The sequence below is a fragment of the Homalodisca vitripennis genome, chromosome 2 (genome assembly GCF_021130785.1).
Source record: "Homalodisca vitripennis isolate AUS2020 chromosome 2, UT_GWSS_2.1, whole genome shotgun sequence".
Taxonomy (NCBI): domain Eukaryota; kingdom Metazoa; phylum Arthropoda; class Insecta; order Hemiptera; family Cicadellidae; genus Homalodisca; species Homalodisca vitripennis.
The window spans coordinates 20,208,050-20,323,745 of record NC_060208.1 but is presented as its reverse complement, the minus strand read 5'-3'; the positions used below and the strand labels follow the sequence as shown (position 1 = coordinate 20,323,745).

General features: G+C 34.9%; 3 protein-coding genes across 3 annotated transcripts; 1 reads left to right on the top strand and 2 right to left on the bottom strand.

The window, feature by feature from the left end:
- Window positions 1–6,302: 6,302 nt before the first annotated feature.
- On the bottom strand, window positions 6,303–29,959 carry LOC124353635 (jouberin-like). Its single transcript, XM_046803566.1, has 13 exons — window positions 29,689–29,959; window positions 26,022–26,167; window positions 23,961–24,659; window positions 22,691–22,872; window positions 19,736–19,949; window positions 18,438–18,714; window positions 17,524–17,739; window positions 14,089–14,296; window positions 13,043–13,155; window positions 11,866–12,122; window positions 11,071–11,230; window positions 9,578–9,816; window positions 6,303–6,717 (listed from the first exon to the last, which is right to left on the bottom strand). The coding sequence occupies exons 1-13, from the start codon at window positions 29,815–29,817 to the stop codon at window positions 6,354–6,356; spliced, it is 3,204 nt and encodes a 1,067-aa protein (XP_046659522.1). The 5' UTR covers window positions 29,818–29,959; the 3' UTR covers window positions 6,303–6,353.
- A 2,570-nt stretch (window positions 29,960–32,529) lies between these two features.
- LOC124353636 lies at window positions 32,530–38,063 on the bottom strand. The gene is made up of 2 exons (XM_046803567.1): window positions 37,925–38,063; window positions 32,530–33,939 (listed from the first exon to the last, which is right to left on the bottom strand). The coding sequence occupies exon 2, from the start codon at window positions 33,933–33,935 to the stop codon at window positions 32,676–32,678; it is 1,260 nt and encodes a 419-aa protein (XP_046659523.1). The 5' UTR covers window positions 33,936–33,939; window positions 37,925–38,063; the 3' UTR covers window positions 32,530–32,675.
- A 30,482-nt stretch (window positions 38,064–68,545) lies between these two features.
- LOC124353634 (noggin-like) lies at window positions 68,546–109,923 on the top strand. Its single transcript, XM_046803565.1, has 4 exons — window positions 68,546–68,869; window positions 105,310–105,567; window positions 108,193–108,509; window positions 109,197–109,923. The coding sequence occupies exons 2-4, from the start codon at window positions 105,310–105,312 to the stop codon at window positions 109,381–109,383; spliced, it is 762 nt and encodes a 253-aa protein (XP_046659521.1). The 5' UTR covers window positions 68,546–68,869; the 3' UTR covers window positions 109,384–109,923.
- Window positions 109,924–115,696: the final 5,773 nt, after the last annotated feature.

Sequence of the window (115,696 nt, the reverse complement as noted above, 5' to 3'; positions counted from 1 at the left end):
GCTATAACTTCTCTACAATACTATCCAAAACTACCAGGGCCTATTTGTACACTTTATCAAATCTTTTAGTTCTATATAAAATAAATTATTTCTTTTTCTTTTGTAGCTTTTAGGTTGTCTATTGATTAGGGTAAATGTTTATTATTTATATAAGGTATTTGGTAATTAGTACGAAAAAAGAAATTTATGTATAATAATCACTTTAAAAAAAAAATTGTAACAAAATATTTTTTATATATCAGCAATATTTTTAACTAATAAAGTGGTTACATTTTGCAAGAAATTCGTATAATAAGAGTGAAGTATAAAAGGAGAGTAAAATAAATAAAAACAAAAGCATTGTCAAGGTCATTAGTAAAACAAACTTTAAAGCTTGTAAATAATTTTTTTTATGGTTTCATAATGGCTGATTAATTTGACGTTTGCGTCGAAAGGGTTAATAAAAGTCTTGCTCCAAAAATAAAGCAGAGTAATATTTTTACATAAACTAAGACCTTTTGTTGTGGGCAAAGAAAAATTAAATACTACTGACATAGTAATTCAGTTTTCGTTTTGGAACTTAATCCTATTTACGTCGCAAAAAATTCGTCTTGAGTTAGCAACAACGAATATGTGTCCCCAAAGTAGACAGTTATTTAAATTTTAGGCACTTAAAGCTGTATAAATGATTTTTATTTGAAATATTCTGGCACAGCATTGGCATTGTACTGATTTGTTCTTCTAACTTAGAGAGGTCGTTTTGGATCATCCTATTTATAGTAATGACAAAGTTTATCCTGACATTGAGTTAAACCTGACAGACCATGTAGCAGGTGTGATTTCATAGTAAGTGTTCTCTCACAATTGTGCGTCAGACAAAGAAGTTGCTTTACTTGGTGATATCCTTGGCACTGCTCATTAACCCTTGAAACTTCCCAACATGAACTGTTGCATGTGCCTGTAAAAGTTTGAAAAATAAAACCAATGTCATTTGCCCTGGATATAAATTTTAAGTTCATCCTAAGTCCTGCCATGTGCTTGAACACTCTGCTAGGCCAGTTCGAAAGGGATGTAAACGCAGCATGGAATCCAGTGACTCGGGGAGTGAAAGATAAAACTTTGTATATAATGTTCAAATGTAAATAAGGTAGGATTCAAATTTAGCATTACACTTTATTTTTGTTTTAACTGTCATATTTACATAAGTCATAAGATATGTTTACCCATGAAAGATATTTCTTTAGAAATCAACCTATTTTAAGTAAAACTAACTGCGTGCGCTTTTTCATACAATGTGACAGTAAGTTTTGAGGTAAACTTTAGAATAGCTATATATTTTTGGAATTAGCACAAAATTTAAAATAAGGTATATAATCACAGTTCTGATGTAAAACTTCTTGCTAAGCAGTTACACAATGGTATATTAACATAAATTTTTTTTTTATTTTGTTTTAACGTTTTCTACAAATATTTGTGATTAAACAGTATTGCAGTACATGAAGCATGTTTTATTAGGTAACTGCAGTATTTAAATTTTAAAATTGCAGATACAGAGTACCTGTGTGCGATTTTTAGCCAGATACGTACATCAGTCTACAAAAACTTCTTTGGAATGGAACCCTGAAATTAGGAGGAAAGTTGCCTTTAAGACTGCCTGTACTAGTAGCCATTATATTTAGTCATGGAATTTTGGGAGATGTTTCATTGTAAAGTTCTGATTAATTCGTATTTAAACAAAGTTTGTCTTTTATTATTAAAAAAGTATTTACCTTACAAGAAAAAATTAAAGAGCATTTAGATGCATACTAATGCCAATGGCGCAGTGTAGCGGATACAACGGTTATCACAAGATAACCGGATCAAGCATGGCTGATGCTTGGATTGGTGAACACTGTCCTTGAAAGCAGCCCGACTATTGATGGTGTTTCGGAAGTCATCTTTAAGTTGTTGTGTTACAGAAGGTTTCTTAGCCCTAATTTCACCTGGTTAAAATAAGACTACTTTACTTTACTAATCAAAGTTTTGAAATGATATCTAACATAACTTTTCACAAAAATAAGGGTGCATACAAATCGTTCAAGTTTAACATTTGTCTGAGGTAAAATTCAAGATTGTTTCACTTAGAAGCAACAATTCAGGGATTGAGATCCAATTTGTACTTAAAGATTAGATTCTGAATAAATTGTTATGAAATAAAAAAAAGAATTTTCTTTGAAAAAGAGAATTAACTGTCGGCATGCTAATTTTTGTGGGTGTTGTGTATACCAATTCAATTTGCGATGTTGAATTTGAGAAAGTAATACGTGAAAGATTAACATAACCTTATTCTGGTAGATGTCTCATCTGATTTTGTGTTTAAACCCTGAAAGTAGTGTGGGCTGGATATCCGTCATAAAACGGTATTTACATTAAGTAGGATCATCTTATATCTGTCCTGTGGGTGCATGGTTGTGTATATAAAAATATTTTCCAAAACAAAATATCAGATTGTTTTTACAGCCATGGTTACAAAGAAGAACTAATCCAAATTCTTTTATCTCTTAACAATACATTATTTAGTTTTTAGTTCATTTCTGATCAATTAAAAATAAATTGTTATGAAAAATTGGGAATAATTTTTAGGTTCTCACTTTATTACAGAACTTGTTCTGCAATAAGTTATGTATAACATGTTAGATTTAGAGTATTTGGTATAGTCCAGTAGCCAAGAGTCAATTTGCAGTGTATAAGTGTACAATCTAGTTTTCATGAAGTAACAAGAGGGGTTTTCCCTAAGAAACTAATTAATCATAAGCCACATTAGTTTTGGTGATGATAGAAATGGAAGGGTATGAACTCATCAAAATTTAAACATACTCGTATAATCTGGGGAAAAATTATTGAACTTTTTTAAGAATCAATAAAAAAAGAGTATCAAATCCCTTCCCCTCCCAAACTAGTAGCAGCTGACAAATGATTAACAACAACTCTGTGTGCTTGTGTAAGGCAAATTGGTTCTCGTGTCCTATTAGGTTCAATTAGGTATACTATTAAGGTTCAAATTTATTACCCAAAACGATACTGACTGGAGGGCAAAAGAGATGGCCAACTGGCCGGAAATTTAACACAAGAATCATCTTGTAGAACCTGGAAAAAATTTAAAAAAATTTCGTCTAAGAATATATGAAATCATTAATTAATTTGACAGCTCCTTGAATCAGAATCTGATTAATCTCAAAACATCACATTTTACACAACGTAGTCCATGAATAAAGATAGATATATGTTTGCGGGCTCCAGTTGATCTGAGGTTGCCTTCATTAGTGTAGTGGAATTTATCTTTGTAAGTTCTACTTCTGTGTTACTGCAATCACGTAACAATCCATTGGACGATCGTCTCAGATTCTGACCACTTTACGAGCGGCAGCAGAGCATTAGTGGTCAAGACACAAGCAATGTTTTAGTGTTTTAAGTTTTGTTCAGTCACCGAAAAAGTTTCTCCAGACGAAGTTGTCCAACTCTTATTCTTGAGTGAAAATAGAATTTTGAAAATACGTGTTTTGATTGTACAGGCCTAAAATGTACAGTGGTCACTCTACATTTAGTTTGAACTCTACAGACTTAGTTTGGTTCAGTGAATATTATCAGCTGTTTGACGGTCCACTAGGAATTTTACCAGACTAGATAGGACACCTCTTGGAGAACAAAATAGTGAATTTGATATGTAAAGTGGAGAAGGGGACGTTTAGGATCCGATATGATGCACAACTATAACAGAATGTGCTGAGCGGCAGGAAAGAATTGAATGTCTGGAGTTGGCGGCGGATCAGTTGTACCGAGCTGCTCACAACTGTTTTGGTTAGTGTCGAGCGTTCTCCATATATACAATACGAATTCTTTTTCCTAAAGGAGAGGTCGATCAGACCTAATTAAATAAGTTACTGCTCTTTTTTTAACACATGTGAACAAGGCCTTGGTTTGGTCCATGAATGATTGCTCCTCAAACAACACGTTTTAATCGGTCATTAGATTACAAAGAAAGTGATGGTTCTGATATCACAATCACATTTAAACCTCGACTGAACTAGCTGCATTTAAACTGGCAAAACTTGCACAAGTTGTGTGTCCTACAGTAAAAATTGCTAGTCTGAACAGGTGGAAGAGTTTTCATGAGTGCTGTTGTAACCAGTCGAACAGTTGTTTGCAAGAACTGGAGAGCAGTAGTGGCCATTAAAATTTGCCGAGACATCACTGCCATGAATGATCAGACTTCGTATTGACTCCTGCAACTACCAGCGATACATCTATAGCTAGTACTTGGGACTGTTCTCGCATGTAAAATTGCTTATCTTGTTCATATTATGCAACAGTAGTTTCGCAACTTGTTTGCTAGTGTAAACGCAGCTGAACATTGGAATTAGCCAAGGTATTGAGAATTGTTGATATTTTTTGTGTATTTGAATCACTCCTTCCTTTCCAATAAGACTATAATTAACCTATTGATTATCTGCTCTACTAGTTGTCTGTGGGTTTTCTAAGAAAAAACCTGTGGTTTGTGTAAAAAAAACTTATAAACCCACAAATATATAATGTTTATTACTTTTGTTGTACACTAATTTGAAAAATGTTTGGAGTCAAATTTCGTGAATAAATTATTGATCAGGTAGTTGCACAATTTTTATCAAAATTGAGGAGAAACTAATAATAGAATTAAGATCTGAAATTGTGAATTAATAACAAAAATGTTAGTTACTAATACTTCCAAATGTCTTAATACTTTTGTAGGATCATAATTGAATGCCAACAATCTAAAACAATAACATAAACAAATTTAAAATAATGATTTGTGTCATTCGTGAAAACAAGCAAAATCTGCTGGGTGTCTTTTTTACACATTGTCGGTCATTACACAATAACTCACTGCAACACTCTAAGCTATGATGTAAACAAATTGAAAATGATATCAGGAAGCTGGCTATTTGATGTCAATTATGACAGAAATTGAGCGTAACTGCTCGTCAAGAAAGCGAATGGAAATTGGTTATTTTCTTCTTTCTTGCTTTGTTTTGCATTGGATCATTACTGAATTAATAGATATTTAATGATATAAAAACTATTAATAAGACTGGTGTCGAGATTTGTGTAAATAACAGTGAATAATTAACTTAGTTTAATCCAAACTACTGATATATCATTAGTTTAGGCCTTAAAGACAAAATAACGATATTTGGTAGTTGGCCTGAAAAAAGTGTTATAAAAGAAATAAAAAATAAATAAAAGAAGTTTTTAATATTTTAAAAATACCTTAAAGTGGAATATATATATGAAATTCACTAATCTGCATTAGTCAACTCAACAGGTAATCTATGGTTTTTGTACTTTTTAAACTTATTTAAGGAAATAAATAAACACACCGAATATAAAAAAAAATATTTTTAAAAATAAATATATAATTCACATGGACGGATTCTGTTGACTAGGTATGACTAGACATGATTTTAAAATTAAAAACTACAATAGTTGAAGTCACCTCACAAATACTCCAAGGGGGGGAAGCAGAATCAGAGACTTTGTCTTTATTATTGTCGTAATACTTAAAGAAATTAAAATACAATGAACACCATCAACAGTCTACAAGAGATTGTTGCTTATTACATTTTCATCAGTTCCTTATAGTCTAATGGAATAATAATACAAGAATCAACTGTACTATTTTGCACAGAAATTTTACTGCGATCAGAACTAAATTCTGATTTGAACTAAATAGCAATGTGTAAAGGAATGGTTGCAAGAAGTATCAAGCTCTCGGACAATTCTTTAATTCTTCTTGAATATTACAAAAGTTCTTTAGATTGCAAATATTAAGTAAATAAAGATACTATACGAACAGACGCTTTCTGCTTGACTCATTTGATTTACATGCACAAATTCAAGCACAATAATGGATTTCATGACCGATTTTGATGCCATTTAAATTAAGTATAGTTTTAAGAAACAGCAACTCATATTTACTATTTATGCTGATGCACTAGGCTAATAGTTTCCATAGTGATAGAGTTGTTTACAGAATATAGTTTCACATGTCCTTGAAAGCTTGTAATTTTATGGATTAACAACAACTCTTCAATCATTTTCATTAGCTCAAAGTGTATTACAGTTTAATTCTGATCTCTTACTGAAAGCATGCTAATACTTTACATTTAAATTGAATTCAAAAGTCGATTACTAGTTTAGGTTGAAATGCAGATTCCAAAAATAACTAATTGTCATACAATGTGCTTTTTTGTTTCACAAATTATGTTCATTATATTTGTCACTTCAAAGCAACATCACCTGTAAACAGATTTATGATTCTGAACACTAATTCTCAATTAACGAAAGACAATTCATGTCTGCTAAGATTGACTAGAACGTTTGGCGGCAAGGATAATGCTATCCATCTTCTCGAGAATCTCCAGCAAGCGAAGATCTTTAGCGCCTGGGGAATATTCGGCATAGTGTCCCAATTGAGGAAGACTGGGCCAGTTTGTACTCTGAGGTCGTCCAGTTTGTTCTTCTTTCTCACCGGCTTTACTCTTTTCTTTTCTAAAAATGTTCTTGTCTTGAAGCATTGAAGCTTGCAATGAGCTGGCTGTAATTTTGGAAGCCGCCCTCTGCCATTTGTTTGAATTGTGGAGATCTTTCATTTTCTCAATAACGTCCACAGCAGTTATTCCATTCTTTACGATCCTCAAGCCGATGTCCTCTCCTGATGCATTCCTGTAAAAATGACAAATTTCAGGACATCTATTACAACAAGAACTTAAAAAAAACTGTACATATTTTTAAATTTAAATCATTTTTTGAATACGATCATAATATGTCGTATTCAAATCATTAAGTCATTTTATGTCAGTCGGAATAGTTTCTTAGAGCAATTTTAAACATTTTAAAATAATAAATAGTGCCAAAAACGTCCTCTCATAAAAAAGTAAATACAGGGTGCGGCAGTCATTTTATGTCAGTCGGAATAGTTTCTTAGAGCAATTTAAACATTTTAAAATAATAAATAGTGCCAAAAACGTCCTCTCATAAAAAAGTAAATACAGGGTGCGGCAGCATAACTTCCTTTTTTTAAAATGCGCGCCATTCAGTTAGTTGATGTCATAGCGGAGCGCTAGTGGTCTCATTCAAGAGGGGGTACTGTAAAGTTTTGTCCCGACACGGTTCAGTCGCCATCATGCGTTGGAATAGTGAGGAGCGTGCCTTTGCCGTTGAGGCCTATTTTTCAAGCGGATGTTCAGTTATTGCAACACAGTGTGCATTTCGGAATCGCTTTAGTTTAGCCCCGTTGGCTCCCGTCCCAGACCGCAAATCAATTGTTACATGGGTCACTACATTCAGACAAACTGCAAGTGCGACAAAACGAAGAACTGGAGTCCCTCGGCACCTGAGAACATTGAAGCAGTGAGAGCGTTAATGTTGCGATCACCACGGCGTTCTGCGTGCAAACACGCATCTGCCCTTGGACTATCCGATCGTTCAGTGAGAAGAATTCTTCGTGATGATCTTCATTTTCATCCCTATAAGATGGCGATAGTGCAGGAACTTTCAGAACGTGACTTCAATTCTCGGATGAACGCGTGTGAGCTTCTTCTTGATGTCGTTCCCGAGGGTGCTATTGTTTTTTTTTAGCGATGAAGCCCATTTTTATTTGTGTGGGTCGGTCAACAAACAAAACATGCGCTACTGGGCTGACACCAACCCTCGAGAATTGCATCAAAGGCCTTTGCATTCACCGAAAGTCACAGTGTGGTGTGCAATTTCCTCAGCTGGAATTATTGGTCCCTGGTTTTTTGAGGAAAATGAGGTTACAGTGACAGTGACTTCGGACCGGTATGTAAACATGCTACAGAATTTTTTTTTCCACGGCTAGAAGATTTGGATTTGGGGGACACTTGGTTCCAACAAGACGGCGGTGCAAACAGCACACACTTCGAGAGCATCGATGGCTGTTTTGAGGGAAAACTTTCCAGAGCGCCTTATCTCAATTAGAGGCGATTTGGAATGGCCGGCACGCTCTCCCGATCTGTCACCTTGTGATTTTTTTCTATGGGGTTTTTTGAAATCCCGTGTTTATGTGAACTGTCCAAGAACCCTACAAGATTTGAAGACCAACATCCGAGAAGAAATTGTCAACATAACACCTGCTACGCTAACAACAGTCATGACAAACGCCAGAAATCGGCTTACGCAATGTATGGAGAATGGGGGACGTCACCTAACAGATTTGTTCTTCAAAACAATGTAAATAAAAAACTTTAGACATGTACCTACATTATAAAAAATAAATAAATATTTTCTGATGCATACAATAGTTTTTATTGAGTTTTGAAAAAAGGAAGTTATGCTGCCGCACCCTGTACTATATTCTCGTAGTTCCACATTACATTTGTAAAGTTTAGAATTACTCTTAAATTTAGTTTTGTCTCTAGTTTTTATATGAAGATGAGGTTTATCATATTTCTTTAAAACTACCAACTGGGTTGCACATTTTTTATATTTAATCAAAATTGAATATTCTCTGTTAAATGTTTGCATTTTTAGGAACAAAAGAAAATTTTGAATTATAAGCTATGTTCTAATTTTCTGATTGAAATGCTTTATTTCTCATAGAATACGACAAATAATTTTACAAAACCAAAAATACTGTTTTTAAAGAATAGTTTTTTGAAATGCCACCATTTTGTTTCAACAATTGCTAGAAAGAATATTCACAGAATATTTTTAAAAGCTATTTAATGAATTGTGTAGAGTTTGAAAATGTTCGGTGCATAAATGGTCAAGCAATATAAAATTAACGTTTAAACATCTTCGTGGGACATCCATTATACAGGAAGTTCAAAAAAGGGTGATAAAAACTTCTGTTGCTGATAGTTCTCATTATGCTTAACAAAAAATTTCCTATACACATAGTTCAAGTAATATGTTGTTTAGCCACTAGCTAGTAACATCTCTAGAACTAGTAAAGCTACAGATACCAAACTTCGTAAATAGGTAGTAATAAATAAGACAAAAACTAAATAAAATAATGGTGTGATATGCTGTAATATTAACAAAATGAGGTCACTAAAAACATTTTTTTTTACCCTACTCAAAATCTTTAAAAGAAGTTTATATGAATGTATCTTAAAAATTATCCAGCTTGCCAAACTTTATGACTGAAAATGGGTCAAAATGGTTTAAAACTGCACATTATCTTGGAGGACCAAACTATAGTCCTAACAAGTCTTTTACAACACATATTACAGTAATTACTCATCATATAGTAAATATTATCATTTAAACCTCTATTAACATTATTTATATTTTATACCTAAGAGCCACTAATGTTTTTGTTAATGCTCTTACACACTTTTACACCTTGGTTGTCATTGCAAAAAATGTTTTGGTTTTCAATGGATTTTTACAAAATTTTCTGAAATTTTTCAGCTTTACAACTATTATACATTGGCAGACACCTTTTCTAACCGGATTATAGGTAAATGACCAATATCATCCATTACAACCACTGAATAGAAAATTACAAAACTAAGATTTTACTCGTAATCTGCATTACAGGAAGATTAAGTCTACTGACTTGTCGAAAGTGAGGATGTGAACTGGTGGCTGGGAGAGAGAGGCGACTGCAAGCATGTGCTCATGAGGGTGGTAGTGTACAGTAGCGCAGCCTGGTGGCAGTAACCCGCAGTAGACGGCACGCAGTGCACCGGTAAGTCCATCCCACGCCATCAGAGTCCCATCCTCCCCACACGCGAACACCAGGCCTCCGCACGCACTCACACACATCCCGGTCTGCATGCGGTCGTTGGTACAGCCCTGTCATGTGGCAGAGATAACAGCTGATAGATTTAGAATAATCAGATATCGTGGTAACACGAATTTTACATGATTAATACAAATTATTCTATCAAGGAATTCTTATGGTTTCTGTAACTAAAATCCAAGAACGTAGCCAGGAACAAATTTTGGAGGGAGCCAAGACAAATATTTTTCCAAAGTGGACAGAAAGTAAGGCTCCATTTTGTTCCTTAAAAGTTCTTGACCCGTATATGTATTGATAACAATCTTTCAGTAGCACATGCCAGTAATACTGAGTCACTTAAATAATAATAACCGTTTACTAAAAAAGGAATTAAAGCAATTGAAAATTTTTCGGGATCCAGACCCCTTGGACTCCCTCGCTGACTACGTCCTTGCAAATATCGAGCTGATATTGTAGTTTGATAGATCCAAGTTCTTTTATAATAGTACGTTATAATCCATAGTTATAATAGTTAAATTTATAAAGTTTTCTTCATCTAAAAAATTTCCATATGAAAGTTTATTATTCTCCCTAGGTATAGTGAAAATTTCACATATTCAGACTCCTTAAGCACACAAAGCATTCTTTCCATTGAGTGTTATCTGAAATCCTTAGGGATTGAATGATTACTTGGAATGATTACCACATTGCTTGAACTGAAGCCAATGAAATGAAGCTAATAGTCACTATTCAATATCAATTTTCTCAAGAATTATGTAAGTTAAAAATACTTATTATATCGCATTATGTAATTTAAAAAAATGTCAATCTATTAAAAATACTGAACCCTGTGATTTTTGTAAGTCAGTGGATTAATAAACTTGTCCAGTGTATTCAGGATAGTTCAGATATTAATTTTTGCCACATTTTAAATGTATCAGCTGCAAAATTTTCATTGTAAAGTGTCCTTGCACATTTTTTTTGAAAACCACCAAAAATGTGTTTTGGATGTTATCAGTATATTTTACTCCCATAGGCATGGGTATTAATACTAGAGCGACAGTAAATAATTTATCATCTCTACTATAGAAATTTGCTTGAATTAATTCATGATAGCTTCTTATATATTTAACATTAGCATTTCAAGAATTAGTTATTTTATATTATAAAGAAGAACATTTTGTACACATTTACGACACAATACTTCAAAACAGATCTGGGAAAGCAAGTGTAATGTCTATTTTTCTAATGCTTTCGAACAATGAGTTTGGCAAACATTTAATTTCCTTCTTTATTGAATTCTTCTCCTACATTGTCTGCAAGTTCACCTTGAAAGTCTGAATGACTGCACCGGTGGCTATGTCGACACTGCGAACTGTGGAGTCCCGCAGGTGTACCAACAGCCTGTGACCGCCAGGGTGCGCCACTACGCTGTTGACGATTGTCCCTCGCACTTCCCTCACTCTCAGCTCCCTGCCCCCTGTCAGGCTGCAAACATCACAAGATTGAACATGATGTTATTTCGGTACTTCAATTGAACACATGGAAAACACTCCTAAAACAAAAATTAATTTCCATTTGTGGAGAAACGTATCAGTCGATGACATAAAGACACCAAAAATGGCCTAAAACCCAAAGATTTTAAATCTTTTCACTTCAATTTTATGTGTTTGACTATGTTTTTGGTTTAATAAAATTGTATTAAGCTAAAAAAAATTATTGTTCGACACAATTAGCCCTTTTGCTATCCTCTTATTTTGTCTCCCTACATAGTTGGCATAGATTACAATCATTATTTTAGGGGATATATTAACTTTTGGCTTTCGGATCAATATTTCTCAATGCTATTGAAAAGAAAATAACAAGTAGCATGAATTGCTCAAATTGGAAATAAACAATGGAACAAATTTTTATGTACTAGTACACAAGTTCTGCTGTCAGTTGCGCTGGGTTTTTTGTAAAGTTTTATTATAAGTTGTATGTTTGAATCAGCTTGAGACATTCATATTGAAACTAATGTCATATCATGCTAATGACTAAAAAGGTATCCCACACTCAAATTTATTCCTAAGCTATTCCTTTTGTACTTCACAAATAAGTACTTATTGTGATGAACCTCTAACCTGCCATCGTCATCCACATCATATATCCTGAGTGAGCCGTTACTGTCAGCTGACACTATCCGGGAGCCGTCGACAGTGACACAGACAGCCGTGACGTAGCCGACGTGTCCGGTCATCTCCTGCGCCAGCTGGTAGTCCGAGTGTGTCTCCCCCCTCCACAGCCGTACTGCGCCATCGTGACACCCAGAGACTAGCAAGCAGCTGCTGCGCGTCAGCACCAACACAGCACAGTACACGAACGACGGGTGTCCCAACATCTGTGGTCATATACCGTTCTCTTTATACTTCCAACAATATCTTCGTACAGATGTACTGACAGTACATACTTAACAGAAATCAAAGTGTGCCTTAATATTTTGTTTAAGATTTAAATACTACATCATTCATAGTAAAAAAGCTGTAAAAAAGAAAAAAAATATAAATAAAATCTGCAGACAGCTGATAATTTTTTAAATGAGACCTTAATAGTAAAGTACAGGTGGATATACAGGGTTTTCAGAAATTACTCTAACAAACTTCATCATTTGATTTGTCAGGACAAAAAGAGCAAGAAATGTCATACTAAGTATAGTCCTACCTTGCTTAGTTTATCGTCTGTCTAGTTTACGGTTGTGTTTTGTCGGAAAAGAATCATATCTTTAACGTGAATAAAGGTACAAAGTCCAATCTTTAGTTTTATTAAGACCTGGTTTTTTAAACAGTTTCAGAAAAATATCACACTAGGTTTCAAAATAGCGGTCATACACAATTTTCCACTCGTATTAACTCCTAAACGGCAGATTTAAAAAAAAAATGTACAATGACAGTGAAATTTAGGTTACTTTCAAGTGAACATTTTGAAACAAAGTTTATTTTACCATGACAAATAATAACGTAGCAAGTAAAGGTTTTACTGAGCACCAACCCTTATTTAAGAAAACACTAATTGAGTTATTAACACTGTTTAACTGCAGGTTAATGATCAGCTGATTTTTATGACTAACAGCTAAAATTACACACTTAATACGACGTTTCTTACTTATTTTTGCCCAAAAAAATCAAACGGTGCAGTTTGATACAGTTATTTATGGGCACTCTATAAAACTAACTGTAAAAATATATGTTTCGGTTTTTCTATTCCAAAATAGTACTTACTTACCAGATCTTGTGTTAGCAATTATAAATAAAAAGAACAAACCTGCAAGAGAGCAGAGCTGCTGTGAGAAGGTCTCCACACACAGACTGTACAGTCAGCGGACGCAGACACAAGTATCTTGTTGTCGCTGCTCCACCATAGAGAGTACACCAGTCCTGTTCAATAACACATTTCTCATAGTTCAATAACTCATGCAGACTTATTTACACTACTGCCAATCTCAGTTTGTCTAACTTTATCAATTCTTAGTGGTCTTATTCTGGAATTTTATAAAGTAGCAAGTGGCCAGCACTTGCAGCAATTGGGGTGATTGAGTTTTTAGTGCCCAGAGATGATTACAACAAAGGACTATTTGCAAATGCATCAATGGAATTCAAATAACCAACGTCATCATGGATAAAATATTGATTCATTACTACATATTTAAAATCAACGGAGGGAAGGTCAGAGAAAAGTGCACTAAACAAGACAATCATTTTACTTAAACGTTATTAGATTGTTTTGTGCACTCTGGGAATAATCTTAACTATTTGGAAAAGAGAAAAGCGTTAACATGTATAAATTATTATTTCCTGTTTTAAAGGATTAAAAGGGGATTGTAAGAGAAACACACTCGATTGGCCAAATTAAAATGAAAACATCTCCTTTATTTGACTTTCTCGAATTAACACTTGTCTTTCAAAATGAATAAGAAATTACTGGTTGGAGAGATTTTGTTTGTGCATTTTGTTAGAAAACTAAATTTGGAGAGAATAACCAACTCATATTAAAGCATAATTTATTTGTAATATTAAGAAGTAAACCAAATTTGTAATACTTAAAACTAATTACAGCTTTGAGTATACACCCATATAATAAAACAAAAAATTATAGTTTTATAAAAATCACTTTTTATTTACACCAACTGTGAATAGTTTCATCTCTGTTATTCATAAAGTTTCAGTGCAATTCACCAACACCAACAAACTCCATGGATGATTCTGTTTGAGCTGCTTGACCTCTTGTGTTTATTTTGATAAAAAAAAAATAAACATTATTGAAGATTTTCCCTATGAAAACTCCACCACAACCTATACAACATAACCCACCCTGGTGCCCTGAGAGAGTAGCGAAGTGACCGAACTGAGGCACTGAGTAGATCTGTATCTCCTGGTGTGCGCAGGCGAGCCACAACCCGTTGTGGCTGAACCGCACACACATGCTGCCATCTACCGCGAGGCTGTGTGCCCTGGCGTTCGGCAACTTGCAGCTCTGCGCTACCATGCGAGACCACACCACCTCTGGCACCTTCTCATCCTGGACAGGGAAAGTACTTAAAGGTTTTAACCCTTATAACGTCAGTATATCTTTTCACGACTTCCAGCAAACGGCACAATATAAAAAAAAAAAAAAAAAAAATTAAATGTGTAAAGTTCATTTTTATTTTTACTTTCTATAATTATGGTAAGTATAAAAAAGTAAAAATTTTAAAATTAAAAAGTCACTGTACTCAGGATCGTCAATGTTACGAGACATGTTATTTATCACTAATAATGAACACGGTACTTTGGAATTATACCGACCACACCCAGACATGAATCGTTATTTGACATTTTGCTTCTACTGATTACTAGATTAGCGTAGAACAATATTTCGTCAATATAAAACAGGAATTGTCTTATCGCAAACCCCTCTCCATCCTCAGACAGAGGTAAAAGTCGAGCGGTCTAGTAGATAACGTGATTGCAGAGTCTCGCCGCCCGTTCAGCTGGTGCGTCGCTTTGTTGTACTTCTGTGTTTTACCTCTACATTTCTCCAAACACAAAAATTCAATAAAAACAAACATGATCAAACTAAAACTAAACTCTTTATTGAAAAAAACACTCAAAACTTGTTTTTATTCTTGATCATACTCCGCCACCCAAAATGCGAGTGCCATGCCTTCTCGCTGATGTCAACGAAAGAAAAACATCCCTCGAGATAGTACCTATCAGTAAAATATCAAATTCTAGACGATCTGGTCAGAAATATAAATTTAATTGTAATGGAAAGGCAATTATGTACCGCGCTAATCATGTGATGCCGCGTGGCCTGTCGTAATCGGGATTCTCGAGAAAGATAAGATAACAGCGACAACAATACCGATCACAATGCCTGGAAATGCTTGTAATTTTGTAATTAAAGAGTTGTTTTTTTTTCGTTCTATCATGTTTGTTTAGCTATAAATTTATATTTTTGTGTTCTTCATACTGGTGTGGTCGGTATAATCCCAAAGTACCTGAACACTAAATAGGTGACACTAAACACTAAAATGACACTAAAAACACTAAATGAATACTAAAACTAAGATATCAATACTTTTAACAAATAAATAAAAACCATATAAACAGAAAACACGACGAAGGAAACCGACTCAGCGATGGTTAGACACACACTACCTGAAGCCAAACTGCAAACAATAGCGCGCGCGCTGTACGGCGTCTGTGCCGTGTGGCGGGGAGAGTGTCTAGACACCGCGTCTATTGTTTCAAACAATGTAACGCGACAGCTATATTTTGACACTTGACATAGGTCAATAACCCACACACATGGTTGACGCATACCGTTAGTGACATTGATCGGATTTAAAAGGAACTTAAATTTGCTATAGACGCAGTTTTGTATCGATGCGCCGTACCGCGTCTTTGCCGTTTGGAGATAGTTTGTCTATGCGCCATACGGCGTCTGTAACGTTATAAGGGTTAAATGCACATCTACTCATGTAACATTAATGTCTTCCAGATAACACTGCGTCGAAACATCAATTAAACTTTTAACTTCTTGAGATATTTCAACCTCACTGTAGAAAGCCATCTTAGAATTTCATCTATCTTTTTAAAATTGAAAATCTTATTCAGTGTACCGACATTAAATAAAGGTCGGTACACCGACCTTACCGACCTACCGTTTTTTATAAAAGGTGTGTTCAAAAAGTAACGGAAATTTTTAAGTTTCACAGAATTGGAGAATCCGACTGTCTAGATTTCTTTTTACTATATTGGTACTCATGCTCCTGAAGTATAATCAAATGTTCAGTTGTATTCATTGTTTACTTTTCAGTGGCAGCTCTTAAGATTAGACACGTGTTTTGAACACAGTAATTTTTGTTTGTTAAAAAAAAATAGATCACAAAATTTGTAAAAAATGTTGTGTGAAAAATGAAATGAAGGGTAACAAAGTGTAGGAAATGATAACAAAGGCCTATAATGAGTCTGCTATGAGTAAGATAAGAATTTATGAGTGATATAAACGTTTCAAAGATAGCTGTGAAAACATTGAAGATGACAAATGCTCCAGATGTCCCAACACATCTACAACTGATGAAAACATGAAAAAGTAGAAGAAACGGTTATGAACAATCGCTCTATTACAATCAGGTAAGTCGCTGATGATGTTGACATTTCAATTGCCATAAAATGTTTTCATATGTTTTGGGTATGAAACGTAAGGCAGACAAATGTTTTTTTAAATTGTTGAATTTTGAACAAAAACAGTGGCAAATGGAAGTCACTTAGGAGTCACTAAATGAAGTCAACTACGATGCAGAATCACTTAAACATGTTATAACAGGTGACAAAACATGGGTTTGTAGACATGATATTGAAATTAAAGCTCAATCATCTCAGTGGAGGTATTCTGGATCGCCACGATTGAAAAACGTTGGACAAGTGAAGTCGGTCTAATATATTTGAAGATTATGCACAATATGTTCTTCGATTTTAATGCCATAGTGAATCATGAATTCTTGTCACAAGGTCAAACAGTCCATAAGGAGTACTGCAAGTTCAATGCCACTTGTGTGAAGCAATTCGAGAAAAAAATATTTTTGTCCGGATTTATGGCTAAACAATTTGCACCATGACACACAAAAAAACCATACGCAACCTTGTGGTGAGGTGTTGCGTACCTGCTCACACTTTATTGATTGTTCATGAACTTTTGGTCACAACTATACAGTAACGATTCCCCAGCCACCATATTCTCAAGACTTAGCTCTGTTTTACTTTTAATTTCCAAAAATAAAGTGAACCTTAAAGGGGTGTCGTTTTACAAGCATAGATAACATTTAGACAGATCTAAAAGCTATCCCAATAATCGAATTTGAGAATTGTTTCGAGGATTGGAAGAAGCACTGGCATAATTGCATAATATCTAATGACAGCAATTTTGAACATTAGTATTATAGACGAATAAAAAATACATTTTTTCATACAATTAAAATTCCCGTTACTTCTTGAACATACCTGATCGTATATCCAGTATGTACAACCAAAGGAAAACTATGACGACAAGATTTGATCGGGATGGAATATGTTAAGTAAGTTTGGTGATAAACAGCCTACTCAGTTCACTATTTATGCTCAGGCTAAAATAATTTAAGAACTATGAACTAGATTAGTTGAAATTAGTTACGTAAGGGTTCTTACTAGTTACGTTACATCAGAACTTGGTTTGTCATCATTCGATTTTGTATAAAAAATAAACCTCAAACGATAACAGCTTACCTGTTTAGTCTGACTGCCACCAGAGGTCAGGTTTGTGTCAACTGAGCCCGCCACGGATGCAGAACGTACCGAGGCCAAAGAGCCTTGTTCTGACTGGAGAGGCAGTTGGGAGCGCAGCCGAGGAGAGGGAGGAGATAGCGGGCTCGACGAGCCCACCGACACGTACAAGCAGCCTGGGTACTTGTGTCTATCAGCTGTCCCCCACCACTCGTACACCTGTAGGCATTCAACCATTCAGACGTAATACTCAGTTGGGTAGCTTTACGTACAGTAAAGAAGGCCTAATAACACTAGATATGTGCTTTACTAAGTAAAATCACTGACGTATATCCATCTAAAAGAAAGTACCTGAACATGTGTGTCCTTCAGTCAGAGGTTTACCATTTTTGGTTTGCATTGTTTTAGGGAGACGTTGTTCTTACATACCATTTCTTGTACTGCTCATAATGATTTGTCTTTCACCTTCTTTCAATCTTGCCTTGCTTCACTTGCCCACAATTTTTTTTTCATCAAATAGGGTTTTATTATGTGTTTTGGTTTGCACACAACACAAAAGAACCTTCAGAATCTATGAGCTATTGTCAATGAACCTTTTGAATGTTCATCACTAACTTTGGCCCAATCTCTGTAGGTTTTCAAGGTATTAGATATGAATCAATAGTTGTTGAACCCAATCGATTTAAAACGTACAAAAGTACTAATAATGAAACTTTTTCTGTATTTTGATGGCTACGCAGAGATGGCACATACGCCATCTCAGTTTTTCTTTCAATATTTGGGAAGTGCAAAAACATAGATGTTAATAAGTGAATTGACTGATTTATAATTAAGAAACTATTAAATCCTTATCTCAAACAAATATTTTTTACGTTGCCGAAAGACGAAAATATAAAAGACTACACATTCTCACTCACAACAGGTGAAAGTGGCCGGACATGTTTGGGCGGTCTGGCGGGCTTGTAAAGCTGTAGTCTGGCTCGGTCAACTGCAACGCCACTAGGCCGCAGGAAGGCCCAGGCCACCACGTGCCAACCCGCTGCCCTGCCCAGCTTGTGGTGACGGGCTGCTGAGCAGGCTACTGTGGCGGGCACAGTGTCACACACCTCCAGCAGCAGAAGAGTGGTGGGGCCTAGCAGCACAGGGAATGGTTCATTCAGCATCAGACGTTCCTCCCACTGCGGTGTAACACTCCTGCCAGTTAACATCAACAAGTTCTCTGTTTAAAGCTTAATTGACAATGGTTAATTTGAAAGACATGTGACAGTGTTGTGTTACAAAATATTTCAAACACAATAAGGAGCATAGAGAGATCCATCACATATATGTAGTGTACATATTGTGTTGTGTATTTGTGGCTTTGACTGTGTTTTGTTTGTTATCTCAGGTAAATGATTTGACGGGTAACTTTTTGCTCATGATGCATGATTTTAGTTTACCAAAACCTGTACAGTACATAAAACAAATGCATAGTAATATTACCAAACTCATTAATACATCTTCTTTTAGGCAGCATTACCTAACCAATTGTACTGTTCCCATGCAACTAAATATACAAATCTGAAATATTAGGTGATTTGAAACACATATTTCTGTACGACACTGGCCTCCAATTTGTACAGGTCTACAATTCAAAGTTCAAGAGTCATGACTGGGTAGGCTAATTTGTGAAATACTCCTTTTATACCACTAACTCTGTGGTATATACAGCATTTGAGTTTAGATGTGTACAAATCCGTCATCTCACAATTCATGGCAGAGGAGTAAGTTAACCTCTTCTTTTTAAATTTGTATGCAGTTTAGATACACATGAGGTTTGGATGATAAGACCAAAACTTCAATATGGTCAAGTGGATTAGACTAATAACTTACTTAATCTTACTTAATTTAACATCTGAGTTAAGATTTGTTTGACAATTTGCCCAAAGTGTCCCAAAACAGACATAAAGGCCTTTGCAACAACATTGTTTTATCACAGAATCAACATTTGCTTCTAATTATTGAATTTCGGTCATAAAATATTAATTTGGCTACTTGTTACATGAGAAGTAATAATTGTATGTTATGTATATAATAGTAATAATGTATTATTTGAAATGTTGAAGATTTTTCTTTCACATTTTAATTAGAGGTGTAAGAAGATATGTAAATTCATGGCACAATACGGATTATACAGATCTAAGTACCTAGATTGAACTAGTGTATAGTTACTGACCGATGCTGTTTGAAGTCATACATGTGTGTCATGATGGGGGGGATGTAGCCAGTACTTTCTCCATAGTAGCAGACCGCTCGGGTAGGATCTAACTTACGACGGTACTCCCCCGTCATCGTGTCAATGACATGGAGGCGGACCATTGGATGGCGGACCAGTGGGTCCACCAAGGGACAGTCCATCCCATGAACAGTGACCACCACAATCTCTTCATCTGGAATATTTATTTTTAGTTTTCATCATTAGAATACAGTAATAATCAAATTGAGCTTTTTTAAAACTAAAAGGAACTATAACAGTGATCGGAAACATACGGTATATTTCTGTCTAATTACTGCTGCTATCTTGTGGATTTTAGTAAAACTACTTGGACACCACCTGCTTCAAATCGTGTAATAGTTCGGGAACGTTGTGTTGCTTCTGCTGGTTGTTTTACGAAGATTTGTGTGAGATATACTAAATAAAATTGGATCCTATTTTTCACTTCTCAATCAATAAAAATGTGGATTCTAGAGAAAATTAAATAAAACCTACATAAATTGTTTTTATATTTTCTTTATATATCCTACATCCCTTCCCCGGGGTATTATATAATCATAAATAAATATATTTATATCAACAACCATAAATTGTCATTTTATATGTTTATTTCCATAATTAATTGATAACAGTTTGCTTTAAATAATAATCTTTAAATTATTTACTTAAAGATTTGTTAAATACCAACTGAAAACAGGAAAAAAACTTAGCGCTACGTAGTATCCGCCAAGCAACTATGCTTAACGCTTTGGTGGCACTGGGCTCATTGTGGTTAAAAGGGTAAAATAAAAATATTATATTAACGTAAGAACTTAAATCTCTAAATTTATATTTATAGAGAGTAATATGGTTCTATGTAAGTTTGTAATGTTATGAGGTATTTGAATTTAAAGTTTAAAACTTTATATCTCCACCTTTGTGTACTGCTTTTATTTAATAACTAGTTCTCTAGTTTTATGAACTATCTATTTATTAAACAGTCTTTCTTTATTTATAATACTTAATTTATAAGTATTCTTCATAAAACCTTTAGAGTTACAAGCATAATATATTATAATTTTTTCCATGAGCATAATAGGGTTGTATATGATTCTTTTATGTAATATAGAAAATTCACAGCAAACAATATTTAAAACTTTTTATTCTGGGAGGCCTGTGATTAAAATAAGAAAACAATAAGCTCCTTCTTCAAAAATGTTCTTGTGTGTTACTTAGAGCCTTATAACTCAAACAATAAGTTAATTTGACACACAAAACAAAAAGGAATTGTATTTATAACTTGATTGGGTGATTATAATAAATAAATACTTTTTTACTGCCTTTACAACAATATTGTTGGTAGCAATGTTAAAAACACTTGGATTTTTTTATAATAGTTAATAATATAGTATTATGATGTCAATGGTGACAAAATAAAGTTTAGTTTCTTGTAGCAATACGGCCTACAGACGCTTTTATTAATTGTTAATAGATTTATTGGTTGAATAAAAAACTAATGAATGAATTAAAATAAAAATTAAATTGAAGTTTAATTTGAATTTTGGAAATAGTCTATAAATTCATCCACATCATAAAACACGTTATTGGTTAGAAGTGATGTTAATTTAGATTTAAACAATCGAGAATTTTGATAATTTTTAACGTTTTCTGGCAAAACATTAAAAAGATATCCTCCAGAATAAGAGGGAGGATTTTCATATAGGTTCAGTCTATGCTGATGTGGCCTAACTTGTCCATTAAATCTGGTATTATGTGAATGCTCAACCCTGCCTGTTGTCAGCGGTATAGACTAATGATAAGACAAATCTATTTTTTAATACCTTATACCACTTCTATGTCAAATCCACCACAAACACACAATAAAACCCTATTACAAACAATAACTTCTAGTGTTTATGTCGACAACAACGAAAAAGAGTATGGTTTTTTTAATGTCTTTCAACCAAACATCAGTGTTCAAAATTCATAACTCGGAAACTTGTGATCTATTAAGGTCAAATATTTATATAAGATAGCACAAGTGTACTGTTTTTTAGTATATAGTTTTCTAATTAAATGAATAAAAGTTGTTATAAAATTACTGTCTTGACCAGGCGGTTACAAATATTCAGCATTGATCTTGTTATGTAGCTCTTTGTCATATTTTTGAAAGTGTAATTTTTTTAAACCACCACTTAAAACATTAAATTTATAGCATAGTTTTAATTGAGTAGGTTTTGTTCATTTACATACAACTGAATCTGCTCGTTTGGACACGTAAACCGCCAGAAGTCAGTGCCCCAGGCGGTGTTATCATAGGAAAACCACTCTATCGCCGACCGGTAGAAAATGATATTCGAATTCCTCGGCTTTGTCACGATCTTTTAATTTTAATAAAGTACAACTTTCAATTATCTTGTATATTAGAATTGAATCGAAAATAAATAATAGAAATTTGTTTAATGATGGGAGAAAAATCTGGTGCCCAGTGGTTTCCGCCTCTACACTTGAACTACAAGACCATTGAATTTTTACCGTCATATATTTCTTGTTCAGAATTTTAGTGACAAATTACAATATGACATGAAAAAAGTGGTAGGGGAACTACGCAGTAAACAACGATATTTAAATTTCATATTATATATGTGATACCTCGAGCAGCCTAGGTTAATAACAATATGCTATGCTTAGCAGGATAGTGTAAATCTGGGACTGATTGCTGAAAATTCCTATGCCCTTTCAATACTTTCTGCTATAGAAACTTCCATTGCTCAAAATTAGCAAAATCTAGATCTCAAAAGATTATTGAAGTAAGTTCCATTTATCATACAGATGTAATCATGGCAATTGCCTAGTCAATTCTATCTGTGAATGGTGCAACTTTTAAACATTTCGTTCCCCTAACATTTTATGGCATATAATAAATTTTGGTACTACCTGCAGAAGATGAAGATTTTTCTGGCAAATCACTTCCTTTAAAATTGTCTTCACTGGTAGCATGATCGAGTCCTTCTTCAATATACCCATCTTTTTCATTAATTGCACTAGAGTTTAATTCTTGCAATTCTAACTCATCTCTTGATTTTGATCGTTTTCTTCTCTTTTTCTTTTTCTTCTGCCTGCAGATGAGAAAAATATGCTTTATTTACAAAGTTGCAGTATAATTAATACCAGAAAAGGTGAAAAAATTTAAGTTTTACAGAAAGTTGAAATTAAACTTTCTTACAAAATAGACGGTTATACTGAATCTTGAATCTGTAGAATCTTGGAGCATTGGAAAAACGGTTTATTGTAGTATCACTAAATATAAAGGAATACAACATTTTCCAATATAATATTTTATTTTGTGCAAGGCCTTTCAACACAAACAAACTTTTTTTCACAAATTTGTGAAGTGCCTGATGATGGAATCTTTGATTCAGAAAGGCCTTGCACAAAATAAAATATTATATTGGAAAATTTGTATTCCTTTATATTAGTGATACTACAATGAATTTAAGCTATTTTCTGCAGTTAATTTGAATGTAAAATTCATTGTAAAATGTATAAAAAAAACCTTGAGTTTAGTTTTTATGAACAAAAAACATAATTTTCAGTAAACTTTAAAACAAGGGTGATACAAGATTAAGTTTTGCAATTTTCGAAGTACCTAATAGTCTATAAAAGAGAAGAATTTTAATCAGAAAGTTGATTAGATATTATAACATTAAGTTAAAAAAAAAATAAGATTTTGGGTTATAAACCAAATAGGGTTTTTTAATATCTGAGCATTTCAAAATACACTTGTACATTTGATTTGGACCTATTCAGTTTTTTTTTAGAACAAGTACACACATGCACACACACACACACACACACACACACACACACACACACACACACACACACAAAAAAAAGGGAAAACAATACTCTATTCTTTGCTAAGAGAAGGAGGGAGACTGTAATTTAAAAATAGTCTGTACAAACCAAATAACTTCTTGGAAAGTTGAATGGCTGAGATCGAGTGAATATAGTGAAAATTCCTATAGAACACAATCTATCCTCCTCAAGGTGGTTGAACCAAACAATATTGTCATTTCCCTTACTTATACTGAATATTATGTTACTCCAGATGTCCCACAGAAGACCTTTAAGTGCAATGAAGGTCTCCTACTTCTCCCAGTGAAATAAATTTTGAAAAAAGTAAAAATTGAATGATGGTACTTACTTTCTTACTGAAAGTGGTATGTCTTCTTCTGTACACAAGGAAGCAGAATGCCAATGTTTGACAGCAGCTGAACTTCTTGAAAGATCCTGTTCGCTCTCTTCATTCTTCTGGGAGGGGGATTGGTGAACCATCGCAATTGTGTCACCTCTCCCACTTTCAACTTTAACTTTAGGAATGCGGTACTCCTCTTTCTTGGGAGTATTTTCTAAACCATCTCCTTCTGCCCCAGAGGAAGACTTAAGGGATTTCCTCCTAGGAAGTGGTATTGGAGTTTTGATTTTTGGTAAAACAGGTTCGTCCTTACTGGTCGATTCAACAGGAAAAGTCGGTGTTTCCACAGTGTAACTTTTGCATGATAATCGAGAAGGACTTGCATCAATCTTACTGTCTTTAGAATCAAAACCGTCTTGAAAGAGGGCTCTACGCGTTAACAACTTTATATCTTCAACTAAAAACGTGGGTGTTTCTAACGTATAGCTTCTATTAGATAACCTAGAAGGACTTTTGACTGAAGTATTATCATCTAACTGAAAACCGGTATTTTCTTGTCCCTCTCCAATCAACTGTGCAGATTCCGATATCTGTTTCCATTTTGATTTCTTCTTCTTCTTCTTTTCTTTTTTCTCTGACAAAATATCATCTTCGCTGCTAGACCGAAGTAACTGTGTTTGCGAGCTGTGTACTTCTGCAATGACCTGCCTGAAAATGGAAGTTTTAGTTAATACTTAACACCCGCTACTCACACTACCTTTACCTGTAATATCAAAACTGGAAAATGATGAGGACACATTTTAAGTTAGGAAATGTAGAAGTGAGTTCAAAATTCAACAAAGTTTGAAACAAGTATTGAAATTTACTTGAATTAAATGCAACTTGTTTTAAGTGAGGAGGGATAAAAATAATTTATTGTATTTTTTTAAATTACTTAACCTGATGTATACTCAACCTTTTGACAAGTGGTTTTAGAAAAACTAACTATATGTTATTATAATATCAATATTAAAAATGTCAAGTAATTAATACTGTGAACTATCAGTAATTCAAGATGCTTACCAATGGTTGACAAATATAACATAGTATAGTATATAAATATAATATAAGGATATCATTGACCAAGTGTTTTAAATGATTTAATTTGTTTATTACATAAGTTTGTACAATATATACATAAAAGAATGGCTATTGATCCAAGTAAATCTAACAATGGATATGGGAATGTTTAAAACTGTATTTCCGTACTGTGAATAAAGAAGCTGTTGATCAGCCTATGCTCGGAAAAATCCTTATTATAAGTTTAAGAAAAATCTTACGGCAGGATTTCAAACTTCATTTTGCTGAATTAGCTCTTTATAAACATTTCCAGGTTGACTGAAATGTTTGGAAAATAAGAATGTTCCTGGAGTAAATAATTGTACTATTTGATGTCAGGGGCCCTAAAACCCTTACTCTAAAGTTGAAAACAAAATATTTATGCAATACACAATGACACAGCTACATTTTGGAATTTCCTTTACTAGAAAATCAGCATTACAGGTTAATGCAAAATTGTTAAGCTTTCTATCAAAACAACTAGTTTTAATAAACAATTTCGTTACCTGTGTTGGAAGGTAGTTTATTCCAAATTTAAATAACAAATAATTGATTAATGATGTTTGTTCACTAATTGACTTATTCCTCTTTTTTCATAGCCAAACAACATGGTGACCCTTAGCCCAATGTTAAAGTTTTACAATTAAAGGATCATACCAATCGATTTTTGAGACAAAGCAAGTCTTATTCTTAAAGTTATATAAAATCATTATCCCAGATTTTCAATCCCTTTTGCAGAATTTACTTGTATTAGGGTATTGAATACAGCGTAACTAAACCTGGTTAAAGTAACTATTCAGAAAACTAATGTAACAAACCATTAGCCACATCATTAAATCAGACCAGTTCAAAGTAAAATAATCAAACTACATTAAAACACTATTTCATTCCATATGTAATATGATTTGACATAACTTATGATTACACTGGATACATTTTTTTTAATTTCCATCTATTTTCACCAAAACTTACCTCTTTGATTGTCTATTATCAGAACTATCGCCTGAAGAAATTGTTCTGCTGACAGGCACTTGTCTTTCACTACAATGCTCAGTTTCCGAAGACTTGATCTGTTGTTTTCGTCGTGGAGCGGCCTTCGGTGCTCGATCAGTCTGTTCCTAAAAAAAAATAAATAAAGAGTGACCGCATTCCAAACTAAATGTGTTGGCAGTACAGAGATTGGAATGCACTTAATAGCTCATTGTTCCTGTCAAATGGGAGGAAGCGAAGCACAGATACCAGACAAGCACCATGTGATTATTTTATAATATTGAGGTCACTACAATATTTTCAAGTGGGTTTGATGGTTTTATTCCTTTCTTTCATTTTCTTGATAATTTGCCACTTTCAATGTACGTTTTAATGTGTGGTTTGTGGTGTATGCATATAACGTTTTGTGTGAAGACAAGTATGTGTTACTACTGAAAAATATACCGAATCTCGGAAGTAAGTACTTAACATTGATTAAGTGCTTCTGATCAAGCTATGCATGCTAATACAAGAAAGTGCTGTGATGGGCCAGCATTTATATAATGTGGCTAAAGTCAACATTATCCATAATTTTTAATCTTCATTAAATTATTAGTTTTTAGATATAAAAAAGCTATAAGTTACTGTAATTTTAAATATCTATAATTTGGTTTGACATTTTGTTTTTTGAAATTAAGATAATCATGAATATTGATGATTCAAATGTGTTAGTGGCTACTTATTATAGCCTTTTGCGGCCATTCAATGAAATGTAACCTAATCAGTAATTAATGCACAATTATTCAAGTTTTTTAATGGCAATTTGGTTTTCAAGTTCTAAATTTATATTTAAAAAATAACCTTTTCTATCTCAAAGAACAATTACGTGAGAGTATGACATATTTAACTGGTTACTATTATCATTTATTGTTAATATCAAGAGTTCATTGTTACTATTATCAAGAGTTCTTGATAATAGTAACAATGTTGATAATAGTTTATCACTTTTATAACAGCAGCTTTCTGATTAAGAATAATTTTCAAGGGCATGGTTATAAGTGGGTCATCCAGAAAGTAACGTCTGTTTCGCAGCTATTCAAGCAATGAGCAAACACACAATGTGTATGAGCGTCGACTCCCAGTATGCCTTGTGTATGAAATGACACCATTTGCATTTGAAATCATTGTAGAATGCTGTTTACTGTGAGAATTTTAGATGTTCAAAACAATTTATCAACTTGCTAGCTGTGAAATACGATGAGTTATTCAGTTTTTGACAGTAAGGAATGTTCCAGCAGCGGATATTCATAGACAAATAAGTGAAGTGTAAGGCTCTAATGTGATGAGTGACAGCAATGTGCGGAAGTGGGTGAGAGCTTTCAAAGATGGATGGGAAAATATCCACGATGAACCATGATCTGGCCAACCATCAGTGATGATCGTTGACGAAAAGATTCATGAAGATCAGCAATTTAACATTTTATTATTAGCATTGGAATTTCTGACCGTAAGTAAAACGACGGTCTATGTTCACTTCTATGTTCATTCTATGTCTGAAATTTCACAAATTGTGCTCCTATTGGGTTCCCAGGATGCTTATTGAGGAACACAAAATGAGAAGAATGGGTTGTGCTCTAGCGTTTTTGGTCCGCTACCATGAGGAAGATACTACGCTTTTAGAGAACATTATCACAGGTGATGAGACATGGATTTCTTACATACGAGTGCAGAAACTAAACGCCAGTCAACGGAATGGCGTAACAGAACGTTACCAGTTAAAGTCAAGGTCAAACAAACAATCGCAACATGCAAGGTTATAGTGACCATGTTTTGGGATAGACATAGAATCTTGTTAGTCAAGATTATGAAACGAGGGAAAAAAATAAATGTAACCATTTATTGCGCTACTCTGACTTAACTTCGACGTGCAATACAGAATAAGTGATGTTGCCTATTGACGTCTGTAGTTCTCTTGATGCATGAGAATGCCAGACTACACTCTGTCATCCAAACCCAACATCTCATAAGATCATTTGGTTGGGAACAGATTGATCACGCTTCGTACAAACTGAACTTGGTGCTGAGCAACATTCACTTATTTCCCTACCCAAAGGAGTTTCTCTGCAGTAAGCACTTTAACACTAACTACGAAGTGAAGGAAACAGACTACTACGACATCGGCATTCAAAAGCTCATAGAACATTAGAACAAATGTTTAAACAAAAATGGGGACTATGTTGAAAAATAAACAAAGATGTCAGGAATAAATGAAACAAAGATGTCAGGAATAAATGAAACAAAAATATCTATTATTTATTTTTGATAAGATATTGGACCTTACTTTTAGGATATTCATACTTTGTTGGCTTTCTCTATTCAAAACGCTTTTAAGCATTTAACAGCAAGTGTAGTTTGAACATCATCAATGATTTGAGTGGCAAAATTTAGAATAGTATATATTTTAGATTTAGAGTCTACATCAAGAATTTCTGGTAAGTCACAGTCCAATAATTGAAAAATTTTGGCTGTAGTATAATAAGTGGCTACCAACACAAATCATTATCAAATATTCTATATTCATAACCTTCTACCAGAAAAAAATGTTGAACCAAATTACGTAATAATTATTTCAAATAACAATTTAGTTCTGCTGGTTTTAAATCTTAAAAATTAATATATTCAATATAAATAAAAAACTATCTATATTTATGAAAAATTACAAACAAAACAATAACAACTGATTACCTTTTACTATTTTCAAGGATAAACATGTCTCAATTCTTGTGGAACAAACAACACATGTACATCGTTATTATATTGCCGACATTAATAAAATACCAAACATGATTTTACTTTGAATTAATTTGGAGCAATAATGTTGAACTGATTTATGTTTTATGCTTTTGAAATTGTGAAGCTATACTCTAATATGTAAATGAAATGTATTTGTTTCAGATTATATAAAACAACTAAACTTTATATAAACTATGTTTGAGCAGCTTAGTACTTACGATTACTTTAACCAATCTGAAATGGTATTTCTGCAGGTACTGATACCTTCAAAACTACTTTCATTAATTAAAAAGTCATTGTTTGATTTCAACTAAAATAGTGCACAATTTTCCATTTATTCACAATACAAAATTTTGAATGTCAAAAAAGTCTTCTCAGGTGTGTTTTTTGATATGTTGTATTTGTTCTGACATTTCTTTCAGCGAAACACTAGTTGATATCACCTTTATTCTAGTTTGCATCTTCTCACAACAAACTGGAAACTTCAGATATAAAGGAGCAAGGTAATTCATTATCTTGTAACTATTTAAAACATTGTTCAATGTTTAATAATACATTTTTACATAATAACTGCATGTTCATCACAATGAAATAAAAATAGCTGGCAATGATTAATTATGAATATCTACAAGTCAAATAATATTGTATAAAATAGTATTGATATTTATAATCGATAATCATGATGCGATTTTGTTGCTGGCGTTTAATATAATACTGCAGCCCCAATTTTTGTGAGGCAAATATATTTCATAGTGACGTTAGCCTATGACTTCTTATCCAATAAAGTTCATAGTTCATGTAAATTGAACGTTGCAATTTGATATTTATCTAAATTTTCAATCAAAATGAAAATAAATAATAAGCTTTGATTACTTACATTAGATGATTCTGATAAAGCCTCCTTTGATAACGCTGCATTCAATAACTCATTAAATCTGGCTTTAGTCTCTTGAGTAATACTTGGAGATTGTGTAAGAGGAATTCTATCGTCAGAATAACGTACCATTTTAAGATTTAGTTAATTTGTACAAAACGAGTACGTTCAGTTCCCAGTAGATCGCCAGTGTAGTGTGTACAACGACGTTGTTATTGGTAAATTGACAACAATAAAACATAACCTAAAAACCTCCTTCAGTACTAATTTGTTAATAAAAAAAACACAGATAAAAACACTTTTTTCTGGCAGTACACACCATAGAGTAAAAGAAGAAACTGTTAATTTACCGTCACAGATCAACTGAAAACGCAAGGGCTGCTAAAGTTTAAATACTATCTGGCCGTTGGTTGTGGTTCGAATGCACCTTTAAGCCCCGTTGTCCATAGGGTAAGTGCTAGAAAGGGCTTCTTAGCCCTAACTTCGTCTGGTAAAATAAGACATTCTTTACTTTTACTTATTATTCTTATCCAAAGGATTTTTTGATACCAAAAACAAATCTAAGATGCAACAAAAGGTAGTACCTACCTATCATTGTTAGTTGTTAAATATAATTTTTACTAATTATCCGAGTAATTACTTTTAATAGGTAGTAGTTTATATTGAGACAGATAAAGAATAAATTGATCCTGTTTAACAGCATTCCTAATGCCATAAAAATGCACCTGTTCAAAGTTTTCTTTCAACACAAGCAAAGTTTTTAAAACTATTTATCTTGAAGATATGTTACAACTAGATGGTATCTGGTATATGTTAGGACCTCTTGTGACAGTTACGGTCTTCATAAAATTAATTAATAATCTATTACGATTTATTAATAAGGTACAGTTTTAAATTTATTTATTTATTTTATATGAGTGTATTTTCAATGTTCCCTATTTATTTCAGGTTATTGAGTAAAAGAGATCTCAATACCCCTATATTGTAGAATGTTAGTTTTTTAAGCAAGTTCGCCGTATTGCTTTAACTGTGTTTTAGCTGCATATTTCAACAATCTAAATTTATAATGGATCATTTGTATTACAAAAATATATAGTTTAAAAAAATAAATAGAGACATGATTTTTTCAATATTGTTAAGTACAAAATCTTGCAATATATAGCACAGATTTTCCTTTCCATGTAAAACCTGGTGTGAAGAATGAATATATTTCAGCAATGATTCCAAAATGGGGTTCATGGATTGAACACGATGAGTAGCATGCCATTTTTTTATCATTTATATCACAGCATCTGTTAATCTTCTAATATTTTACATTGGACAAGTATTGAAGTTTTTTTATTGTAATTATCAATATAAATTTGCGAATTTAGGTTTGTAATTTTGCAAATGCTATTTTCATTACTGCATTATTTTGTTCATGAGTATTTGAGAGCTGATATTATTACCTTTTTTATCAAACAGTCTATGAGTAGGCATTGCATCTAATGCTAAAATCATTTGCCACTTAAAATGTTGTGGTTAGTGCAATCCAGCAGTAAACAAAAAGTAGTGATTATAAATATACTGTACTACAGAAAATACAGTCAAATTAAGACAACAGGATAAAATCTTCTGTATCCTCCAGTAAATGGACGACAGTGAAGATAGAACATACTAATCTCACCTAGGAACATGGAGCATAAGTTTGTTACTGGTCTTAATTTATTAACCGCATTGAGATGTTTAGATTGTATTGGATTAGACATTGGCAGTAAAATGATTAACTTCCAATGAAAATCGCTTATATGATGATCATTTATATTGAGGATTACTTTTCAAACTGTGATTAGGTGGTAAGTTTATCTATTTGACGAATAATGGATAATTTTTATATTATTAACCTTAACGTAGAATATACAGAATAAAAAAAAGTAAAACAAATGTGGAAATAGATAATAACAGTGAAAACTTCCATAATGTGTATCATTCCAATGGCCGTAACCAAGTTCTGTAGGAAAAGTATTTGATAGGTACCATATTACTTTTCCGCTGATTAATAAATAAGTATATCGCAGGTTTATATGTGTGTATATTTATTTGAATATTGTTAACCAAACAACTTAGTACTTCAGTGATAAAATGTAGGAATAAAATCAATAGCTATTTGTTTTAAAATCGTGTGAATACAATATAATCTTCATTCACAACACTTCCTAGATTTGTGAAAATTCTGCAAATAATTGTATATTTTCTTTCTATTTAAATTTTATAACTTGTTATGTAGGTATGGTAAACTTTAACCACAATTATTATTGTATAACTATTTGTACAATAAAGCAGTTTTAATTTTTAAATACATTAATAATTTCTACACTGTCTGTTTCTACTATGATTAAAATAGTTAAGGTTATAGAGAATATTGTGTATACAGTAAACAGATAGTTAGATTTTGAAACTTATTTTAATTACAACATTATAATTTGTATTATGAAACATAAATATTATAATTAAAATAGTTGTTCAATGAAATAAACATATTGCTGTGCTGTCATTATACAATGCTTACACAGAGCAATTGATTGTATTTGACAGATTCATTCAATTAATATTACTCAACTTTAGGGACTAAGATGGGATTTTTCACTACTTCAATGACCAGTGTGGCAGAGCCCGGAAGGATTTTTGAAATACAAATAGGCCTATATTCATCCCAGGAACCGTAAGAATGTCAATGTAAACTTTCAGTATAATTGGTTGAGTAGCTTACATGTGCAAATAAAAAAATTAAACAAAGCCACTTTCTCATTTCTAGTATTATTAGGATTAGGGTAGGACGTGACACTCATGTTGTAAGAGCAAAACTCCATTGATTGTAACTTTTTATGACAAATAAGAGTGAATGGATTAACTGTCTATTTATAACAATATTGTGCTAATAAAGTACAATTTTTAAAGCTATATAAACAACTAAATTTTATTACTAACACATATGGTATATATTTTATTCATTACTTTGATTTTAGTTGGTCCATTTTCACCCTCAGGTAATCAAAAACACCTTCTTTGGCGATTTGGTCTAGAATTTGGGGGTAAATTTTCTTGAATGCTTTTCCCTGATAGGTTTGATAAGCTGGGCTTTCTTTAATAGGAACTTTCAGGGTTTCTTCAGTTAGATAAGTAGCTAGCTCTATAGCACCATCAACTAGAGAGAATGGTAACACACAACAAAGCATCAACACAACAAGGGGACTGAAGGAAAGGATTTCTGCTTTGAAATCTTCAAAGGCTATTTTTTCTGTGCATTCAAATTCTTCAAGATATCCATTTAAGGAGTCACAATAGAGATGGTATAGATCATCCAATTTAGATTGTCGAACTTCCAATTTAACACTGCTCCAGATAAATGTAACGAATTCCCTAACTGGAGTCGTGTATTTTAAGCTTTGAAAGTCAAAAATTTTAATACCAGTGGCCTCTCCAAGCGCGTTGTGCTTGAACATCATGTTTGTGCACCAAGGGTCTGCCTGAATCAAAGCTTTCAGTTGATGATTATTCTTCTCCATTTCTTGAAAAATGTTCCACAAATTATCATTTTCCTCTGCTGTTTTGATGAACTCCCAATACTCTCTGTAGTCTGGTTTGTCTTCTAGGTAAGCGGCCATGCACCGTAATCCAACTGTCCACATAACTTTGAATGCCTGTCGTCCTTTTTCAACAAAATCAGGGCTTTGTTTCACCAACGCTTCAATGATTTCGGGATGTTCCTTGTAGACTGCAACTGAGAGAGCGTGGAGTTTAGCAGAGGTTTCGGCGTAAAGTCGGCACTGATGGAAGTCCAACAGTTCGTGACGATCAGCCATCAGATACCCTGATGACCTCAGGTCTTCAAGCACAACACAGAGGGGTTTTGGTGATTTGTAATGTTTGGGTACAATATTGTGTTTGGACCATTTATAAGTTGCACTAATAAAATCGTTATAATATTTGGGTTCAGTCTCATAGATGTCACGCATGAAGTCACTGAACTCTTCCATGAATCCACCGACAACTGGTGATTTTACAATGAGAGATACTGATTGTTGATTATCTTCGCCACCGACTTCCACGTATTGAACGTTCACTCGAGAAACACAACAGCCATAGTTGCTTCCAGGCGGAGCTGCAGGTTCCACTGTGAATCCGGTGACAGTCACCTTCTGGGTATTCTCCTTGTCGGACTCAAGGCAGGACTTGAGAAAATCAGCAGTTAGCCAATCTGGTGAAGTCATTTTTCTGGAAAAATAATCATAAATCATTAGAGCACGATAAACGCAGGTGACAAGATTCCGAAAAAGAAAGCTTTTACATATAGTAGCAGGGTCAATGGATCATAATAACACTATAGAAGGTATTCAACATTTTTAAGTATAATTTTATTTGTTTATCAAATTTGACAATACATATTGATATTGATACTGTTATTGAACAATAGGATTGCTCTGATCAATGTCAAGATATATCCATCATTGATATCCATATTATATGATGGATTATTAAAGCAAAAGCTGTACAAATGAATCTTAACTGTAAAACTTGACTGTTAGAAAATAATGATAAGTGTGTGCCTGTAATTGGCGAATAATGGACCTACACTATGTTTTATTGCAAGATGTGCGTTTATACAAAACGGAAGATACTAATGATTTGCTACGGAAATCTCAAGAGAGCAATTAGAAATTTACTTAAAACGCATGTTGACCAAGTTACAATTTTTAAGCAGACACGTAGAAATAATGATATAGAATAATTTCCTTCTTTAAATTTTATTAATCCTTAAAAAATGCTTACACTTCTGTTAAAAGCAACAAATTGCAAAATAGGAATATTGTTCTGAATATTTATTAGTGATATGTCGTGATTCGTGTACCTGCTACTTTTTCACATGGTTGTTAAAGTACATTTATCATTATCAGTTACTGAACTGAAGTAGCAGGTAAGAAATCGTTGTAGCTGATTAGTTACCAATGATCATGAATCGTGACTGTGAATCCGTTGCTATCAGTTACTGAACTGAAGTAGCAGGTAAGAAATTGTTGTAGCTGATTAGTTAGCAATGATCATGAATCGTGACTGTGAATCCATCGCTATCGGTTACTGAACAAGTAAGAAATCGCAGGAGTTTGTGTTATTTCATCTAGTCACAGAATCAATAAGAATTTTTATGTATGAATGAATAAGTATACTTCTAAGCTAAAACTGATGGTTATTTACACTTTTTAATTGATTCTGGTTGTTAATTAATACTTTTAAATAAATGAGTTATTAAGTGATTAAAGATTCTAATTTTGCACACAAAAAACAAGTTCTAAGAATGAAATTTGCTATTAATAATATACTTTTAAACTAGTTTAAACTGTAGATATGGATTATATTGCTCAACAACAAAATATTATATTTAATAACAAATATTGCTCAACAAAATGTAAAATGTGATTTATAAAAAAAGGTCATATTTATAAAAATATTGAAAGAAAATAAATTGTGAATGCACAAACATACACAATTATAATAGATCTAACAAATCAAAGCACAAAATTGTGGAGTAGCAGATAAAAATTGCAGTTATTTTTAAAGTAGTAGTAGTAGCAGATACCTCATATACCCAAACACTGAAAAAAGAGAAAAAGAAAATGTTTTGCGTTTAACTTGTTGGCCATAGAATTATCTTTGAGTAAGATTGTATTATAAGTATAGTTATGTATGTGTATGTTAATGTTAATGGAGATTTTGCATCAAATTTGAAGTTGTTTCAGAATGTCTTTCATTAGTTCTAAGTGATTGATCAATTCTTATGGGATTTTCATGTAATTGATCTTGAAAATCGTTCATGGTACACCAAAATTGTTTATATCAAACGGTTTAGCAAATTATGTGTATTCCAAAACCCCATGTGCTTTTTCTGTTGTCCACAAATAATAAAGTTACGAAGTTTTGAATTACCACCATGTTAGAACAAAATTTTTGGGACAGTTATTATCTTCAAAAACTGCATTATATAACATATATGTATACACTTTAGAACTGGGAGTGGTTTTTGTATCTGGAGGTTATGTTCATTGAAGTAATGTAGAAATGTTAATAGAGTGATTCTATGAGGACAGATGCAATAGGCTTAATTTGTAAAAAAAATCCACCTATTAATATAATACATCTATATTGTAACGTATTTCTAACTTCGCTTTAAATAGAGATATAATTTTGTTAATACTACAAATGTAATATATTATTGTACTCCTTAGCTCTCTTAGCCCAGACAACAATGTGATAGATAAGATATTTTGTATTTATTGTACAGTAAAATCGTACTCTAAAACTAAACGAGAGGGTTTTAGTTCATTCTATGTATTACAATGATCTGTACAACTTCAAATACAAATATGCCTAAATTATTCTACTTTACAGACTTATAGTACCTACTTAAAAACCCAACAATATTAAATCATATGTAATTTGCACATTAAAAATTATTTACAGTTAATTTCATTTCATTTTTCATTAATATTCAGCAATTTATAGAAATACATCTGCAATGAAGGAGGTTAATCCATAGTACACACCAGTAACGTTATCTCTTGGACTTTGCAAGAACTTATCAAATGCCCCTCATAATTAAATTATTTCTTGAAATATCCTGAGGACAGTGTTGTAGGGCAGATCCAGTTCTAATTTTCAGAGGGGGCCATCTTGGTTTTAGTTTACCATTATCTTTACTGTAACAGGTGATTTCTATTTCGATACAACAAAACATAAATTCTTTAAGAAAAATGTGCTTGTACTCAAGTTCAGTTCATAAAATTAATTTTACATGTTATAGTTACAATATAAAATGATTTTTTCAAAAAACTTATTTTTTCAAAATCTTAGAGGGGGCCATGGCCCCTTCCCTGGATCCGCCAATGGGGTGGTTAGAGTTAACTAACACTCAGTGAAATCCTATTGGGAGACATACAAGATCCTTGAACTCATTGTTTCCACATATATATATATATATATATATATATATATATATATATATATATATATATATATATATATATATATATATATATGAGTATATATATATATATATATATATATATATATATATATATATATATATATATATCCATGATTTGAACTCTTTAGCTTATCATGCTCAAGGTATCTTGTGGAAAGACGAAAGAGAATTTCGTCAGCCACCCAAAAGATAGACTTTTGCTAATGCTCAGCCATTAAGTTTTGAAATACTCATTTTTGGTATTTCTAAAAATTATAACATTTTAAAGTGGTGAAATAACAGTAAAGTGGTTGATGGTTCAACATTAACATGATTTGTTTTGCGTTTTTTAGAGGACACACAGGCTGATGGACAAGACAGTACCTAAGGCTTCTTTTTTGAACGTAGGGCAAGTTTAAAATGAAGTTTAATGAGTTCTAAATAAAAACCCATCTCAAATCCAAAAATGTTGTTCGTTTCAGGTACTTAGATTGTGGTCTAATGCTAATGAATGGTTTACAATTGTGTGTTAATACTGTTGGTTTATAGTTTATATTTAATATTGATTTCCAGTAAGAAAGTAAACTATGGAGATTAACCAGTTTATTTATTAAAATTGGTTATTAACCATGTAAATTTATTTTATTTGACCAGTTTCGACTGTCTACCCTATAAAATACAATAAGAAAGAATAGTGATGAACCTAAAACATTAATCTTGGACTTCAGTAAAACATTTGAAGAATATATTTTGCTGAGCATAAGTAAAGTCTAAACTGACCTATAGGCCTGAAATTTTGCATGAAGCTTAATTTTTATATGGGTAACATCAAGTTTAATGATAGAGGATGTCACTCCATAAGATTTCACGTATTGTTAGTGAACATTGTTACATAGGTGAGTAAACATGGGGGCAACAAGGAGAAAATCGTAGAATAAATAAATTTATAAGTAGGCTAAACTGAGTTCAATTATATAACACTTTGTACTCCTGTGTTGTAATAAGAATTTCCCAAAGCAATAGATACATGTCAAGAGATTTTCTATTTACTTGCATACAACAAAAATTAATTTAGATAATAATGTTTTAACATAATAAGAGTGTTAACAAAGATAATTTATTTAAATATACATGTAATGTTATTACAAGTTAATTATTATTATTACTTTACTTATTATGTTAATTATTAATTTACTTTAACACACAGTATAATAAAAATAGCAACAAAATAACATGCATTACCTTTGTAGTTGGCACAGGAAGTGGGAATGGAGTTGCTAGTCACTGTGTTTATAAAGTGTTGTTGATATTGATGATTCAGGAGGTGAGTGACAGTGAAGTCCATAAATGGAGGCAGTTGGCAGTTTCGTTCTGACAGGAGTTTGTGAAGAGGAAGGGTGGAGGGGGGTTTATTTACCATGGCTGTTATCAGCTGATCTTGAAGTTTGACAGCTGATAATTGTGCAGTGAATGTGTTATCTTTTATGAGGATATTTTGGGAACAAACCATCTGTCTATTTAGCACTAGGTACTTTAATAAAATTGTGTTATAAAGGAATTGGTACCTTCAATAAATTTTCTACTTTGTTTTTAATTATTAAATTTTATAAATATTTTTACCTTTATTTGCATTAAAGAAGATTGTTTAGAATTATTTAGATTTTTCCAATTTTTATTTGCTATATACTTTATGTTTTTTGCAATTTTTGTTGATTTTATTGCTACTTAGAAGATTTTGAATAACTCATTTTTCTCTCAACCTAAACAAATAAACATTCTTTTGTTTCATTGTACATGAAATGACACAACTTTTGGAGTATAGAAAACATGTAACTTAGTTACATAACAAATTATATACTTTTTTTAATGTTTTTAAAATTTTAAATATGTAATAATAATTATATTTACAATGCATAGAAAACGCTTTGCTCGTAGAAGGTTTTCCATACTGTACTTTAAATTTTAAGATGCAATTTCAAGGTAACAATTTCATGTTTCAAAAGTTATTGAAAGTTTTCTATGACAAAACAAGTAGTAAGTTATTCGCAATAAATTGAGTTTAAAGTTTTTATTGGTAAAATACAACTATTTTACTTTTTAAAACACTCCTGACCCATATGATTTTTCTTCTCTAGTCAGTTTTTGACTCTTCTTTTTGTAGCTTTCTTGATTTTAAGAGCTTCCTATATTTTTTGTTCACTTTGCTTTACGAAGACGGTATAAAGGTGGTCCAAGTCTTTTCTTTGTGTGACTCGCAGTCACAGCACCTGAGAGAGCCTAACTTTTGGTGTTGGAGCCTAACATAGAGTGGAATTACCTATATGTTTTACCACATCAGTGGTGTCTGCTGATGCTAAATCTTATCTAAGTGCACTCACATTTGCCAAATCCCTCTGATAAAAGTACCTGGAAAAAATTTCAAAAACTTATAAAAAATACATAAAGTAATGCTTGAGATTACTTCAAATTTCACAAAGAAACTTCTAAGAATATGAACTTTTAAAAATCATCAGCAATGAACAAAATTTTATTTTTTTGAGGAGGCGGTTCGCCTTGACATTTGATTATTACCGATTCATGTAACTGAGTCAACCTCACAGAATCGTACATACTTCTTAGTCTTCTTGGTATTGGGCTTGAGATTGAGTCTAAATGATGTACATACATTTACTAATATTGTTTTTCTCTTTGCTTATATTCTATAACACATTAACAAATATACATTATTCACATAAAACTAGTACTAATAAAATTATTCAGATTTTAGCTTTTCAGCTGGACCTGACATGACTGATCAGGTCTAGCCATCCCTGAAAATATGTCTATGGAGTACAGAGCTTGAGAAAGCAGTAGAGTCTACATTACCCCTAGCTTAGCGATGGAATATTCCTGTAGCATTCACAATAAAAGTTTAGATGATAATAGTAATTAATTATAATAATGATTTAAAATGTAAAAGAAAAAATACACGAGTTCATATGAATGTTGAGTTTAGCTCCAGTTCACCTTCCTCTTAATGCAGCGTCTGGAATCTGACGCTGTCACAGACTTGACTTCTGGAATTTAGAGGAATGTGAACTGGAGATAAATTCAACATTTATGCTAAATCATCCCTTCCCAACATGGCTTTGATAGCAACTGTAATAAAATGATAACATTAATGATTGCAAGAAAATATTTATCAAAATATGTTACAAAGAAGAAAATAAAAGACCCTTTGAAATAATAATTGAGCCCAAAGAAAAAATATAAATAGGTTAAAGCCCTTCAAGGTAGGAAAAATAATAAAAGACTATAATGCCACAGAGTTTATAACGAGAGTATAAACACTCTTTCGGTTTATTATCACAATATAATGCTGCAAATAATGTAAATGATTTACAGTATTTGATTGATTGGAATGTGTTTGTTCCTTCTATTAGAATAGCAGTGGCTTATGGAGAGCCAGAAATAGCAGAACAGGAGATTTTTAAAAAAGCAGTTAGCATTTATCCTTTAATTCATGTACAACGAATTAAAAGAAGAACAAACAATTCATTAGTAAACATAAACTTTGCTAATGTAACATTTGAGTGAAAAACATTAAACTTAATTATGCAAGGACGAAAGTAGAACTCTTTCTTATTCTTTTTATGTATGATTGCATGTCTGTATACCTGTATGTGCACAGGTCATCTCGAGAATGAAATGAGTTACAGATTTTTAATTTTGAATGCAATATCAGTGAGGCATGTTACAACACGTGCTGTGGGGTACTTCTGTCTTATATAAGTAATAATGCCAAAAACATGAGATAACTATGCCTTTTTCCAATCTATAATTAGATACGGTCTTGTAATATGGGGCAATAGCACTAGAATTAATGACATTCTCATCCTGCAAAAGAAGGTGATTAGAATAATGACTAAAGCAAATCCATTGGACCATTGCAAACCTCTTTTTGTTGAACTAGAGCTGCAAACTGTTATTAATTTGTATATTTTTGACTCGGTTTCATACATCCTGAAAAATATTCCAGCTCTCACTTTTGGCAGCAACATACACAGCTACAATACCAGAAATAAAAACAACATTGCAATAGAACACTGTAGGTTAAGCAAAACACAGCAGAGTCACATTGTAACTTCTCAAAAGATTTATAACAAATTAAGAAATGTAGTTGATAAGTATCCAACAAACATTTTCAAAGCTAAATTGTATACTTGGTCACTGAGGAATCCTTTTTATGATCTGACTGAGTCTTTTAGTATTCATGAAGTGAATTTCTAGTTTTCCATTTCTTCCTGTTTATTCTTATTTCTTTCTTCTTATTTACTATACTTTGTTTCATGTTTTGTAAAAAAACAGTGTTTTGTATAACATTGTAATGTTTTTAATTTTATAATATTTTAATGTTTTAATTGTATAATATTTTAATGTTTTTAACTTCCTAGATAGGTGCTAATATTATAGGTTATAGTTTTATTTACAATTTTACAGTCCATTTTAAATAGCTTGTAATAGGGATTGATCAGGATGTTGTTTAGTACCTAAGTTTATTCCGTTGTATCATTTATGAAATTGTATTATTTATTATGTAGGTATGAAGATAGGTGGAACAGAGAAATTCTTGGCAACTTTTGTTAAATATGTTTAAATGTTAGATTAATAATATTGCCTCCAGACTATACCACTTAGGTGTATATTTGACTTTGCTGATGCATTTTTGTAAGATAGCAATAAACATATATTTATTTTATTATTTATTTATTTATAAAACTCCACCCTCCTGGACCTAGCTCCCAAACTCTAATCCTAGATACACTACTGGTTTGATTCTAGGCTGTAGTAGTACATGTTGTAGAAAATTTAATATGTCGCTTTTGTTGAAGAGTGAGCATTCTACAATGTGTAACAAACATTGCATATGAAGTCTTAAAAAGCATTTGACTCAATATTGCATCAGTAATGCTCTGTTTTAGAGGGATAAATTAAAGTTTGACTGTAATTATCCAAATTAAGAAATTTTTAACCATTCACCAAACCTCTCTGTCCTCCTCTCTTAAAATAGAAAACAAAGTGGTGAAATTTAATTTTATTTCAATTTTTATTTATGAACAAAATTATATCAAAATAGTTTGATAAATGCTTTTTGAAGATTAAATTATTAAATCATTAATCTCTAAAATAATGAATTGGGAAATTTGTTGTATGCCTCTTTTTTAATCTCCAATTAAAACGCATTTTTTAAGATATTCCAACATAAAAAACTGACCAAAATTACAATATTGTGTGACTAAAATACGAGTTTAAGTTGAAACATTCCAATAGATAAACATTTCATTTATTTTGTATTTTGTGCATGTTAAGGTGGCATAATGGCGAAAAACTGTTGAGTTTAATGTAATAAAATGTTCATAACAAAAAATATTTTTTATATGTAACATTAGCCCTAAATTAATCATGGAATTAATACTATAACAGAAGTTACTTAATTTATTGCATACCTTAAAGTATAAGACATACCTTGTACAGTATGTCTCTACATGTATGTAGAGAATGGAATAATTAAGTCTGATAAAGTAATAATATATAAATGACATAATTGTTATTTTAAAACGTGGTAGAATTAAACAAGTCCCTTCAAATTGGAAGCGGCAATAAACATTGAAAACAGCAGTGTAGATGCAGCTACAGCTTTTGCAGGCGTCAAAATGTAGGTGTTAGAAGATGGATAAAAGTATTTAAACATTTTATTTTATCCATTTATTTATGCAGAAGCAGTTTTAATTTTTCGCACATTTACAGTTTCGAGTTATTTGACATCACTAACTAAGCAAATAAGGTTTAAGACGTTTCTTATTTTCGTTCAATGGTTTTGCGTAAATTCTTATAGATTTCAATATAACGTAATGGCTTTAATAACTCCAAGCTTTGAAATAATACACTTTTAATGTACCCATTCATGATTAAGCTAGAGGTAGTAGTTGAAAGGAAAAACTTTTGACAAGAATTAAAATATTACAACCTCATTATTATGAACTTCGGAATAGACGTGTTCTGCAATGCTTACAAGATTTACTAAATATTTTTGAATAATAAATTTGTTGGATCCCGTATGTTTTTGAGATATTGACTATGTGTAAATTCCATGAGAATAAAGTAGTTGTAATAATATTGTAGTTGCCACAATCTAACTTTCTTCCGACTGAGCCGGACGGTCCATGATTTATTATAATCGGTGTAGGCTATTAATTGTAAATCTTATTCACTGCTAGGATTGAAGAAAACATATTGTATTGCTATTTGCATAGATTTAAAGATGTAAGCCTAGGGTAGAACAAATAATATAATGGAGTTTAGTAATGAAATGTAAGCCAAAAATACTATAGGTATATTTGTTTGAAGAAAAACACATTTTTGCGTTGAATTAGGCCTATATTATAATCATATATACAAATAAAACGTTCTCAATACTTTTTATGTAATTTATTAAGAGAACGCGTTAAATAAACATCTGCATACATTAAAAAAACGTTATTTTGTTGTATGGATTTAAGTTATTCTAAACAGATTTCGTGCTTAACTGTTCCAAAGTTAACACGATTGAAACTTCGCTTATTATCTTTGATTAAAGTTTGTTATTGACGATGGAATGTTTGAAAGGATAACAGGATTTTGGACATTTTCCATCGTCATATGTTACAAAAAGTTAATTTTTTCTGTCTGGACTTCGAGCGGTTTTCGGTTACGTTTGACCAATTTCCATTCTCATTTTTTATCTCTTTTTTCTTTGTACTTTAATGTACTAACTACTCTCCATCTGATGAAGAGGGTAGATTTCAACCAACGAAACGTTGTGCGATACACTTTGTTTAAGGTTTTACTTAAAATACGTCAGTTAAAGTTTACAGTAGCCTAACTAATAAACGTTCGCCAGGTTCGTTTTTATACCGCTCATTCGGGGGGTACAAAAACGAGCAACCGGAACCTCCAAACGAGCTGAGAAAAAGCACCGTTTCCCCCACTTATTTATGGGACCCGCCGAAAAAAAACGGCAACGATGACAAGAGGCGCCACAGCTGGCAGATCAGCTGATAACTGTCGGCCTGATCAAACAAAACAGCTGTTCGCGGAGCGGTGGCATTCCTTCAGCGCGCTAACATGTGTAATGGGGGTCCAACACCTCGCGCCACCTGGCTTGGCGGTGCGTGCCCATGGGCGGATTGAGAGGGTGAGCCAGGAGCCTTACCAGAAAATTTTTGAAGACAAGTATAAAAATAAGTAACATGTTGTCCATTACACTGTGATTTTTTATCGACCATCTTTTACGACCAGTATCTAAATTTGAATTATTTTGCCTTGGAACCGAATTGATAAAATTGTATAATTATTTCTTTATTGAATAGGTACACGCTTGTAGTTATTTGGTAACTACAAGCGTAGATAAAACTACTCGACTTCGGATCGCTTATTTCTAAATCCGGAGATAAGCGGAATTCGGTGACAGGTTAAGTCCAGACATTAATCAGGGAGTTAAAAGTAGACCTATTTTATTGAATTTTCCGGGTTTAACAAAGTTTTACTTAAGGGTCGTTTTATGGGTGAACTAGTACCACAGAAAGTAACTGGACCTTTCTTGTAGGAAATTTTATTTGTCTTTGTTCGATTTCGATTCTGCCCTCAGATTTGAGCTACGACCTCTAGTTTTCTTGGGACAGAGCTTGGGACAAAAGACTGCACTGGCCAGCTTTTCAGAATTTTTTACAGTTTACAGAAATGAAATCTGACCAGATTTTAGATGTATTTCGGCAATTTCACGAAAAGAATATATGTGACTAGAAGCTATGTGTCTCTGGTGTCGAAATGATGTAAAAGAGTTCATTTTGAGCTACTTCATGTCTTTCTTCAGACGAACATGACTTTAGATTCCAGGAGTCAAGTCTGTGACAGCGTCAGATTTCAGACGCTGCACTAAGAGGAAAGTGAATTGGAGTTAAACTCAACATTCCAACTGAAATAAATGTACAAATGTGTTATCAGCAATTATGCCAACTTCAGGAAGTCGTATAATTGAACAGTGCATAAAAGAACCATCGTAAAACACGATAGTTATATTTTATTACGCTAAATTAGCCTTTTAAATTGTAGTAATGAATTTAGAAGAAATATATATTGTTCTGGCCGTTAGATGATGCTGTGAACAGTGAGCTCTCCTATGAAAAAGTTTGCGCCTCTAAATTACGACTTCTAAGACATTTCAAGATGTATTTAAATTAATATCGTTTTGTGGTATAACCAATATTAAAGGTATAATTATACCCTTGAGAGAGGAAACGTTTTATTGCTTTTCTCTTAGGGTTGGGAATACCTACCTACACGTTCCTCCGAGGTGGAACTACTTGGGCTTTGCCAATGCGTGTGGAAAGGGTTTAGATTTGCGTCAGCCTTGAGGGAAAGAGGGGTCCACGTGCTTGTCTTCCTTCCATCCCAGGGATTGAATGAGATTTAGAAAATACATCCAGCTTAATATGTCATATATTCATTAATTAATTTCAATAGGATTTTATTTCACTGTATTACAAAATTTACAAGAGATTGACACAAAAGAAAAACATAAAACAATATAAAACTATCAATCAAAATATCGAAATATTTAGAAACTTAAAACTAAGTAAATACTAATATAATCTTCAAACAAACTAAATGTAAACTTAACAACAACAAAAAAAGAACTTACGACAAAAACAAAACTCAATAATTGTGAAATATATTAAAACATCCAATAGGCAAAAGCCCGATGACGGATGCACATCAGATAAAACTAACATAGTAAAAGAAAATGAAAACTCGAAGAAGGATTGAACCGCTGCATAAATAATATATTAATAAAAAAATCTATACAATTTCATGGATGTAAAAATAAAAAGGATTAATTAATATTAACTATACAAAGGTAATAAAAAAAACAAACTAAAACATACACATTATTCATAATTTAATTTTTTTATTCATATTTTTTTATATGAACGTAATAACTTGCACCTATTTGTATTTGATTTCCGTAGTTCCTTATCTATTAAATAATTGGAAGAAGCCACATTTGGGTAGCTAGTTTGAAAATCGAAGAATTTCTGTATGGATATAATTGTGCCCACGTTTATAAATGGTAACAGAGAGAATTTTAAAAATTACAAACCAATAAGTATCATTAAAGTCCGACAAATCATCCGATGTTGAAAAGTCTCTTATAAAACGATTTATTACGTTTTTGTTGCAACCTGTGATGAATTTAAAAAATGGCAGTTGGGCCTACTGCTGTCAAAATAAATTTTGGAAACAAAAACAATAAACTGTCGTGTATTCCTGGCACAGCACTAAAACCGGATGTGTCACAAAGTCAAATTGAATGATGGATATACGAAGGAACTTTTTTCTGGACACTTCTAACCGACTCCGCGGTCGATTGAAACTTGAAACCGCAATTTCCCCTGTCAATTCCAAGGAGGAACTACTACGCTCGCGTAGGAATGTTAATATTAAGAAGAACTAGAAACATGTTGACAGGAAGTATCAGGGTATGCAAACCACTCAGAGACTCTCCCACACTCAGTACTAGTTCTGAGAAACTTTTCTGTGTCTAGGCCACAAATCACCACAAGACGTGCAGGGCCGTACGTACAGATTTGGGGGCCCGGGGTAACTGGGACGGGGGGGCTTTATTTACCAACGTGGCTGAACAGGATTTAATGATTAATGCCTCTTCCCCCACCCAAATTAGTTACTGGCCTGAATTATGTTACATAAAGTAAGGCGCATTTGAATGGAATTGTTGGTTTCTCAGAAACAAGAATATCGAACTTACACTTCTTCTTCAGGAGTAAGAATAATACATTGCCACCTTACTTGTTATTGCCTCTAAATATTGATTTCTGAAATAATAAACTACACTTTTATGATTCTTGAGTGTATACAACAAAGCAGTTTTTATTATTTTAATTTAATTCCGCTTTCCACCTATTCACTATTTTTTGAATGGACGTAGCACCATTAAAGCTCTCTTGGACGGGTTAGTCCAACGCTAATGAGTTTTAATGAGGTTGGCATTGCTAGAGTCGAAACTAAATGTTTTGTTCATACGTTTTATTGCATAAACAAGCTAATTGGTTAGGATCCAAGAACTAACAGAATAGTATTTACCATAAGTAAACTTTAACTAGAAATACATAGCTCCCGAAGGTCCGTTAGAAAATCCGTATACTGATCTTTTGATAGTTCATGATAAAATATTGGAATATTGGTTATATAAGCTAGCTAACTTTTTCAGGAAGAGGAGTATTGTGTAATATATTTGTAACAATAATCCCTGAAAGTGTAGAGTTCTATAAACTAAAAATTAAGTTCATTTTTTAAATTTAAATTGGTTAAATTTGGCCGATATACAGTATGATGGTGGCATGAATTCTTCAAAAAGCAATTTATGATATATAATTTCATAAACCTGTTTTATATTATTTGATAAGTGTGTATAATCCAAAGCCATTGTATGCATGTATATACACGATTGGTGTCAGAATGAATGTTAAAAAATATAGACCAATAAGTTACCATCAAAGTTTGTTAAAATTTATGAAAGTGCGTACACAAACAATATGTTTCTAGCATCGCAACTTCATTTTTTCATATATATAATGAATGACCGCTCGAGACACAAATATTCATTCCTTATATTTGTCCTTATTGGATACTTATCGGAAGGTAGCACAGTATCTAATAGCTCTATTGCATTCGTACTTTCTCGGTTTACAATGTTCCAAATAATACATCAGTATTATCAGGTATGCTACAGGGTTGACAGGTTAGCTCCTTTTTTTAACCTATTTACTTTTGTTTAATTTGCATGGCAATTTTTCATGTCCAATCCTTTAAAGATTACGAAAATTCGAAAACATCAAGTCAGAGACAATCTTTGAACCTTTGTATATACCGCCAAGACGGATGGACTTTCACTACACGTGTACCAGTTTTAGCCACCTGTGCAATAGATAAGATCGTTGAACACCTTCCTATTGATTGGGAGTGCCGATAGCCGAGCGGTCCAAGTCGTTGGACTTAGGGTCTGAGTTAGAGATAGCGCAGGTTCAAATCCTGTCTGTGACCGTTGCACATTTTACCAGTACAATCATCCTCGTACTGTATCGACTCTCCCCCTTATTCTGTTTGATAAAATCCTCGCACAGGCCAATGGCCTATGAGGACGGAAAGAACAAGGCTTAAAAGGGGATCGGCCGATCTCTCCTTAAAAAAGGAAAATAAAAAAGAAATAAAAGGATGATAAATATAGCAGAATGCAAATTCGCAAAACTTTTACACACGTAATTCACTAACAACTATGATTTTGAAAATAACCACTCCTGAACCTTGACCACGGCCTTTATTGTAGAACGGTTATTTGCTACCTACAATTAATAGAAACGTGACAACTACTAAAATCTCCTCATCATACTTGGATGGAGATATTTCTTACAGAGTTGCAATTTATTGTTTCTTTTGGACAAACAATATGGCACCAACTGCATACGATTTTGCTCCACGATCTTCGCCTTTGCACAGCTCGTCTATTTCCTTTAACGAGAACTTCGCAAGAGGATGTAGGTTACAGGACCATAAATATTTATAAGAGCATCGGCATAAATCACATTTGAATTCTTCGTCTCGAGGACCAATTCTATTCACTGCCCACAAGTGAGGAAGAGACATATATGTGGACATATGATTGACACGGACGGAGACGCAAATTTGTTCGCGAGGAGATAAACACGTTCGTGGAAGCTCGAGCTGGGTAGACGGTAGGTTTGATGATTATAGTGGTTACAGTTGATGACTATGATTAAGCCCCGGGCGTCACCGTCGCCTACGGTCGAGTAGGCCGCCAACAGTCTTGTCCTTAGTGGCAAGACTTTCAGGGGAATATCTAGGGTACCTCCAATTCTTCGCACAATGATGCAGAAATATTTATCAATATTTTTTTCATTCTCATGGTGTGTTAAAATCAACAGCAAGTGAATTATTTTCATGCTATGTCCAACGAAAGATGTCGGAGTAAACATAATTAAAATACCAATTTCATTTTAAGTCCTTGGAACAAATTTTGGTTGAATAATTTCATTATCTAGATACTTATTTTCATATGCAGTAAGTAAACTGACTTTTTCCTTTATACATTTTGATCAGTTTGTCGGAAATCTCTTCAAAGATATTTATATCAAGATTTATTTGACCACAAATATTACTACAAAGATCTCCACCCTTCTAATTCTTAAATCTTAGCTTTTCACTGACAAACTCTACAAAATAACGTGCTTCTAGTACTTCCATTGCTTCGAGCTTTTAAAATTTGTAACTAGAAATAATAAAAGATCCATTGTTTAAAACCCACCATGGATGATGGATGATTTAAAAGAAGAACAGAATTATGAATATTTTCCATATTTGTGTTACAACAACACCAACAATACGTTTCGAGAACTAATGTCTACCCTCTTTTTCAAGTGTCAAAAAAATAATAATAAAATCGACGACAAAATTAAAAGTATACCGTACTTATTTTTCATCCAACAGGCATTGCGCAGTTAAGCGATCTGGATATCTCTATAGATTATTTCTGGTCATATGTAAGTAAGGAACACGTCTAGTTCGAACAAGTATGTACATTTCTCGTGCCATAGTTGAGTTTGCGCCATACTTTTTTGAATGATTATATTAGGTTTTAGGGTTTTTTTACCCTTGAGTAATATGACATGAAAGTTCTAGAAAAATCTTGCTTTTCGTCATAACACGCAATATGTGTAATGATGTTGTCCATCATAGTCACGGACACATAGGGTACAATGCTAATGTGTAAATGGTGCACATCATAGTCTAGAGTTATCTGATTTAAATTCGATCATTAATAAATGGAACAGAAATATTTCCTTTGAATGTACAATAGTACAATTTTATCACCTTTCATTTGAAAGTATTTTAATTGCAGTGTAATTTATTGCTATCTCACCGCAAGCTTAGGTGTATGAATAGTATATTAAATAGAAATTCTGAGTGATTCTAAGGATGCTACAGGTACTTTTTAAAATTAATGTTGTAGTTGTCTGTTCTTACGATAACTTTTGTTAATAATGTTCTAGAGAATTGAATCCGGATACATATGTTCTTCTTGGTCCTCCAAAGAGAAACATTGATTTTAGGGGTCAAAAAGTCAAAAATAAATGTAAAAATAAAATTCTAACAATTTGTCTTTGGTCTTATGATGGCAACGATAAAAATCAAAGAATAAACAAATGTGTAAACACACTCAGTGCAACTATACACAAATAAATAAACATATGTTTTATACACCGTGCAGCTGTGTATATGTGACGTTGTAACACTAAAGATGAATTGAATTTTGAGAATAGCTCCAGTTCACCTTTCTTTTATTGCGGTGTCTGGTATCTAACGCTGTCTCAGACTTGACTCCTCAAATTTGGAGTCATGTTCGTCTGAAGAGATGCAAAGAAAATCGACAACGAAAAGCTCAAAACGAAACATTTATATCGTTTCGACCTCAGAGACACCTAAAAATAGGTGAAGTGGTAGTCTCATTGTCTCATTAGGTACACAATTGAGTGCACTACGATGTGATAGACACGAAATCTAAGCACGGTGGAGCAACCGAGTTTTCTACACATAACGTAGCTATGGTAGGAAGGGTTGATTCAATTGAATTTTGAGTTTAGCTCCAGTTCACCTTCCTTTTATTGGAGCGTCTGGCTGGTATCTGTCGCTGTCTCAGACCTTCACATTCGAGGAGTCATGATCGTTTAAAGAGATCCAAAGAAAGCCGACGATGAGAAGCTCAAAACAAAATATTTACATCGTTTCGACATCAGAGACACCAATAAATAGGTCAAGGGGTAGTCTCATGGTCCATCAGGTACACAATTGTTACATTACCCACCATAGCTACGTTAAGTGTAGAAAACTAAAGATGAAGTAATTAAGATTGAATCGCTTGTAAGTCTTTTGTGTGCTTGATAGTCCTTTGAATCGGGTTATTTAAGATTAAGCAATCATGAACTCGTCATTTATTCATCTCATTTACATTTCTTTTTATTTACATAAAAATGGAAATATAAGTCTATGTGAACGGTAAAGGACGAAAGTGTTCGGTTTTGTTAAGTAAAAAGGAGACCCTGAGTTAATTTTCTGATCTTTCACTCCTCCCTTTCTTTTCGCTGCCTTTTATGTCCGATCGCAATTAGTTGATCCAAACTGTAGAAAAACACTTAGGAGTAGACATAATACAATGATTCAGAATACGTAGATGTCTCATTCCTCTGCATAAACAAACGCTATTAAGGAATTACTAAAAGCATCATCAATGGCGTTTGACATTTAAAAGGCAATACGGGTTAATTACTGGCATGGGTTGGCAAGTTGAATGAGCCCACGCGCCCCATCCCACTCTGGGCTCAGCTCGGGCTCAACAGAGTAACAGGTGTGGAGCGGAGCGAGCGAGTGGAGGCGTGATTGTGTCCAACTGCCTCACACACCTCGAGGCCAACTTGTAATGAATGGTTCAGTGAAGCTGTAGACAAGGCTGGCTGGATAACTGGAAGTTTCAGGCTCTCGCAGAATTTCGTAATGATGCAAAGCTTCGTAGTGAATTTCGAGGCAAACTTGTAATGAATGGTTCAGTGAAGCTGGAGACAAGGCTGGCTGGATAACTGGAAGTTTCAGGCTCTCGCAGAATTTCGTAATGATGCAAAGCTTCGTAGTGAATTTCGAGGCAAACTTGTAATGAATGGTTCAGTGAAGCTGTAGACAAGGCTGGCTGGATAACTGGAAGTTTCAGGCTCTCGCAGAATTGCGTAATGATGCAAAGCTTCGTAGTGAATTTCGAGGCAAACTTATAATGAATGGTTTAGTGAAGCTGGAGACATGACTGGATATCTGGAAGTTTCAGGCTCTCGCAGAATTGCGTAATGATGCAAAGCTTCGTAGTGAATTTCGAGGCAAACTTGTAATGAATGGTTCAGTGAAGCCGTAGACAAGGCTGGCTGGATAACTGGAAGTTTCAGGCTCTCGCAGAATTGCGTAATGATGCAAAGCTTCGTAGTGAATTTCGAGGCAAACTTGTAATGAATGGTTCAGTGAAGCTGTAGACAAGGCTGGCTGGATAACTGGAAGTTTCAGGCTCTCGCAGAATTTCGTAATGATGCAAAGCTTCGTAGTGAATTTCGAGGCCAACTTGTAATGAATGGTTCAGTGAAGCTGGAGACAAGGCTGGATATCTGGAAGTTTCAGGATCTAGCAGAATTTCGAAATGTTGCAAGCTTCGTAATGAATTTCGAGGCCAACTTGTAATGAACGGTTCAGAGAAGCTGGAGACAAGGCTGAACAACTGGAAGTTTCATGCTCTCGCAGAATTTCGTAATTATGCAAGGCTCAAGGCTCTCAGTTTACATCCTGGATTTAAGAACTTATGTTCGGAACATGGACTAGAAGGTCCTTTTATCCAGGGTGATATTCTCTTTTTTTAGGCCATAGGAGACCCTTGTATTTTTGGGTAACTTATTTCTATAGCCATATTCTATTCCTTTACTCCCAGGGCCATAGCCGATCTTAGTGTTCTTGGGTATTCCTGTAGCCTCTAACGCTGGTTAGGTCGAATGCAGATTTCTTACAGTGTCTAATAGTGGAAAATCTGAGTATCTGGTAAATAAACCAGTTTTGATTTGGTGACCAAAATCAACTAATCAATTTGCCACAAACAGTCAATACTGCATAGAAACGTCAATAAAATTTAAACATCCACACACCTATGTTACGGTTGTCCTTCCATTTAAATTTCATTTTCAGCGCTGGAGTCAATCTTCTCACTGAATGATTTTAAAGTACTGGATCATTCGTACAAAATTGTTTAGCAATAGCAGTAGATCTCAAAAAACATGTTAATCTCTTTCATTATAGCATCTGCAAATACCAACTTGCTTTTATGACCATTGCATCTCCAACGTTGGGCTGCTCCATCTTTTTAGACCTATGCTTCATATCCTTCTATAATAAATGCACGAGATAAATAAATATTCGGGTAGATTGTACTATATATAAGGTTACATTACGTGACAAACCGAATTGACAATGAAAACGGGTTGAATAAATCAGAACAAGAGGGGTAGGATTTGAGAAAGCTCACATTGCTGGAGGGGGGGGCACCCGCTCGACAATTACACCGGTGCCAATAATCAATCCCAAGTCTGTAGAATCGGGACGTTATGTTAATACAAATACTGGACAAGCCAGACCGCGCGACGAGTTATGCGCCAGTGGGAGGAAGCTACCCACAGAGTTATCCGGGCCGAGTAACCAAGAGCTGCGGGGAAACTTTGCATATCCTTCCAGTCTTAAACACTGGAGACAAATTTAGGCCAATTTTAGTCCGGGGAAATAGTACAATTAGAGGCCTGCCAGCTTTTTTCCGGCACGGACGGAAAAGGTAGATTTCGTGAGTGGCTGCAATTTTGATATTTCAAACTCAAGGTACATCAAAATATTTAGATATTATCCGGTTTCAAGAAGTGGAGTAGATTTCGTAAGTAGCTACAATTTTGATATTTCAAACTGAAGATGCACCAAAATATTTAGATATTGTCCGGTTTCAAGAAGGTGAAATTCCAAATGTTTCAATTAATATTGTATTGTGTTTACCTGAAAGGTTTTGACGAAACTGAGCAGTGGAAAACTTCTGTCCTTCGGCTCATGAAGTGCTGATGCCTGCAACATACAAGCACAAAGGGTGGCTTGACCTCGGTCTTCGAGAGGCATTTAATGTCCCCGGAGAGTTGGGCAACGAAGTGGGCTTCCCGAGGGAATGCTGATCTGGGCTGTTGCTGGAATCCTGTTCATTACCACTCCGGGAGACGGTCACACGCATGGTTGTGTTCTGTAACCCTGTTGATATCCTGGTGGAAGCTGGCTTTAGGTACCCTATCCCAGATTTACTGGAGAACGGATCTGATGATCAGAGACTACTGAGGAAGGTGGGTCTTGGCTCACTGCGGCCCGTATCTTATGGTACAGGTCATGGGATTGGTCACTCCGGAGTATCTGGTACCTCTGAAGGTATGTCTATAGAACTGGCCTTCCGGTTCCTTAATTAAGGCTCACCACGGTCTAGGCAACAGATCCAGAGGTTAGAGACCACAGAGGGAGGGGTTTTTGGCTTTCGTCATCAGTACCTTTGAGTGCAAAATATGGGATTTGTCATTCCGGTAAGAGCTGAACTGGTAAGGAGAACATTTTTGATTGGGCAAAACGTCCCGATGATCTACAGAAGAAATGATGCTGTGGGGAGAGGAGCACGGCACAGGATTATAGAATTCTGATACGCCCTTCCATTCAAACGGAGGAGTCGGTCTGCAGAAGGTGACAAACCTGAAAATAAGGAATGGTGAGAGGCGAAGAAGAAGCTACATTAACAGCGGGAAGAATGAAAGACAATGTCACGTCGAGGAACTGACTAAGGATTTTGAGCCTTGGAGGTCGGATCCTAAGAAGAAACCTCAACATTCTTTATCCCTCGGCCAGTCTTGCCTAAACATGTTCTTTCTTGTTTGTAGAGTTTGTGCTTGAATCTAATCTGTTTTAGCTTCATAACCGGATGCAACGTAGCTACTGCAGGTAGCTGATCTACAACGATGGTTAGCTTGGTGTCGAAATATTTCTACTACTAAAGTCAATCTGTGTGGTCATCAATAAAAATACTATGAAAATCGGATAAGATGAGTACAAAGACCCGTGACCATTAAAGTCTTTGAATGTGTGGACTTTCGAGGATCGAATTTGATGGCAAGGGAGGAGGCTAACGCTACTTTTGAATTTGTGTATATGTCATATTGTCATTTGTGTGTTTCGTCATGTGATGACCTAGGATGGCTTTTATCGTCACAATTATTCCACAAAAACTTTATCTCCATCGGTATTGCCCAAGTGAAATGTCTTGTACAAAGATCCTCGTTCTGCATAGAGCGTTTGTTGCCTCTGTAAGAATATATCAGAAGCTTGTAGGTGGCCTGTTATCAACTCGGTAGGGAACTCCTAAAAAAGGGAAGGCTGAGAGTAGCGCTTATTTCGCTTCGAATAAAGTACCAAATTTTTCACTATCCTCTCAAATATAAAGTTGTGGGAATAAACCCGAACCCAACAGTTATGTTTGGTGTTACAAAAGAAAGTTAATCTGCAGGATGGTGGTGAAATATTGAGATCAAATTGTTGGCCAGCAATAGCATTTTGGCACTGCAAGTTCGTTTTATTCCTGAAAGTTATAGTTTGTCCTTCTAGGATGTAGTGAATTTTATTGAAGTTCTGAAAGCCAGGAGTTATACTCTGCATCTATAGTTGATGGTGTCACTCTTGGGCAATGAAAAGGAATATCAGTATATATAGTAGTCTTTTAAAATACAAAGAAGAAAACAAATTATGAGATATTAAACGCTGCTTGCGTTTCAGAGAAGTCTCCGATCAAGGTACAAGAATGTCTTCACCCTCCTGTAGATTCCGACTCAACTGGACTTTATCCACCTCCGAAGTAACAGTATTGATTCTCCAGATCCAGATATATAGAGTATAAACCTATTTTCTAACAAGATGGGGTGTGGGCTGTAGCTGACTACTTTGGTTTTCTTAATTTCTTAATGAAGTGGAATACAGGATATAGTGAATTAGCCCAATTAGGCAATCTTCAGTGCTAGCGCTATCTGTTCTATCCGATACAGAACTGCACGGAAACTTTAATTTAGTAAAAGTCGAAACTTTCTTAATCTAAATTATCTTAATCTCAAAACCAAAGTCTTCTTCGGCTTCTGTCTTCTACATCATCCACCACCACAGTGAATTTATAAGGACGCATGCAGCATCATAAGTAACCCTATAGCCTACACCTAGAATATCGGTATTCTTTTAATAATTTTCTTATAAAGAATCACAAAACTCTTCAAAACAAAACTGTTGAATTAAACTAGTAATAAGAAATTATCAACCATTCTACAGGGTTATCATAAAAGAATGGTGCGGTTTCAGTAATTCGTGGGAAGGTAGTAGGGAAATTTCTAGATATTATATTGGTATCTCTGAAAGTCTACGCCCCAAAAGTTTGTTTATAAGCTGTTATAAATCAGATCTTGTATTGTTGTTTTGGTGATTTACTATGTTCTCGGATAGAGATAAAGCTAAGTGTGTTTTATTGTTGGCTGAATTATAATCCGTAATTTTAGTTCAACGTGCGTTTTGCCGTGAAATTGGAAGAGAGCCACCACACAACTTCTTCAACTTCATTTCCAACAAGATCGTGCTTCCCCACACTTCAGTGTACCTGACACCTTGTGATTTTTTACTTGTGGGGGGTACATCAAAAGCGTTGTTTATTCAAAAAAATTCACGACCTGAACCACTTAAAACACAGGATTAATGAAGCAATAACAACCATAACCGAAGAAATGTTAACGAATGTTTGGAGAGAAGTTGAGTATCATTTGGAGCGACTAAGGGCGCACTTATTGAAATTTATTAATTACTTAAAAAAACTGTTTGAGACGACAAATTAGACGAATAAACAACATTAACTGTAAGTAATTAGGATTTTCTATAAACCGTGTCCAAAACTGCACCATTCTTTTATGATAACCCTGTATTTTCCAAACTACCAGGACGAGGTGACCGAACTTTAAATATAGAAAAAGGAACATCTTTCCCAAGTTTGTTTGTCAAATCTCATTCTGTCGTAGCCCAATGAAGAAGATCGGTTTCAACACAGGATTAACTGTGAATACGAGATAAGACACGAGATTATCTCCGGTCTGAGAATCGCTTTTGCTCCCAATTCGTCAGTGGCGAGTATAAACATTTCTCGGAACACGTTATTTATAGATTATCACCTTCAATGATTGAAGGGCAGATCAATATTGTAATCGTTTCAAAATGTCTGTGCTGAAAGCCTCTCTACAACTGTTGGCTATTATTATTCACTTGAGAAAATAAGAATAATTTTTTTAAAGCAGAATACGTGCAATTTACTTTAGTTTTAATTCACATAAGGTTTTATATGTGCAACTTCCAAAATGGTTTCCTGCTCATATATTGATTATATTCTCAAAATACTAAACTGGGATCTTTTTGGCATAGAGCTCTTTCATTTAAAAACCATCAAAACCTTAGTTACGGAAAAGTCGATGGTAAAAAATCAAATAAATTTATTCAATGTTCTCCTTTTTTATTGTAAGTTAAAAAGTAAAGTATGGCTAGTATTTTATTTTTTCAAGTAGTAAACCTAAGATTTGAGTATAAAAAGACAAAGACTTCTAGAAAATCTTATATACGTTTCGTCACGGAATCCTCGTAAACGAATTAAAATTTTCTCAAAGAATACGGGTTTTGCTATTTTTATTAGTGAACACATAAGTATAATAAAAACACCAAGGCCCATTTGCAATAACGTTGCTTTTAAAAAAAAATTTCCAAAATAAAAATTATGTTAGTTGGAATAAAAATAAACATTTTAAAATGATAGTTTTTTAAAAGATGTATTAAACTCTCATTAATAATTTTTTTTTAATTGAGCTACCTATACACTGCTCTTGATGTAGCGTTTTACCATTACAAATTGGTAGTTTAAACGGTTTGTTTAATTTTTGTAGAGTTACAGTTTCTATTACTTCGGTAAACATATAACGGGGGTTGAACATAAAAATAAAATGGCGACATTCTTTTTGGAGGCAGTCTTAACCTGTCATAAAATCTGTAAAAAAGCTGTATATAATGTATTTGTCAAAGAATAAAAACAAAAGCTACACTACAGAATTACACAACTATGCATTCATCCCAAGATTTAGATAAAAAGTAATGAAATGGATAAGCCGTATTAAAGATGTATTTACACACTTATATCAATATTTTCATATACCTTTTTGGTAACGCGGGGCAGGGACGTTCATGAGTACAACACCAGAGGGCGGGATGCGTTTAGATCTGCGCAGCACAGGCTCCAGGTTTACGAAGCTCTACCTTCTGAGGTTGGAGTTAAATTGTTCAATAAGCTGCCCTTAGACTTTTGTGTAGAAAATAGGAAACCACTGTTTGAGAGGAAGCTAAGGCGCCTACTGGTGCAAGGAGCCTACTACTCTGTTGGTGAGTTTGCGGATCATGAGGATTAATCAATTCTGTTGGGTTGGGGGTGCCTTTATGTGTAGCACTTTAGCTTCTTACCTTGCAAACGTTTTGCATTCTTTGTTCACAATTATAATCAATAAATAATTGAATTTTATATTTTTAAGTGCACTTTTTTGTTATTTGTATTGTTTTGTAAATTTTATTTATATTCTAATATGTTTTAATCGATATGACGCAGGCCATACAATACTGTAATTGTCTACGGCAATAAAGCTATTAATATTACCTGGAAAAAAGTATGATGCGCACAGAATGTAATTTGGTGTAGAGAAAGCAATATCGTAACTACCTTCATTTGTGCAGATAATCAAAATCATATAATAGAAATACAAATCTACGGTTAAAAAATTACACATTATCCAACAAACTCGTTTAAATGTCTGTGCGTCTTGTATCTGTTGGAGATAATAAAACAATTAATTGTCTTCCTTTCATCGACTAAGTCCGACTCCTTTATCCAATTCTGGGTAGATGTACTGATTTCATAGACTCACAAACTTTCTTACGAAAGTAGTACAATGACTTATTGTTTGGTATTCGATCGCACAATCATAGTATTGTTCCGATATCTGTCCTCATTTTGGCTTTCCAATTGGAAACACCCACGTCCTTTCAAGCAAAGTCTAATTTCTCTCTTCTTGGGAATATACATACGATTTAACTACCAGCTTGGATGGTGGGCGCCAAGGTGTGATTTCTTCCTTAGGACCTCTTCCAGGATTAAACCCAATTTGTTTCAGGGAAATAGAATGCTAAATGCAATGTAGATCTGAACGTTTTCTCTTGGATGGAAGATCCTGCAGGGTATATAAAGTGGAAGCTTCTACAATTTCAAAAGGACCTGTCTGCGTAGGATACCGGGAGAAACGATATTGCACAATACCAAGAGCCAGCGAAGTGAAGTTACCAAGAGTGTTACTAATTGTTCTTTGAATGCCGATTGACTTGTCTAAGACGTTGGACTTTGGGTCTGAGTTAAAGATAGCGCAGGTTCAAATCCTGTTAGGACCGTTGCCCTTTTTATCATTACCATCGACCTTGTACTGTATCGACTCTCCCTCTTATTCTGTTTGATAAGATCCTCGCACAGGCCAGTGGCCCAAGAGGATAGGCAAAATTATACTCAAAAGGGGATCGGCCTCTCTCTAAAAAAAACCATATTGAACATAAATCTCTGTCTTGTTGGAATATATAGAAAAGAAGTAAATGATATTTTTATGCTTGAAAATATTCACTCCTGCAGTAGGCCTTTCAAATTAATAAGGAAGAGTTGCATAATGTTTAATTCATTCTAAACATTCTTTATTGAAAATAATAATAAAATTATTAAAATTAAATGTCAATAAGTGCTTTAAAAATAGAAAAACTCTACGACTATCAGTATTACCATAAAAGATTCATGTTATAGTTACATACATAGATTAAGAAAATACTCTTAATTATATTTAGGCTACCAGATTAAATAAAATTAATAACGCTGAACTAGATGGTCTTACACACTTGAATATTAATTATGCTTCTACTATTTTTTAAATCGGATTTAGAGGGGGAATCTCAGACATTCCTTTACGATGCGAGTATACCAATCGTTATCCTTGAACTTTTACCGATATGGTATAGTAACATTTACAGTGACACTATCATATATAATAACGTTATATGGCTGACATATCTGCAGGATATGAAGCAGAGGAGTGGTAGATAGTGGAATGTGGAAGAGCTCATACAATGTTTTATTAAAACAGGCAAATGTTGTTAGCAGCATTATTACCGATTCGGATATAAAAAGTAGCGTTGATATCTGAGGTATTATTATTCTCTGCCATATGATTGTAATACTCTTCCGTCTTATCTGGGGATAATCGAGATGTAAATATAAACCAAGCCTATTGAGTTGAGTTTGTTTATTTTGTAAAGGGAACCCAGGATAGGAAAGACATATAGGCTGGAGGAGAGTTGTAAAAGGAGAATGAGCTCTAGGAATTAGGGATTATTTACTTTGAAGTGGAGGAAATGAAGTGCAAGTATGAACTTAGATTTTTGAAAATTATGATGCAATCTGATGTTTATGCAATAAGTATTATTTGTAATAAACTACTGCCTAGACTTGATGATAAACTCTGTTCTTAAAAATACAGTGGAACTTGGATAATTTAAAGCTTAAGGGACCCATAAATTATCCATTATCGAATTATCCATGTTTGACTGTGTAGCTAACTTGAAATTCTAGTAATTTATTCAGTTAACAAGTATATTGTAGGTATTTGATAATAACTGAAAATCTTTTGTAGACACTCCAATTAAAACTTATGATAATTATAGCCTAACTTATGATAATTAAGGACATGTTAATCCGATATGTTTTTTTTTTTTAAATAGGCTGTCATATATATATATTATCTTGTTTTGCCTACTAAAGGGAATAATCGCAAGAATTCCCTTCTTTGCAGAAACCTTAAGTAAAGAAAATTACCACAGTACAATAATTCTCCGAAAAACCTTCCAATTTTTCTAGGTGGAACATGATGTCTTGGCTTACCAAACAAATCAGCAAAAGAATCTCCTGAAAAAAGCTTACGAAACTTTTCTAGGTGGAACACGATGTCTTGGTTTACTAAAGGAGAATCACCGTAATAATTCTCCGAAAACTCCTTACAAATATTTGTAGATGGAACATGATGTCTTCCCTTACTAAGGAGACACAATAATTCTTTGAAGAACCCTTATGAATGGTCTATGGTTTTAGTTACTTAGGGTGATAATAGAAAGTCTGATCCGATGAAGACATAAATTTTTCCAGATGGAACATGATGACATGTGGAGCTGTTCGTAATCTTTGTGGGACTAAGTCTGCGTATCTCACTTATATGCTCATTAATAGAAATGTGAACGTAAGGGTTGAGTGCAGTGAATGCCAAATTGCATACTCTTTCTCTTTCTTATTATCCGTTTTCCCCCTTGTCCCAGTTTCGAATGGTGGCAATGTACTGTAGAAGTAGTATTTGGAGTAATAGTGATATCCACGAAACTTTGGGAAAAGGATAAAAGGAGAGAGAGAGAGACAGATGAAGACTCTTAGGAGACCAATTACAAATAACAGGTTACAAAGATTGCCGGTGACAAAACTAACAGTTGTAACCACATGGAGACTAACAAGATGTAATTTACTAGGGGTCCCTGAGCGGAATAGTGAGCGGTTCCCACGCACGCGCTGGGGAGTCGCCACTATAAATTAGCCGACGAATTACTAATAACGTTCAGAATGGGGGAGTCAAAGTCCGCCCAGGAGGGGTTCACACCTCTACCGGATGTTCCCTCTTACTTGTGGCAATGGGAGTGGGTACTTTCTCCCACATGGGTAACCAGGATTAAGAAACGAGGGTGTGGAATATCCCACGGGAAGGACAGGAATATGAGAGTTGCCTGGGAAAATGCTGCAACTCGATGACTTCAACACGCAGTTTTATTTATATTTTTCTCACGCAAATTAACCGTATAAAATAATTTTCAAATTAGAAGTCCACTATATGAAAAAAATTGCAGCAAAAAGATCTAAAGAAAATACAATTAGAATGAATCTCGATATTAAAATAACGCCCAAAATCACCCCTTACAAAAAGTCGCTAGGAATAAAATTGTGAATCACCAACCATGGTAATAGTCCTTGTCTTGGTGATTCTCAGACAGAGGTTAATGGAACCTTGTAAGCAGTGTACGCCGGCGGTGGATACGGATGAGATCGGGCAGGGAACGATCTGTAAGCAGCAATATGCCGTACTGCTGACGGAGGGTGCTGTGGATACTGATGAGGTCCGACAGGGGACGATCTGTGTGCAGCAACATGCCGTATGGCTGACGGAAGCCGGTGGTGGATACGGATGAGGTCGGGCAGGACACGATCTGCGAGCAGCATCATATCGTACGGCTGATGGACGCCGGCGGTGGATACGGATGAGGTCGGACAGGGAACAATCTGTAAGCAGCAACATGCCGTACGGCTGACGGACGCCGGCGGTGGATACGGATGAGGTCGGGCAGGGAACGATTTGTAAGCAGCAATATGCCGTACTGCTGACGGAGGGTGCTGTGGATACTGATGAGGTCCAACAGGGGACGATCTGTATGCAGCAACATGTCGTACGTCTGACGGAATCCGGCGGTGGATACGGATGAGGTCGAGCAGGGCACGATCTGTAAGCAGCAATATGCCGTACGGCTGACATACGGCGGCGGTGAATACGGATGATGTCTGGCAGGGAACAATCTGTAAGCAGCAATATGCCGTACGGCTGACGGATGTCGCTTTGAATACGGATGAGGGCGGCCAGGGTACGATCTGTGAGCGGCGCGGCAACATGCCGTACGGTTGAAGGACGCCGTCGGTGGATACAGATAAGGTCGGGCAGGGCAGTGAATGTTTTGTGAACGGCAACATACCGTACGACTGACGGACGCCACCAGTTGGATACGGATAAGGCCGGGGTAGGGTAGGGTCCTTAATGGGTCACTTAATGAGAGGTCATTGATATCTACATTTGTTACTTTTATGATTGATTTAATTTGGGACTTTTTCCCACATGCTAGTTTAAAAAGATTAAAGTGTACTGTCACCACGATATTCACAACCTTTCATTACAGTATGGAAACTTACTTTTTAATTAACCGTGGAAAACAGCCCAAGTTCTCCTAGACTTAGTCTACCAATTGTTGGTGGTGGTGGTGGTGGTGAAGTGTGTGGAGTGGTGGTGGGCGGTCGGGTGGAGGGAGAGTAATAGGATCCCGAGGGTCCCGGGTTCGAGCCCAATCAAAGAGAGCTGAAATATGAGCGCAGAGATGAGATCTAAAGTGGTGGACGGCCTACAGTATCCGGTCACGAGTCTGCTATCTGATGGCGGTCACACCTTCGCGCGGCGCGGGGCCGGCAGGCGCACTGCACTCGGCCGTCTGCTCTTTGTCCGCCGCTCCCGCAACCGAGTCTGCTCCTGCAACCAGAGTCTTCAAACACGGAGCTGGCCGGGTGAGAAAAGAGGGGTACAGAGCGCGAATTCGGAAACGATGTTTAAATTAGCTCAGGAAGGACGAAAAAGTCAGAAATCGCACAACCAACGACCCTCCTGGCTCGTATTTCACGGTGGGACATCCCGTCATACTAATCCCATAGACTACAGAAGAAAAGTTTAGACGAGTTAAATTCTTCAGGAATTACAGAGCACATAACTGAGATTGGGGGAAATGAATCTAGATCAGAGGTTAGTTCGGCTATAGGCGCATGCAGTGGCGTATGTTGAAAACTATTTAGGAGGGAGAGAGCTGACACATAGGATGGCTTAGGAAGCATAATACCCTCCAAAAATAGGGGCTCAGGAACCTTCTCCAGAGAAAGTATTGACCTTTTTATGAACCTCATAAATGTATTCCTTGAATAAGGGTATAAAATTAAAATTTTGCTACACATCTTTTGGCCCAGTTAAAACGTAAAAAATTCTAGAAAAATATAATCACATACTTGAAAATGGTTCCCTTAAAAATGAAAAAAACTTTGGATGGACAAATATAGGATACTTTTAGGTGAGCGTTTTAATGCAAAGTTCATTTTGGCAGGATAAATAAGGAGTGAGTAGGACTGAGCGCCGTCTAAACTGAAATTTTTTCTCTCTTACGGCAAGAAGCTTAGAAAATTGTAGGTAGTTCTATAAGGACCCCCGCTGCTTCCGGAGTGACAGGATATTCTGGATGGGTAAGGTAGGGAGTTAAGGGCCGCCTCCTATCGAGATTCATGCGGAAAGGTTTAGGGAACTAATCTCAAGTCATGTGGCCTTGAAAGAAGTACTAATCGACCTATTAATGTCGTTTAACTGCTGATTAATTAGCTGATGTTTGCATTTAACTCCTCAATGTACTAGCTCATTATTACAACTCCTGTGAAATTTGCTAGTACGCATTACATGTTGATTAAATTTTATTTCGATAGTGTTTGTATTTCAGTGATAAAAACATACAATTAGTAGGTTTGTACAGTTTTATGGTAAAAATTTCTTTCTTTAAATAAGTTGAATTAAATTTAAAATGAACTGAATTATAAATGAGAGAGTAATTTTTGCTGTTTTATATATATATATATATATATATATATATATTTATATATATATATATATATATATATATATATATATCATTAAATTTATCATATATAATATATATCACCATTTATCACTATCACTATCAATATATCACCATTTACAGTACGAGTTATAAATTAAGTTTATGATTATGATATAAAGCCTCGTGTGGTGAAATTATACTACTGCTATTTGTCTTATAGACTAACCGAATCTTTGCAGATCATAACCCATAGACCAAAAAACTACTAAGCTTGAAAGTTTTTAGGCTATAAAATGAGCTTATGCAATTTACGACTGACATGAAATTGTGAACTCAGTAAATACCGTAGTGTCCAACCGATACAGGACAAGAACGTAGCCAGGAAAACATTTGGGAGGGGTTTCAGACAACTGATATTTTACCCGAAGTGAACAGAAAGTTAGGTCCCATTTGTTCCTTAAAAAATTCTTGACCCGTTTCCTTGTTGAGCACGACCTTTCATCAGTACATGTCAGTAATACAGAATTATGTAAATATTAATAATCGTTTGCTAAAAAAGTAATTGAGAAATTGGGGTTTCGGACCCCTCGCTGGCTACGTTTTTGATACAGGATACAAATGGAATGGGAATAATAGTTACATTTGTCATTATTCTATGATTGGAAGATGCTTATTATCCAACTTCATTCAATAAGGATGTTTCGATATGGCGGCTGCTCAAAAGAGAATCGTTACATCTCGTAGTATATTAATTATTTCAGAGTAAAATTGAAAATTATTTCAATACTTGACTCATTGATGTATCATGAAGTTTCAAGATGGAGTCGATACAATGTTTTGAGAGGTGTAATTTAAAACAACATAGCACCAATATGTTAACTACTTTAATATATAACTGTAACCGAGGGGATATTTTTTTCAAGGTTAAACATTTTTAATTGTGAAAGATAATTGACTTTGTATATTATAAATTAAATTATTTACATAGTAATATTTAAAAATCACCATCCACTATTTCGGAAGTGTCGACACATGTTTTGAATATCGCTCTTTTAATGTGACTTTAAATGATAATTAAGGCACAGTCCTTCTGGCTCCAACATGCAAACTAAAATAATTCAACTACTCATTATTTAGAAGCCATTTTAAATATTTCCGATCGAATTCCTTCGTCGACACGCTGTGCCTAATTTTTAAGGTTATTCTTTCTACGCAAGTAGCATCTTAATTTACTATACGTTTTTAGTGCAAACGTTTTTAGAAGAAACCAGTTCAATCCTATTTGCAAATATATATGACCTCTCCCGGAATAGAACCGTTGACCTATCATAGGAGCTAAAGCCTTCTTCTACATACAGTGAAAGCCTATCTTACGTTGTAGTGTTTAATGAATTATGGGCATTGTTAAAATAACTTCGAATAGCCGAAATTTCAAAATGTGCCTTCTCATAGTTTCTTGAGGTAGATTACAGAAAAGTTCTAGGAACATTCTTAAATCATGAAGATACAGAAAAGTTCTGGGAACGTTCTTGAATCGTGAAGATACAGAAGAGATCTAGGAACATTCTTGAATCATTCTCGAAGACGCAGAAGAGTTCTAGGAACATTCTTTAATCATGAAGATGCAGAAGAGTCCTAGGAACATTCTTGAATCATGAAGATACAAAAGAGTTCTATTAACATTATTGAATCATGAAGATACAGAAGAGTTCTAGGAACATTCTTGAATTATGAATGTACAAACGAGTTCTAGGAACATTATTGAATCATGAAGATACAAAATGTCGACTACAATAGAGAAGGAGGCAAAGACGAGAATTAAAATAATGAGTCGCTTGGACGGCTCGGTCCCTCTAGGATACACAGCACAGTGCTCTCTGGTGAGCGACAGCCTAAATGCGTTCATTGTGAGTTTTTTGGCCGAGAGGCGCACCGTGACCAATGGTACCAAAAAGCAGATTGTGGGCAATTTGTGTTCCCGTGAAAGCCCAAGGACGTTGGGAACCCCGGACAGAGGACTATTCTTGGACAACTTTCTACTGAAGGTATAACTGAACTTGTAGGCCTCTGTCGTATCTTATTGGACTATTCCGAGTGTCTATATTTTCAATGGGTCCAGGATCAATGAACAGTTAACCTGCCTCTTACAGGATGTCATTGTAACCTCGGCTTGAAGTCCGTGTGTTGGCAAAATTTATTTAACGTCTAAAATTTTAAGACCCTGTTGACTGTTGCGTAAGTTGTCTTTGTTTCTTTACTGTTTTCACTGTTTATGAACTGGCCAAGATCACTGGAAACTCTGGAACCCTGTATATCGAACCCTGTTCTGACAATCCAACCTTTTCTTACTTGTTCCAGGATTAACAGTTTGAGAATCGACAGGCCAAGATTGTCGGAAATCTTGAAACTGAGCCTACTGTAGGATACTCTCCTATATGAAGATTTGGAATGTGTACAGTTTCATTGGAAAGTGTTGAACTGTTCTGAGTATCCGATGTTTTTGCCGGAATTAAAATTTATTTTATCCAATTTTAAGATTTAAGAAAATTCATTTTATGACTAGTACATAATAGTTATTTACAACAATATAAGTTGTACAAATATATGTTATAAGTTTGAAAATAAAACATTTCAAATGAGAATATTTTCAAAAGTATTATACTCTAACTCTTACTCTTTTAAAATATTTTCTCTTTAAGGTTTGTTATGTTTCATTTCACCTTCCGCTTAATGCAGCGTCTGAAATCTGGCATTGTCATAGATTTGACTCCTGGAATTCGGAGTCCGTGTCTGTGTCGAGACCCAATAAGACCGAAACAAGAGTACTTAGTACCGAGTATATTAGTACTTGCCATGATTTCGTTATTCTGGAATGCATAAGGAAATTTTCGGAAATATTTTAATGTATAAAATTATATTGAAAAAGTTTTTTTTTTGTAAAATCGAATTTTAACCTTTCCATAATTCTAAACAAATACTGTCCACAACATTTAATGTATTGTGAATTTTCGTGTTAAACTCCAAAGATTTTACGTTTATTCGCGCCACGTTCAAAAAATCACTTAAAAATATGTTGTTTTAGGTTTTAAAAGTTTAAACGTGCATATTACATGTCTAACGGTAGAATTTGGCTGAGCGTCATAGAAGCCTCATCACTTAGTAGATTGACACAACTTCTCCTTTGTGTGCCAGGAGGATCTAAACATTTCTTTTCTGGGTGATTATGAATCTATTTGAAGGTTTCCTCGATAATAGAATGAGCTAAAGAATTGAAGATTTGCATGCAAACTAAGCTAAGCCTATTACGCAACGTTGCGTGACGTAAAATTGTTAAAATAAATACTGTAGGTTAAATGTAGTGTAAAAACTATTCTATGGCAGAAGAACATGTTTACAAATAGGACATTGAGATTCCACAAAAAACCCAAAAATACATGATTTTTTTGTATTAAATATTAACATTTTTAAGTTCTTCAAGGTGTTTTATTCAGCGAAATAAAAAAAAAAATATTTATGAGAAATATATGCATTGACAATCTATTTTTTCTGCCATATCTAGTAGTAAGTAGATACAAAACATTCATATTATCTATAATCTTCATTTATAGAACGTGGTTTTTGAAGGAGTTAATTACCTGCAATCAAATCGACAAACTATTATTCAGGAAGTTAACAATTTACACTGACTCGTCGTATGAAACCTCAAGGTGTCAAAGTCGTTAAATCAATAAGTTTCAATTTTTATAAATAATGTCTCATATGTTGGAATTAATATTTTGTGTGTAATTCCAACAATTAATGTTGACCCAACAGAACATTGCTGTGGCGTGTACCGAATCTGGTAATGAAAATAACAAATTTAGTCTCTGTCTCGCATTTAAGTTGTTTTATACATTTAAAATATATTCTGTGATTTTTAAGGGTTGGTAGTACGGGACAATATTAGCGATGACGATGTTGGGACTGTTATAACGGCCATGGGTTAGCCCTCAATGAGAGATATGTCTTCATAATGCCTTTTTTGTCTATAGTCACTTTCAAATTATTTTTATGTTTCATGAGTAAAACTGGCCAAATATTAATTGATATTTTAAACCTCAGAATGCGATATTATATAATATTATTCCTGAAATTGAAAACAGCAAAATAGACGGAATCTTAATGGTTGGCATCCGCACGAAATAAGACTAACCTATGTGAATATCGGATCAACTCATCAGACCAGCTCGCCAATTTAATCTCACTGTGACGTGAAGAATGGAATGAATCACTCGCATATTTCCAAAGTTAGAGTAGATGTCAAATTCTTTTCCCCTCAAATAAGATTGTATTCATAATATAAAGAATTTATAATGTCAGAGCAGACGAGCGAGCGGCTTCGGAATGCGCCAACTATGTGACATTTTGCGGAAAGAGGAATGGTCCGAGGTGTGATCCCTGCGGAGTACCGCGCTCGAGTGATAACTGCTTGCCCCCTCCCTCCCCCCACCGCGGCCCAGAGGCTGCCAGACTCCCAGGGACCGCCGAGAGAGCCGCCAGGTGCCACGCAGTCTGATCCCCCGCACACAATATGGCGGCTGTCGCCCGATAATCATTAGTTTTCGCCGGTAATTGTACTCTCTTTGGACTAATCGGTTGCCGATGACTCACACTCCGCGCGTGTTTCCTCGCGATTCCGTAGGTGCTCTCGATTCCCCCGACCGTCAACCTATTTCCAGTTTTCGGTCTCTCGGTCGTAAAATGTGACTTGTTATTGTTTTACTGATCTGCTGAGTTTATTGTTGTTTTTGGTGTTATTGCAGACTACCATCTGTGCTGGCTGTTTCGTCTTCGCTCTCAAAGGTATGTAGTTTTTATTGCGTTTATAGGTTATGTTGTTTTCCTCCGTATATTACAGTTTGTGTTGAAAATTACCATGTTAAAAAAAAAATTGTTTTAGTATACATGTTTGAATTGATACATTCATTCATTCATATCCAATCGATACAATTATGCTATGTTTATTAGCTATGTTTATTAAGGAAATACTTAATAAATTTACTCTAACGAGCTTAGTTTTATTTCATAGAGTTTGCAGTGAAATGCACAAAATAAAGTATGCGAATTGTTCAATTAGAATGTTAATTATACAACCAAACACTTTTTAATTGGTGTACATACAATTTTATTAAAGTTTATTAAGTTTATTTTCATAGTAGTTCATTAGTTTTTTAGTCAATAGTTCGTGTATGACGTTTTTTGACACTGTGCTCATCAACAGGTGTCTAGCTATACCCCTAAATTTTTATAATAGATTTAATTATTCTAATTATCAACTAGTAACATAACCAGATCCGTAGTGATACAGTATTTTTCTTTCTAATAAGGCAATTAATTATGGAGCAGGCACGTAAAGTACATTTTAAGGTTAAAATCGATAAAACATAGAAATTGCCATTTTTAAATGCTATAGCAAACGTATTTATTTTTAGACGTCAAAGTGTCAGGAATGTAGCTCTATCTAAAACATTTTGACGGCTTTGAAAAATCTGATTCCATTCTCTGTTTAGTGCCTTAGAAAAACAAAACCCATTCCGTACAATCCGTCTGGTACTTGGGCATTTCGAATTCATAACAACCACCTGTCGCTTCGGCCTCTTTAAACCGGTGTTAATGCCTAATACATATGTAAATTGACAGGTTGCAAGTTAATCTACGTGGGCAGAATTCCGTGTTGTAGCCCTACTGGGCGGCGTGGCGCGGCGAAATACAATGAATCGAAATCCTCTTTTTGCCCGAACGCCAGTCCAAGGTTTGGTCGGTTTTGAGTCATGCATTAATGCAGTGGTTTTTTAGCGCGTTTCTGGACCTTTTTTTATTTCACCGTGTTTTATGTGGCTGCGGATGCTGTCGTTGTAAATCGTGTGGTAGGCGATCATCTGATATTCTTCACCGCCCCCCCCCAGTCCACCTCCGCATCCTCCCTCGGTCCCTAAGGGCCTAAGGGCACTTCTGATAAAGTTAATTATATCCGCCTTGAACCTCATTTTGCATGCGACGCGACGTTGAGATTTGTTTGCAGTCCTGCAGCTCTTTTTTAGAACCTCTAAAGATTTGCTTGGAGACAAGCCTTCCAGAGTTACAGGAAACAAAAATCTAATATCTAAAATATATCTAATATCTAAAAATATTTGTGTTCAAATGTATTTCTTTATAGTGTAATGGTCTATATACTAAAAGCTCAGAAAGATTCGTTTCAAAATATCTCTTCAACCACAAAAAGGCGTTGTTATTTTATTTTGATTGGGCAGTGTATACAACGTTTAGTTACTGGATTTGCAAATTTTACCAGAAATAATAATATTTGCCATATTTATATTTAGTGCGAGAAAAATTATGATTTATAGTCAAGACAGTGCTCGTAGGAACAAAACACCTCAAATTTTGGACATTTTTACATATTGTCAACTGGTATAGAAAATAAATTATTCACAATACGAGATTCTAGTTCATAGTATCCACACTTGCTCCTAGATAAAACTTCGTGTAAGTCCACAGTCTCGATAAATTTAATAAAAATGTAAATGAAATAAAACTTGTACGTTTAAAAAAGATAATTTATTTTATTGATGATGTAGTTTGTATTATCTTTTACAATTTATCAATATCTTCAACAAAATATATCTTATAAAATCGATAAGTCCAAAAAGAACAGTTTTTTAGTTATATTATGTTTTAAAATTATTAAATATGGAAAATGCCACGTAATGGAACAAGATTGTGTGGAGATAATTATAAATTTTATGTTCATACCGAAATTTAATGTTTAAAAGTCTGAACGAGAATTAATGTCACACTTATGTCAATTCAATAATTATCTATTTCTCTAACATGATGCGAGTTACAAATAGGCAGAAGTTTATTATAGGTATTTACCTCAAGTGAGACATAAATTAGATAAATTGCTCACCGTCTTGAATCGTTTTCCAAATCCAACTGCTTTACAAATTTGTATCATACGTGTGTTGTCTAAAACAATTTCATTAAAACGTATGAAATAATATGTGTAGTGAACGTATTAAAATGTTTTCCTCTAATGTATTTTCGCACATTTACGGTATGTTGACTTTACATTATTTCTTAGACCAGCAGAGTTGACCTCAACTGCACAAAAACAAAAATAGTAAGGGCAAGTAATGTCACAGAAAATTTTATTTTTGGCTTGAAAACATTTTTTTAATCACCATATGAAAAGATCTAACTGTGTAAGTTCAAATGGTCTGAATTACCATTTTATTAGGGTCTGGTTTCAGGTTTTTTTTTAGGTTACATGGAAAATATTACAAATAATCTCCGTGATGTTGGCATTGCATTGAAAGAATAAAATCTACAAGAAATGTCGGGAATTGTCACCTAAGTAACTGCAAGTGTGCCTGGCTTGTTCAGCGCTCTTGGAAAATAAACGGTCCAATCGACCGACCATAAATAACCCCACACTATTCATTAATGCAAAATCGTTGTTGAAAGTGAGGTTTGGCCGACCTATTAGTATTCATTCACTTCTGTCATCGTAAATTGTTAATTTCATCACGACTAAATTGAGGATCATCTGTGGATAAATTGTGTTTAAAGATTTGTCTATTATAATATGAAAAGTTCGAGCGAAGTGTCTGTTCAATTTTTGAAATCTTCATCTATAGACTAACCGCATGACAATAAATATTATTCGAATTTTATCACATGAAATAATTCTTTTGTATCATAAAAGACTGTATATTTTAATAGGTGGAATGTAATTTTTTACTATAACACTAGAAAATCAATAATTCTTTGTAGTGAAAACGCAAAATTGAAGTTCGCCAATTCATTCCTATAAACCAAATTCACATAAATGATTTCTTACATTGAAATATAAGAACAGAATTATAAAGTAAATTAAAAAAATGTTTTTTTTTTTCGCAAATGCCTCAGTACTATGAACGTATTAGACTTATAATAATTACAGAAATTTTAAGAACAATATTTTTAGTACAGACACGTTTTTGAAAATCCTTAACACAGCAATAAAATCAAACACAAGTAGTATATATTCAAAATATCCACACGATCGGCCAACGCGCTTTGCTGCAAATGTGGAGATGAAGGGCAAACAAAATGAGTCTAAATCAAAACAAGATCTTTTTTGATAGATTAACAATAAATAACGACGTCATTCGTCAATTAACTAAACATCAAGACGAAAACTCTTAGGCAAGACAGTTTTAGTTTCACATCAGTTCAATCCAGCCAAAGAGCAGTAAAATGTGATGTGACACTAAAATCATGGGACGGGCCCGAGCTCGTGTTTCGAGTGGCGTTTACCATAAATTTAACTTTAATAGTCAATGAATTATTTACTACCAATCACGGTGGCCACCGGCCGTTATAATACCTCTCTAACGAGTGCTATAATTGATGTAATTGATTTACTTTACACCTTTGCCATGTTTTTGATGTCGCGTTCGTTTATTGCCATAGCTTTTAAAGGGTTTATGTTATTTTCCAAGAACTGTTCATGTTTCTTTTTATGTAGGCACGGGTGGGTGGGCTTAGTACAAAATGTATTGTACCTCTTTACGCATTTGCCTTTTTCCATTTTGATCTGTTTATTTATTAGTGAACTTCCAATAGGAAAATGAACTATTGCTCTAGTACTAAAAAAAAAATACTAGTACCCGAATTGGGAACATTGAATAAGAGCCGATCCAAGACCTAACACACGTTTTCATTGTATCCAAAATTAAATTCAAAGATTCTAAGGGTCGCTTGTAAAAGTCCGCAACTCTGGCATGGTCAATGTTTCTCAAAGTATAAATAAGGCAATTATATGTATAATTGTAAATAGTCTTTGTATAATTATAAATATAAGCTCCTCAGCGTCTTCCTAATATAAACTTTTTTACAGAAAACATAATTTTAATTTTTCCCCGCACAACTGGATAAATTCAATGAAAACTATTTTGAAATTCGTATAAAGTAAGCGAAATGAAATTAAGGAGAATTATTGTTTTATTTAAACGTATTACTCAGTTTTAAATAATTTTTGACTTATACTTTATTATTTAGTTTTTTACGGAATTATATGTTTATGTTTTTATTGCAAGAAAAGTTTACATTAGAGTTTTGATTGTTTGGAATTAATATTTTTAGTTAGGTCACTCACATTTTTATCTTGTTATTGAGAAAATAAAACAATGTTATCCTATCCTTTCCTGAGACAGTTTTATAAACAAGATTTTACGAATAATTTACTGGTTATAAAATGTTGAACTATTGTCTGACCTTTTGATTTTGTAAATTTACCTGACGGAGATGAATTAATTTAACCTTGAGATCGAATCTAATCGACCCTTAATTGAATAGCTCTATATTGACTATTGTAGATACCATATTAACTCTTCAATACCACCACACTAATCGTATTAGATCTTCAGTTGTATCAATTTTCATATTTTTCCGACAATTAATATTTCTAATACTTTTGTTATGGATCCCAATTGTTGAAGTTATTATTAGTTGACAAAGACAATTTTTCATAAATTCAGGTAAAATTTAAATGAAGTTTACTCACAAAACTCTGTTCTGGTTGTTGTGTGTTGCTCGAGAATAGTTTGTCAAATATGTCTAGAAATCTCCCTAACACGGGACTTTTCCAATAACCTTCAAGAAGCATTACAGAGCAGGTTTTAAACAACTATGATTTTAGAATTATGCCTAAATTTAATCGAAAATAACTACCTTAGTAAATGGGTGTATAAACTCTTCTAGCTGACAAAATATTTACTGTCCAAGCTGTGGAATGGATATTGACGAGGATCCGAAAATGTTGAGTCTGCAACGCAGATAATGGAATTGTCCAGTAAAGCCGAATTAACGTAAAACCTTTCGTCACACAATAAGCGTGTACGGCGGTTATCGCAGGATAAAGCAACCAAATGGAGCAACGTTGAGCGTGGCTGCTGCTTGGATGGATGACCGCTGAGCGATCCTGTCCTTGCAAGCAGCCGTTTTCCCAGCCGTTGGTGGTGGTTCGAAATCACCTTTAAGACGTTGGTCTACAGGATGAGTGTTAGAGAGGAATTCCTAGCAGTGACTACACCTGGTAAAATAAGACATTGTTTAATAAAATTAATTAATTTTAAATATCATCAGGTCATTGCGAGTCCGTCAGCATCGAATTAAGTATCATTAGAGCGAAAATTGTGTCCAGTAGCACCAATTTCGGCATCCCTGGTGAGTAAAGCTGTTTTAATCCGAAAAGCGAATTCGTCCGATAGTTCCGAATTCGTATCGGGCTCGTCCAACAGCGCCGAATAAATTTTAATTTACTATTGTTCTACGTTTAAAACCATTGTCATTGTTATTATAACAGGGTGTTAATTTCATATTTCGATATTGGAGAATTCGGCGATAAATGACCACCGATTCTGACACCACGCTAAGCATTCTCTACCATTCACTGTCGAAGAGGATAATGCAAGCTTTCCACGACCAGCCTCGTTACGCAATACAATCGCAACAATTGCCACGAGACTAATAGGTCTGAGCGTCAGTGTAAATCACTAACTGTAATAGGGCAAAGGGCATTTCATTACAACACGTACTTACTTCATATCAAACTGTAATAGGAGTTACATTCTTGCCTAATAATTTTGTCACAATTTTATGGTGGTAGATTTTGAAAATATGGTATTTTGTGACTTTTATTATACCATTTCAAGTTTGGATATAAATGGATAAGAAATATAAATTTCAAAATAATAAAAACATTTTTGGCGTACATTTTACATGCTATAATTTTTTTTAAACCTTTAAAGGTCAAAAAGACGAAAATGCAAATTTTATGCGATGTATCTTCCTAAGTATGGAACATATGGCTAACTGGCTAAATGAATTTATGTATCATAGTAAAACGTTATACCGCCTGTGAGTTCTTGCCTTAGTCCATAGGAAATTTAAACTGTATATCGGTATTAATTAAGGCATTAAATTACCAGTATTAAAAGTTTCATTTTTAAAGATCATGGACTTGTATAGCAATAAAATAAGAGCAACCATGATAAAAAGGTTTTTGCGATGGAAAAATTGTGATGGAACAGGATTGTTTCAGGATATTTTCCATTGTGTAGTAATACAATCAATAACAGTACGTTTCCAGATCTGCAATCAGATCTCTTCATCATTAATGACTAAACTAATGCATGACTACAATCTAGGTTAAACTAACAAAACATACCAGAGCGTTGTGACACGCAGAAGTCTAGTCATTTCATTAGTTTAGTAATTAACCTGAAGAAGAGATCAGACTTCAGATCGCGAAACGTAGTGTTACTGATTGTACTGTATCACTGAACGATGGCAAATGTCCGGAAAAATCTCTTTTCCTTCATAAATGTCTGAGTTAAAAATGGTAACAATGTAACGTTCAATATTGTAGCATAAGAGCCGAAAACCAATATGAATCGTATAAGCACACAACCTTGGTTTTACTTGGTACCAATGAAGAAATTTCCTCTTGGTAAGAAAACAAACAGCTGTGCTATTTAAGGAGACAAAATGTTGCTACTTTGAGGGTCTGTATGTGGTTATCTGACGCTGAATTTTACATTTATTTACTTGTCTTACTTTTCTTTTAAGTAGTTTCAAACTAAGAAAATTATGATCCGAGAATATAAATACAATTTGATAGTTTTAAATCTTTTTGATACCCTCCCATTTCGACCACATCCAAAACAAGCCTGGCTGTGGTCTGACTGATGTACAGGGTGAAAATACAAAGTTACCAGAAAAGTACAAATACCTTATTTCTACAAAGTACTATATTATTAATGTAATTATTATTATTTATTTTTAATTGTTAATTTAAAGAGTATCTAGCCTACAATAGGTGCTCAAAGTGGCTTCCACGTTGTTCTATACAAACATCGTCTTAAAAAATTGCAAGTGACAACTGACTTATGAGCCATTCTGTATTTCTAAGAAACATTTATCTACCAAATGAAATACCAGGTTGTGTGCGTATGCAGTGTAAATTGCTATTAGTTCCCAGCTCATTTACTATTAAATTTAATAACGACATTGAACTTCAAATAGGTGTCCTTTTATCCACTCATAATATCGCACCTGGCATTAAAAGTGGCACAACTCATAAATTGGCGTTTTTGTGTTATGCCAGTTTGCTGCTTTCCAACAATATTCTCTAGTCTACACTGACTCTCGCAGTCCTAGTATAATTAATTAGTCACTGCATCACAGCACTCGTCTTAGTTTCCCTCTAATAATAGCTTGTAATAGTGTTGTGTTATACCCTGAGCAATTATGGTGGCTGTTGGACTTTAGGTCATCGAGGAGAATGTGTCCTTTGATTTTGAAGACTGGCATGATTTGTTTTATGCAGTTTTTCTTCTTCAGGCATATAAACTTTTGTATCACAAGTAAAGTGGAGTACTAGCAATTTTTCAGTTTTACCTCTTTTTAACTGCAAAATGCTTTAAAGACTAGTTTATTGTGCCAGTTGTCATGCAAAATCATTTCAAACCCTGAGCGAAAGAAATTGAGCAAGAAAACTTCTATTTTCGAATTACACTTTGCTTGGAAATGACTCACACGCTTAGAAATTTTACGGTTAAACTGTTCAACGCTTATTCATAATGGTGGTCGAAAAGGGTGTCTCCACCCCATTCCAGGTTTACGAGGTGTCCGAGCCATTGACAAGACCCGTGTTGTATGTTGTCCCTCATTCACTCTGTCACCAGCCTCACATGCGGTCGAGTTCACACCTAGGCGAGGCGGCCTCGGCACAAAGGGCGGCCCAGGTGGCAGGTCATTCATGTTCCTGAATGGAAGCCCAGGATGTAACTGCCCAGACGGAAAACTAAGGGCGACATACTACAATAGGGAGGATCCCGGGCCTTGTTTTTGTCACTTGTTTACAGAGAGGAATGTGCCGAAAGCAGGGCCGTAGCTAGAATAACGGGTGCCCGAGAAAGGAACGATATATCGGAGGGAGAGAGTACTATCACTATTATCTTGAGGCCGAGAATAATCACTAGAATTTGTAGCCAGTGCCGTAAACGGAATTAGAATTTGTGTTTGGGTGGATGATGGGGGGGGGGGGGTAAAATTCTGTTCGGAGAACTGTGAAAGCAACAACACTGATTACTCACTTTACCGTCTTGCTTTAAATTTGGTGTTTAAGGTGATTCAAAGGATCTATGTTTATTATTTGACCACTCACTCATTATGGGGGTTGGTATGATGAATACTGACTAAAATACTGACCACATCCTATGCCTCTCTTGGGGTCAAGTTTATCTCCTTTAATTGTTTTGCGTTACTAAATAAATACTCGCAAAGATTTTAATCGTTCCAGATTAGCGTTCATAAAGAAACTACTTAAATATGTAAGTTTACTTGCTATATTTAACCACTGTCTGCAAATCATTGCGCTATTACAAAGTTGTGCTTTTGCAAAGTTATATTGTTTTGAGAGGAACTAAAACCTCGCATATTTTTGGATTTAAAGGTTGGTTCAAGGAGCGTTATCTATTTCGAATATCTTTATGGAACCGTAAGTTTCGACTAGTAAATATTAAAAATTGAAAACATTACTTTCATTGCCTTTCAAGAAAACGTTCAGATCTAAAAGGATTAAAGACCATCGACTAAATCTCCGTATTATCAACTATATGAAAGTCGAATTTAGCTAAAACCCGCAAGTTTCGACTAATAAATATTGAAAAAAGAAAACATTAAGGCAAGTGTGTTTATGAAAAGACTATCACTGATATTTAGTCCTTATCTTCTACCTGTAATTGTGAAGACTCTTCGTCTTCGATTTATTCTTCGTAAATGGAGGTTCCGATTGTCCTTTTTAACAAGAATTGATCGTGAACCAAGTTTAAAACCCAGTGGCATGATTAGGACTAGATTTGGTGAAGGAGTTAAATCAAATTGAAATGTACACCACTATATTTGTAGGTATGAAACAAATCTCAATAACATGATAACACGATTGCTGTTGAAGAGATTGTGCCAAGTAGGCTACAGAATAGGTGATCGACCAAGTAATCCTTCGTGCTAGTGTACAACTGCTCCAATCCTATATGACGTCATAAACCGTAGTCCATTCACAAGCTTAAGGACAGATTAGAGGTAATGCGATTAGCTGAAATATCGCGTTACAGCAGAGTCCGGTTACTGAAGACAGCACGAATCTCGGGGGCCCCACATAGTCGTCACAAGTAAATAGCAACATAATAGTCCTTACGGCTCAATCGCAAGAAGTAGGTAAATGTTGTGACAACTGAAACATTATCAATTTACTATCTTCAATGTTTTTTCTTCAAATGGCCTCTTTAATCGATTTCATAAAATTTCTTATCTATTTAATATTTATGGTATTTACCATCCGGGAATATCTTTTATGGGTTTTCCAAAACCAACACTAGACGCGATGGTTCTGTACGTCAGGTCCTTGCCCTGTCATTATCTCTTATCATGACGGTATCAGAAAGGTACACAAGTCTCTTTTTAGGAGGATTTGCAGATTGTCTGAATAAACAGGGTGATTATGTAACTGCAACTTACTCGTATTTGGAGCAATATTTTACAGTGCCCAAGAAACTTTGTAAAATTGAGAAATTGCAATTTTTATGTTTGCAACACACGATCGGTATGTAACTGCAACTTACTCGTATTTGGAGCAATATTTTACAGTGCCCAAGAAACTTTGTAAAATTGAGAAATTGCAATTTTTTATGTTTGCAACACACGATCGGTATGTAACTGCAACTTACTCGTATTTGGAGCAATATTTTACAGTGCCCAAGAAACTTTGTAAAATTGAGAAATTGCAATTTTTATGTTTGCAACACACGATCGGTATGTAACTGCAACTTACTCGTATTTGGAGCAATATTTTACAGTGCCCAAGAAACTTTGTAAAATTGAGAAATTATTATTTTTATGTTTGCAACACACGATCGGTATGTAACTGCAACTTACTCGTATTTGGAGCAATATTTTACAGTGCCCAAGAAACTTTGTAAAATTGAGAAATTATTATTTTTATGTTTGCAACACACGATCGGTATGTAACTGCAACTTACTCGTATTTGGAGCAATATTTTACAGTGCCCAAGAAACTTTGTAAAATTGAGAAATTGTTATTTTTATGTTTGCAACACACGATCGGTATGTAACTGCAACTTACTCGTATTTGGAGCAATATTTTACAGTGCCCAAGAAACTTTGTAAAATTGAGAAATTGTTATTTTTATGTTTGCAACACACGATCGGTATGTAACTGCAACTTACTCGTATTTGGAGCAATATTTTACAGTGCCCAAGAAACTTTGTAAAATTGAGAAATTGTTATTTATATGTTTGCAACACACGATCGGTATGTAACTGCAACTTACTCGTATTTGGAGCAATATTTTACAGTGCCCAAGAAACTTTGTAAAATTGAGAAATTGTTATTTATATGTTTGCAACACACGATCGGTATGTAACTGCAACTTACTCGTATTTGGAGCAATATTTTACAGTGCCCAAGAAACTTTGTAAAATTGAGAAATTGTTATTTATATGTTTGCAACACACGATCGGTATGTAACTGCAACTTACTCGTATTTGGAGCAATATTTTACAGTGCCCAAGAAACTTTGTAAAATTGAGAAATTGTTATTTTTATGTTTGCAACACACGATCGGTATGTAACTGCAACTTACTCGTATTTGGAGCAATATTTTACAGTGCCCAAGAAACTTTGTAAAATTGAGAAATTGTTATTTTTATGTTTGCAACACACGATCGGTATGTAACTGCAACTTACTCGTATTTGGAGCAATATTTTACAGTGCCCAAGAAACTTTGTAAAATTGAGAAATTGCTATTTTTATGTTTGCAACACACGTTCGGTATGTAACTGCAACTTACTCGTATTTGGAGCAATATTTTACAGTGCCCAAGAAACTTTGTAAAATTGAGTAATTGTTATTTTTATGTTTGCAACACACGATCGGTATGTAACTGCAACTTACTCGTATTTGGAGCAATATTTTACAGTGCCCAAGAAACTTTGTAAAATTGAGAAATTGTTATTTTTATGTTTGCAACACACGATCGGTATGTAACTGCAACTTACTCGTATTTGGAGCAATATTTTACAGTGCCCAAGAAACTTTGTAAAATTGAGAAATTATTATTTTTATGTTTGCAACACACGTTCGGTATGTAACTGCAACTTACTCGTATTTGGAGCAATATTTTACAGTGCCCAAGAAACTTTGTAAAATTGAGAAATTATTATTTTTATGTTTGCAACACACGTTCGGTATGTAACTGCAACTTACTCGTATTTGGAGCAATATTTTACAGTGCCCAAGAAACTTTGTAAAATTGAGAAATTGCAATTTTTATGTTTGCAACACACGATCGGTATGTAACTGCAACTTACTCGTATTTGGACCAATATTTTACAGTGCCCAAGAAACTTTGTAAAATTGAGAAATTGCAATTTTTATGTTTGCAACACACGATCGGTATGTAACTGCAACTTACTCGTATTTGGAGCAATATTTTACAGTGCCCAAGAAACTTTGTAAAATTGAGAAATTGCAATTTTTATGTTTGCAACACACGATCGGTATGTAACTGCAACTTACTCGTATTTGGAGCAATATTTTACAGTGCCCAAGAAACTTTGTAAAATTGAGAAATTATTATTTTTATGTTTGCAACACACGATCGGTATGTAACTGCATCTTACTCGTATTTGGAGCAATATTTTACAGTGCCCAAGAAACTTTGTAAAATTGAGAAATTATTATTTTTATGTTTGCAACACACGATCGGTATGTAACTGCAACTTACTCGTATTTGGAGCAATATTTTACAGTGCCCAAGAAACTTTGTAAAATTGAGAAATTGTTATTTTTATGTTTGCAACACACGATCGGTATGTAACTGCAACTTACTCGTATTTGGAGCAATATTTTACAGTGCCCAAGAAACTTTGTAAAATTGAGAAATTGCAATTTTTATGTTTGCAACACACGATCGGTATGTAACTGCAACTTACTCGTATTTGGAGCAATATTTTACAGTGCCCAAGAAACTTAGTAAAATTGAGAAATTGCAATTTTTATGTTTGCAACACACGATCGGTATGTAACTGCAACTTACTCGTATTTGGAGCAATATTTTACAGTGCCCAAGAAACTTTGTAAAATTGAGAAATTGTTATTTTTATGTTTGCAACACACGATCGGTATGTAACTGCAACTTACTCGTATTTGGAGCAATATTTTACAGTGCCCAAGAAACTTTGTAAAATTGAGAAATTGCAATTTTTATGTTTGCAACACACGATCGGTATGTAACTGCAACTTACTCGTATTTGGAGCAATATTTTACAGTGCCCAAGAAACTTTGTAAAATTGAGAAATTGCAATTTTTATGTTTGCAACACACGATCGGTATGTAACTGCAACTTACTCGTATTTGGAGCAATATTTTACAGTGCCCAAGAAACTTTGTAAAATTGAGAAATTGTTATTTTTATGTTTGCAACACACGATCGGTATGTAACTGCAACTTACTCGTATTTGGAGCAATATTTTACAGTGCCCAAGAAACTTTGTAAAATTGAGAAATTGCAATTTTTATGTTTGCAACACACGATCGGTATGTAACTGCAACTTACTCGTATTTGGAGCAATATTTTACAGTGCCCAAGAAACTTTGTAAAATTGAGAAATTGCAATTTTTATGTTTGCAACACACGATCGGTATGTAACTGCAACTTACTCGTATTTGGAGCAATATTTTACAGTGCCCAAGAAACTTTGTAAAATTGAGAAATTATTATTTTTATGTTTGCAACACACGATCGGTTTTTGTGCATTTTGGCATTTTCGGTATTTTGTGGCAACAGTTCTATCAATTGCTACTGATAGCTTCCCTGTATTATTAGTGAACCTCCATAGGAAAAGTTGGCACTCCCATTAACACCAAGTCCGGAGATTGAATTACGTACCGATTATAATCTCTTGAACAGTTTTTTAGTTGTTATATTGAAGATGGTGTTTGTATTGGCTACTAGGAGCTTAATTACATTTTAAACACTTAAACCAATACTTAAAACTTTTGTTTTTTTTTTTATAGAATTAATACGGCCGATTTTTCTTTTCTGTTGAATTTTATGTGGGAGCAATGTTCTTTATATCTTGTATGAATTTTTCTTTTTGTCTGTCCAATGTATTTTTTGTTGCAGTCGTCACATTTTATTTGATATAAGCCTGATTTATTAATTTTTCTTCTAACCTTTTGGATTTTTCAATTTATTCTTCAAGTTACTTGTTGTTTTATAAGTGACATTTTTATTTGTATTTTTGTACATTTTTCGATAAATTTGTCCATTTAGTGCTAATCCAATTTGTGTTTGTGTTTTAATAGATAAACGTCTTTGACTTTTTGTCATGTTTTTTTAGCTTTTTTAAACATATATTCAGCTAAATTCGTTTTATATCCATTACAAACAGCAACTTTTTTATATACTGAAGTTATTTTATAAATCTTTCTTGCGATAGAGGAGTGTTTAATAATCTATAAATCAATGAATGGAAGACTGCTCGTTTTTGTGAATGATTTGTTATAAAACGATCAGTGTGGGTTGGTTTACGATATATATCGAACTCTAATCGCTTTGAAATTATGTTTTTGATTACTAATATATCCAAAAAAAAGAGAAGTGATTTGTTGGATTCAATTTTATGAGTAAATTTAATGCTGGAGTAAAATGAATGTAGTTTATTTATAAAGTTATCAAGGTTTTCATTTATGTTGAACACAGCAAATATATCGTCAATCATTGGTTTATGTGTTTTAAATGTAATTAAGTTTTTTAGTTGTTTTGTTATTTCATTAAAATCTGTCAATAACAATTGCTTACCAAATCCTGTGCAACCTGTGCAAGTTTGACGTAATGGGGGTAAAAAACCTGAATTCAAAAAAGTGCAGTTTGTAATTCCTTTTTTATTTAAGCAATTCTTTAAATAGGACAAATAAAAAATTGTCATCGAATTGCCAGCACAACACCTCTACAGATTACGTAGCTATGGTTGGAAGGGTTGATTCAATTTTAATGTAGAATTTAAGTTTGCTTTCCTTTTATTGCAGTGTAATATGACTCCATATTCCAGGAGCCAAGTCTGAGACAACAATAAAAGGAAGGTGAAATTCAACATTCAAATCAGCATCTCTGAAGACCAAATCTTGTGATTTTTCACTAAAGAATGTTCAAGGTTTGTTCATCTATGCTTGGTTTTCAATTCCCGCGACAGACTGTAAAATCGTTATCGGATGGAGGGCACAAATAGTTAAGCACCGTCTATTGCAGCGCGTCCTTCGAAATGGAGGGCGTTTCGGTAACGTTTCTCCGGACTTCGTCAGGTGGCCGGCGCGCGGGCGCTGGTCTGCACCGGTCCGCCTACCGATCCACCCTGGTACCGTTTTATAGTCTCTTGCCACAGTCCAACTTGTTGTCACTTTAGCGGACTGTGCGCCGTAAATCCAGCGAAAGTGGCCTAATGAATAAGCAAGTGGTCGGGAACATATAGTCCTCAGTTCCTGTGACAAGAGTGTCGGTGTTTATGAGAGAGTCTCCTCCGACGCGAGAACGCTATCGGCCGAGATTTGCAAAGTACACGCGGGGTTGTTAAAGGAGTGAGAGAATGTTTCCTCAAATTACTTTCCAGTTGATAGCCGAAGTGGCCACTTTTATGAAGCTCAAAGTCTAGTTGCAACTTGCAGTTGAAATTTTGAATTGGAAACTGGGAAAACCTTTCAACTAGTGCCCGTGGTATTGAATCACTCTTCTGTTGCTTGATTCTGAAACAGAAGATTTAAGTGTGTTGGCATTTTCATTCTACCTGAGCTATGACAAATCAGTTTCACGGTATGCTACATGTGGTGCTGTATTTTGAAAAGTCCGTCTAAGATTTGTTTTGAAGTGTGAAACATAACAGACTAAAAGCGAGCTGTTCTTTTCTTAAATAAACGGCAAAAAGCCTTATCTTCAGAGGGCGTCATATCTACCTTTAATTGTAACACATTAGCTTTAATCTTGCATTTAAATTTGTCTCAACAATAGCTATTATCATAAATCGAGAACCAAGTTGAATTTAAAAGTAACTTTTAATAGTTGCGTGTGATCACGGAAACCTGATTATCATTAGTTCAAAATTTTCAAATTACCTTCTGAAACTGAATCTACACGGTCTTAATGGAATTTTTAATTCGCCGATGACAAGTTTTGGACAGTTAAATCCTTTTCTAAAAATAGAGAATGTTTATGTGGAAGTGCGTTGTATTATTTTTAACCATCTCATAAGGTACACAAGGTGAATATTTCTTTCAATCTTTTAGATCCAAAAGGTGTGCATTTTACTCCGAAAATGTAGATTTATGTAAATACCATTTATGGTGGAGACGCATAGACCTGGGATAGGAACAGATATAGAAATTCCTTTCACTGTCTATTAATAATATCTGGTATGCTTTGAGCAATCTCCAGATAAGGGAAACTAGGGATGCCCACTTTATAGTTTTTGGGTCTTTTTGGGTTTTTGGCGTTATGAATTAGGATAGATTTAGAAGATAGGGATAGTCCTATCTCCTAATAATATCACTGCTCTCTAAAATGCCTAGAAATTTATATCCTTTTGAATGAAAGTTGTGAAGTATTACTGTTGGAGTCTATAAGGTTCTGGATTCGGAAAAGTGAGACATTTCTAGTCGGAGTTTAGAAAAGAGGATTAAAAAAAAGGAGAAGGCCAATCCCCTTTTATGCCTTGCTCTGCCCGTCTTCATGGGTCACTGGCCTGTGCGAGAATCTTATCAAGCACAATAAGGGGAAGAGTCGATACAGTTCAAGGTCGATGGTACTGATAAAAAATGCAACGGTCACACACAGGATTCGAACCCTCGCTATCAGACTGAACGTCCAACGTCTCAGACCGTTCGGCCATCGGCACTCATATAATTCTCTTGACACCCTCACTGGTTGGCGATATGGCGGGTTGCAAAATTATAGTTTTTGCAGTCTCTTCATTTTTATCTCTGGAAAATATCTAGGATTATATCTCCTTTACAAATAAGTAATTGGGTAATCTACCTGGAGTCTGTGAGCTTCTGGATTGTGTCCAGCGGAACTGTTGAAGACGGATTTCAGAAATGGGGATTCCTTCAATAAATTTTAGTGGTTTAACGCGATGGTGAGCTGCAGAAATAGGACTTTTCAAATCTCTTAATTGTGACCTCTGTAGTGCATAACTATATTACATCGTTCTTGTAAAAATGTCCAATGACAATCGCTTTACAGTTCAGAAACTTTAAGATTTTTTGGAGTAATACAGAAAGGAATCATTGAAATCAAAATCATTGAAATAAAACAAAGAGATTTCTCCTAATGGCTGTCATCAACCATTATCAGCCCAAGATTCCTTTTTAGTGTATAGCTAATAAAGCACCGTCAAGGATTTAATCTTCAAGATCATGTAGTTTGTTAATGACCGTCACGTCTTACTGGTAATGTGGTACAGGCAGAACGAAATGTACAGAACAAACGCGTACTGAAAAGAGTCTGGAATCATTAACGGAGTAAGGTGCGGCGGCGCTTCGTGGAATAAACAAGATGGCAACTGAAATAAACCGAGAGAAACACAGTTTGACACTGACCAGATCCTAGGACCGAGTGCAGAACTGTCTGTCAGTTTATAAACATCTCAAGGAATATAAACCGCTAAGCGAACGTGGAAGATGCGCTTCTTCCTAAACACACAATACATTGCACTTAAAATGTTTCGGTTTATTGTTTTCATTTTGTACAACTAATTTTGCATTGTTAGTTCTGCTGCTAATGCGACCTCTGGAAATAACACACTTTCGCTTACTTTGTAGAAAGTTGACATTCAATACATGTATACTTTAATCTCTTCATAGACAGTTGAAACGCGTTTATAACGTGTTTAATTCCTAAAAGGTTCTTTAAAGCTCTTTTATTCTCCGTAAGCCCTTTAATATTAGCAAATTTTTAAAGGCCTCGAAGAACCGTTCCCATGAAGTGGGATGTCCCAGTGATCTGAACGGACTTTGGATCTGAGCTAGAGATAGTTCAAGTTCAAATCCTGTCTGTGATCGTAGTATTTTTTATCAGTACCATAGACCTTGTACTGTATTGACTCTCCCTCTGGTTCTGTTTTGATAAAGACCTCACACAGACCAGTGGCCCATGAAGGTGCCAGAATAAGGCTTAAAGGAGATCGGTTTCTTCTTAGGAATTCAGGAATTCACTACTGAAACGGCATGCTACAACCAGAACATCTAATTTGGGATCACTATTATAATATGGATAACCGACGGCTGGAACCTATAGATTCTCTGTTCATACTAATGGTTTTCTAAGTAAATATTTCTATAAAAACTAAGAATGAACTGTAATTCAACAACCTAAAAAGTTAAAAAGACATGTATACTCTCTGGATACTTGTCAAGTGCAGTAATATCATTTCCGAGAGTCGCGAATATACGTATACAGCTATCCCACATTCGCTCTCTGGATTCTTGTCAGGTGCAGTAGTAATGTATCCGAGAGTCTTGAAAATATATATAGCTGTCCCACATTAGCTCTCTGGATACTTGCCAGGTGCAGTAGTATTATCATCGAAAATCGCGAATATTAGTATATAGCTGGGTTACTTTAGCTCTCTGGATTCTTGTCAGGTGCAGTAGTAATGTATCCGAGAATCTCGAATATATATATATATATAAGTGTCCCACATTAGCTCTCTGGATACTTGCCAGGTGCAGTAGTATTATCTCCGAAAATCGCGAATATTAGTATATAGCTGGGTTACTTTAGCTCTCTGGATTCTTGTCAGGTGCAGTAGTAATGTATCCGAGAATCTCGAATATATATATATATAAGTGTCCCACATTAGCTCTCTGGATACTTGCCAGGTGCAGTAGTATTATCTCCGAAAATCGAGAATATTAGTATATAGCTGGGTTACTTTAGCTCTCTGGATTCTTGTCAGGTGCAGTAGTAGTAATGTATCCGAGAATCTCGAATATATATATAGGTGTCCCACATTAGCTCTCTGGATACTTGCCAGGTGCAGTAGTATCATCATCGAAAATCGCGAATATAATTATATAGTTCTCCCATATTAGCTGTCTGGATACTTGCCAGTTGCAGTAGTATTATCTCCGAAAATCGCGAATATAAGTATATAGCTGTCCCACATTAGCTCTCTAGATACTTGCCAGGTGCAGTAGTATTATCTCCGAAAATCGCGAATATAAGTATATAGCTGTCCCTCATTAGCTCTCTAGATACTTGCCAGGTGCAGTAGTATTATCTCCGAAAATCGCGAATATAAGTATATAGCTGTCCCACATTAGCTCTCTGGATACTTGCCAGGTGCAGTAATATGATCTCCGAGAATCTCGAATATAAGTATATAGCTGTCCCTCATTAGCTCTCTGGATACTTGCCTGGTGCAGTAGTATTATCTCCGAAAATCGAGAATATAAGTATATAGCTGTCCCACATTAGCTGTCTGGATACTTGCCAGGTGCAGTAGTATTATCTCCGAAAATCGAGAATATAAGTATATAGCTGTCCCACATTAGCTGTCTGGATACTTGCCAGGTGCAGTAGTATTATCTCCGAAAATCGAGAATATAAGTATGTAGCTGTCCCACATTAGCTGTCTGGATACTTGCCAGGTGCAGTAGTATTATCTCCGAAAATCGAGAATATAAGTATATAGCTGTCCCACATTAGCTGTCTGGATACTTGCCAGGTGCAGTAGTATTATCTCCGAAAATCGAGAATATAAGTATATAGCTGTCCCACATTAGCTGTCTGGATACTTGCCAGGTGCAGTAATATGATCTCCGAGAATCTCGAATATAAGTATATAGCTGTCCCTCATTAGCTCTCTGGATACTTGCCTGGTGCAGTAGTATTATCTCCGAAAATCGAGAATATAAGTATATAGCTGTCCCACATTAGCTGTCTGGATACTTGCCAGGTGCAGTAGTATTATCTCCGAAAATCGAGAATATAAGTATATAGCTGTCCCACATTAGCTGTCTGGATACTTGCCAGGTGCAGTAGTATTATCTCCGAAAATCGAGAATATAACTATGTAGCTGTCCCACATTAGCTGTCTGGATACTTGCCAGGTGCAGTAGTATTATCTCCGAAAATCGAGAATATAAGTATATAGCTGTCCCACATTAGCTGTCTGGATACTTGCCAGGTGCAGTAGTATTATCTCCGAAAATCGAGAATATAAGTATATAGCTGTCCCACATTAGCTGTCTGGATACTTGCCAGGTGCAGTAGTATTATCTCCGAAAATCGAGAATACAAGTATATAGCTGGGTTACTTTAGTTCTCTGGATACTTGCCAGGTGCAGTAGTATTAACTCAGAGAATCGCGAATATAAGTATGTAGCTAGGTTACATTAGCTCTCTGGATACTTGCCAGGTGCAGTAGTATTATCATCCGAAAATCGCTAATATAAGTATATAGTTTTCCCACATTAGCTGTCTGGATTCTTGCCAGGTGCGGTAGTATTATATCCGAAAATCGAGAATATAAGTATATAGCTGTCCCACTTTAGCTGTCTGGATACTTGCCAGGTGCAGTAGTATTATCTCCGAAAATCGAGAATACAAGTATATAGCTGGGTTACTTTAGTTCTCTGGATACTTGCCAGGTGCAGTAGTATTAACTCAGAGAATCGCGAATATAAGTATGTAGCTAGGTTACATTAGCTCTCTGGATACTTGCCAGTTGCAATAGTATTATCTACGAAAATCGCGAATATAAGTATATTGCTGGGTTACTTTAGCTCTCTGGATACTTGCCAGGTGCAGTAGTATTAACTCAGAGAATCGCGAATATAAGTATGTAGCTAGGTTACATTAGCTCTCTGGATACTTGCCAGGTGCAGTAGTATTAACTCAGAGAATCGCGAATATAAGTATGTAGTTAGGTTACATTAGCTCTCTGGATACTTGCCAGGTGCAGTAGTATTAACTCAGAGAATCGCGAATATAAGTATGTAGCTAGGTTACATTAGCTCTCTGGATACTTGCCAGGTGCAGTAGTATTAACTCAGAGAATCGCGAAAGCTAGGTTACATTAGCTCTTTGGATACTTGCCAGTTGCAATAGTATTAGCTCCGAAAATCGCGAATATAAGTATACAGCTGTCCCGCATTAGCTCTCTGGATACTTGCCAGGTGCAGTAATATGATCTCCGAGAATCTCGAATGTAGCGAGTGAAATTTTGAAATTTTCTAGGAAAATTTTGAAAATGTAACTTAGGACTCGTATTATGGTAGACAACATGGAAAAAGAATTAATATTCCAGGAACCGAAAGTCAATGTCCATTGTATAACCAGACAACCTGGCTTTTCTTGAAATCGACAGAGGGATTTCGTTTCTGGCTAAGGACATCGATTGTAAGCCAGGCTGATTTAGGCGGAGGTCGGAATGGGTCGGTATCAAAAGGGTTAAAGACGGGAAAAGATCGTGTTTTTCTCAGGACATATCCATATCTTCCTTAGCTTGACAAACTTAATACCAACCTTCACGCGCATAATTAATTTTAAATCAGCGTTAAATACAGGCTAATTGGCTGAAAGTGACGACTTTTAATCTTTTTATCTAGTTTTCTGGTGCTGAAATAAATATTATATTTATCTGACGGTTTAAGTTTGTGATAAACTAAGAAAAAAGTAATGTGAGAAGATATTTTCGTTTTCGTTTTCGATCTCTGCTAACAATCGAGTTATTTCTTAAGGAGGAGATTCTCTCTATTTGTGTACTTATACAATGCACCCCCCCCCTCCCCGGCTCCTACACTATAAGTGAATATTTATAACTGTGCCATGAATGGATTTTGGGCTGTAGCACAATCGCCTTTCTAACACCTTGTTAATATGATTTCGGCGTTCAACCATTCATTCTGAGTATCGCCAATTCCGTGCACGTAATACGATGTGCAACGTGCAGTTGGATACTTGACCATCCTCTCTGTTTACAATGCCTCCTACAAATGGCTGCAGATGAATTCTAAAGGGATCCCACGGCTCGGTATCGGAGTTGCTGAATATTTATGAATGTTTTGGTAGGCGCTGCACCGGTCAGGCACTTGTGAGTCTGTAGAGGTGTGACATATGCTTGTCATAAGTGTCCATGCGCATGTAAGTGGAGACCATTACCATGGGAATCGTCCGGGCGACCTTGCCCGCCGCCAAAACATCTCCGTGGAGCGCCTGGTCGCGGTCACTCCTTGGTTCTTAGTCACCGAGGATCTTATCGTAGCCGGTCGTTGGTGGTTTTGGGAGTGTACAGACCTCCAAGTGTACGATGTGGTTTATTCACTAATTAATTTCCTGTCCAAAATATTAACAACGTAACAAAGAGGCTGTGGAATAGACGATGTTAACCTTGAATTGTCTAGATAAAGTCTTGTAAGAAGCAAACGTCTTAGTCTTATGATGTAGTTTTATTTCAAAAACACCGTCCAGGAATACATAAGGGAGTTTTCGGGGGCTCTAAGACCATCTTAGTCCACATATACACCAATGTGCACCCTAAATGTAAAAGTAAAGTAAAGGTGTCTCATTTTACCAGGCAAAGTTAGGACTAAGAAGCCCGCTCTAACACTTAACCTGGGGACCAACGGTTTAAAGGTGACTTCCGAACCACTAACGGCCGGGCAGAAGGGCTGCTTGCAAGAACAGGATCGCTCAGTGGCCACCCATCCAAGCAGCTGCCACGCTCGACGTTTGATTGATTCGGTTATCTAGCGATAACCGTTGTACCCACCACACTACGCCATTGGAAACACACAACTACACTGATTCAAACACGTTGTGGCCACAATTATAGGGCAAACAATTGATTTGCTTTTGATATCTTTGGGTATAATGGCTGGAATATCCATTTTATACATTTATTTGCCAAGGATTCTTGGACGATGTGCTTTCCTCTGAGTCGTTGGAAGATGAGTTTAATACCTTCGTATTAGTCCAAAATACTATATGAATCTTTTCTTCTTTTTCTTAAAAAAAAAAAAAAATAGAGGCCGATCCCCTTTTAAGCCTTATTCTGTCCGCCCTCATGGGCCACTGGCCTGTGCGAGGATCTTATCAAACAGAATAAGGGGGAGAGTCGATACAGTACAAGGTCAATAGGTACTGATAAAAAGTGCAATGGTCACAGACAGGATTTGAACCTGCGTTATCTCTAACACAGACCCAAAGTCCAACGACTTAGACCGCTCGGCCATCGGCACTCCCAATCTGACATGCTACTTTGTTCAAAAATGGAACTAAGGATAATTTAATTAAAATTATTATCATAGTTGTCATTAATATGCTATGTGAAATTACTGTAAATTGCTAGTGACCGTTTTCCAATGAAGTGTTTTTTATGGCAATAACATATTCTGATTCCGATTTTTATTAGCCGCCAACCCGCCAACTTAACGGAAAAGTACCTTATCTTGCGTAAGGTTTAATTTTGACTGTTAGTTTTGTAGGTTTATTCTTCCGTTTTCAAATTAGAACGTTCTTGAACCTAAATACTTTGCTCTTATGACTCAATTTATTCGAAAAGCACTCAACTTGGGATGAATATAAATCCTCGCCCACACGCGAGGTTATTTGCCCTAACTTTGTCTGGTAAATAAGACATTCTTTGACTTTCAATTTTGAATTTGATGTATCTGGAAGAACAATATCTAGTGTCAAGTATTTTTCTCCCTCATTTGCCTATAGGAAGACATCCGTTTCTTTGACAACTGCGGTTGTTATAATCATATCCCCGTTTTATTCTCAATATTTAGCATAATGGTCTCAAGATTTATATAATTAATCTCCGTAGTCTTCTCATGGTTTCCAAACACACATACACAACTGGGGTTTTGATAACTATCCCTTCGCTACCATAACATGGTTGTACTGAAAACTACAGGCTTTATGATTATACATCCGCTGACTTCCTCATTGCTTTACTCACTCCAGAGGTTTTGATCATTACCATTCCATTGTGTTAACAGGAAATGTACTCACTACAGAGCTTTTATAATAATCACTTTCCGTAATTTTCCCACAAGATTTCATGGAAGATTAACCTTGGCAAAACACAAACCGAAGGTCTAAGGTACCGAAATTGGGGGGTCTCTCTCTTTTCCTTCAACTTCTACTGTATAGTACGGATTTTTCAAGATTAGTTGCAATCAAACTTTTTACATTGTACCATCTTATTGGAATATATAACTTAACTTAAAAACAAAACACTCCAATAATGATTGAATTTGATTTTTGTGACGCCTTTCGCGTTCAAGGAACACATGTGGGTCTGATTATGTGTTCCTTGAACACTAAAGGAGTAACAAAAATCAAATTCAATCATTACTGGAGTGTTTGTTTTTAAATGAAGTAACAAACATTTTGTATCTTCTTTTGTTCTTTGTGCATGTAAATTTTCTACCATACACTTTTATATGCCTAAAATCCTTTGAAAACAAATTCGTTTAGTCGTCCTAATCACATGTCGATTGTAGTCGTATGATACCGTAGTAGATTTAAATAAAAATCCCACAATTTAAACATAAATATAACTGACAAAGTGTAAGTTTTAATAGTTACTTAGTTAATAATGAACTAAATATAACAGGATTTCGGACATTTGCCATCATTATATGTTACAAAAGATATAATACTCCGTAATATATAACGATGGGAAATGTCCGAAATCCTGTTATCCTTTTAAACCTTCCAAACTTTAAACAAAGAATTAAATATAGTTAGTATTTTTAACATAGTACCATATTTGGTACTCACCACACTGAAAAAATCTGACTGATATTTATTTGTGTTTTTAAGCAATAAATAGATTAAGTGTTTTTTTAGAATGGTGTTTCTTATAAAAAACACATGTTTAAGCTTTTTATGACTTTAGCAAGTAATTTTATGTTTCAGTTATGTGACAGTTGCCAGCACTTTGCTTTGTTTATTTTTCAGCTGAAGGGATTTGTTGGTTATGTGTATTTGTTGACAATGCACTAGTGCAACTTAAAAATGGGTCATTTCTAGGCTAACAACAGACAAGTGTAAATATTTCATTGTGTCCTCATGAGTTTGTATACTTATCTACACCTATACTGATGTATGGTTCAACGTTGTATAATAAAAATGTTGATATTAGATTTTCTTAAATGAATTTTGAGTACATATTTATTTAGCCCAACACTTTTATTGTAAATAATTATTGGATATTCTCATTTTTTCGTTATTTTTGCTTCTAATACAACACAGGAGATACAAATATTTTCTTCACTCGCAGGCCATGAGTACCATTTCTGGTACTCGTGTTCAGCCACAGGCCATGAGTACCAAATATGGTACTCAATTAAAAAATTGTTATTTTTTTAAAATTGTCACTAAATTTACTTTCTTGCAGTTAATAATGTATGAAAAAAACCAGTTTATACAAATTACATTAGTACCAAAATTGTGGCCTCAGGGCAAAGACATCCAAAACGGGAATGGCAGTCAACCTGTTAATAACTACCAAATGTTATAGTTATTAGTGTGTTTTCAGTTACTTTGATTATTGCAGCTACTCAAACCAAACGATGCATTTTGTGCATATCAACTTTCTTAATTCGAAGTGGGTTTTTAAGTTACCAAATTTTGAGTGTACTCCTGAATAGTAGCCCACATGTTTTTTTTATATAACACAAGTTTTCCGGTTCACAATGTTAAAAAATTATGAAACATTTAGGACTTGTTGTAGAGAGCAACATATTCAATAAAAAGATGTTAAACTGAAACTGCCAATAAACTTATCTACTTATACAGGTGACTGGAGCTATCTGTCTTGATTGGCTCCGCAACGATCAACTTAACCAGTGATCAATAAGGTTTCTTTATCACAGACTGAAATGTTTTGATAATTTCATGTTTTATTCATTGTATTTTTTTTCTTGATTGTCTCTTTGATTCTTGGATGCTAACAATGGGAATGGGCACATATACGGAGAAAATAATATTATAGAATATGGCCCCTTTAAACAAGCTAGACATTTTACTAAGCGCATCACCTTATTATTGAATAAATAAATCATGTCTAACAGAGAGGTACGAGTCACTTCAAATAGAGAATAGATTACCACTGACACAAAACCACCAGACAGCTACAAGACAAAAAATGCAATAGAAGTCGACCAATCCAATTGCGCTTGCAAACGTTTCTGTCTATTACTCAAACAAGAAAAATAAACCTTATAAATAATCATGAAGTAACACCAGCAATGAAGTTAGCGTCAAATTGTCCAAAAGCTGGCAACCTGTGATAAAGAACGTGATTGCTGTTATTCATACTGGTCGTTGATTGGTCAAGGTTCAGTAAATCACGCCCCCTTTTACTCACCTGTACAGACGGAAATGTATTATTGCTAGTTTCGGTTTAGCACCCATTAAACCGATGATAGCTCGCCACAGCCTGGCCGACATCTTACAAATCGTATTAGTGTATAAGTCTCGACGTGGTGTGAACCGTAAAATTTAGATATTAAGAACTGAAATATTTTTATTTTATTTTGGAATTAGTATAATGTGTTTTTGATACTTTTGCCATTTTATATTAAAATCATGAAGTTAATACCGTAAAAACTTTGTTGATTGTTGGATTAACAATTACCAGAAGTTGCCTCAATTCCAGTGTTCCTTCAACTTCGATTTAAACGAGTTGTTTTACCCATTTACCAAACTTACATCTAAGCTAACTAAGAATCAAGATCAGCAAGATTCCTCACTGTACTTGCATAGTCCTCATAGAATAAAATATTAAGCCAGAGAAGTAGATAGATGTACGCTGATGGCATGACCACTGAGAAGTGGTTACACAATTCCAAAAGACTTTGGGTCTCATTGGTGTCCAAAAGTTAAACTAATGACATCCAGAAATGTTTGAAGGACATCACGGTGAGGCTGTTCCAGATTGAATAGTGGCCCCACCATCCATAAATGTTTCAAGAACATCATGGTGAGGCTGTTCCTGATGGAATAATGGCCCCACCATCCAGAAATGTTCCAAGAACATCATGGTGAGGCTGTTCCTGATGAAATAGTGGCCCAACCATCCATCCAGAAATATTTCAAGAACATCACGGTGAGGCTGTTCCTGATGGAATAGTGGCCCCATTATCCAGAAATGTTTCAAGAACATCATGGTGAGGCTGTTCCTGATGAAATAGTGGCCCAACCATCCAGAAATATTTTCAAGAACATCACGGTGAGGCTGTTCCTGATGGAATAGTGGCCTCACTATCCAGAAATTTTTCAAGAACATCACAGCGAGGCTGTTCCTGATGGAATAGTGGCCCCACCATCCAGAAATGTTTCAAGAACATCACAGCGAGGCTGTTCCTGATGGAATAGTGGCCCCACTATCCAGAAATGTTTCAAGAACATCACAGCGAGGCTGTTCCTGATGGAATAGTGGCCCCACTATCCAGAAATGTTTCAAGAACATCACAGCGAGGCTGTTCCTGATGGAATAGTGGCCCCACTATCCAGAAATGTTTCAAGAACATCATGGTGAGGCTGTTCTTGATGGAATGGTGGCTCCAGTGGATCCAAGAATTAAAACACAAAGAGAAGTCGACTACAAGAAGGTGCCAGACAGCCTGGCGCGTACAGAACGGTGTGGCGCGGCTTGGCGGGAAGGGATGGCTTGGCGGTCACAGTAGATTGATTATCCACGCCCGCACCTGCGTCACTCAGCTGATCTTCTTGACAGCTGCTGAGAAGCCACGTCCGTCGGTCTTCGCCCTCACGACCTTCTCGGTCAAGGTTTGGTCCCTGAGTAACGGCAACACTGTACAAGATCGTCGTTGTTTGTGTAGGCTACCGTGGTTGTGGATCAAGAAGAGAGGATTTTGGATAAATAGTAATAACGCAGAGGTTGTTAGGTGCTAGTAAAAGTTTGGTCTGTGCCATCTCAATCAGCGTTTGGTATAGCCTTACAAAAAATGGCAACAACAGAGAAAAGCAATGAAATAAAATTTCTTCAGTTTTAATAAAATTAATAATTTCTTGATGCTATAATGAAAAACGACTGATCTAAAATTTATATTGTACTGGAAATGTACATAGACATCCTATCTTATTCTAATCCTATTTTGAAAATTTCCCGGGCTACGCCCCGCTGGCCTCTATAGGTGTGAATATTCCATAAGAAATTAATTCCATAAATGGATAGAGCCTGTTGAAATTTATTCAACTGTTATACATAAACATAATATGACAACGCTATCATATGTTTAGTTAATTTAAGTACCACTTTAAATTTCTTTACATTTGTAATTTTGAAAGCATAGTGTATAAGCTTAAAAGTAACTACACTTCTTATTTCAACATTGTCTGCAATCGCTGTTGAGAACTGAGGTTATTGAGATAATAAAATTGGAACTTTAGCAAATAAGTATGCAGTGCTTGATCAGTACTACAGATTTTAAGACAAGTTGTTTCTTGGACAGATTTAGGCTTCTCAGACCTACGTATGTATACATTTCCTTGATCGGCCCAACAAAGCGAACTCAACAAGCGAAAAGCCTAATAAAGTAGTAATTCGAAATTTCACTCAAAACCTACAGATCTTAATCGTAAACATTAAAAATATGTATACACAAAATATGTACATAGAGCCTCATAATTTATTAAATTGTTAGTACATTGACTGAAGAGCTGAGGATTCTAACTTTAGAATTTCTCTACAGTGGCCTAAAATAATTCGATTGTTACCGAAATCGTTGGAACTATTTATTCAAACATCATTAAACACTGAAAAGACATTTGAGTTATGTTACAGGTATGTTTAAAATAGTTTAACTCCGACTTCACAGTCCCAAAAAACTGCTCTTTAAATCTTAAATACATACTGGATCAGGCGATTGAAGTCTCTATCAATGACTTTTCGTTTATCTCAGAAGTGTTTAGAACGTCATTTAAAAACAACATGTCCCCATAGGGTGTCCCTGTTTTTCAGAACCGAATCGAGTGTGAAGCCGCGGGTAACTGCCAGTAATTTGATAATAAGATATTTGCGATTATAAAGGTAACTATAAGACTCTCATTCTGGTGTTAAGTTTGAGTCAGTATGACTCACATGGTCAGGACCTTGAGGTCGAAACGTGAGTTCTTGTCCAGGGTGGAGTCACCTCAAGAAGTCGTGGTCTAGCCTCGAACCTAACGTTCCATATTTGTCAAACAGGCCATCTAGTGTCTATACTCTTTAACACATTCAGTGTGAAACTCGAATTTGCGTCATGTGAAGCTGAAGCAAATGTGGTCCACGCATTTGGCGTTTTGGGCGGGAAATTTGCTTCCCGAAAAGTTTCAACGTTATCATTTAGTCTGGGTCAACAGCTGACCTCGATTAGTTTGGTGTGTTGTCTGGGACATTATCCTGCACGTGTCGTTTTCATGTAGGACGTTTCTTAGTTTTACGCCATAAGTAATATAAAGAACTGCTAACCGCGTGATCCAAATCGATTTAGGAATTAGTGAAATGGATGGAGGGGTACTACATACTTTTGTCAGTCACGTGACAATAAGAATAAGAACCGCTAACCGCATGATTCAAATCATTGAACAATTAGTGAAATCTATGGAGGGGTACTACATACTTTTGTCAGACACGTGACTATAAGAATAAGAACCGCTAACCGCATGATCCAAATCATTTAAAATTAGTGAAACCAATGGAGGGGCACTACACACTTTTGTCAGACACGTGAAGAAATGCTTCATACCTCGGAGAGTGTTTCAACGTTTATCATAAGAATTAAATTTAGATTAAAGTTCGTGTATTTATGATGATACATATACTGCTAGAACACAAACTTGATTTTATTCAGTGCGTATGTTTAGGACTTGATACGCTTTAACTCATCACTGACCAAAAGAAAATTGTCGGATAAAACACCAATTGGCGTTACCCGCATATTGTATTCACCACGGAGCTATATGCTAATGTCGCCAAACGGCGTCATTTATTATTTTTTGATACTAAATAGTCATAGAATGTACAAAAATATACCAAACTAAATAGTTTCAAGCAGCAATACCCAACCAATAAAATGACTTTAATACGGTAGTCAATCTGACACCTACAGGACAGTGACAACCTCAGGAGTCTGGACAGCTCCAGTACTGGACTGGACCTGGAGTAGCTTTCTCCAGGCAGCGCGACTAGCGCGGTGTGGCGTGGGCGGGGAGAAGGCAGATTTATAGCATAACGACCCTGACCCTACCAGCGGTCGGGCAGCCAGCATTCTCTGGTAGTCAATTAGTCAGCAAGGGCTGCAACAGGCTACAGTGTATCCTGCAATATCTCCCGGCATTCTTCTCTTTAGCGTCTATGTTTTACGGCACACAGTCTTTTACAAACTTTGAAAGACGGGTTATGCCACTGCTCCTGTAGGAAAATGAAGAGTTTCTAATTTTAAATTGGAGACATAATGGTAATAAAAACATTAAAGCTGTGTCACCAATAAAAATTGAAATGTATAACCACTAGTTCACCTAGTTACTATTGTATTGCACAGGTTAGGTCTACTCTGTCTGTGTACGTTTCCTCCATAAAAAACCAATCGTTATCAAGGCAAATATGGATAAGGTACCCGTCCTCTCAGTAGAAAAGTTCATTAGCTACATCAGTCCAAAGTTCCAAGGTGTGCAACCAGGGCGCATGGGTATATGTTATTATTACGCAATCATCCCTAAATTATGAGGAAAGATCTGTTTTGTTTGTTTTCTCGCTAAGACCTACCTTCTATTTTTACTACAACTTGACCTGAAAGTAGTCTTAATCTTGTCTCGTAGTGTATACTTATTTATCTGACATTTGAAATTTGTCACTTCTGGAGTTTTTTCTGAGCATTGACAGAGTTCCACGTGAAAGTTTAATTGAAATACACCGATCAGTGTTTATAATGGTTTACCTTTATCTATAAGAAAGGAAACAAGGTTAAAAAGTTGAAATTTAAATTCAATTAAGGATAAGTACGGTAGGTATTTTTATGTAATATAACATCAAACCATTATATATGGGGTTCCACAAGGTTCCGTCCTACTTCTGTTACTTTTTATGTCACTTGGAAGGTTGGAATTTTACAATAAAATATAGTCTCCGAAATTGGAAACAAACATAAAACATCCTCAGTAAATTAGAATCAACAGCTTAAGTATTATGGAATTTAATTGTAAAATTCAACCTTAGACAAGCAATATAATAACTGCTCACACATGTTGTCTAAAAATGTCCTTAACACCTGCATTTCCATTAGGAGAGCTATAAAGTTTACATAGAGCCATAGAGGTACAATTTTCCCTCTGAGCATCAGTCTCCCTCGAAAGTTATCGTTTTAAACGCAATTTACGAAGAATAAACTACAAATACCATGCCATGTTATTTACTGTAATAACTGAATACTAATCACCATCGTACGCATGCGAAGGCCCAACGGACTCTTCTTAAAATCGTTGTCTGTGTGTCCGTCCAGCTGTGTGATAGGTCCTTGATAGAAATGTCTCAGAGATTTGAAAGTCAAGGAAAAACTCTTAATTTGGAGTCACAAGGTGAAAGGGATAAGAATTACGAAGGGCACTAAGTCCGGGATAGGTTACAGTCAGTTCGGTAAAGACTTCTGTTAGGTTCTATCAAGTCTTTTGTATCGGTTTATTCAATTGCATAAACGAAAGTTATAAATGTTAGGTTTTTAACAACCCGGCGCCAAGAAAAGAGCAAATCGAAACTATTTTATACAGACCGAATTATACGAAATCTATATGTGCTTGACGGAGTAAATAAAATTTAAATTTTTGCAGTGAATTTCCGCTCCAAAACTCTTGCCTCTCAACTAAATAAAACAGTAAAAATACAGTATTTTACTCATTAAAAACGGTCATATGTGCGTGCGTATGTGCGCGCTTTTGGCTTGTTAAGCAATAACTTTCTCACTATTTTAATGCAAAATAACTGCTCAGTTTATTACGTATAATGCGCATTTCATACGTGTTAAGAATGAACCAGCTTTGAGTCAGCCTCTCTAGTCAAAGCAGGCAGGGGGTGACACGACCTTAATGTCCAGGCTAGCAAGAACCTTTGACTCTTAGAGATCCCCAGTAACTCCCAACAGTCATCTCCCGCAGTAGACTAGAACTATCGAACTACCCCTGCCCTTGCAACCCAGAATATCGACATTTACTGTTAGTGATGTGTCGCTCCTGGACATCCATAAGGCTGCCCAGATTTAAGTGACACATCGGTTTTTGATGTGCCCAGTGTGAGTTTAACTGGAAGGTATAAACCAGCCAGAAGTGAACCCTCCTGGGGAGAAAATATGAAATTCCGCTACGTGTCGCATAAAATGCTTGGTATGCATTTATTCACACCTTGTGGCAACTCAATCAACGGGTTTATAATGCCAGCGTGATAATGTTCGCACTTAACAGGTAACATTATACAGAACACATTAACGGATTCTTGCACGTCAACTATTTTTTGCACCGTTTCTTGCAGCATTCTTGGGTGCGAAGTAGCCAATCGCTGCACGGGAATGTCGCCCGTCAAGTTGCCATATTGAGAGGACGATTAATGTTAGTCAGTCCCACACCATTATTAGTCCTATTTATCAAGATTTTGCGGAAGAGATATGCGAAAACGCCGGTCTGGACTACACAGTAATGTCCTTTGATCAATAGACATGATTCAAGTGCTGTTGTCTTTTCATAAACTTTTGGACTGATCTTGAAATTCACTTGCACAAAATTAAACAGGTGAACAATTTCCACTAATGTTGCGTTAACTATCTTACCTACGGCTGCCAAAAAGCAGTACAATCATCACAGAAACTAAAAAAAAAAAACAATTGGAAAAAGCACGATCCAGTGGCCAGTCCTAGTACTCCAAAACATTCTGTTGACTGATCATAGATCTTAAAACGAGTGAAACGGCTAGTATATTCTTTGAGAGTCCTAAACAACATACATAAATTACATAACAACCTACGACATCTTTGAAGCGAAATTTTTATTGATGTAAATTGATGTAAAAATAACTCCCTTCATTACGTCTTCCTTCTTCTTTCATCTCTTCGTTGATAATCTTCTTTAAATATTCCACGAGCTTTCAAACTTTGATGTTGTTAATTTACAACCTTTACAGTTTGGTATTTGTTTTAAATGTCATCCTTATTACTTTCATACTGCCAATGTTTCATCTTGTCCAACCTAATTCGATACTGCACTGGTAGACCTATCTTCTCCGTTGACTTGGATAATCTTCTTTAAATCTTTCATGAGCTTTTAAACTTTGATGTTGTTAATTTACAACCTTTAAAGTTTGGTATTTGTTTTAAATGTCATCCTTATTACTTTCATACTGCCAATGTTTCATCTTGTCCAACCTAATTCGATACTGCACTGGTAGACCTATCTTCTCCGTTGACTTGGATAATCTTCTTTAAATCTTTCATGAGCTTTTAAACTTTGATGTTGTTAATTTACAACCTTTACAGTTTGGTATTTATTGTGAATTTCGTCTTTATTACTTTTTATACTGCCAATGTTACACATTGTTAACCTAATTTTGATAAGACCTATCGTCTCCGTTGACCTGGTTGAACTTTTACAGTGGGTGTCGCCTTCGGTTCCACCCATTTTGGTATTCTCCAGTTCCTATCTTGAGATCAGACGTATCCAAGTCCATATTATTAAAGGCTAGAGAAGCGGATGATAGGTTTAGATAATGGTGCACAACGTGAAGACCAACAGTCAAGGAAAACAGTTGAACCCATAAGGATTCCAGTATTGACTATAATGGTGACCTCTTGAAATCAAATTTGCAATACCAAATTCCATCCCTTTACCACGCAAGGGTACAACTGACCTTAATAAAACGTATTCGTTTGAAACCTTTTCAACAATAAAGAAATTCAAATGCGCTTACAGTAGATGGCGAGTAGATAAAAATCCACCGTCACGGACATAGTTCAGGACCGTTTTTCCACGCCACGATTATTTATGTCAAAGCATGAATTTGAAGGTCGAGTAGTTGTCGATGAAAGTGGGTGCGTACATGCATTTGTAACTTTGATGAGTAATGAAGTTTTTTATATCAGTAGCACTTAAAACATTTGCATTCCTTTAATAATTCACGGATTGGTCACGGATTGGTCACGGTTTTTTACTTGGTGGAGTGACGTCAGGAAAACTGAGATCGTAGAATCACTCAGACGGCTCCTCAAGAGGTAGCACTGGCTCTCATCATGTTTAGTTGAATTGAAGATAGGTGGAAAGCTTAAATAATTATTATCCCCGATCATTGCAAGAATGATCCGAATCGGTTGTGGAGCACAATTCTTGGGATAGAAATGCTCTTGCTTGGGACAGTGGTAAAGAAGACCTGTTTATCAAGAGCCAGTAGAGCACTTCGGTGAGTGGGTATGATAAGGAAAAATCCACCAACCTTGAGAACTTTCTTGCCCTTGTAATGATGCTGCCATGTTATTCAGTTTCTCCACATTCTAATCAGCTGACTACCTACTAGAATACGAACTATGAATTTATACAACCAGCGGGAGTGTTGTGCACGTAATACCAACTAGGTTGTAACTGAATCTATGGCTGTTGTACGGTGTCATAATACTGTATGCTGTGGGGCAACGCGGCGGTTTCGTCCGATGCTGTCTGGACTATGGCAAAAAAGTCGACGGCCTATGTATTATTGGCTGGGGTTCCTTTGATGGGGTTCATACAAGGTTTGCATTCTGCTGTCGTTCATGTTGGGTTTTTGGTTTAATTTCTTGACTGTTTTGGAGAATTATGTCACTGTTCACAGCGCGATCCGATAGTTAGACCTAGCAATTACCAGGAGGAGAACAATCTGTATTAATAGCCAATTCTGTTAAAAGGGTTCTAGTTATTAAGATCAGTAAAGAAATCTTATTTGGATTTGATCTTGACAGTTTTGTGAAGCAGGTATTGATGGTTAGATCAAGGAACTACCAGGTGGTTAAGTGTTCCTAGTTATTAACTTCAGTGAAGAGGTCTGATTTGGATTTGATCATGTCAGTTCTATGAGGCAGATACTGATAATTAAACCTAGGAACTACCAGGCGGAATTGTGTCTTATTATGAGCCAATTCCGTTAGTGGTCTTAGTTATTAACCTCAGTGAAGAGGTCTGATTTGGATTTGATTGTGACAGTTCTCTAAGGCAGATACTTTTGATTTTCTAGACTGAAAAAGCAGACAATTAACGCTGCGGGACGTTTCTTGGCCAAGTCTCATTCCACGTTTGGGGGTTAGACAATTTAAAAGCGTCCATTTTTGTAAATACTCTGATGACTTCCTATCTGTATCTAATGCTTTTGTCATCCTTTTTCTGTTCGATTCCGATTATGTTGTTGGCAACATTATATATGAATCTTTGCTAGGCTTTCAATACAGCAGCCAGTGTTTGCTATTTCCAATAGTTGGTTATAATATATACAAAATCATTTCCAAAAACTGAGATATCATGCCATGGATATTGAGCTTACGGAGATCAAGAACGATATTACAACCTCAACATTTCTAGGAATTTTGATATCGCTGTTTCAGCATCATCAGGTATTACAAATCCATGTTAGCATTGTCTTCAGGTTATTGTGGAAATCTTCTAAAGCTCGTCCCTGCCTTTGTAGTTTTGGGGGCAGGAGTTGAATACGGGGACTCGGATCCGCCGCCCCCGCCCTCGGCCGCCGTCAACACCGCCTCTGCCACCAATTATCCACATCCTCAGTCAGCTTCCAATTTAGATGAGGCCGAGATACTCGGGGACTTCCGTTCTCCACTATTTGTCTCTCAGATAATTGGTGGATATTTTGCATTCACTTGCGTGGGCCGGCTGATGCAGCTCTATTTTGGTTCGTCGTTGGGCGGCACTTTTATTTTACGAGGATCTGGTGGGACGCCGGATCTGGTCGGGGATCGGCCGCACCGCTCAGTCGCCAGGATGGAGTTTCACTCAGGAGGCGTTTACACGTGCAATGTAACGATGGTAGAGGACTATTACTGTCCTGCACTTTAATGGCAGACTGCGATGTTGTTTGTGACGGACAGGTTATTATTTGCGCCTTGCTGTGTTGTTTGGCTAGTATCGTTTTGCCCTAATGGAACATCACAAGCATAGTAGATCTTTCAAGATAAAACGAGAGCCATTAAAACTACAAATAGTATTTTACTGTTTGGTAAGATGCGGTAAGATCTGGTTACTAAGCCGGAATAAATGTTTACCCCCATTACACAGTCAATAAAAAATATCTTTCGTTGATTTTATTTCAATGATATAGTCCACCGTGTCGATATATACATGTCAAGAACTAAATTAGGTAGAAGTCATCAAACTCATATTAATAAACGTACATTTAATTTTTATTTATATAATGTCTTTGGATTTTATTACTTGATGTGTTACAGCTCCCTATCATAACTTATCTTCAGTTTTTCTAGATTTCCAATTGATTGCATCAGGCGTCAACAGCAATACAATTTTATTGAAAGTCAATAGCAACCCAAGGCTAGTCCCTCACAGTTCTTTTCAGGTAAGATCCAACATTTACCATTGAATGATGTTTGCTTTGGGCCTGACAACATTATCGTGGTGAGGTAATTAAAATTCACTGTAGATTATTTATTAGTTCTCAGAATGTATTTTTAATTCCTGTAGGTAAATGTGGGAGAAAAGTAGGTTGACACTAGATATTGTTCTTTCAGGTACATCAAATTCAAAAGTGAAAGTCAAAGAATGTCTTACTTACCAGACGCAGTTAGGGCTAAGAAGCCCTCTGTAACACTTAACCTGGGGACCAACGGTTTAAAGGTGACTTCCGAACCACCACCAACGGCCGGGCAGGCGGGCTGCTTGCAAGGACAGGATCGCTCAGCGGCCACCCGTCCAAGCAGCAGCCACGCTCGATGTTGTTTGATTCAGTTGCTTGATTTTGCGATAACTGCCGTACCCGCTGCAATGCGCCATTGGCAGTACAGTGTTTGGCATACATCCTACTTTCCTCAGAACGTTTGTTCTTTACTTAGAGTCTCCTCTGTTTCAGATGTGGTTCTGCGGAGTTCTCCTGTTACTAGGGGCATGTCAGGCCGCGGATCCCGACCATACCGGCCTGGTGGCCTCTCCTGCCCTGCTCCTGGGACCGGACATGCCTCTCACCCTCCCTCTCAAGTTCTGGGCCAACTCCCGCAAGTCCGCCCTGAAGCCGCGCCGCCGCGACCTCCACGAGCCCACCCTTCTCACGCTCCTGGGGCAGGACTACGACCCTAAGTGGATGCGATCTGCGAGGCATGCCACCAAAACGGTAAGTAGAAATACGTCATGCACGGATAAAGTTCAAGGAGGGTCAAACGATCCTATAGGGCACATGTTATTTTTTAAATATTCAGTAGAGCTGAAATTTCCTTCTTTTCTTTTTTTTTGTTTTATCTCGCGAGTGAAACACTTTCTTTACAAACAAAATTTCATTTTGTTTTAAACCTGCTGGCTTTGGTATAAATTAAATGGTATATATTTTATTATGTTATACGTTTTTGTTAATTATAAATCATCAAATCAAATTTCTAAAACATATTGATAAATAAAGTCATTGCGATTTGTTAAAAAATATTTTTTCTTGCCTAATTTATTTTTTTATATTGCAATATATGTTTTTGAGTTCTCAATAGCCTTTTCAACATTCTCGACACGCATTCTATAGGACATTATCATAGTTACTACAATCTGATGCCCAGGTACCCCTAGCTTTTCTAAAATTTAAAACCTAGTCAACATTTCCAAATTAGGCTATTAGAAGATTCATCGCATTTGTGTGCCTTGAAGAAGACACCTTGACACATTTTTGAGGTTTTAACCTAAATACAGAATTAATATCCTCCATACCTATCAAGAAAAGGATTTTGTGCTTTGTGAGATTATGTGGTTGCACTGTGACAGCGTCCAAAAACTTCCACGCCTTTTAGAACCTTTTGGGCATAGCTCGTAACCATGATATTTTTGGATGCATAAAAGTAAATAGCCCATATTGCACTCTAAAAATTCTTTAAACTGTCAGTGTTTCGAGTTATAGTAAATTTATTATCTTGAATATCACTGCTCATTGATAAATTCAACCTGTGCGACCATCTATGTATTCAAACGCCTTCAGACTGAGCTGTGAATAATAAACAAAAATGTCAGCTGCATTTCAACTAGTAAGGAGGTTATCCTGCTCATTGAATGAATTACTATGAGCAAAACTTTGAAATGAAGTATTAAAACAAATAACACCTGGAAATACGCGCTCCACAATCCTGAAAATCCCCTGACATACCTTTCTAAATTCGCTGATAACTTGGTGAATAATAAACATACAATTATAAAATTACAATGTAATTAAAGCTGAAGATGCCCAGAATACTATAAGTGAAACAGTCATGGATTTTTTTTAAACTTATTCACTGCCCGACCTCCCAGTAATGAAAGATCGGTCTTGAATGCTGGGAGGGAAGAGAAGGGTGTTAATTGTTGGTGGAGGGGCAACTTTTATTTATTACCAATCCTAACTTTCATTAATAAATATCCGTAAAATTTCTTTTTGTGGTAACGAATAATAACATATTACGTTATTATTAAAATTAGAATAATGTAATGAGGAAGATAATTACAGATAAAAACAAGATAATAAGTGGTTCAAATTCAGTGTCCCATTTTGCACTACTTCAAAAGATTGAATCCCAGTTAGGTCGGGTTATCAACACCGGTTTGATGGTGGATCTCTTTTAGTGAGACTTCCAGATCGAAATGGTCAAATTAGAGAACAAGTCAGTTCGTACTTTTCTTTGAGCGTTATTACCAGTAGAAGAAGGTTTTGTATCCTCCAGAATTAGTTTTTATACAATACTGAGGTTCTGAAGGAGACTTAAAAATAACATTTCATAAGAGGGCAATGGAATTGAAAACGGCACCATTAATGGCACCATGACGTATAGATTAATACGGACATTTTGGTAGTTCAAATTAGGCACTACCAATGATCAATAAATTGATCAATCAATCAATTTTTATTTCGAAGACATGATTTACATGTATAGTAACAGTCAATTCGAGTTCAGAGCTAAAATGTTGTACATTCTTACCACATCAGGAACACACTCAGACATACAATTCAACATTCATATGCATCCTTCATCCATTTGCCAATTTTCCACCTACAGCGCCGAAGTCAATCTCCTAATTGGGTGATCTCCCAGTCATGTGCCAAAAACTCGGTAACATTATAAAATGCTTGTGTCGCTAAAAAGCGTTTCAAACGAGTTTTTAGCACATTGGGTGTCGCAGCATTCTTTATCAAAATTTTCCAGCTTGTTGATGAAATGAAGACCTGCCTGTGAGGGCAATGTTCATAAACTACCATTTTGTGTTTACCAGTCTGGTAGTTTCCTCTGCCTCCGGTTTTATACGAATGAATGTCTTGGCCAGTCCTCATGGCACATTTAGACATACGGAACAGAGTTGTTTCAAAAATGTAGAAACTTGGCAAAGTCAACAGCCGAAATTTTTTGAAGATTACTTTACAAGGCTGTCTGAAATTCAAATGATCAATTATTCAAATAGTTTCCTTCCACAATTTTAGCACTCCAATTAACTGGTTGTTTGCACAGGCACCCCACAATACCACTAATTGGGGGTACTATGGATTGGAGGTACTTCAATCTATAGTATGCCGTCATCAGAATCTGAGTTGGGCAATACTTGGCTAAAGACTTCTAGAAATGCCTGAGGATAATGATATAACAAGTAGCAACATTGCAATCATACACAAGAGAGTATTAACGTAATTTAGTCGTACGGATGTCCCCACTTTTGAAAGGTTAGGTATTGATGAACATCTTATCCCCTGTGATCAGTATGTTTTAGAAATTTTATAAACTGAGTTGCCATTTTCCAGGACACGGAGGAAGAGCCTGAGCGGAAGACGGTGCGTGCTCTGAGGGCCCTCCTCAACAACTCGACGTCTGGGAGTACGGACCAACTGTTGCTTCCAGAGGGTCTTCCTCAAGAGTACCGCGAGATGGTCAAGTCCTGGCTGGTCAGCAGGGCGACCTGCCCCATCCGCTTCGTCTGGAACGACTTGGGAGCCTACTTCTGGCCGAGGTGGCTGCGCAGAGGCGAGTGCGCAGAGGATGCCACCTGTTCTTGGCCCCCAGGCATGCGTTGTGTGCCGGGAGTCGCGAGGAACTTGAATGTCCTCAGGTGGCACTGCAGGTAAATAACAATGCAGTCGTGAATAACAATACATCTCTTTGCTGTAGAATTCGTTGATCCTTGTTGGTGATTAACTTGAAGTAATTTACCCATGTTCAAAGCCACCTCTGTCTTCCAAAAATTGATGAAAACAAGTGTCCCACCTAAATATGTGCCACGAAATGAGTGATTTGATAGCTCTTCTTATTTCTGATAATTATTGTAAAATGGCTTGAAAACTAGGTGAAAAATGCCCTGTTATTGAAATCTGTGCCAAGTTCTAAACACACTGTTTCAAATTTGTCCAATTACGTAGATTGGATTTTCAAAATAAATTATGCATGGGATCAGTAATGTGGTAATCTGGGTTTGACCTTGTGAATCACCTGTGGTAGTAGTTGAATACTGATTACTGACTGAATGATATAAACTTTTAACTTTCAGTTCCTTCCTTACTGATTACTGATTACTGACTGAATGATCTAAACATTTGACTTTCAGTTGCTTCTTTATTATTACTGATTACTGACTGAATGATCTAAACTTTTGACTCTCAGTTGCTTCTTCATTATTACTTATTACTAACTGAACGGTCTAAACATTTACCTTTCAGTTGCTTCTTCATTATTAATGTCCATCCCTATCTCCTTCTTCCATGTGTTTCCTAACTAAACAGCGTTTACTAACCTTTCTGTAACTTCTTTTAAGGCTGAGGAAGAACGCCCACGGAAGACGAAAGAAGAGTGAGAACAATGTCTGGGCAACGGCGACCACGGAGCGACAGAAATCTTCCCAGGAGGCCAACGCAAAGCGGAAGAAGAGGAAGAAGTACCGTTGCCTGTGGATAAAGGTGCCGTACCCAGTGCCAGAAGACTGCATGTGTTCTTGTTCTTGAACTGAAGAACACTTTCTTGCAGATAGAACTCATTGATGATTCTCAAATCAGACAGTTCCAAGTGCTACGTGAAACTTATGCCCTGGCGCGAAAATTAAATTAGAGCATGAATGATTATAGATTTAAGCTTAAGCAACTATATGTTTGCTTTGAAAACCATGCTACACAGCTTATTCTAACACGTAGTGTTGTGATGTGTAATTGGATAGGTAGTGAATATTTTGAAATAAATAAACCGAATTTTTTTAATTGTTATTTTTGTTTATATTTAAGGGGATAAATTATCTAAAATATGCAGTAAAAAAATAATCTCACACGAATAAACTAAAATTATAACATACTTAGCCTTTAAAAGTGTTATCATGCAGAATATTGTACCGTTACGATAACATAGTATCTGTAATACTCATACTATAAAACTCAAAGTTGCCGGAGAATCCATAACAAAAAACCAATCATCATAGTCTTTCTAAGAAATTTAGGCTTTACAAAGCAGTTTATTGTAAAAAAAATCCTCTGCACAGGTTAACTGGTGAATTTTTTTACAAAATGTTTCTTTGTCAGTAATGCATTTCCATAAAACTAACTTTTTTGTTTGAAGTCTTTTTTCTCGTATATTTATTTTTCTATAACTACCAATTTTTTATAACACTTCTTATATTGCTAATAGACTGTTTTACATGGCACAATTTACTTAGCAGTTTTATAAAAAGGCCCCTAAAATATAGTTTTCCCCGAGAAGCTTATCACAAAAATAAATTAATCTATCACAAAAATAAGTCGCATAATCAAGTAACTCGCAAGGCACATTTATAAAGTTGCAGTTACCCTGGTCCTTACTACATATATTTTTGTGTGAAATACAATAAATATTTTATATTAATCTAGGAAATTCCTTATAGTTTCAATTAATTATTAAAATAAAAATATTATTTTTAACATTAATGCAAGAAAAAAATAAAGAAGAAAAATTATTTAATGTATTAAATTTAGGTTAATGTTTTGCTTGAAAGTATTTTTGAATATTAATATATTTTTGTTATTTTAGAAGTAAGGTATGAGCAAACGCACAATATTGTCTCAGTTTTTAATTTTAACAAAAATAATGTTTGTTACATAAAGCGTTGGGATTTTTGAGCAAAATTCTATATTTAATTTTGCATGTACATAGTAGTGAAAATATCCAATTAAAATTCAGCTGGATTTTAAATTTTTTGTCAGATGCAGCTTAAAGTAATAAGTTCTCTGCAAAATCAAACCACGTTTAAGTAAAACGTGGTCTGTAAGTCATAGTAATAGTCGTTTAACCTATTTCATTGCTACATATCTAACTAAAGCCTAAATGAATCCATGTAAATAGTTATATGAAGTTACAGTTATCGTGTTTAGTTAAAGTTATGAATGTATTTACTGGATCGTGTTGCTGTACATAATAACAATGAAAGTGTAAGACTGTACGATTAGGAAAAAAGTTAGGATAATTGTAGGAATATGTAGCTGAATGTTTATAATATATAGGTAATATTACAATGTGTTATGTAATAATTATTATTCGCTTCTTATATCTGTACCTCAGAACTATATGGGCCTAAGTCACATTTAGTAGATTTTACAGGAGAGCATAAAAACTAACGAACAGTTGTGTTTATTCTTTATTATAAAATTATGAACTGTGTTTAGTTTCTACTTCACAAGTTAACTTACTTATGTTTATAGAAGCATTAAACTGCTTTAGTATTTTTATGTAATTATTTTTTTGTTACATTAAAAATGGACTTACGATATTTTGGCTCTAATCAAAAACATATGTTATATTGCTACTTGGACTTAAGCAACCAAATTAAGTGTATCCATTAGCAACCAATATACATGGTTTAGTCAATAAAAACACTATTACAATGCTAATAAAATATATTATCTAACAATGTTGTAATGGCATCTGGAAAGTTGTTTTTTCTAAAATCAAAAACATTTGTTTTAATGCTATTTGGACTTAAGCATTGTTTTCCATTAGCAACTAATATACATTGTTTCGTCAATAAAACACTATTACACTGCTTATAAAAACTATAAATATAAGGTAAGAATTAATCTAATAATGTTGAACTGATATCTGGAAAGTCCATTTTCACTAGCCCCATGTGGAAGGTTCTCAAAGTAAGCCTTGTATTCTTCAGGGACCCACTGGAGGATTGTCATTAAATCTCTGAATTTTTCATTACTTATTTTCCTCTTCTCAGATCTTAGTTTCGGAACTGATTCAGGCATGATTGTTTCTTTTCTCTTATTTCTTCTCAAATCCACACTTTTAAAATCAACATCATCAAAGCTTGTTTTATAGTACAGTATACCAAGTTCTTCTCTTCGAACCTGTAACCAAAACTGTGTTGGAAATGAGGAAAGGTTCTCCAATAGTATTTTTTTTCCTGTTTATTAATGGGTCCATCTTTATTAGTAAGCGAAAGAAGAAAATCAAGAAAGTGTTCAAGAGACATTTTTCTTTACAATGAATGGGTTTTTTATTGCTACAAGATGCGATGAAGTTCGCCCAATCATTAGTAGTAAATATTGTGTTTAGTTTTAAGATGCTTTTTTTGCTCTTTTCTATTAATCCATGTTTACCATCTACCTCCATATGTGTATGCCCAACTAATAAAAATTTGTGGTTTATTTCATTAATGTTGGGTAGAGTTTTCAAAATCCAAATGTACATAAAAATCATATTAATATTTCTATTTTGGGACCGCTGCAGTTATCGGTTCCAAACAGTCAGAGTGTCAATGCTGCTTTTATTGAGCTCTTCATTTGCCCAGGTAAACAAACAAGAAGCCATCTCACTTCCACCTCTACCTGCAGTGGTCTCATTCCAAATCATGCACCACGTTTTCTTTCCACTACTGTCGTCAATGGTGTAGTTTAGAGTCCAGAGCTTTCTCAAGTAGAAGCTTTGACAGTTTGTGAGAGCTGGAGTAGGAAGACACTTCTGTAGGTCTGCCATAACAACTTTAAATTTTTCATTTCCTTGTCCCCAAAAGCTTATCTTCTTTTTTCAAATGGTATCTACGTGCTGCTTCATCTAGATGCTTCTGCTTTTCTGCTTGAAGGTTTTCTTTTTGCTCACCGTTTGCATTCTTTAATTGGCAATCAATTCTGTCACAAAAATCACATGTGTCATTGTCTGGCAAATGAAATGACAAATTGTATTCTCTATTGAAAATTTTCTGAAAATAACCATTTCTTTTTCGGGTTTGATATTTTTTTCTTTACATTCATTTTCATACATGGTATACATTATGGAAATGTTTAAATCATTACCCAAGTATTTTTTGTTTGTCCTTTCCCTACTATAGTGACTTTCATATGCTGGATATTTTGATATGTGGTTTCTTATGATATCCTTTGCTGTCTCTGGTATTTTGTTTCCTGGTACATGTTTGCCACGATGGTCTGGTTCAACCATACCAGTACTTTGGGTTTTTAAGAGAGCAAACTTAACAAATGTTTCTGATATTACTAGTGTGTTCAAGAAAAATTGTTTGCAAACTTTTTCAAAATTGTTATCCCCATTTGAGAAAATAAGTATGGGCTGTTTTTCTACTATTTCTAGAACCATCTCTTTGTCGTGACCTGGCTATTGGCTTGGTTGTAATACAAGAAACTATATACTGGCGTTTAGAACTTAAGTTTCTTTCACTATTATAATAGTCAGAATGAATGTGTACTCTTTGTGCATGACTTATGCGCTGAGAGCATTTCAAGCGACAAGTAGTTTTACAAGGAGGTCTTAAAGTTCTTTCTTTTACAATATCTCCTTTAGAGTTGACATGCTCTTTTCCAGAAATTCGTCCCTGCTTTCTAATGTTTTTTTTCCACTTTTTTTCATTCCTTATTCTTTTTCTTCCTTTATTTTTTAGGTTGAGTAACTATCGGTAACTCGCTCTCCGTGTCATCTGAATCGGTGTATGGTACCAGAGGTATTATATATTATTATTATTTGCTGTAGTATTTGTACTTACAGATTGACTTTGTACTTGTTCTAAATCGTTACTTAAAGTTGAAATCACTCTCTGAACCTGAAGGTGGAGTGTATGTTGGATCATCGATGTCATTCTCAAATAGGTCGCTCACAGAAGATAGCGCATCATCTAAATCTTCCCAGTGTTGTCGATGCTCCAGATTCTTGTTTCCATGTTTGTCACTTGTGTTATCGTCTCTAGCTCCCATTCATTTGACTCTGAAAAATAAATTGTTAAGATATTTTGAATATTTAATTTTATTTAAGTGTTTTGCTTTTAATAAACATAGAGCTTTCTTTCCTACAAGTGTTCCCAGCCTTCAAGAAATAGAGAAATTCACTCGGTTTTTGTCCAATTTATTTTAATTTTTTAAATTGATGTTCCGCCAAAACATTGATTAGTTCATTATATAGATAGCCTACACAAAGAATGTGGATATAAAAATATTATATCGTTAAAGTGGATTTCTATTGAATTTTTATCATGTTTTTGGTAATTATGTGTAATTTACTCGTCACTCACGAAGTTTTTTCATATTGAAGTATAATTTCTGTTAAACATGTAGTAGAATGTTAAATTAGGTAGAATAACAAGTCGGAAAGACAAAGAACCCTAAGAATATAACTATTATCGTATGAAATTAATGCTCTCTGTCCCTACCGACTACAGCATTTACAGTCTAATGACAATGTACTAGGTCTAGGCCCAGCTTAACACGATTGAAATGGGAACCTAAAATTATTGCTAGGGTAGGCTAAAGCCCCCGAGTAAATACCTGCTACAATATGGTTAAATGGTTAAACATAACAGTAATTTACACAAAAAAGATTTTTATAACAACCATAAAATTTACTGAAATTTATTTAAACTGAGCCTAGAGTATTATGTACCTACTAATCTCACCTGGTTCTACTGGAGTTGAAATGAAATTAAGAAGATGTACGTCTTTACTAGTTTCTCTTTCAACTTGGATATTTTCACTTTCATGCATGTTAAAATTCCATTGGGTTGAGTCATTGTCAGGTAAAACGAGGATGGATGTGCAATCTGGGATTCAATACCTAGAAATAAAATTGAAAATCAAACATACACTTAGGCCTACTTTCTCCTATTGGCACAACAATGTTCTAAACCTAGGGCTAATAATAATAATAATAATAAAAAATTGTTCCTTGAGGTCTGAGTATAAAATTCGAATTTTACTTTAAGTTTTACATATTGTTAGCTTGTAAACATATTTAAAAAATACTTACTTTTAATTCGGTTAAAGTCGGTGAAGGAGTGGAATTTCTTCGTGGAACTTCTACTGATTGATTGCTAGGACAATCATTAGTTTCAGGTTTCAGATTATCTTCAGTGAACGTATTAAGGTTTTTCAATTTGGAAAGTATAAACTTTCCCCTACTTTCCATATTAATACCAAAACGTTTTGTTAAAAAGTAGAATAAAACTTTGATTAGTACAGCTCAGTCCCTAACCTCAATAATCTCTCTATAGCAGGCAGCAGCAATATCAACAGTATTATTGACAGTCATCAGCTGTTCAGAAAACAGGACTTGAGACTAAATGAGTATAGTGGCTAGGGCCAGACAATGGCAAGTCCATTTTGTGGACTTAGGTTTTTTGCTGAAATGCTCAATGTTCAGAACCATAACATCATAGGTGGAGTTAAGTTTGTCTGGTTCTGATATACCTCAGGACTTAGACCTCATATAACCTTTGATAAATCATAAAAATAGAATTTTTAGCGGAGTTACGATGGTATGGCTGGATGTAAAATGAAATTTTAAGAACATACGTGCAATAACCTAAAAAATAAGAAATTTTGGACTTAGGCTCATATGGTTCTGAGGTACAGATATAACTGATCTAGTAGAAATAAATACTGAGGAAACTTTTTAAAGAAAAATTAGTAGTATTAAAATACTATTAAATCAATGAATGCGTACATAGTATTTTATAATTTTGTACTTGTCAAAAAAATATTTAAAAATGTAAGACATACATACATATTGAAAAGTAAGTTTAAGAATTGAAAATTATACCAATTTAAGCCATAATGAACACAACAGAATTTTAATGAATTTTTCTAAAGTATACATTCTATTATACTCTCTAATTTTGCCTATGGATTGTACTAGATTAAGAAATGCCAATTTTAAATTGATTTAAATTAAGACCTTCATAAAGAACTATGCCCATTTTATACTCTTATTTACTGTAAGTATAATTTGGTTTTTATAAAAATAGAGCAAAGGTCGGAGATTTGAGCTCCAAAAGTGGTATGATCTTAAGAA

What these genes read in the sequence shown, in the direction of transcription:
- LOC124353636 (XM_046803567.1), bottom strand. Translation starts at nt 33,935, where the DNA reads ATGACTTCACCAGATTGGCTAACTGCTGATTTTCTCAAGTCCTGCCTT.
- LOC124353634 (XM_046803565.1), top strand. Translation starts at nt 105,310, where the DNA reads ATGTGGTTCTGCGGAGTTCTCCTGTTACTAGGGGCATGTCAGGCCGCG. An exon ending in CGAGGCATGCCACCAAAACG is followed by an intron (nt 105,568 to 108,192) that starts GTAAGTAGAAAT and finishes GCCATTTTCCAG; the next exon opens with GACACGGAGGAAGAGCCTGA. An exon ending in GTCCTCAGGTGGCACTGCAG is followed by an intron (nt 108,510 to 109,196) that starts GTAAATAACAAT and finishes ACTTCTTTTAAG; the next exon opens with GCTGAGGAAGAACGCCCACG.
- LOC124353635 (XM_046803566.1), bottom strand. Translation starts at nt 29,817, where the DNA reads ATGGTACGTTATTCTGACGATAGAATTCCTCTTACACAATCTCCAAGT. An exon ending in TATGACTTCAAACAGCATCG is followed by an intron (nt 18,715 to 19,735) that starts GTCAGTAACTAT and finishes GTTAACTGGCAG; the next exon opens with GAGTGTTACACCGCAGTGGG. An exon ending in GATGTGGATGACGATGGCAG is followed by an intron (nt 11,231 to 11,865) that starts GTTAGAGGTTCA and finishes TGATGTTTGCAG; the next exon opens with CCTGACAGGGGGCAGGGAGC.